Here is a 121,533-nt window from a genome sequence, read left to right as displayed (position 1 = left end):
AAACTAAAGGGCTCAGGTATAACGCAATCAGAGTTTCTGACTAGAAATCGCCACAATATATTCTTGGAGGCTCGGAAGCGACATGGCATTACGAACTGTTGGACAAAAGACGGCATAATTCATGTGCTGGCATCGGATGGCTCAATCCACCAAGTTGAGAGCTTGGCAGAACTTGATGCTGTCCCGATTGAAGCTAGCCCTGCTTCATCTGCGCAGTCAACAGCCACAGATGGCAAGCCCTCTGTGAAATCGATTGCTAATCAGGTTCGCACAAAGCGAATTACAAGAAAATAGTGCATTTCTTTTTTTTTCTCTTTCTATTTTATTATTTCCTGTATTCTAGTACATAGTTTCTTAAATGTTTAGTCTTCCACACACTTGGATAAGGGATTTTAGAATTGTGTACTGTGGTTTACTTATGTAACTGTAATTTTACACCTTTCTGTCGTCCTAATTTATAGATATTGTTTGTACAAATCCGTGTTGGTAAACAAACACTTCTAGGAATGACAGCTGTCACGCTGCATTTTATGATCGTACTCATTGACGCATACTCGTCAATCATGTCAAACTTCAAATGCACTGTGACGTGCAACGCCATAGATTATAATTAAACTACCATAGATGTCATTTAGAAATAATTTGTTTCTATAGAGGTTCTTGTTTGAACTTTATGGTTTTTAGGTACATTTAGTAATTATAATAGTATACGAATACACTTTATATTTTTCTTTTTTTCTTTTTTCATTTAGTTTTTTTATATGAATAGTTTGTGTGAACCCATTTTTCATCACAGATTCGGTTTAAAATACCTTCATTATTGTGCCGGTTTAGTAATGTAACGCAACAGTCGACGCGCGTTTGCCGGTTTGCTTCAGTCAATTCGTGAGGTACCCACATTTCAAGCTTTTTAATCTTCCCAATTTGCTTCAAGTGAATTAAAACAGTTTTATCACTAACGTCGCAGCCTGCAGCTAACTCGGACGTGGTTTGCGATGGATCCGCTTCCACAATAGCCTTCAACTCTTCATTATCAACTTGAGTCTCAGGCCGTCCACGGGGCTTGTTCTGCAGATCGAAATTTCCAGAACGAAAACGTTGGAACCAAAAACGAACTGTGTTTTCTTTAGAAACACGACCGCCATACACATCATTCACCCTTCGAGTCGTTTCCGCAGCACTAGTGCCACGGCGGAACTCGTACTCGTAAATAATGCGATATTTTAAGTTTTCCATTTTGTAAAATGAGTGACGCAAACAGAAAAAAACAGAAGAAAAAAAAACAAATGAATGACGGTCATCGAACCACAAATACATGAGTCTATAGCTGTACAAATTTGAATTTGGAATTCCTTACCAAAGAGGAGAAATTCGTGATTAAAGTGGCCAGTACGAAAAACGCCAATTTCATATGTAAGGACCTAATATTACAGTACTATACGATTTACTTTACAACAGTTGACACCTGTGCTATGTTATAATAATGTTTTAATTAATGTTTCATTTTTATTATTATCTTTATTTTTAATTTTCTGTTATAAATTGTTCGAACTTGACAGAAGCTGGCGGGTAGCAACAGCACCACATCGAAGCACTTTTGCAATTAGGTTTACATTTTATAATTTTTGTTTATATTATTATTTAATTATCCCTTATTTGTTGTTTTTTATATATATATTATATTATATTTCAAAATTAAATGAACTATAGTGATAGTGACAATGTTACTGATTCTTCATTATATAAATCAGCGTCTAGTGGATTGAATAGTAGTTATGAAAGTATTCCTCCAAATGATGTGGCCCTAAACTCTCATTTTACAGATGTCTCGAAAAACTTTAATATTGTCCATATTGATTATTATGCGCAGAGTATACCGGCACATTACCCCGACTTTTTAGCCACCTTTGATAGCAAAAACATACATGCCATTCTTGTATCAGAATCCTGGCTTAAACCCTGCCTGGCCTCGACTTCTTACTCTCTACCAGGGTTTACTCTCATTCGCAACGACCGCACACAACGGGGAGGTGGCGGCGTTGCTATATATCTTCGTTCTCACATTCCGTTTTCAATTATTAATAATTCAGATCAAAATCAAGACGTGAACGCAGCAGAATACTTATTTATCGAAATACTCTTTTGCCATACAAAACTACTCCTAGGAGTCTTATACAGTCCTTCTTCAACAGTTGACTACTTTTCGGCATTTGAACACCTCCTGGAAGAATTCGTATCCATATACGATCATATCATTATTATGGGAGACTTTAATACGTGTCTTTTAAAACAAGACGTAAGATCTGCAAGATTAAATAATATTATTGAGGCAGCCAATATGCACATTCTTCCTCTTTCAGCCACACATTTCTTTCCGAATTGCGTCCCATCACTTCTAGACCTAATAATTGTCTCTTCTCCTGATCATGTTGCTAAGCATGGTCAATGTGCTGCCGATGCTTTTTCATATCATGACCTTATTTATATGTCATATAAAATCCGACCTCCTAAGGCAAAGTCAAAATTTCTACTTCAGCGCAACTTTGCGAATATGAATCTTGATAAATTGAGAAAGGATGCCCTGAACACCGACTGGAACGTAATTTTCAGTGCCAAGACAGTTGATGAACAGGTGGACACATTTAATTCAATATTAGTCAACTTATTCGATATCCATGCTCCTATTCGTCCAGTGAGAATTCGCCACGCACCTGCACCTTGGCTAACTGAAGATATTAGAAATCTAATAAACAAAAAAAAACAAAGCCAAGGCTAAATACAAGGTCAATCCCAGTGATGTAAATCGTGAAAAGCTTCGACAAGCTCGAAATCGCTGCAATATGGCGTGTAGAGATTCACAACGACGCCATATCCATAAATCTGATCAAGATGAAGATCCTGCCAAGGTCTGGAAATTTCTTAGAAAACTTGGAGTTGGTAAGCAACAGAACTCTCCAACAGATCATACTGACTTAAATGGTCTCAATCTCCATTTTTCCTCTTCATCGTTCATAAGTAACATAGATAAATCGAACACCTTAAAATATCTTTCTAGTATACCCAACTCCAGTAACTGCTCTTTCAATTTTAGTCAATTTACGGATCGTGATGTCGAGAAGAGTATTCTATCCATTTCCTCTGACTCTGTTGGCGGTGACTGCATTAGCCGTAAGATGGTCATTCCTTTACTTGATATTCTTATTCCCATCATTAAACGCATCCTAAATTATTCAATTACCTCCAGGTCATTTCCCAATCTATGGAAAGAGGCACAAATAATTCCTCTACCCAAAAAGTCAAAACCATCCTCTCCGTCGGACTATCGACCAATATCCATACTTCCGTTTTTGTCCAAAGTCCTAGAGCGCCTTGTCCATCAACAACTTAACTCCTTCCTCTCCTGCAACAATCTTTTAAATCCATATCAATCTGGCTTCCGTCCTGGCCATAGTACGGCTACTGCCCTCTTGAAAATCACTGACGACATAAGATTAGGAATGGATGATCAAAAGCTCACGGTGCTGACATTGTTGGATTTCAGAAATGCTTTCTGCACTGTGGATTTTGATATTTTACTTGCAATTATGCGCTCTCTTAATATATCTCCGGCTGTTATTGACTGGTTTCATAGTTACTTGTATGGGCGTCGGCAACGTGTGCGAGTTCAAGATAATTATTCCTCTTGGTGTAGCATAAATGCCGGCGTACCGCAAGGTGGCGTGTTGTCCCCACTTCTATTTGCAATTTTCATTAATTCTATAAGCTCTCAAATATCTTCTCTCTACCACCTATATGCAGACGATCTCCAAATATATAACCAGTTTAAACAATTTAATATATAACCAGTCTACTTTAGCTGATTTACCAAGTGCTATAAATATAGCTAACATGGATTTGGCCAGTATTTCGCGTTGGGCTAAATCTTATGGTCTGCAAGTCAATCCTGCTAAGACGCAAGCTATCATTGTTGGCAGCTCGCGTCTTATTAGTAAAATTGACTGGCATCAACTACCACCTATTATATTTGATGGCATAATAGTCCCGTACAGTGACACTGTGAAAAATCTTGGCGTGATGATTGACCGTAATTTATCTTGGGTACCGCAGATACGGGAATTGAGTCGAAAATTGTTCGGAGCCCTTGGTTCTTTTCGACGCTTGTGTAATTTTCTTCCGATTCCTACCAAAGTTGCGCTTGTTCAGTCCTTACTTCTGCCTATACTTGACTATGCCGACATTTGCTATCCTGATCTCACAGAGGAGCAATTAAATAAACTTGACCGCCTTCAAAATGTTGGTATACGGTTTATATTTGGGGTACGCAAATATGACCACATATCCGAATATCGTGTAAAGCTCAAGTGGCTCCCAATCCGTCTTCGCCGGAATGCTCACATTCTTTCTACTTTATATAATATACTGTTCAATCCACTTGCTCCACATTATTTGAAAGAACGTTTTAAGTTTACATATCTCACTCATGACCACACCTTGCGTTCTAGTACAAACTTTTATCTTCTTTCTCCTTCACACACCTCTTCTTTCTACTCAAAATCGTTCACGGTTTACGCTGTGAAACTATGGAACTCCTTACCTCTCTCTATTAGATGCAGTAAAAGTATTGAATCGTTTAAAAAACATGTCAAAGATCACTATCTGCAGCTCTAATTTGGCTATATATATATATATTGCTGAAATATTGTATTATTTTATTTTCTCTTATTAATATTTCTATTGTTTTTATTTTTATTTCTTATCACTGTTCGTGTGCACCCTACCGATTTGGTTTACTTAGCTTAATTTCTACCCAAAGGTTGTCTGGCAGAGATCGCTGCTTAGCGATAAGACCGCCTTTTGTGAAAATCCTGTTGTACTTTCTTTTTTGTGACTCCATCATAGTGCACAATAAAGTATATTTGTATTTGTATTTGTACATAAAGTATATTTGTATATTTGTATTTGTACCGTAAACAATAAAGTATAGTTGTAGTAGACTACCTGCATAAAGTTGAATTAAGTGAATTCCATCCTTGTACTTCAAAAGAAGTGATTTCCATTATTAATGATTTAGACAATAATACAAGCACTGGGGTAGACGGGATCAGCACTAAATCACTAAAATGTCTGAAAAATGTTATTGCTGAACCGTTGGTAAATTCGATCAATAAATGTTTAGAGATAGGGTCATTCCCAAATTCTCTTAAGATTGCCAAAGTAAGCCCTACTTATAAATCAGGTAACAGAGCTGACCCCAGTAACTATAGACCAGTCTCGGTTCTGCCCATTATTTCGAAAATTTTTGAGAAAGTTATTTACAAACGCCTAAATACTTACCTTATTGATAATAATTTTTTAATTGATGAACAATACGGTTTTCGTCCTCAATCTAGTACAATTACAGCAGCGGTTGATCTAATCACCAAAATCAAAATGCATATTGACAAAAAAGACTATGTATTAGGCATATTTATTGACTTAAAAAAAGCATTTGACACTGTTAGTCACCAAAAGCTATTAATCAAATTAAGTAAACTCGGTGTTACTGGAACAGCCCTCAAAATGTTAACAAGTTATCTAAAGAATAGGAAGCAGGTCGTTAAAATCGGTAATTCTAAAAGTTCAATTCGGGAACTGAATGATTTTGGTATTCCACAAGGATCAATATTAGGTCCACTGTTGTTTTTGATTTACATGAACAATATTAATACAATAGGTCTCACAGGCCATCTTACGCTATATGCGGATGACACATGCCTATTCTACTATGGTAATTCTTTTGATACTCTTTTAACGGATGCTCAAAACGATTTAGACAGACTTAATGAATGGTTCCTAAATAATTTGTTAACAATCAATATAAAGAAAACGTCTTTTATAATATTAACAGCAAAAAATAAGCCCATACCAGATTTTGTTCCCCCCAAAATAAATAATGACACTCTTCAAAGATCATATGAAGAAAAGTATTTAGGGTTAGTAATAGATGACAAACTAACATGGAAGCCGCATATAGAAACGATTAAGTCAAAATTAAAAGCAGTCCTAGGAGCTCTTTACAAAGCAGCTCACTGTATCCCTAAAAGAGTTAAGACAGTTATATATAATTCTCTAGTAAAATCGCATATTGAGTACTTAATAGAAATCTGGGGATCAGCAGCATCGACTAATTTACTTTCATTACAAAGAACACAGAATAAAATTATAAAGGTATTATATCATTTTGATTACCGAACTCCAACTAATGAACTTTATAACAAAACAAAATTACTTAATGTCACTAAAATGTTTAAATTTAAAACCTGTACTCTCATAATGAACATAACAAATAAAAACATTAAGTCTAACATTAAACTCGAAAAAAGAGATAACAAACATAACTTACGTAACAAACACAAATTAAAATCAATTACTCCGCGAACTAACTATGGAAATAAAACTATTTTGTTCGAAGGCGTTCAAATGTTTAACAGTTTTGTAACAGTATTAATGTTTTCAAAAATAAACTTAAATCATATATCATCGCTGAACTTTAATAATATCTCAATATTATCTACATATATAACTTTGTAATTCCTGTCAATTTAGATTCTTTTCTATAGTTGTGTTAAGGTTTATTTTGTTTTATATTAATCCTGTATTCTGTATCGATATTACGTATTAACCCGCAAGCCTGTATGTTATATATACTTCTTTTTTTATTTTTCTCATTGTAAGTGAAACATTGTGTTTTTTATGAGAAATAAAGATCTTTAAACCTAAGTAAAGGAATGACCATCTTACGGCTAATGCAGTCACCGCCAACAGAGTCAGAGGAAATGGATAGAATACTCTTCTCGACATCACGATCCGTAAATTGACTAAAATTGAAAGAGCAGTTACTGGAGTTGGGTATACTAGAAAGATATTTTAAGGTGTTCGATTTATCTATGTTACTTATGAACGATGAAGAGGAAAAATGGAGATTGAGACCATTTAAGTCAGTATGATCTGTTGGAGAGTTCTGTTGCTTACCAACTCCAAGTTTTCTAAGAAATTTCCAGACCTTGGCAGGATCTTCATCTTGATCAGATTTATGGATATGGCGTCGTTGTGAATCTCTACACGCCATATTGCAGCGATTTCGAGCTTGTCGAAGCTTTTCACGATTTACATCACTGGGATTGACCTTGTATTTAGCCTTGGCTTTGTTTTTTTTTGTTTATTAGATTTCTAATATCTTCAGTTAGCCAAGGTGCAGGTGCGTGGCGAATTCTCACTGGACGAATAGGAGCATGGATATCGAATAAGTTGACTAATATTGAATTAAATGTGTCCACCTGTTCATCAACTGTCTTGGCACTGAAAATTACGTTCCAGTCCGTGTTCAGGGCATCCTTTCTCAATTTATCAAGATTCATATTCGCAAAGTTGCGCTGAAGTAGAAATTTTGACTTTGCCTTAGGAGGTCGGATTTTATATGACATATAAATAAGGTCATGATATGAAAAAGCATCGGCAGCACATTGACCATGCTTAGCAACATGATCAGGAGAAGAGACAATTATTAGGTCTAGAAGTGATGGGACGCAATTCGGAAAGAAATGTGTGGCTGAAAGAGGAAGAATGTGCATATTGGCTGCCTCAATAATATTATTTAATCTTGCAGATCTTACGTCTTGTTTTAAAAGACACGTATTAAAGTCTCCCATAATAATGATATGATCGTATATGGATACGAATTCTTCCAGGAGGTGTTCAAATGCCGAAAAGTAGTCAACTGTTGAAGAAGGACTGTATAAGACTCCTAGGAGTAGTTTTGTATGGCAAAAGAGTATTTCGATAAATAAGTATTCTGCTGCGTTCACGTCTTGATTTTGATCTGAATTATTAATAATTGAAAACGGAATGTGAGAACGAAGATATATAGCAACGCCGCCACCTCCCCGTTGTGTGCGGTCGTTGCGAATGAGAGTAAACCCTGGTAGAGAGTAAGAAGTCGAGGCCAGGCAGGGTTTAAGCCAGGATTCTGATACAAGAATGGCATGTATGTTTTTGCTATCAAAGGTGGCTAAAAAGTCGGGGTAATGTGCCGGTATACTCTGCGCATAATAATCAATATGGACAATATTAAAGTTTTTCGAGACATCTGTAAAATGAGAGTTTAGGGCCACATCATTTGGAGGAATACTTTCATAACTACTATTCAATCCACTAGACGCTGATTTATATAATGAAGAATCAGTAACATTGTCACTATCACTATAGTTCATTTAATTTTGAAATATAATATAATATATATATAAAAAACAATAAATAAGGGATAATTAAATAATAATATAAACAAAAATTATAAAATGTAAACCTAATTGCAAAAGTGCTTCGATGTGGTGCTGTTGCTACCCGCCAGCTTCTGTCAAGTTCGAACAATTTATAACAGAAAATTAAAAATAAAGATAATAATAAAAATGAAACATTAATTAAAACATTATTATAACATAGCACAGGTGTCAACTGTTGTAAAGTAAATCGTATAGTACTGTAATATTAGGTCCTTACATATGAAATTGGCGTTTTTCGTACTGGCCACTTTAATCACGAATTTCTCCTCTTTGGTAAGGAATTCCAAATTCAAATTTGTACAGCTATAGACTCATGTATTTGTGGTTCGATGACCGTCATTCATTTGTTTTTTTTCTTCTGTTTTTTTCTGTTTGCGTCACTCATTTTACAAAATGGAAAACTTAAAATATCGCATTATTTACGAGTACGAGTTCCGCCGTGGCACTAGTGCTGCGGAAACGACTCGAAGGGTGAATGATGTGTATGGCGGTCGTGTTTCTAAAGAAAACACAGTTCGTTTTTGGTTCCAACGTTTTCGTTCTGGAAATTTCGATCTGCAGAACAAGCCCCGTGGACGGCCTGAGACTCAAGTTGATAATGAAGAGTTGAAGGCTATTGTGGAAGCGGATCCATCGCAAACCACGTCCGAGTTAGCTGCAGGCTGCGACGTTAGTGATAAAACTGTTTTAATTCACTTGAAGCAAATTGGGAAGATTAAAAAGCTTGAAATGTGGGTACCTCACGAATTGACTGAAGCAAACCGGCAAACGCGCGTCGACTGTTGCGTTACATTACTAAACCGGCACAATAATGAAGGTATTTTAAACCGAATCTGTGATGAAAAATGGGTTCACACAAACTATTCATATAAAAAACTAAATGAAAAAAGAAAAAAAGAAAAATATAAAGTGTATTCGTATACTATTATAATTACTAAATGTACCTAAAAACCATAAAGTTCAAACAAGAACCTCTATAGAAACAAATTATTTCTAAATGACATCTATGGTAGTTTAATTATAATCTATGGCGTTGCACGTCACAGTGCATTTGAAGTTTGACATGATTGACGAGTATGCGTCAATGAGTACGATCATAAAATGCAGCGTGACAGCTGTCATTCCTAGAAGTGTTTGTTTACCAACACGGATTTGTACAAACAATATCTATAAATTAGGACGACAGAAAGGTGTAAAATTACAGTTACATAAGTAAACCACAGTACACAATTCTAAAATCCCTTATCCAAGTGTGTGGAAGACTAAACATTTAAGAAACTATGTACTAGAATACAGGAAATAATAAAATAGAAAGAGAAAAAAAAAGAAATGCACTATTTTCTTGTAATTCGCTTTGTGCGAACCTGATTAGCAATCGATTTCACAGAGGGCTTGCCATCTGTGGCTGTTGACTGCGCAGATGAAGCAGGGCTAGCTTCAATCGGGACAGCATCAAGTTCTGCCAAGCTCTCAACTTGGTGGATTGAGCCATCCGATGCCAGCACATGAATTATGCCGTCTTTTGTCCAACAGTTCGTAATGCCATGTCGCTTCCGAGCCTCCAAGAATATATTGTGGCGATTTCTAGTCAGAAACTCTGATTGCGTTATACCTGAGCCCTTTAGTTTGGTTTTGGAAAACCAAGTTTTATCACGCATGGAGACCTCACGGAATTTTACTATGATTGGCCTTGGTTTTTTACCTGCAGTACGTCCTAGCCTATGACAACGACTGATGCAAGAAGTTGAGAAACCAGGAACTTTCAATTTGTTGGATATCAATTTTGACACAACTTCAGCAGTATCCTCCGTCTTGTCTTCAGAGATGCCATGAAGTAATTCCAAGTAAGCCTAAATAAGCCTTCGCTGTAATTCCATTCGGTCAATGTCTCTGCTGCAAAAATTCTATTTGTTTTTGCATTGTTTCCAGCACCGATGCAATGAATTTCTTGAAAGAAGAAAATTCTTCAGCAAGTGATGAGGCTGTAACTGGGACAGGGCTAGACTTCTGCAGTTCACGTTGAAATTCTGACATTCGGGTGTTAAACATCTCAGAAATAGTAGCAAAAGATTCTTTCAGTACTTCCATAACTGTGATTGGATAGTGTGACTTTTGTGGCAATGTTTGTGAAAAATTAGAAAGGAAATAGATAGCCAGTGGGTAACTAACTCTCACATGTAAGTACTGAACATAGACACTACTTAATTATATTTTTAAATTATATTTGTAATTGGGAGCTGATAAAAACTGTTCAACTTATTTCACACCTACCCTCAAACTCTGCTCAAACAACTGCTGCTGTAATTGATCTTATATCAAAAATAAAAATCAACATTGATAAAAAGCAAATTGCTCTAGGGGTTTTTATCGACCTTAAAAAAGCCTTCGACACAGTAAGTCATAAGGTATTATTGCACAAGTTAGAAAATATCGGTATCAAAGGCAACGTACTTAATTTACTTAAATCATATCTAAATAACAGATCACAAGTAGTCAAAATAGAAAATTATGAAAGCAAGGCAGCATCAGTCTCTTTCGGCGTACCACAAGGGTCTGTGTTGGGTCCGCTACTATTTCTTATTTATATTAACAACATTACAAAGATAGGCCTGCATGGTCATTTAACCTTATATGCAGATGATACATGTTTATTCTACTTTGGGTCCAATATACATGATATTATCATGCAGGCACAGGAAGATCTAGATAAATTATTTGAATGGTTCCAATACAATTTACTTACAATAAATACAACTAAAACATGTTATTTAATGTTTAAACCTAAAAATAAAGCTATACCAACACACAATTTACTAACAATCAATAACATACCTTTAGAACACAAGACCAACGAAAAGTACCTTGGACTGAGAATGAACAATTATTTGACTTGGAGTGAACAAATAGACTATTTAAAAAATAAGCTTACTTCACTAATTTTTTTTATTTTTTTATTTATTTTGGAAAATTTACACTTACACAGTTATACTTTCAAATATTACATGCCCCGCAAAACTGCTTACGCAGTTTGACTGCAGGTCACTCGCTTTACATTACTTAAATGGTTACAATGTATTTAACAAGTGTTTTTTTAATAATTGTTTAAATTTACCAAGTTTAGGCTCACGTCTTATGTCCTCGGGTAAACTGTTGAGTAAATATGGAACTCGTTTTTTTAACATTCTATCTCCATAGTAATTTTGTACCATGGGTATTTCAAATTTACCTTTGGACATAGACCTTGTGCCCGTTTTATGTTGCACCAAATTAGCGAATCGATCCTGTTTACTATGGTTATTTACAAGTAGAAGATATTTATGTTTCAGGCTAGCCGGTAAAATTTTACATATTTTATATAGTTTAGAGTAATCTCCTTTACATTGATTCTTTGTCTTTTTATTTACGAGTAATTTTAAAAATCTTATTTGCAATGATTCTATTTTATCTATGTATGTTTTAAATGTTAATCCATAGCAATCAAGAGCGTAACTTATTTTGGAATCCACTAGTGCAAAATATAAACATTTTAGTATTGGCAATGGGACTTTAAAACTTAAGTGATAAAACTTTTCTAGTAGTATTCTTAATTTTCTACAGACGTATTCTATGTGGGAATCCCAAGAAAAAGAGGTATCTATTTTTACTCCCAGGTAATTTACACAATTAACTTTTTCGATAGGATTACAAGTGCAGTTGATTTTGTTATTATGGAAGCAATCAAAGCTGTGTGCAATCAGAGGAGGTGGATTATCAATAGTACGTAAATACGGGGAGTGAATAATTATCATTTTTGTCTTGTCAGCGTTTAATAAGATGCCGTTATCATGTGACCATTTAACTACCGCATCCACATCCTCTTGAACCCGGCGACACATTTCCGCGAGGTCAGTGCTAGCGCTCAGAGTACAAAGATCATCGGCAAACATGTGGGCGGAGCAGTGCCGTAATACTCCACAGAGGCTATTTAAGTGCATCAGGTAGCACACGGGCTCACACCCAGAACCCTGGGCGACGCCGCAGTTTACCTGTTTTTCCTCGCTGAACGTGTCGCCGACTTTCACACGATAAGAGCGCGCCCTGAGATAGTCGCTGAACCAAGGGTTCAGCGGCTGCCCCAGGCCGCACTCCGCCATTCCATTCAAGAGGGTCTCAGTTTGAAGAGTTTCAAAAGTCTTTCTAAAATCATAAAAAATAGCTACAATAATTTTTTTATTTTCCAAATGTGCATTAATTTCGTCTGTAAAATTTGATAGTAAGGTGTTAGTGCTTTTATTTTTCTGAAAGCCATGTTGACATTCCGTTATTATATTATTCTTTTGTAAAAACGTTCCTATTTGATTGACAACGCATTTTTCCATAATTTTATCAACACTTGATAGTACAGCTATCGGTCTATAATTTGAAATGACTTTACGATCGCCTCTCTTATAGACTGGACGAATGATTGCTTCCTTTAATTTTTGTGGAAATTTATGATGTTTTACAGATAGATTTATCAGCTTAGATAAAACAGGGCTAATCTTATCAATGATTATTTTTAAATCAGACATGCGTATAAGATCACTGCCCGGTGATTTATTTTTATTCATTTTATCAATTATTAGTTTTACATCCTTGCCATTAACCGGTTGCCATCTCATACACACATTAGACAATTTAACATAAGTCTTCCTTTCCAGCCATTTTTCACTACAATAATGCCTTATTTGATCAATTTCCTTTGAGAATGTATCAGCAAATTCATTACAGACTGCCTGCGTGCCGCCTTGTTTAGTTATATTACTTAAGATTAGATTATCCAAAGACTGCTTATTTTTACCCAGTAACTCATTAATTTTATCCCAAACTTTTTTAATATTATTATTGCAATCTAAAATGTTTTTTTTATCATGTTCTACGTTACATTTAAAGATTAACTTTTGACATTTGTTTCTGTACCTAGTATACGTTAGTCTTTTCACCATATTCTTTGGATCGCTACACCATATTCTGAATAATCTATCTTTTTCGATAACCATATTTTTTAAGTTGTTGCTTAACCAATACTTTTCATTTCTGAAGTCCCTGTTTCCATTAATATTTTTTTCTTTATAACATTGGTTGTATATGTCTTTAAATAAGGTTGATAGCTCGTCGTATAATTTAATTGGGCAATCAATATTTAAGAGATGATCGAAGTTGGTTTCTAATAATTTTTCTCTGACTGATCTATTATCAAGCACACTGCGGCGGCGCTGGGCCGCGGTAATGGCGAGCGCAGCGCGTGATTCACACACCTCGCCCGAGTAAGTTACGTTCGGGGTCTGTTTCCATTGTACAGATGCCGGGACCAAATAATGATCTGATATTTTATGTTTTATTACTGCAGAATCAAGAAACAAGATTCGACTACATTACCCATTAAAATTTCCCTCCTCGTCACGTCTTTAATACAATTTGTAAAACCATGTTCGGCTAATAAATCTTCATAACATTTTACATATTTTTCTGTATCATTTAATAAATTTATATTTATATCCCCGCATATAATTACTTTGTCACTAGTAGATAATGACTGTAAAAGTTTTTCAAAGCATGTTAAAAAAAAAATGAATTTCATTCTGATTATTGTATCTTGGTGGACGATATATTGAAATGACGTGTAATTGCTCACCTTGCCAGTCGCAAACAATGGAAACAAACTCGGCTGCGCGCTCGCCATTCACAAGATCGAGTTTATGATTAAGCCGCGCACCCAACTCCGCACGAGAGTAAACCAACACACCTCCACCTCTTCGCCCACAACGAGTGTGTACATTAACATCGAATCCAGGAATGTTATAAAATGTTAACAAAGATTAATTGATGTTAGGTTCGGTTATTACTAATATATCTATATAATTTAGACGGTCGTTAAGTAGTACTAAAAGTTCTGAAAAATGTTTTTTTATAGAACGAATATTTACGTGTATAATACAGAGTTCTTTTTTGTAGATACATTGACTTATCCAATTATCTATGCTATCAGTACATACATAATTAAAGGATTCATCATCAATTATTAAGTCTAATTGAAATGAATCGTTGAATTTTATGAGAATAGTTAAGTACAGACATACCACCAGTTGTTAGGTAGTCAATAAAAATACTTCAGTTGTTGTTAAGCAAAGCCACGATATCACTATCTGGTGGGGATGCAATGTGGTTCTTGAACTTTTTGAATAAAAATGCTTCTATAATGTGTAAGATGTATAATTTTCAATCACGTTTTTACAATGGTTGCAATAAGAAGGGAAAAAAAGTTGCGATTGCGTTACTTCAAAAATGTGCTAATGTCATCTGTCAGTTGTCGTATTATGTCATCTGTCAGTCACAAGTTTCGTTCAACATACCGCCCACCAAAAGGACAGATGGTCCTTTTCTAGCTGTCTAAGTTATACAAACAAAATATGCAATCAACTAATAAAATGAAAGAACGTTAATACAATTAAAAGATGTTAAAGAAAAAATAAACTAATAATTGATAGGCAATGGGCATAAATTGACTGCTGGTCTCTTGACGGTCGAACCATGAGATCCGCTGCTACTCCAAACACTGTAGACTCTGGTTAATCCGTCTTCTCCTGGATGTTCGGCTGTAATTCTACCAAGAGACCACTTTCCTGGCGGTAGAGTGAAATCTTTAATTAGTACAATGTCTCCAATCTTGAATTCTTTCTCTAGCTTCAGCCATTTGGGGCGCTGTTGTAGTCTTGACAGATATTCATTTTGCCAGCGCCGCCAAATATCTTGTACTAACTTCTGTGTGTGTTGCCAACGAGCTAAGGGTGAAATTTTGACGTCCTTGAGGTCTGGTGAAGGCACGACGATTGGAGCTTCACGTATTAAAAAGTGTCCAGGGGTAAGAGGAGTGAGATTATCTGGATCATTGTCATCTATTGGACATAATGGGCGTGAATTTAAGCAAGCTTCTACTTGGCATAAAACTGTTGTCATTTCTTCGTACGTAAGGTGAGTTGAAATTATTCTTTTTAAATGGTATTTTATAGACTTGACGCCAGCCTCCCACAATCCGCCAAAGTGAGGGCTGTGAGCTGGAATAAAATACCATTGAGTGCCCACCCTGAGAATATTTTCTTCGTCTAAGAAAGGGCTAAGTGACTTTAATTTACTTTTCTTGCTTACTTGCTTTTTATTCTTTAGCTTACTAATATCTGCGTGAAATTCTTCTTCTTGTGCTTTTCTAATACAAAATTTTAATGCTTCTTCTATCTCTTTTACTGTGCTTTCTTTTGCGTTTGCTTTTATATGTTTTTTAAAATTTAAAAATCTTTTGCAATATACAATTGTATTGAGTAATTCGCTTAAGTTATCAAAATTTTCTAATTGTGATATTAATGTTGTTTCTTCTTTTACAGGTTCATCAGTAATCAGGTAAGTAATTTCAGGTTTGTTTTTATCCATTAATTTATTTTTCATTTCTAATTGTGTTGGTTCTATATCTTGTTTAATAATTTTAATTTCTTTTTCAGATAACCAATTTGGACCATTCCACCACAAATCGCATGTCTTCAGAGCTGACAGCAGCATTCCTCGAGAAGCTGGATCTGCGGGATTGTCTTGTGATTGTACATGGTTCCAGTGGTTGTGGTTGATATTCTCTATGATTTCGATTACACGATTTGCTACAAAAAGTTTCCAGCGGTTGGGATCTCCAGAAAGCCAAGAAATGACAATTGACGAGTCTGACCATGCATACATCTGTGAGGTAGGTATTCTTAGTGCTTCACCAATTTGCTTCATAAGTTTGGATAGTAGCAAGGCTCCACAAAGTTCTAAGCGAGGTAAGGAAATTGTTTTGAGTGGTGCTACTCGTTGCAGCAATTAAGTTTCTTTCTATTCTGCCATTTGTTTCAGTTCTAATGTAAACTACTGCAGCATATGCATGTGTTGAAGCATCGCTGAATCCGTGTAATTGTAATTTATCTTTGTTAGTAGTGGTTGTTCCAATCCATCTTTTCACTTTAATATTTTGGACTGTGTCAAAATCAAATCTTAATTGTCGCCATTCTTGTTCTAGTTCTTCACTGACTGTTTCATCCCATGTTAGTTTCTGTAGCCATAGTTTTTGCATTAACATTTTTGCCAAAACAATACTTGGTGCAATCCAGCCAAGCGGATCGAAAAGTTTTTGTATGTCTGATAAGATGCTTCGTTTTGTAATAGACTTTCCGATTTGTGATAGGCTTAGTGAATATTCAAAGCTGTCTGTGTTTAGATTCCATGTTATACCTAATGCTTTTTTATTGTGCCATCTAAATTCATATCAATTTTAACATTTGCAGATCGTTTGTTTTCTTCAATGGACTGTAAGAATTGAATGTTGTTGGATGACCATTTTCTTAGTTGGAAGCCTCCCTTTTCTAGAATAGTTGTAATTTCATGAGCTAAAGTTATTGCTTCTTCTGGTGTATCAGCACCTGAGAAAAGATCATCCATGTAGAAATCTTCTATAATTGTTTGTGAAGCAAGTGGATTATGTTTTTCTTCATCATGAGCAACTTGTTGTAAAGTTTTGACAGCCAGATATGGTGCAGAGGCTGTTCCGAACGTTACTCTAAGAAGGCGATATTCTTGCAGGTCTTCGGCTTCATCTGATCTCCAAACAATGCGTTGGTAATCTGTATGCTCTTTGGTGACTAATATTTGTAAGTACATTTTTTGAATATCAGCCATAAAACAAACTTGCTTGGTACGCCATCTTATTAGAAGATATCTTAAGTCTTCTTGTAACTGAGAACCTATAAGCAGATCGTCATTTAATGATATATTGTTTGTGCCCTTACAGGAACCGTCGAATACGACTCGTGTGCGAGTAGTCTCTTTGTCACTACGGACTACTGCATGGTGAGGTAAGTACACTGAATTCTTTATATTCTTTTCTGTTTCAGAAACTTTTTCTAAGTATCCTTTTGTAATATATTCATTTATAACATTTGTGTAATCTGTTTTTAATTCTGGTAATTTATGAAACTTCTTTTCTAATTGCAGGAATCTTCTTATGGCAATATCTTTAGTGTTTCCTTCTGCAGATATAGGTTTGTTATTTTTAAAAGGTAAGTACACTATATATCTTCCTTCTTTATTTCTTTTTGTAGTTTGTTGATATATTTGTTCACAGAGTTCTTCTTCTTTAGTTAATGATCTTTTGATGTCCACTTCTACTTCCCACATTGTTTTCAGAATATCTTCAATGTCAACATGATGATGCATTACGAGGTAAGTATCTTGTGGATTTGTTTGAATCTCTCCAAAAAGTATCCAACCAAGGCTTGTTTTCTGTGCATATGGTGTGCCTGTTGGACCCTTGATGAATTCTTGTTGTAGTATTTGTGCATACTCTTTGACCCCGAGTAACAGGTCAATTGACCCTGGCATGAAATAGTTAGGATCAGCCAGGTTGAGGCCCTTGAGATGTGGCCACGGTTGAGTGTTGATTGTTTTTGCAGGTATCATTGTGGTCAGTTGCTTAGGCATCACATTTGGGGGATGGTGTTGCTCGCGTCCGTAGGAATTACTTGAATGATACCCTACACGTGTCCCCTGGGTTGTGCTAAACGAGCAACAAATCTCGGTGGTAGGTTCGCCGCAGGCTTCAAGGTTACCACCCATCAAGCAAAGCCTCGCCGCCAAGCGACTTCTGTCGCGTTCCGGTGTGATGTTTGGTGAAGCCTTATGGGGGTTGGGCCTGGGCAGTTGCAATGCGAATGATGACCGGGTATGATACGCTATATATTGATGGGTCGGGTGCTTGAGCTCGGAGGGTAGCGGGATCCGAAGCACGGTTCTCCGCTGGCCGACCGCAGGTAGTTGGGGGCCCAAGTAGTGTGTTAGCCACTCACGAAAGGCTGCCCCGCCATCTGTGAAAAATCCCAGAGTGGCTTCATCGTGCCGATTGGCGACCGGGTGAGAGGACCCGATGGCGATCTCTGGGGGGGTTCGGGCGTCCCCGCAGTCTCCGCGTCAAGCTCCCATCGGCACATCATATCTGGCTGTGTTATGGGGTTATTGTAGCATTGCCTCGCTCAACTTCCTTCCTCCATCCATTCACTCCCTCCTCATGGCCAAGCAAAAAAGAAAGAGTAAGAAATTACAGCGGATGCACTTCCTCTCGCTTAAAGTGCACTTCACTAACATCAGAGGAGTGCACTCTAATATCAATGCGGTCCACCACCACCTCGAGACCAGTAAGCCGCACCTACTCTTTCTTACGGAAACGCAGATTCGATGTCCCACAGACGCGGCGTATCTTGACTACCCAGGTTATACTATGGAGCATAATTTTCATCCACGCGCCGGAGTTTGTGTATACGTCCGCAGTGACATCTGCCTCCAGCGTCTGCGTCATTTGGAGGACCCCACATTTTCCACAATCTGGGTTATGGTGGACACAGGCATCGAAAAGATCGTTTATGTCTGCGTCTATCGCGCACACAGTGGTGACCAGGAGACGACTCGGCTATTTCAACAACTCAGTGAGGCCGCTGATAAAGTCCAACACCGGTATCCTACAGCGCAACTTGTCTTTTTGGGGGACTTCAACGCTTGTCACCAAGACTGGCTGTTCCCATACCAGAAAACCGACCACGCTGGGAAAGAAGCGCGAAATTTTGCGTCGTCGTTCAACCTGACCCAGCTCGTAAAAGAAGCGACTAGGGTACCTGACGTAGTTGGTCACACAGCTAATTGCCTTGACCTTCTGCTGACTATCGATCCAGACAGATACGTTGTAGCGGTAACTTCACCCTTAGGAACCTCTGACCACTGTCTGGTGAAATCTGTGTCGTCTTATTCTCCCCCAGACCGTGATATACGCGGAGTTCAGCGAATATGGCAATACAAAGCAGCAGATTGGGACGAGATGCGTCATTTCTTTGCATCTTATCCTTGGCGGCAGGTTTGCTTCTCTTCTGAAGATCCGTCGGAATGCGCGGATGTCATAACCGATGTGGTGCGTCAAGCTATGGAATATTTCATACCCTATAAAGACGTCCCCATTGGTGGCAAAGCTCGGCCATGGTTTAACGCCGAATGCGCGGCAGCTGAAAAGCGCAAACATTCGGCGTATCTTGCATGGTCTGAGGCTCGACAGCGTAAATTACCGGATTTAACTGATAGGAAGAGAGCCTTTAACCAAGCCGCCAAGTCTTACAAAAGGATTTTGCAGAAGGCTCGCCTGAGTCACATCAATCGCATTGGCGCAAAGCTCTCCAGGCAACCCTGCGGTAGTAGAGCTTTTTGGTCCCTAGCTAAAGCGGTAGAGGCGAACTTCTGTAGGCCCTCACTACCACCGCTGGTAAAACCCGATGGTACACTAGCTCACACGGCAAAAGAGAAAGCGGACCTATTTGCAACCCTCTTTGCCAATAATTCGCGGCTTGACATCGGCAATGCTCAAACACCCTCAATCCCCTGCTGCGAGACGATTATGTCGGAAATCCGCATTAGGCAGAAAGAGGTCTTAAAAGTATTGCGTAGTCTAGACGTGAACAAAGCCAGTGGACCGGATGGAATACCAGCTATTGTTCTTAAGTCGTGCGCGGCCGAGTTGTCTCCAATTCTGACACGTTTGTATCGCCTCTCGTTTAAAGCTGGAAAAGTGCCTAAATCCTGGAAGCTGGCTAATGTGCAGCCCGTGCCTAAAAAAGGCAGTGGTGCCGACCCTGCAAATTATCGACCCATCTCAATCACTTCTATACTCTGTAAGATTATAGAACGTGTATTGAACTCCCGCCTCATCGCGTACCTAGAACAGAATGATCTCCTCAGCGACCGACAATACGGATTTCGCCGAAATCGGTCGACAGGAGACCATACACTAGAGTATGCCACTCACCTAATTGGCGAGGCCCTAGAAAAGAACGGGGAGGCCATTGCTGTCTCTCTCGACATCTCAAAGGCTTTTGACAGGGTTTGGCATGCCAGCCTTATAAGCAAGCTTCCAGCCTACGGTATATCCCCTGGTCTGATAGAGTGGATAAAGGACTTCCTGAGTGAGCGATCGCTCCGCGTCGTTGTCGACGGTTCTTCGTCTGACACTATGGCGACTAATGCTGGTGTTCCTCAGGGTTTCGTTCTCTCTGCAACTCTTTTTCTGCTGCATATTAACGACCTGCTCATTCCCGGTGTCTTTGGGTATGCAGATGACAGCACAGTTATAGAGAGATATCTACCGGTAGGTCGGACCAGTCGAGATCAAGTACAGTCTGAATGTGAGGCCATGGTAGAGCGTACTAATCGCACACTCGAGGCAGTCTCATCTTGGGGACAGGCCAATCTTGTGCGATTCAACGCCGCCAAAACACAAGCGTGTGTATTCACCACCAAAAAGAGCGAGTTCACCCTAGCTCCCACTTTCCAGAATGTGTCCCTCGAATTCATTAACTGTCTGCAGTTACTGGGCGTCGAAATTTCGTCGAATCTTAACTTCGGACAGTTCATAGAGTCTAAGGCGAAGGTAGCTGCAAGGAAACTTGGAGTCCTTTCAAAGGTACGGCGGTACTTTACACCGGGACAGCTTTTGACCCTGTACAAAGCACAGATCCGGCCATGTGTGGAGTACTGCTGTCATATCTGGGCAGGCGCAGCAAAGTACCAACTCGCGGCACTAGATTCGGTGGAGAGGCGAGCCAAAAAGTTGTTCGGTGACCAAGACCTAAATTTAATCAGTCTTGAGCACAGGCGTAGAGTGGCTAGTCTCTCGGTATTTTACAGGCTGCATTTTGGGGAGTGTGCGCAGGAATTACACGATATAATTCCACCAGCACCTTTCTACCATCGGACGTTCAGACATACGGCTGGAATCCATCCTTATGCAGTAGACGTGCCGCGCGTTCGAACGAAAAAGTTTGAATCATCGTTCCTTGTGCGTACTGCTAAGGATTGGAATAAGTTGCCGGCGTCAGTTTTTCCGTCCAAGTACGATGTGGGGGCCTTCAAGAGTAGAGTGAATAGGCATCTACAAAGCTAGCGCGTACCATCTTTAGACCACATCTTCACCTCATCGGGTGAGATCGTGGTCAAGCGCTAACTTTTTAAATATAAAAAAAAAAAAAAAAAAACATAGGCTTGTATCGGTAAACTAAAGTTGTTATCCCAGCGTGATTTTATTAATAATGCACCACATGTTTAATTTCTGTTCTTGATGACCCCACACCAATGACGCTTCCCTTCATATGTGTTCTTTGTAGCTTCAATAATTGAGTTGCTTTTTCAGTAATAAATGTTGCTTGAGAGCCTTGATCAATGAGTACTCGCAGCGGTATGATTTGACCAAGCCCTTGTGTTTCTACCAATGCAGTGGCCAGAAGCGCAGTTCCTTGAGTAGTAGTTGTGAAATGGGATTCAATAGTAGTGTCTATTTGTACCGGTTGTTCATCCTCTAGTTTGTGTTGTGAAGCCTGCGGTTGTGGTGAGTAGCTTGTTGAAGCCGCAGTCTCCTGTTCCTTGTTGTTGTGTAGAAGAGAATGATGTCGACGTTTGCAGATTCTACATGAGACGGGTAATGTACATCTTGATGCAGAATGTCCCGGTATAAGACAATTGTAACATAACATCTTTGATAATACATATTGGCTTCTTTCACTTTGACTCATACTTGTAAATTTCTTGCAATGACAATGTGTGATTTTCATAACACATTATGCATGTTTTGTTTGTTGTACTGGGTGCGGAAACATGATATACTCTCTGTTTGATGGGTTTCATGTCTTTTACAGAATTTGTAAGTTCTAATGTTCTGAATCTTGAATTTAAAAACTTTTGTAAATCCATCCATGATGGTAATAATGATGAATCCTCTTTGTATGAATATTCTTCCCAACCTTTGTGTGTGTCCGGGTCTAATTTTTGTATAACTAAATAAATTATAACTGGATCCCAAGAAGATGTTGATATTTGCATATTCTCTAAATTATTCAAACATTCTAGTGTAGTGTCTAATATGGATTTCAATTGACAAGCGGTAGGAGACATTATTCTTTTTTGGTTAAAAAGTAGTGATGCAACGGAAGTGTCTTACCGGAACCAGAAACGGAAACAGATGTCAAAAATAAATTTTAGCAGAAACGGAAACGGAAACGGATGCGGAAACAGAAGTGTAAATAATAATAAAAAACTTATTTACAAAAATATTTTTTTCGGTAAAAAAAAGTTTGTATTCGTTTTTAATTTAATAAGGCATTAGATATCGGTGTCCTTTAGCCTTCAATGTATGTATTTTTACTGCGTTGCAATAAGTTAAAATACGCGTTTTTTTAATTTATTTTCAGGAAACAAAATTACACTATTTACAAATTAAAGTTCGCCAAACCACTCGTGTTGACAAACGACAAATATATTTCTAACTATATAATGATGATGATATACATTACATGGTTATCACTTATTCAAAAGTACATTTAATAACTCGTAAGTATGAAATAGTCACATTTTGCCAGTTGTCAAATTTTATATGGACAACAACTGACAGTTTACTCCAGCAAGAGAAACTGATTGTTTCAAACAGCAGCAGAATATATTACGCGCTTAAATTCACAAAATAGTACGTAAACAAACAAATGCGAGTGGCCGAAGTGCCGAAAGGCCGCGCACGGACTGCCCGTCTCGCGCCGCGCATTTGGATCTCTCAGCCGTTGTAAAGTTCCGTTTTATCTCCGTTATAAAAGTTGCGGAAACAGAAGCAGAAACGGATGTTGAAAAGCACGCGGAACTTCCGCACTTGCGGAAACGGAAACAGACATCCGTTGCATCACTATTAAAAAGTTTCTTCATGATTGAATTTAATATAATTTTTTTATTTCCATATCTATTCTTCAGCATTTTCCATGCATGACCATAGTTATCATTGGTAATTTGTATGTGTGTTAATAGTGATTCAGCTTCAGCGGTGACACTTGACTTCAAGTAATGCAACTTTTCAACATCACTCAATGCTTCATTGTTGTGCACTAATGATACATATATATCATGGAATGAAGGCCAGGACTGATAGTCTCCGTTGAAAGTTGGTAATTTAATTTTTGGTAATTGTGCAAAGTCATTGCGTGCGTGTAACGCCATATTTGTTTTTTCGCTAGCTTCACTTGACAACTTATTTAATAAATCTTTTAATTCGCTGTTTATAGATATAAATAAATCTTCAACAACAAAGTAATCGTCATTAGTAAAATACGGCAATGTTTCCTTTTGTTCTTTTGTCGTAATTTTAACAAGTTCGTAATGTGCGTTCTTGAATGTTTCCCAGTAATCACTTGTTAATTTTAATCGGGAACCAATATATCCAGGCGTTAATCGTGACTTTGGACATTTCTTGATGTTAGATTGTGTTTTTCTTATCAAACACGCCGTGTCTTCCAATATAGCTATGATTTGCGTCGCAGACGACATCTTGATTTTCACAAAAAAAACTTCGTAATCAAAGTACTTGATGATATTATATCTTGCAATTTGCTGATATTCGGCTCGAGTTGGGACCAAATGTTGGGGATTCAATGTGGTTCTTGAACTTTTTGAATAAAAATGCTTCTATAATGTGTAAGATGTATAATTTTCAATCACGTTTTTACAATGGTTGCAATAAGAAGGGAAAAAAAGTTGCGATTGCGTTACTTCAAAAATGTGCTAATGTCATCTGTCAGTTGTCGTATTATGTCATCTGTCAGTCACAAGTTTCGTTCAACACTATCATTACGAATGCATATTGACTTTTCACCTTCACTTTTTTAACTAGGATTTTACCACTAGATACCCATATATACTTGTATACGCCATGAAGCTGTTTCTTTGTGTTCCACAGCAAGGTTCTAGTTACCTTAGTAAGAGCTTCGTTGATGTATATTTTATTGGTCGCCGATCCACCTGTGATTTTGTTACTCGTCACCTCCGTCATTTTACGGCGCTGCGCCAACCAGATGTCACGAGAGTCAGCGCCTGAGACCTTGAATTTCACCACTATAGGTGCCGGTTTTGCGCTTGTTTTCATAAGGCGGGTGGTCGTGGTTCGCCTGGCCCACTCGATTTCTGAAGTACTTACATTGATTGTGTCCCCAACCTTAGAAATAAGGTCCTTGATATTTTCACCTGGTAGTTTTTCTATGCCCACATAGAATAGAATAGAATAAGCGTTTATTGCCACACAAAAGAAACTTATGAACTAAAATTAAACAAAAAGAATAAAAACGTGGCAAAAGGTAGCCAGCTCAGCTGATACAGGGACGACATCGGCCTTCCCTGAGCTGGTTTTCAGCAGGCCCCTTTGCTCTCACAACATATGCACTTAGGTGGTAGGGTAACTAAACTAAATAACAAAAAAAGAGAATTATAGTGCAATTTTTTAAACAATGTTTGTGCGAAGTTAATAATAATTTTGACTTTCAATAACAATAACATTATATGGAGAGTAAAAAATTAATAAAGAAATAAGCAACAAAAAAGGTTAAGGTGTTTAAAGGATATACATATAAATATAAATACATAACAAACTGTTTCTCTATAGGTCTTATCTATTTACGTCATTGATTGGTTTGTGACTCCAGTAGAATTTTTTTGTACTTCTTTGCAAAACCTGAATGCGATATTATTTTATTTAGTGGTGGAGGAAGATCGTTCCAAATCTTCGAGGCTGAAAACTTAAAACCACCTCTAAAACCAGTAGTACTGTGCTTTGGAACTATCATTTTTTTTTGTATAGTGCACCTAGTAAGATGGACAGACGTGTCTTTTCTCCATTCTAGCTTCTCGTAGAGGTATTTCGGGCGATTGCAGATGACCACTTTATGGGTAATATTAGCCAGATGCAACAGTCGGCGTCCGGACATTTTTAATATATTGTACTTGTTATAGTATGGAGTAATGTGTTCCCGCCTTGGTATGTTAAAACAAAAGCGCATACAAGCATTTTGCACACGTTGTATGGCCCGCTGCGTCTTAATCAACAATCTGGGTCCGTAAACTGCGTCACAGTAGTTGAACCGAGACAGTATCAATGAATCCACCAGCCTTAGCCTGACGCTCTCTGTCAGAAAGCACCTCACACGGTACAGGACTTTTAGCCGATAGAACGCATTTCTAATAGCCGTGTTGACGTGATCCACAAAGCGCAGTTCACTATCCATTTGCAGACCCAGATTTTTTGCTGCATGTACCTTTTCTAAAATTTTGTTACGAAGTTTTATTTGCGGTTTATGACTTTCAATTCTTTCTCGTTGCCTTCTAGTACCTATGATCATATACTTGCACTTTGTTGGATTCAAAGTTAAATTGTTCTTCTTCGCCCATTCTTCGATAGTCTGCAAATCTTCGTTAATGTGGGCTAATGCCATGTCTGTGTCTCTGGGATTAAAAGAGTAATATAATTGTGTATCATCAGCGTACAAATGGAGGTTGCAGTATTTAATTTGCTTCTGTAGGTCTGCTGTATAAATTGCGAATAATATAGGGCTCAATATACACCCCTGAGGGGTTCCTCGTGGCACGTTTTGAGTATTTGACGCAATCGTCATTCCTTCTTCATTTACACACTCCACAAATTGTTTTCTATTTGAGAGAAAAGAAGAAAACCATTGGCACGTATTTGCGGTAAATCCATAGTACGACAACTTTGCAATTAACAGTTTTTTATTTATACAGTCGAAAGCCCTCGAGAAGTCAAGCAAAATGAGAATACTTCCCTTCCCCTCATCGCTAGCGGATAGGAGATCGTCAGTTACATGACACAGAGCTGTCGCGGTACTGAACCCTTTTCGAAATCCCGACTGTATATCTGGAAGAATATGCTTTTCTTCTATAAATTCCGTTACTTGGCTGCAAACTAACCTTTCTAGGACTTTCGATAAGGTAGGTAGGATGCTAATGGGACGTAAATCTTTATACTCCAGTACTCCGGGTGATTTTGGTAGCGGCTTTACTTTGGCTAATTTCCATAGCTCAGGGAAGGTGAGTGATTCTATTGATTTATTTATTATAATTTTAATGATTTTAAAAGTTACAGGTAAAGTCATACGGATCATTTCCATCGTCAATTTGTCGTGTCCGGCTGCATTGGTCTTGATCATTGATAAAATCTTAAGTATTTGGTTGTCAGTTGGTGCTTTAAGCGTGAAGTTGTTTTCAGGATTAAATTTGTTTGTTTCGAAGTAAGTTAAGGTGTTGATATCACAATCTGCACTTCCCGGTAAGTCAAGGAAAAAACTGTTTATTTTATTTGGGTCATTTAAATTATGAGGGATGTCTGGAAGCACAGTATTGCCCACAATTGATGAGCGTTTCAGATAGCACCACATTCGTTTTGCATCTCTGATATTATTATTAAAGTAATGAGTAAAAAAAGCCTTTTTCTCTCTGTAAATTGCGCTCGACACCAAATTCCTAAGGTTCTTATAGTATGTGCGATGACATTCTAGGTTGGATTTTTTCGCTCGTCTTAACGCCGAATTTCGAAGTGACATCATCAGTTTAATCGTGTCAGTTAGCCAAGGTCGTTGCTTCTCCTTTATTCGTATTTTACGTAGAGGCGCGTGTTTGTCAAAAACATTGATCATTATCGTATTGAATCTATATAACAGTTCATCGATTTCCATTGTGTGTACTTCACCTATGGAACTGATCTCACGTTGGACGTCGGAGCACAATGTATCACAATCAATAGTATGTAACGATCGTCTAATAACACACTTGGTAATTTCTCTATTACGCTTTATTTTCAGTTCTGAGAATATAACCGCATGGTCACTAAGTGAAGGATTATGTATGACTACTGTGTTATCATGTAATGTTGGTGTATCGGTTATGACTAAGTCGATGAGAGTACTAGTAGTTTCGGTTATACGTGTAGGTTCTTGTACTAATTGATGCAGGTTCCGTTGTTTTAAAAAGGTTGAAAATTTGATTGTATTAGCTTTACTAGGTTGTGATATGTCTACATTAAAATCTGTCAGTATAACAATGTGCTCACAATGTGCAAAACTATTCATTGCTTCGCTTAAAGCATCCAAGGAGTTGTCGACTGTAAGTGCCGTTTCTGCTCTGTACACTGTACCTATCGCTACTTTGATTCCGCCTAGTACTGATACCTCGAGCCACATCTGCTCGAGATCCGAACTCGGGTAAGAACAGGTACGCACATTCAAACCAGATCTAACATAGAAACCTACTCCTCCTCCACGACGGCCAGTGCGCCTCGGGGTATGTCTTAAGTGGTAGTTGGGAATGACTGGAATATGTTTTTCTTCACCGTCTTGGATCCAAGTTTCGTTTAAGGCTAGTATATCTGGTTTATGTTCATGCATAAGTATTAATAGTTCGTCAAATCCAGTATTAAGTGATCTAACGTTTAGGAGTCCGAGTTTTAAATACTTAAATCTATGGTTAGCCATTTTCGTAACATAGCTCATAAAACACGTTATTAATCAAATTGACATATTGGGTATTAATAAAACAGTTTGATATGCATTGGTACTGAAAAATATTTGACCTAAACCTTATTTTAGAACATAGAAGCGTATATGATACTAAGGAAAAAAATATTAAAAATGCCTCACGTGGCGTCAAAAGGTTACCATTTATAATAAGTTTTATTAAGAATTTTGAGGAAAAACAATAGTAAATTAATGATTTATCATGACATATTGTACTAGCTATGTATAAACTGTGCAAAAAATAAGGAATATATTTACATAAACACACGTACTTTAGTTTGATACATTCGCCCCTAAAAAAAGTCTAGAAATGTCGCTTTCCCTTCTTATGCGACGCACTGCACCATTGTCTTTCTTCCGTGCAAGAATATGGCCGTTACTTATCCACACAAACTTCCACTTCAACTTCTTTGCTTCTTCCTTTACCCTATATAGGATTTTTCTATTGGTCTTAGTCAGTCTTTCATTTATGTAAATAGGTTTAGGGGGTCCAGAGATATTCATGTCAGTCGTCTTAATAGATCTGCGCGCTCTGGCCGCTCGCAGTAAACGATCCCGAACTGTACGCCGCGTACATTGCACTACGATTGGCCGAATATGGTGCTGGCGGTCATCTTCAGAAGTACCCGAAGGTGCGGTTTGAGTACGGCCAACACGATATGCCGCAACAATGTCTTGCTCGTCCAGCATCTCACCGACTTTTGCTGCTAACATCTTTATAATATGTACAACGTTCTCACCCTTCTGCTCGGGGATTCCGATAATTTCAATATCACTCAATAACGCCTCTTGTTCTTTTTCATTTAACTCTTCCCTTAACTTTATTATCTCCGTGGACATTGCTTGATCATCTTCATGGGCACACTTGGTGTTTTCCAGTGCCAAAACTCGACCTTCGAGTTCTCCCATGCGGTCAGACATTTTTTCCATATTAGCCTTGCAGTATTTAACTTCTTGAAGCAATTCTTTTATATCATGATGGTACTTTGATATTTCATCTTTTATTTCTTTTCGAAGACTCTTCATCTCTATAAACATTAGTTCAACTTTACTAGTTAACTCTAAAATAGTATCGTTCGTACTGGGGGATCCCTCACACTGTTCCGGCGTGGTGCACGAAGATGTGTCGCCCTCAGGCCCGTGGGCGCCCGCGCTATCATCTTGACGGACCGACGTAGGTTTGCAACAGTTACTGCACAACCAGTTTTTAGGCACCGCGCACTTCCCTAATGATACACATTGTTTGTGGTATGCACATTTGCACTTGGCGCACACCGCTCCGCCTCCGCCGGAATGCGACATGAACTTTCCGCACCCGTTGCACTTACTCATTCTATTCGATCATTTAGAGAAGCCTGTTCAAATTCATGGATCTTCTGTTCAAGCGCAGCGTTGCACTTCTCAAAATACACACACTTATTGTTTATATTTACAACTGTCTTCTCCAATCTACTGATCTTTTCCCGTGATTGCTGGTTTTCTGCAAGTATTGTATCGTACTTATCTGATAGCAAGCTCAGACTTTGCGTTATTTCATCAAGGCGTGCTTTAACTTGTGGTATTGCACCTACTTTTTTCTGTATATCCTTAAGTATTTTTTCTTCAATTAAAGAGACCAACTCAGTCTTTAGTTTCGACAAAAGTGATACTTCCATGTTTCTAAAATATTCATCTAAGTTCCCCGCCGCCGACGGTAAGGGTACGTGGGGCGGTGAACTGTCGAACATTGACTTAACCGGAGTATTATCGTCGTTTTTTGGAGGTAATTTACACTCTGGACACTTCCAGTTTGACTTAGCTTTAGCTGCAAGTCTGCCAAAAGATGTCTTTGTGTATCCAACACAGGCGTAGTGGAAGTTATTTTTACATTCAAAACAAGAGATTTTATCAGTGACATTGATGAGCTGTTGACAGCCAAGGCACGAACTCATTTTGTGGGTATGCACTTGAGATGGACAAAATAATAAGCAAACTAATAACGCTAGTCACTAGAGTCTGCGATTAAAAGGGCATAAGCGCCATGCAGTAGCCGTCACTTACGCGTTTTACCGCGACGTATTTCACTGTTCACTACTAACGAGCTAAATCACAATTATACACAAATTCTAATTAAACTGACTCATATTGTTTAAATACAATTAAACTATAATATTGACTGTAACTTGAAATATCTTCTTAAACAAAATCTGAGAAGAAAGTATAACTTTTAACAAGTAAAACTTGAAAATATCTTGGCATAAAATAACTACGTGTCGTCCGGCGGTAAGCGTGCGAGTGAAGTGGTTCACTGCACAACATAAACAGATGTTTACCTCAACAAATACGGTATACGATTTATAATTCTTTAATCAAATCACACCTACTATATCTGATTGAGGTCTGGGGCAGTGATTCGAAAACTAAACTTAATGAGCTACAGATCAAGCAAAATAAAGTAGTAAAAGCTTTATTCAATTATCCATATTTAACGAGTACTGACAAGATATACAATGAAACGAAAATAATGACTATTAATCAACTATATACCTACAGTACATGCATTATAATTAGAAAAATCATCAACAAACAAATCTACACTAACATATCGTTTCTAAAGTTATCACAGATTAATAAGCGTAACACTCGACGAGCAAGTCTACTTGTTCTGCCGAAAGTGCGAACTAACTACGGTGTAAAAAATATAACATACGAAGGAGTACAACTTTATAACTCTTTACCTTCATCAATTAAAAATTTAAGTTCATGTAATCAATTTAAATCAAAGCTAGCTCAATACATTTTGGATTGTTGTAAAAAGGTAAATTGATAACTAAAACGGCGACCATATTGTAATTATGTAAAGTGTACGATATTGTTCTCATGTAAGTGACTTTTGTTTGTCTTTTTGAGAATAAATTCTTTAAACCTAAACCTATACATAGAATACTTATCGTCAATCCTAAATTTTTTCCATTATCATCACACTCCCATCTTGTTCATCATCATCCTTGTCAATAAAATTTTCATATCACATTCAAATAATCCTTTACAATATTTTCTGTCGTATTTTCAGGTACTGTGACATTTCTATAGGTTTTTAATTTTAGACTCAATTACATTAACGCGCAGATACATTGTAGCTTTAGCAAACCAAATTTGATCAAACATAATATTGCCATGGACAAGTACTTATTATATTTGTTACAAATTTGGTTTGAAAAGGTCCGAATTTGAAACTAAAAACCTACATATCAACATATTAGGTCCTTACATATGAAATTGGCGTTTTTCGTACTGGCCACTTTAATCACGAATTTCTCCTCTTTGGTAAGGAATTCCAAATTCAAATTTGTACAGCTATAGACTCATGTATTTGTGGTTCGATGACCGTCATTCATTTGTTTTTTTTCTTCTGTTTTTTTCTGTTTGCGTCACTCATTTTACAAAATGGAAAACTTAAAATATCGCATTATTTACGAGTATGAGTTCCGCCGTGGCACTAGTGCTGCGGAAACGACTCGAAGGGTGAATGATGTGTATGGCGGTCGTGTTGCAAAAGAAAACACAGTTCGTTTTTGGTTCCAACGTTTTCGTTCTAGAAATTTCGATCTGCAGAACAAGCCCCGTGGACGGCCTGAGACTCAAGTTGATAATGAAGAGTTGAAGGCTATTGTGGAAGCGAATCCATCGCAAACCACGTCCGAGTTAGCTGCAGGCTGCGATGTTAGTGATAAAACTGTTTTAATTCACTTGAAGCAAATTGGGGAGATTAAAAAGCTTGAAAGGTGGGTACCTCACGAATTGACTGAAGCAAACCGGCAAACCCGCGTCGACTGTTGCGTTACATTACTAAACCGGCACAATAATGAAGGTATTTTAAACCGAATCATTACCTGTGATGAAAAATGGGTTCTTTACGATAATCGGAAGCGCTCAGCGCAATGGTTGGATCCTGGCCAGCCAGCCAAATCCTGCCCCAAGCGAAAATTAACCCCAAAAAAGTTACTTGTAAGCGTTTGGTGGACTAGTGCCGGTATTGTTCATTACAGTTTTCTCAAATCTGGCCAGACTATTACGGCTGATGTCTATTGTCAGCAATTGCAAACCATGATGGAAAAGCTAGCGGCTAAACAACCTAGGCTGGTCAATCGCTCCACGCCACTGCTGCTTCACGACAACGCTAGACCACACACTGCGCAACAGACGGCTACTAAATTAGAAGAGCTTCAATTGGAAAGTCTAAGACATCCTCCGTACTCCCCGGACCTTGCTCCAACAGATTACCATTTTTTTCGAAATTTGGATAACTTCTTGCAAGGGAAAAAATTCAACTCCGATGGGGCAGTCCAAATCGCCTTCAAAGATTTTATTGATTCCCGTCCGACTGGTTTTTTTAGTAAAGGGATCAATGAACTACCTATGAGATGGCAAAAGTGCATAGAAAATAATGGTTCATACTTTGATTAATTAAATATATTATATTAAAAAATATTCGACTTTTTGTTCCTCCCATACAAAACGCCAATTTCATATGTAAGGACCTAATATTTGTCCATCATCAGTGTGTATATCTTGGTTGTCATTACTGTGGGTTTCCATCACAACAACACTTGTATTGACTCATATTGTTGTATCTGCTTTGTCAATGTTAATGTTATGAATGGCAACATGTGTCAATACAAGTATTTGTGCAGTCGGAATGCATAGTTATCTTCTACATTTAATATATTTTGTCTTTGTGACAAATCAAACGTCATTTCCTTGTAAATTTCATATCAAATGCATAAACAATTTGATTTATTGGATTTTGCCATATCTTGCACTTCAACTCCGTTTTTTGTCATACAACTAGAAATGTTTTTGTTGTTTTTCTCTTATAATGCAGTAATTGCTTCTTAAAGAAGTTGCATAATAACTTTTCTCTAAGATATAGTCAAAAAGAAGTATGAATTGTCAATGAGCACCGTCAATCGTCTATTAGCCGCCTAGTCTATAAAACACTATTTTGAAACTAAAAACATCAACACGATATTTGGTACACTCGAGTAACGTTTACTTGGGCATCCAGTAGTAGGGCGAGTAGTGGTGCGGCAGCAGCGGCGGCAGGGGTGGCAGCAGGTGCGGCAACGGCGGCAGCAGGTGCGGCAGCGGCGGCAGGATCGAAGACGACTCGGTGGGCGCGGGCGGCGGCGGCGACGCGAGTGGCGCGGGCTGCGGCGGCGGCGCGGAGCGCGCGGCTTGCGCGCAAAGCGGTTCTCAGAGCCACGAGTCTATTGATGCCGTCGTAGGGTGGCGCGCGCACACCTAGCGCGGCGGGATACGCCGGCGAGTAGAGGCTCATGATCTGCGCGCCCGTCTGCCGCAGCAGCTCCTCCTGGTGCCGCTGCAAGTACTGCTGGTACAGCGGCTGGGACGCCTCGGCGCCCTCGAACGGGTAACCTGCTCGGACTTGACCGTGTCCGATGTAGGGGAAGGACCCACTACCATGAGTTGAGTTCTGATGTGCAGGTTTAACATGCTTTTCAGCACTAGTCTCCGCCGTGTTTCTTTGCTGATGGGCCACAGCCGCAGCCATGTAGTTAACCGCCATCAGCTGATTGGTGCTATTACGTAAGTCTTCTATGGAGAACCCGCCGTTTTCGCCATACAATGGTGCTCCGAGGGTGGGGGTGGAGCCGAAGTTGAAAGCGCTCGTCGCTATCATGTTAGTTTTTACGGGCTTCAGCAGTCGGTAGTGCAAGGCGGACTGTGGTACGTTTGTGCAACCACCAGCGAACATTTATTCTCCGTCGTTCTTTTCCGTTTCGTCTTCGGCTTGGGATCTTGGTGAGCGCTGGTGATGGTCGACGATGCCTTGTACATGTCTTCCTTGCTAACTTATGGCGAATGCTGCGAGTAAACGGAGTTCACCGACGTCGTAATGGGATCATGATACAGAGGGGCGCCAGTGCCAGAAAAACTCGATAAGTACCTATCGTCGTTGGAGTACCGCTCTAGCATTTGCGGTATGTCTGATGAGACTTTACGATCTATTCCTAATAGATCGTAAAGTCTCGAGAGGAATCGATGAATGTGTAGTGTAGGAAGTTTTGTAGGGAATCGATGAGGCGAGCGGATGGTTTTGTACCAATTTGTCGGTTTTTTGTGATTTGGCCAAAGTGTCAATGTTTAGCGATTGACTCGGTGTCGCAATGGGCGGGAGGTGCCATCATATGATCAGTCTTGAGCATGGTGCGCGGATTCGGGATTCGTATCTCGCCCTGAAGATTTTGGTGAAGGTCTTGAGTTCGCTGCAGACTCGTCCTCGGCACGCTGTTGTATGCATTATACTGTTCTTGCTGCAAGTTCTTGTTGTAGTTAAGAGCTGCAGTGGTGGTGAGATTAATCTCAGGTTTAAGTTTATCTTCGTTGTTCGCGGCGTATGAGTTAGAATAGTCCGAGGGCATAATGTCTGCCTTTCTAATTTGATTGGTAACTTTCCAATTCCCATAGTCGATGGCTGTGGCGGAAGGCGGCAAAGAAGTGTTGCACCCATATAATTTCTTGTTCGCTAGTTCAATATCATTAAGGGAAAAGTTGTTCGCGTCATATTGCTTGTGATGCATGTGGGCGACGTTGTGATTGATAGGCATGTCATTGATCTGTCGATCGTGACAATGTGCGGGTGTCATATTACTGGCGGGCATAGCCGCTTTTGCTAGTGGTAATTGGGGCAGGTGATTATTTATTCCAAGATTCATAGCAGTGTTGGATTTTGCATAATCGATTTCGCGCATTTCGCTGCTGTTTCGTCTGTCCTTGTCCGTATTCATGTAACCCATGTTAATCATATCTACGCAATCTCTCTTCATCATGCCAATAGACTTGCTCGAATCGGACATGACGTCATCGCTCTTGATTTCTTGAACATCGCTGTCGTAATCAATCTCTGTAGTATCTGGAGAACGTCTTTCGACATATTCCATAGCACTTTTTTCACGCAAGCAAAGGTTTTTGCTCAAGTTTTCTGATTTTTCAGTCAATGCTAAAGCTATGTCATCGACAGAGGCATTCGATATAGGTATTTGGTATGAAGATTGTGTTATTTTTTGGTGATCATGTGCCTTTGTAATAGCTGACATATCTATTGGTTCCACAGATTTTTTGGTTAATTCTTCAGGTTCATTGTAAGTTCATTTTTTGACTGGGAAATGAGTTGTCTTAGGATCAGAATTAATCTGCGCGGATGTACACGAAACTGGGTTATTCATCACTGGGACAGGGTGTGTTGATACACTTGGATGCGAGTAGTCTTTGGTAGGACCTTGTGGGTACGGAGAACAGGTGGAATGGTAGGGCTCCTTGTAGGCATTTTGTTGGTATGATTCTGTTCCCATTGGGGAATAATCATCGTGATTTCGAGTTGGCTTATTGACCAGCGGAGATTTTGCTGCGTCGTAGTACGATGGCGCATTTTGCCCATAAGCGGGCAAAGGACTCTTGTTGTGGTCGACGAAGTAATTAGGAGTGGCCGATCCCGTGGCGGTGCTCGAGATATAGACGTGTTGTGAGTACGGTGAATATGGTGATTGCGGCATTTCACGTGGACTGCAACTCTTTTCTGGGCTACTTTTAAGTGACGTCGTGTCTTGATAGAAGCCAGCTCTCACAGTGCCATTTATAATTGGATACGATACCTTTTGGAAATCGTCGTATCGTGGAGATGCGGGGGAACGCAGGAGCGGCGAGGTCAATGACATGTGGTGCCGGGGAGAGTCTAGGTCCTGGCTGAAGGAGGAGCGTTCCGATACCGAGCTGCCGGTGCTGGTGCGCCTCTGTCTCGGCGTGGTGGACGCGTGCGGCAACGGGCTCTCACCGCCGCCATCTGGCGTCTCCGGCCCGTTAGGGGAATCAAATTTCGTAGCACTCTTCGTGGCAGTGAATTTGTTATCACAGTTAATTTTATCTGTAGTTTTGTCATCAGATTCATGTTCGTTCTTTTTCTTTGACGTTATAGTTGACGATGCAGCTTTTGGAGCGCCGAATGCTTTGAACCAGGCACTCAAGTTCGGCGTTGCTTTTTCTTGGTTAGGCTTGGGCGGAATCGTAGGTTCCGTTTCGACTTCGGCATCTTTTTTGGTTGGCGTCGGTTTGTCTTCGCTGCTAGATACAGCGTTATCTTCCTCATCAAATGGTTGCTCGATGTCGGCTGAAGTGATAGTTTCTATTTTCTTTTCTGTTTTGTCCTCATCATTGGTAAAATTGTGATCGCTTCCAAAAGTGAACTCCACAGAGGGGAGAACAGAGCCGAGACTTAATTTGGGACAGGACTCCTCACCTTTAACCGTTTCCCGTGATTTGTGGAGCGGGCCCGTAGAATCAGTTTCTTCCGATTTTTCGGATGTCTTGTTACTTATATTTGTGAGTAGATTACCCTTACTTTTTCCAGGCTGCAATCTATCAATAGTTCTTTGTATCTCCCTCCTTTTCACTAGTTTTGGTTCTCTTGAGGAAGGTCTCTTGCGCGTAGGTTCTTTTTTGGTTTGCAAGGATTTATCTCCTTGCGATGATTCGTCATCTTGGCGACTGTTCTCTGGATCCTCCGTAGAAATAGTTTGTGTTGGGCTGTCTGATGCACAACTTTGAGCAGACCCCTTTGGTGTATCATCCAGCCATTTACTTATGTCTTTGACTGCTTGCTCCAAAGCTACTGTAGCAGATTCATTTCTGGCGGTAGTCTTTTTCCCCCTTTTCTTATGAGTAATTTTTTGTTTTAGATTTTCATCATCTGAAGAATCTGAGTTGTCATCTTCTTTTGCAGAATCTTTAGAATCTTTGGTATCGGAGTCTGAACTCCTCCTCCTGGTGCTGTGGTATGTGAATAAGCTATTAAATAGAGAAGTTGTCCTATACTTCTCGTTCTTCGCTTTTAATTTTTCGATTGTTTCTCTCAATTTTTGGTTCTTATCTTTTTCTGGAATACGTAAGTTTTGTTTCTGTTTATCGATTGTCTTTTGTTTAAAATCAAAGAGAGTTTCCCAAGCATCCTTGGCGGCGTGGCGTCGTCTTTCTTTAATCCTTACTTCCTTACTAATATTATAAATGCGAAAGTAACTCTGTCTGTCTGTCTGTCTGTCTGTCTGTCTGTCTCGCTTTCACGCCAAAACTACTGAACCGATTTAAATGAAATTTGGTACACAGATATTCTAGAGCCTCAGAAAGAACATAGGCTACTTTTTAACACGAAAACAGGGTTGTAAGGGGTTGAAAGTGGGGGTGGTAATTTGTATGGAAGTATCGTCATTTTTACAGTTAAAGCATGAAACTTCTGTCTAAGGCTGCTAATTTGATATAAATAAATATGAAATTCAATTTCTGTAAAAATTTTTCCCTGAAGGGTGCTAAATAACAATAGGGGATGAAAATTTGTTTGGGAATATGTGAGGCTTAGGTGAATGTTTTATTTAATATGTTTTGCTGTTACCCTTACTGATATTTAGTTTAGGGCCCGAGAAAGAACAAAGACTACTTTTTAACGCGAAAAAAGGGTTGTAAGGGGTTGAATGTGGGGGTGGTAATTTGTATGGAAGTATCGTAATTTTTACAGTAAGAAGCTTGAAAATTTCTTTCTAATGCTGCTAATCCTTACTAATATTATAAATGCGAAAGTAACTCTGTCTGTCTGTCTGTCTGTCTCGCTTTCACGCCAAAACTACTGAACCGATTTAAATGAAATTTGGTATACAGATAGTCTAGAGCCTGAGGATGGACATAGGCTATATTTTAACGCGAAAAAGGGAATGTAAGGGGTTGAAAATGGGGGTGAAAATTTGTATGGAAGTGTCGCCTACTATTGTTTACTGAACCGATTTAAATGAAATTTGGTACACAGATATTCTAGAGCCTCAGAAAGAACATAGGCTACTTTTTAACGCGAAAACAGGGTTGTAAGGGGTTGAAAGTGGGGGTGGTAATTTGTATGGAAGTATTGTCATTTTAACAGTTAGAAGCTTGAAATTTCTTTCTAAGGCTGCTAATTTGATAGAAATAAATATGAAATTAAATTTTTGTATCAATGTTACCCTCAAGGGTGCTAAATAACTATAGGGGATGACATTTTGTTTGGGAATATTTTAGACTTCGGTGAATGTTTTTTTTTTTTTTTTTTTTTTTTTTTTTTTTTTTTCAAGGTGTTCATCGACGCCCATGGACATCTGCAATACCAGAGGAATCGCAGATGCGTTGCCGGCCTTTGAGAAGGTGATACGCTCGCTTCTTGAAGGACCCTAAGTCGTAGCGGTTTGGAAATACCGCCGAGGACAGACCATTCCACAACGCGGCGGTACGCGGTAGAAAGCTACGCGAAAACCGCACGGTTGTGGATTGCCAGCCATCGAGGTGGTGTGGATGGAACTTGGCGGTCTGTCGGGTCGTCCGATGACGGAACTCGGCGGCAGGAATTGTTCCAAACAACTCTTCTGAGCACTCCCCGTGGTAAATACGGTAGAAAATGCAGAGGGAACTAACGTCCCTCCGCAACGCCAGAGTGTCGAGCCGATCAGTAAGAACTCGGTCGTTGACGATTCGAACCGCTCTCCGTTGTATGCGGTCAAATGGAAGAAGCTGGTACTGGGGTGCTCCCGCCCAGAGATGCGAGCAGTATTCCATGTGGGGCCGAACTTGCGCCTTATAGAGCTGAAGGCGATGGCCCGGTAGGAAATACTGCTTCGCTCTACCGAGCACACCCAGTTTTTTGGAGGCCAGCTTGGCCTTGTCTTCCAAATGACCGCGAAACTGAACGTCGTTCGATATGTCAACGCCGAGAATACTGATACTGGCTGAGGCAACCAGGGGAGTGCCCTCGAAATGAAGATCCACGACAAAGGGTTGTTTTTTAGCGGTAATGGCGCATACTTGTGTCTTTTTGGGATTGAAATCAACGAGATTTCGCCGACCCCAATCCGAAACTTCACCCAATAGGGTCTCCAGTTCAGACACAAGTTTGGTCCGGTTCTCATCGGCAGTAGCCCGAGAAACGTTAGCGCGGGCCGTGTACAATGCATCACCCGTGCTATCGTCTGCATAACAATGGATGTTGCTAATTTGCAGCATGTCATTGATATGCAGAAGAAACAGGGTGGGCGACAGTACACAGCCCTGTGGGACACCAGCATTAATTGGTTTGGGGTCCGAGCATGCACCGTCGACAACGACCTTGATGCTTCGACCCTCCAAAAAGCTGGCAATCCAGGCGCGTAGTTTCTCGGGCAGCCCGTAGGAAGGCAGCTTCGAGAGAAGTGCTCTGTGCCATACCCGATCAAAGGCCTTGGCCACGTCCAAACTAACCGCCAGAGCCTCCCCCTTGCCCTCGATCGCCTCCGACCATCGATGCGTGAGGTACGCAAGAAGATCACCAGCTGAGCGACGCTGTCGGAAACCGTACTGACGATCGCTAATCAGCTGATGCTCCTCAAGGTACCTCATGAGTTGGCAATGTATGTTTTGCTGTTACACTTACCAATATTTAGTCTAGGGCCTCAGAAAGAACATAGTCTGTTTTTAAACGCGAAAAAAGGGTTGTAAGGGGTTGAAAGTAGGGGTGGTGATTTGTATGGAAGTTTCGTCATTTTTACAGTTAGAAGCATGAAACTTCTGTCTAAGGCTGCTAATTTGATATAAATAAATATGAAATTCAATTTCTGTAAAAATTTTACTCTGAAGGGTGCTAAATAACAATAGGGGATGAAAATTTGTTTGGGAATATGTGAGGTTTAGGTGAATGTTTTATTTAATATGTTTTGCTGTTACCCTTACTGATATTTAGTCTAGAGCTCGAGAAAGAACAAAGACTACTTTTTAACGCGAAAAAAGGGTTGTAAGGGGTTGAATGTGGGGGTGGTAATTGTAATAAAACTCCATGTTGAGCAAGACTAATATTTTAATGTACCCTCTGAATAAACATAAAAATGCACAGATAACAAATCATTCACTTGTTTATGAATACAGATACTACATCATCCTCCTTCCTTTTTTTTTTTTTTTTTAACCAAAACATTATGCAAAAATCTTACAAACTAATTAGAACAGCAAAACTTAAACTTAACATAAAGTAAATACTTTTTTTTTTTTTTAACCATAATAATAACAGAAAAAAAATTTTTAAACTATTAACATTTAGCTTAATGTAAAACTAAATAAGTATTTTAAACTTCAATTACGGAAACAAATTTTTAAACTTATTTTTCGCTGAAATAGCCGCCTGCCTAACATCAATTTTTTGCGCATTATTATTGGGTAAGAGTGAAGACGTTGCGATTGTGGTGGCCTCGTTACCTAGGTCGCGTTGTAATGCCGAGTCTGCGCTAGACGTTCCCGGGATGCAGCCGCTCTCAGTGGGTTCAGTCGCGCCATAGGCACTGCCCTGCTGACCAATATTAATCAAATGCCGCCTATTACGTCTGTAACATCTGCCCGCGGCATCACTAACAAAATAAGATCGTGGTTGCGCAGCGCGCGCCTGCACACGGCCGCGCCTGCGCCGACTCACTCCGTCCGCGATGATCACCTCCTGCCCGGCCTGCAGCTCCGGGAGCGCCCTCGAGTGCCAGTCGTATCTAGTTTTACACTTAAATTGTTTTTCTCGAATGTTTTTATAATCTTCGCTATTGTCTCGAGAAGGTTTAAGTTTGCTCAGATGAATGGGAAGCCGAGTATTTATCCTACGACCCATCAATAACTCCGAAGGTGAAGCGATGCCGTCACGCGGTGTCGCTCGAAAATTTAATAATCCTAGATAAAAATCAGTGCCCGACAAATACGATTTCTTTAACATTTCTTTTACGGTTCTAACAGTTCTCTCACTCCGTCCATTCGACTGCGGATAATGGGGCGACGTCGTGATATGATCAAAACCCCACGTCCTACAAAACGATGCGAACTCTTTCGACGCGTAAGCGGGCCCGTTGTCTGTCACCAGATGGGCCGGAATGCCGTGTCGAGCAAATTGCTCCTTTAAAGCGCCGATAACTGATCTGCTACAAATATTCGTTAACATAACTACCTCAACAAAATTCGAAAAGTAATCCACTAATATAAGATAATAGTTTTTTCCTATTTGAAAAATATCTGAACCTACCTTGACCCAGGGTATATCAGGTATGTGATGAAACAAGAGGGGTTCACGCGGGGGGCGCGGAGCGCGCTCTGTACACGCTGCGCAGCGCCGCACGCGCTGCTCGACATCGCGCGACATGCCCGGCCAGAACATGACCTCGCGCGCGTGCCGCTTGCAACGGTCTATGCCCATGTGCCCGTCGTGAACGCGTTCTATCATCTCCTTACGCAGACCGCGCGGTATATACACAAGATTGTCCTTAAAAATTATGCCATCGACGTATTCAAATAATTCCCTGTAGGACCACTGCGCGCGAACACGTTCATCGACTTCGTATTTATTGTCTGGCCAACCGTTACCTATATACGATATTAAAAGTTGACACTCTTCATCTTTGGCTGTAAATTCCTTAACAAGTTTTGTTTTTTCACTACTGAATCTGACATTTTCTAACAAAAAACAGGTCTGCTCCTCGACTTCGTTACTTATGTTATCCGACAATATTTCTCCTAGCGGGGCTCTCGACAGTGTATCCGCAATATACATATACTTCCCGGGCTTGTATACAACTTTAAAATCATAAGCTTGTGCCCTTAACATCATGCGTTGGAGGCGAGCCGGCACCGAGTCCAAAGATTTCTTAAACAAGGATTCTAATGGTTTGTGGTCTGTCTCCACCGTAACGTCCGACATACCGAAAACATATTGATGGAACCGCTCCAACGCAAAAACGATAGCTAGTAATTCCTTTTCAATCTGCGCATAGCGACATTGCGTGTCGTTGAGCGTCATGGAGGCAAACTCGACGGGACGACCTCGCTGCAGCAGTACGGCGCCGAGCGCGCGCGCACTCGCGTCCACCGACACCAGCACTGGCGCGCGCGTCTCGTACAACGCCAATACGGGCGCGCCGCTCAGCAGCCGCTTGACGCGCGTCACCGCCGCCTCATGTACCCTGTCCCAGCACCACACGCTATCTTTTTTTAACAAACATCTCAACGGATAAACTTCCTCGGAATAATTCGGTATATATTTCGATAAATAATTAACCATGCCCAAAAAACGTTCCAAAGACGGCCTATCTTTAGGTGGTGGCATATCCGTAATAGCCCTTAATTTACTCTTATCTATTTGCATGCCGCTAGCGCTGAAAGTATGACCTAGATAATTAATTTGTTTTACGGCGAATTCACATTTTTTACGATTAAATTTAATACCTACTTTTCTGGCCCTATCGAGAAGGGCCTTTAAGCGCCTATCGTGTTCTTCGATATTTACGCCCCAAACGACAATATCGTCTACAAACGAGTCAACGCCTTCTAAATCCTCTAGAATCTGTCGAATTTTTGAATGAAAAACTTCCGGTGCACAATTAATTCCGTACGGTAAGCGCAAGAACTGGTAACGCCCGAAAGGCGTCCCGAAGGTACATAAATCGGCGCTCGCATCATCGATCTCACACATCCAAAAACCCGAGCGCGCGTCGAGCTTGCTGAAAACGGTGGCCCCTTGCAGCCTGCAAGCTATCTCCGCGAGCGTGGGCAACGGGTAGTGTGCGCGACGCACGGCTTTGTTGAGCGGACGCGGGTCAAGACACACGCGAATGCCGCCGTCCTTCTTGGCGGCCACCACTATCGCGTTAACCCACTCCGTCGGATGAGAAACTTTTCGTATCACGCCTAACTCCGTCATGCGATTCAATTCGACTAACAACTTTTGTCTAACACCTATAGGTATTTTTCTAACAGGACATATCGACGGTTGTACACTCTCATCGATTACAATTTTATATTTACCCGGTAACTTGCCCAACCCCTTGAACAAATCGTCGTAAGATGTAATATCAATAGTATGGATACGCCTTATCATACCTAATTCTTCACAAGCATTTTTACCGAGTACACTTTGACAATTATGTTTAGTAACAATGAAATGCAAATTATATGTACGACTTTTGTATGTCCATGACAAATCACATGCTCCGACAACAGTTAAGTAATTACCACAAAATGACTGCGCTCTTGTGTTATCTGAATATAAAATAGCAAAGTCGCATCCTAGTCTTTTAAACGTATCTATAGAAATAACATTTAGATCTGAACCCGTATCTAACTTAAATAACTCGCGATTTCCACTACAATTTAAAATTAAATATTCATACCATTTGCCGCCATACTTGTTGTCCTTACATTTTTCACGAAGAGTCGAAACATGATAAAGATCCTTATCACTATCACTTTCGTAACTTTCATTTAATTGCATTACTTTTTTATAAAACTTTTGCCGACAACACTTTTTAAAATGTCCTATTTGATTGCATAAAAAACAAATAGCTTTTTTAGCTGGGCAGGTAATATCGCTATTGCAATTGTAATTAGCGCAACAAAGACATTTAACTCGCGGCGAAACTTCGGAGCGCCGACGCGCCGCCGGCAGGGGGCGCTGTTGGCCGCCGCGACCGCGCCCGCGCCGCCCGTTGCCCCACGCGCCCGCCACGGCGTCCACCGCGAGGCCCGACGCTCCCGGCTCCGGCTCCGCCGATCCGCCTTTTGTTTCTTCTATCTGCTGAGTCTCCTCGTTAGACATTTCATTTGCCTGACATATTTTTACTGCCTTAGCCAGCGTAAGATCCTCGGTCCTGAGTAATCTTTCCCTCACGACGCCATCCGCTACTCCACAAACTATTCTGTCGCGTATCAAGCCGTCTTCTAAATGTTCGAACTCACAGGACTGACTCAACAATTTAAGTGCGGTGACATATTCGTCTATGGACTCCCCTCGGTTTTGAGATCGCGTAAAAAATTTAAATCTGGTGATCGTCGTATTTTGCTTCGATCCAAAGTGTTCATTAAATTTTTTCACCAAAATCTCGATATCCTCGGCGTCCTCATCTTTCGTAAATTTAAACGTAGTATACACATCGTAACCTTCCGGGCCGATTAAATTCACTAATAGACTGCTTTGTACATCTTTTGTACTTTTGTGTACTCCCGACGCTTTCAAAAAGACTTGAAACTGTTTATACCACTTTCGCCAGGCGTCTGCGCGCGCCGCCGGCCCACCGTGTAAAATTAATTCTGCTGGAGGTCTAGCGTGCTCCATTTTAACGCAAAACTACACTTTTCTAATAAAATCGTAATTTAACACCGCTGTCACCATGTAATAAAACTCCATGTTGAGCAAGACTAATATTTTAATGTACCCTCTGAATAAACATAAAAATGCACAGATAACAAATCATTCACTTGTTTATGAATACAGATACTACATCAGTAATTTGTATGGAAGTATCGTCATTTTTACAGTAAGAAGCTTGAAACTTCTTTCTAATGCTGCTAATTTGATATAAATAAGTAAGAATTTCGATTTTTGTAAAAATTTTACCCGTAAGGGTGCTAAATAACAATAGGGGATGAAAATTTGTTTCGCAATATGTGAGGTTTTAATGAATGTTTTGTTTAATATGTTTTACTATTATACTTACTGATATTAAGCTTAGAGCCTGAGAAAGGACAAAGATTAATTTTTATCGTGAAAGAGGGTGTATAAGGGGGTAAAAGTAGGGGTGGAAATTTGTATGGACGTATCGTCATTTTTACAGTTAGAAGCTTATAACTTTTTTTAGGCTACTAATTTGATATTAATAAATAGGTCATTTAAAGTTTGTAAAAGTTTTACCCTTAATGTTGCAATATAATAAGGGAATAGGGGATGAAAATTTGCATAAGAGTAAATGAATATTTTGTAAGTTCCATTTGTTTTGTTGTAATTTTTTATAAGTTTAAATAAAATACCTCAACAACAACAACTAAATTCACGCCCATAACCCAGAGGGATAGGTAGAGACCAAACACCTACATTTGGTGTGGTCGTGGCACACCTATCTCTATGTCTACATCCATACATCAACGCATAGCACGTCGGTCAAGTAAAATAATAATCCTTAAAAAAAATGCTTAACGAAAACAGTATTTCACGCGGACGAAGTCGCGGGCACAGCTAGTTTTGTCATATTTATCTTTGTAGAAATCAGGATCGGCGAGCTGGTCCGACTCTTGAGGCTCGGGCTTCCGGCGAGGGTCGCTCTGCTCGCCTTCATCACGATTGCGCTGGTCACGCAGGCGACGTTTGTGACGGCGGTCCAGTTCGGTGGGGGAAGGTGACGGTGAGGGCGATGGAGAGGGTGATGGCGTGTGGATGGAGGGCAGAGGGCTGGCGCTGCGGCTCCTATTTGAGCTCTCTAGAGATTCCTGTGACTCACTTCGCTTCATCTCTTCTGTTTCTACCTCTTGATGCTTACTCTTCTTCCTCTTCGATTTTTTACCATCTTTGTCCTTATTTTTTCCATGTTTTTTACTGTGTCGACTTCTAGATTCATGCTCAGATTTGTGAGAATATTTCTTATGATTTTTGGAATGTTTTCCGTGTCTGTGATGACCCTTATGTTTCTTTTTAATTTTATGAGATTCTTTTGATTCTTTCTCTTCATTTGGTTCCGGTATTTCCTCTACCTCTTCCTCTTCTTTTTCTTCGAGTTCGACTTGATCCGAGGAACTGGTCTGCGGCTCCGCTGCAACAAACAAATACGAAAATTTTCATGTATGTGAAAGCATATTTTAACACGATAAAGCGAGAAAGGCGAAAAAGACATTAAATTTAATATAGAAAATAATATATAAATTAACTCGTGATTGGAAAATTTACCTGCATCCGAATGAGATTTTCGCTTCTTTCGTTTGTGAGGAGGGGGAGATTCACTTGTTTTAATTTTGTGTTTCCGCGACGGTGTGGGCAGTTGGTACTCCACTGCAATCTCCTCGTCTGATGATGACACTTGGTGAATGTACTTCTCGGTGAGGCGGTCGAAAGCCGCTTGCAGGTTGTCCACCATCGTGGTATACTCTGTCAAAACAAGTTAAATCACAATTATTCACTCAGTGCCTAATTTTTATTTTTTATTTAACTGAAGTGAATTAAATGTGAGCAACGGCTTACCATTATCTTGTCCATTGTAGAGACGACAATTATTCACAATCAATTTGAAGTCTGCTTTGAACATATTAAAGTCCGTGTAGTATCCGGAATCAAGTCTTTCTTCCATTTTACGTAGATCCATGGGGCGCCTGATGACCGCGTAGTAGTTGGGCGCGTAATCCTCCTCCACGGGGTCCATGAACGGCCAGGCGTCATCATGAGCGCTGAGCTGCTCCAACACTTTGTACATATCAATTTGGACATCTTCATCGGATTGTGAATCATCGGAAAACTGAAAATGGACAAACCGTTAATCTTCAACATAGTTCTAAATAAATCTTTAGTGAGTAATAACTTAATTTATGCCCTAGTACTTTACATTAAAAAATAATATTTACATTTGTGATGTTTTCAATTTCTTCCTGGTACTATTAACAGGTTCAACAGTATCGGGTAACAATTTGTCCAGTAGCAGAGGCTAAGGAGTTGTTAGTCTTCCTGCCCGTCTTCACGGGCGGCACCGGAGGGGGCGAGCCCTTTCGCTTAGGGGTTGAATGTTTCGTTTGTTTTTCTGTCTTCTTAGATTTTGAAACCTTCTGGGGCATTTCTTTTTTTCACTGTCTGAACTCTCGTCAGATGAATCCGATGACGCGGATTTAGTCCTAAAACAAAATGATCAGTTACATTTTTGTACATTTCAATTTATTCGAACAAAATTATAAAGCGAAATGGATCTGTATTGGTATGAATAAGCTTATGATTGCCTATCCTTTACAGTAATATATAATAATATTAGCAATGAATGATAATATTGTATTATTTAGTGTTTCTTCCAATTAAAACCAGTCATCTCCTATTATTTCTGCCTACCCATCTAGGTGTAAATATTTTAAATTAATGTGTTACTGCCATTGCCCACCTTAGTCGTTCCCTCCTCCGGGCCCTGGTGTCCCGCGCAAGCTGTGCACTTTGTTTTTTTGTGTCGTTGTCCGTGGCCTCATGGACGCTGCGCTTCCGCTCTTTCTCCTTCTGTTCTATCTTCTGCAGCACGCGGCTGGATGTACGCCTCGGCGCGAGCTCTAACAACCTTAAAAGGGTACAATATTTTTAGATTATACTTTTAATTTGCTTACCACTACCAAAAACTAATATTATATTTAATGTAACACATAAAAAGTAGCACAGCTCATACATTTGTTGAATGGGAGAATAATGGTATATTATAAAGCTTCAATATAGCAGGCAAAAGGTAGAAAATACATCATTTCAGTATATTGGATACAGCTTACTAAAAACAGTCTTAATTATTTCAATATCCAGCAAAGCTCAATATATGCTGAAACATATCATTCAGTCAAACTCTTTCAGTGATTTCTATTGACCATCTATTTTGGTTTTTGTTTGCATTTATTTGACAAAAGTTTGAACAAAACAAAATTCATGATAGCAAGCAAACACTGAAAATTTAGACATAGTCACGCAAGCGTTATACAAAAAAACTGTACTAATAAGTATGAAAATAATCAACATACAGCTAAGTATGATGTTGGACTAAAATGAAATAATTTAAGTTGTGAATATAATTAAATATCAGGTGTAAATCAGGCACAGAAATGAGGGGTTGTCAATATTAGACTAAAGTACAATTAAAGTTTAAAAAAATAAAATTGCAAAATGTCAAAATTCAAGAAATATTAAGCCTATGAATAAGCAAGTGGAAACATTGACCAGAATCAAAATAATTTTAATACATGTTCCATAATCATTTTTAGCCGACTTCAAAAAGAAGGAGGTTATCAATTCGACTGAATTTTTTTTTTTTTTTTTATGTGTGTTACCGCGAATCTCCGTCCCTGGTGGTCCGATTTTGATAAAAATGATTTTAATCGAAAGGAAGTGCTTGCAGGTGGGTCCCATTTTTTTGTTTTTTTTTTTAAATAACTAGAAGACTAGTAGATTTTGAATATAGCTTCAAAATTTGTTTGAAAATTAGGGACATTTTTGCTTTCAGCGCTTACGTAGGCTAAACTATAAGACCTACATCAAAATGATGTATGGCGAATTGTAGCTCTTTAAATGTGCTAAATAAAAGTCCGCGATAGCATATATCTATCTTTTATAGTTTTCTCACAATAACCATTTTTTTCTTTACGAAACATTAATTAAATTCATGCCCTATTTCCGACGCTATTATTCAAGTTCAGTATTAACCCTTATGTAAATAAACATGTTCATTATCAAGAGAATTTAATGTAGATTATATTTGCAATTGAAACTATATCATTCTGTCTAATAGTTTAGGAGATATCGTAAGAATAAAATTACGCGGAAACGAAAAATGATACATCGCGTTACAATGAATAGCACAAATTTGCTTTCTGGGCTTACGTAGGTCAAACTATATGACCTACATTAAAATGATGTATGGAGTAATTATAGATCCTTAAATTTGCTAAATAAAAGTCTCAGGTAGCATATATCTATCATCTATGGATGTCTCACAAAAACCATGTTATTGTGAACAAACTTCGATTAAAATGCACACGAAAAACAGCGTCGTAAGCTTACGGCGCTATTATATTATATTCGATATGAATCCTTATCCAAATAAATATGTTTGATGGCTAGAGTATTAAATGCAGATTACATTAGCCTTTAAACTATGTAATTCTGATCAATAGTTTGGAAGATATTAAATTATTAAAAACTACGCGCATTCGAAAAATTCTACGGCGGTGCGCGGCTGGACTAAATTAAAGGCACGCTACGATGTATTAGTTCGTTAATTTTCAATTTGTATACCGATTTTGATAATTATTTCACTGTTTAAAGGATAAGTGGTTATCTGCTGCATTCTAAATTAGTTTTTGAATTGAAGTACACACATATCAAATAGGAAAGTCCTTTTCTTTATTTCTTTCCTCATACGTATTAAGGAAATTTGTAATTGAACTTCAAATTCACTAAAAATTGTGAAATAAAACAAAAATTTTAAGAAAAAAAAATAGCCGACTTCAAAAAAAACAATCTCAAACAAAATGCACTCAAAAGTAACATAAAAAAACAATTTCAAACAAAATGCATTCAAAAGCACCATAAAAAACAATCTCAAACAAAATGCACTCAAAAGTAACATAAAAAAAAAACAATTTCAGACAAAATGCAATCAAAAGTACCTTAAAAAAACATCTCAAACAAAATGCACTAAAAAGAAACAAAATAATGACATGAAAACTTCTTTCTTTCTTTCTTCTCTCTTTCAAAAACCCTCTAAACTCTAAAGAAAGTTCTCTTCTTTCTTGTAACATGTCTATATTGTATAATTATTGTTATTTTGGAGTCGGTTTCGGCCTAAGTAGGGACATAAACGTAAGTATGTCTCATACATCTCAAATATAAAATGTATAATATAATATTTACTTTGGCCGACACCGACTGCGACATCAGTCAGACATCTTGCAATAAGCTACTATTGATTTATAAAATGTTCTACTTTATAAGAGTCATGTCCACTTTATTTGCTACACAAATAAAATGAACACTAAAAACTGTCTATTAACCAATTGTTGAGAATAGCAAAATAAATATGTCAGTACATAACTGAGACATTCTGTGCTTTTAGCTCAAAGATTTAGCAAAATTGGTAACAATAATTTCATGTCATAATAATAAATTGAAACATATGTATGTTATGAAAAATGTATAATGCATTAGGGTTAGTTATCAGCTTCCATCAGTTTATAAGTATCAAACATATGCTTACCTTTTTCTTTGCAAGCGCTCCTTTTCATGGAAAAGTCTTGGTATCTCTGGTAGGAAATTCTGTGATAGAGAGTGATACAGCTCCTTCTCAACCTTGCTGGTTGCTCTCCTAAACTTGTCTGTCAGGTGGTTCCAGTCATTCTCGGTGAAGCACACCACTTGCCACACTCGCACCGATTCGTCATCATCCAGCCAGTCATCACCGTAAAACCAGCCACGCTTCTTGCCTTCACGTCCTCTTTTCCTCCTACTCCTCGACTTTGGCTTCCTTATTACATCTTCTCGATACAGTCTCGTTCCATAGAAGTACCAGTATGCTGAATCATTATTGTCCCATCTGGGGGGGCATTAGTGTGTTCCACCTCCTCGCGTGAGTAGAAAGCATCCATCCACGCGGACGTAACACCCCAAATGGATTGATGCTCTCTGCTCGGGTGCTTCCCCGGGCAACGTGGTTAGAGACTGGTACCATTACCTACTCTCTAACTACGGCTAAGAGAACCACTCGAAGTGCCGTCGGTGACTGTGGGTTTAACCGGCGGTCTATCCAAACCCACCTGCGCTAGGACCTGCGCAGTCGAGCGCCGTACGCAGGGATGAAGGAGTCCTGGGGGGCTGAGCCGAGCGTCACATGGGTTTATAAGTGGCGTAAGGCAACACTCCCTCTTTGGTCCGGATTTCAGGCAAAACGGTAGCCCTACACGCTAGCCACGGGTAGGGAAATGGCCACGCGTCCCGTCAGAGGGCCGCAGGCGAGGAGGGTGGGGTCCGTTAGGTGTCCCGGGGCACCTAGCGGCGGTAAAGGTCATGCTGACGGGGCAAGTGAAGGTTGCGCAAAGGTCAAGTCGGGCGTTTTTCAACCCGACTGCCAACCGGATCGAGTCCCTGATGTCGCACTGTGAGCCAGCCCTGCCCCCCTATACTTCCCCAGTAGTCCTAACGCCTGAAAATTTTATTATATGAGTAGGGCGTTCCCAAAGGTGCGGGCTCCATGGAGGGTGGGAAGCTGGGGAAATGAAACCTTCTAAGACAGGCTATGGATAAGTCAAGGCCAACTCAAAACAAAGCAAAGGCGACTGGTTCATTCCACGCCTCCACAAGCCAACCTGTAAAAGCAGGACCGAGCAAAAGCTCAGCAACAACACCCAAAGGTTGTAACGTATGGTACAAAAATTCAATAAGCTGACTTTTCTAACGGATTGATTACTCTGTGGCGCGAGCTGTCAGTTGATTTTACGACTTGTCACTGTCACTTTTTACCTTGACCTCGATGCGAAGGGCATCGACCCTGTATAACCTATAATTTTTATATTTTTATTTAATCTTATACCAAATTTTTACTTCTTATCGAAATAAGAATTGCTCCCCGTACTGGGTAAGTTGTGCAAAGTATATTTTATTACTTCACTGTTATTTTTTCACTTCATTTCACCATGCTATGCTTTCCTATTTAAATATGAATTTTGCTCTTTTCTCTATAATTGTAAGACTGCAACGGCCCGGAACAGCTATACTACGTACCGTCCTTGCTTCGCTTTCGGTTAAAACTAGTAACGGCTGCCGGGCACGAATTTATAACCGTGCCTCAATTTGTGCCATGTCCATTACAGGGAGTAAGTTTGGAATTTAACAACATCGACATCCGTCGGCCGACTGGCTTGATAAAGCCTAACGACCACCGATCGCTACTCACTCCTGGCATCGCTTTGCACCCAGGCTCAGCTCACGACTGGCTTGATATAGCCTAACGACCACTGATGGCTACTCACTCCTGGCATCGCTTCGCACCCAGGCTCAGCGCGTTACAACTAGCAAGGAGCGTGCGGTACCTCAGGAACAGGGCCAGACCTTGGCGGAACCCCCTTTTATTAGTTTAATTTCTTTATAAAATTGATCTATATTTTTTTTATTATTTTATTTACTAATATAACTTATATTCTTTTCTAATTTTTGTCACTTTTTTTTTTTTCCTTTTCCCTCATAAAAAAAAGAAATAACGTGACAAGGTGGCGGTGGCAAAGACTCGGCCTAGGATAGTTCGGATAGTTCAACGTCGCCGAGAGGAGACCATAAAAAACAGAAGGTGGATAGACCTTCCAGAACAACAGCTATCAGCTACAGTGACGCAGTATCCTCCGACCTAAAAGTAGCGGTTACCTGCGCACGATCTGGCAACCTAACCAGGGAGATAGCCAATGCCTTTATAAAAAACATGACGCAAGCCATGGTCAAGGTCGCATGGAAGCCAGAAGGCGGAAGTAGTGACCAAATGCCGGTTTCGTCACCAGACCAACATACGTCGAAGGAGCCATCAGGGTCACCTGCGAGGACCAGCTGACATTTAATTGGCTGAAGGGGATTGCAGCGGACCCCCAAATGTGCCAAGGAAACCAGCTGGTCGTCAAACCACAGGCTGACCTCCCACGACGTGTACGATGTGGCATGTTCGTTCCAGATTAGTTTGACATTCTTACTGATACACGAGACATAGGGCGCCTGCTCTACAGACAAAATCGCTGGATAGACATTAAAGAATGGCAATTCCTGGATGGTGAAAAACAAGCGGAGGGTTGGTTCATCAAGGTGACCATCCCCGAAACGCAGATCCCCACCGTCCTGGCTCACAACAGACGACTGGCCTGCACAATAAATCAGTGCTACCTTAAATTCCTGGGCAAAGGAGGGAAGTATTACGAGACTCCGCAGACCTCCACGTCAGCACAACCAACTGACATGCCCACTCCACAAGAACAGGAGCAAAACACCAGTGACAAAGTCGCCGAAGATGCATCGAACAACAGTTCTGCAGCAGAGAAAAACAAAGGGGATCAAACATCACAAGATCCCCAGGTAAGCATACCAGGCACGTCAGGCTTGCAACAAGTGTCCTCCCCTGCGGCTGGGGAGTCTCTCGGTACCCTATCGGGAGCCTCCCTCTCCGACGGGGACGATGCTGAAGCAATGCTAGCGAGCCTCTATCTCGACGAGGAAGGCAAAGACATCAAGGAACGTCAAAATGCCGTCCCCTTCGTCGAGTAACCACACCCAATTCCTACAAATCAACCTCCACCACAGCGAGACTACCACGGCTCAACTACGTAAGTGGCTGGAGGCACACACCAACACCGTCGCCCTAATACAAGAGCCGTGGGTTAGGGCGGACAAAGTTCTAGGACTTTCTAAATTATCAGGTAAGATTAACCTCTTCACAAGTCACGATTGGCCAAGGGCGTGCATACTCACGTCTAAAGGTATACATGCCTTTCCGCTGACGGATTTCTGTTGCAGAGACAACTGTGCCATAAAGGTGACAGACACGCAGGGAAGCGAATTTGTAGTCGCCTCCACCTACATGCCGGAGGCCGATGAACCACCGCCGGCCAACCTCGCCTGACTGGTCAACTACTTACTGCGAATCAGCCGGCCTGGAAATGATCATCGGCACCGATGCAAATGCCCATCATCAGCTGTGGGGCATGGACAAAAACAACGAAAGAGGTAAAAATCTAGTTGATTTCTTATTCACCACCAACCTAAACATTCTTAATATAGGTAATGAACCAACCTTCGTGACGAGGAGGTGCAGGACTATCATTGACCTCACTTTAGCAACAGACCACATTGCGTCTAAAATTGAAGCATGGCATGTCTCAAAAGAGGCGTCATGCTCAGACCACAGGTGGGTACGTTTCACTCTCTGCGTTAACACAACAACCACCATGCAACCTAAAAGGAACCCTAGGAAGACAAACAAAAGTTTGTACACTAAATCCCTAGCGGAAAAATTAAAAAAGTCAGACTCAACCGCACCCCTCAAAGGGTCAGAACAAGAGTACATAGAAACACAGGCTAATAGTATCTTGGAGAGCATCATAACCAGCTACCACGAAGCCTGTCCAGAAAAAATCGATGCTCCAAAACCGGGTCAACAACCATGGTGGTGCAAAGAACTGGACAAAAAGAGGAAGCTGGTTAGGAAAGCTCTAAATAGAGCCATGAACACTTCGTATGACACTGACTGGGACGCTTATAAAAAGGCAAAGTCGGACTACAAAAAGTGCATCAGAAAGCGCCGCACCGCAGGGTGGCGAAACTTCTGTAGCAACATAGACAAGTGCGCTCAAGCAAACCGTGTTAGGAAAGTCCTTTCAAGCCAACAACTTGAAGGACCTCAAACTATACGCACCACGGATAATACTTATACAACCTCATCAGATGAAACACTAATAGCTCTACTTAATGCACACTTCCCTGGCTGCAAACTGAGTAGAACTACAGAGTGGTCTGATGACATCAGTTCACCCACCTCCCAAGATTGGGTACTTGCCGAGCAGGTTATTACGGAATCCAGGATCAAATGGGCCATTAATAGCTTTCACCCCTTCAAAGCTGCTGGACCGGATGGAGTTTTCCCAGCCCTGCTCCAGTGGGGGGAACGCCTTCTAAATCACAGGCTAGTTAAACTCATGCAAACTTGTCTAGCATGCAAATACGTGCCTAAAAGTTGGCGAGAAGTTAAAGTCATCTTCATACCTAAACCAGGTAAAGGCGACTATACCGACGCCAAATCCTTCAGACCGATAAGCCTAACGTCATTCATTTTAAAAACGATGGAAAGACTTATCGAAAGATACATCAGGGAAGTAGCCCTAAGGCAAAACCCCCTACACCCTTTACAACACGCATATAGTGTTGGCAAATCGACCGACTCGGCCCTCCATCTTGTAGTTAGCAAGATAGAGAACGCGTTGAATAATAAATCAATTTGTATGGGCTCCTTTATTGACATAGAAGGAGCCTTTGACAAAACCAACTTCAAATATATAGAAAAGGCCCTACTAAATCACGGAGTTGACTCCGCAATATGCCAATGGGTCACACAGATGCTAAGTAAAAGGATCATAAGGACTAATGACTCTAAAATAGTGACAATTATGAGAGGGTGTCCCCAAGGGGGAGTCCTCTCACCGTTGCTGTGGAATCTAGTCATTAACGATCTAATTAGCATCCTAAACAAGAATAATTACTACACGGTGGGATATGCCGACGATCTAACAATACTGATCACAACTATCTCGGCTAGTGTCGCCTGCGACCTCACCCGAGCGGCGCTACGAATTGTAGAACGCTGGTGTAATAAATTCGAATTAACAGTCAACCCAAAAAAGACCGAGATAGTAATGTTCACCAACAAAAGGGTTCCCGGTGAATATAACCCCCCCTCGCTATTTGGCACAAAAATTCAAATATCAACTGAGGTGAAATACCTAGGCGTGATATTAGACAGTAAATTAAACTGGAACAAACACCTTGAAAGCAAGGTAAACAGGGCAACTATAACTTTCTGGCAATGTAAAAAGATGATTGGTAAAAGATGGAGGCTCTCACCAAAAACGGTGCTATGGCTATACACGTCGGTTATAAGACCAATCATCACTTACGGAGCGGTAGTCTGGTGGACAAAAACCAAACAAACTACCGCTTGCAACAAACTCCAAAGGTGTCAAAGACTAGCTTGCATGGCGATAACAGGCAGTATGAGGACGACTCTCACTACTGCCTTAGAAGCCCCACTAAATTTGACACCTTTAAACATCCATATACAACAAACAGCAGCCTCAACGGCGCTAAGGCTGCGCACACTCAATCTATGGAGACAATACAGGATCCCTCATACGTCTATTTTGGACACGCTCACAGCAGCGCTGCCCATCGTAGATGCCAAACACGACCTGATCCCCAAACAGTACATCTTTGACAAAAAATACAAAATACACCTCACTGAGTCTAAACACAATGACACGGGTAGGCACAACCACACCCACCTGATAATATCGGAACCCTTTTTTTTTTTTTTTTTTTTTTTTTTTTTTTTTTTTTTTTTTTTTTTAAAGTCTGGAAATGCATTTACGCACCCCCTACGCCGGGCTGTGCAATGGCGTAGGGGAGTGTGGGACTCGCCGGCCGCAGAAGGCGACCGGAATACCCACTAAAACCAGACTGCCCTCTCACGCGTTACGGCGGGGCCACGGGAAACGCGTTAGCTTACTTCCGTGACCCCGCCTGCGTTTGGCCTCTACGGGCCCTCAAATCTAAGGCGTGGGGAGAAGGGCAGCAGCGGCAAATTGCCGCCTCCTTCTCCCCACTCTTCTCTGCCGGAGCGGGGGCGCTAGGGGATCCCCTTCGCGTTCCCGCTCCTTCTCCTCCTTCTGCGACATGACTGTTTCGCAGAAGGAGGAGACCGCGTTCCAAGACCTCTCACTTCCCAACATGGCGCGTACAACGCCGGGAAGTGAGAGGTCGCCGCCTATCGCCGCCACCAGGGTGCGGCGCTCTTCTGTCCAGGCGCAGCACACTTCAAGTGTGTGCTGCGCCGTATCCTCATCGGCGCCGCACCCGTGGCAGCGCATCGTCTCTTCCCTTCCGATCCGACACAGGTACCGTCCGAAACAGCCATGTCCGGACAGCACCTGTGTCAGTCGGAAGGTAAGGGAGCCGTGGCTCCTCCCACACCACTCCGGGAGCTGTGGGCGTATGGCCTCTATGGTGCGCACGCCATATTGGGCGTGCGCTAGGCCACTCGCCCAGAGCTCCACGGTCGTCTTTCTCCTCGCCTCCCGGGCGCGGGATAGCTCCTCTGGAGCCGGGGCTTCGCCCCGAGCTCTTTGTGTTGCCCGCGCCCAGTAGGCTTCGGCCAGCACGCCCGCCCCTATTTCCCACGGAGGGGTGCCGGCCAAAACGCAGGCCGCCGCGTGGCCTACCGTGCGGTAGGCCCGACACGCACGCGCCGCAATTATGCGTTGCGGCCTGCGGAGGAGGGCCCTGTTTGGTGCGTTGAGGGCATTTGCCCACATCGGTGCACCGTACAGGGCCATGCTTTTGACGACCGTGGTGTACAGCAGTCTCGTATGTACACCCGGACCTCTAAGGTTAGGGAGGAGCCTCGACAGGGCTGAGGCCGCTCCCACGAGCCGGGGGGCCAGCGCTCGGAAATGATCGCCGAAGCGCCAGCCCCCGTCGAGGACAAGACCCAGATATTTCATCCGGGCCCTGACCCCGACTTCCTCTTCGTTGACCCGGAGGGTGGCCCCCGCAGGAATCCTCCACCTAGGCCCTTTAAAATAAAGGGCCTCGGTCTTGCTGAGGGCCACTCGGAGGCCTAGCGCCTCGATCCTCCGGGTCAACAACATGGCTCCGGCCTCAGCCCTCCTTTTAAGCCGGCTCCAGGTAGTGTCCCGGACGGCTACCAGCGTGTCATCTGCATAGCAGATGACCGCCATCCGGGACAGCACCTCTCCGCGGATGGCCCAATCGAATCCGATGTTCCACAGGAGGGGCCCTAACACGGACCCCTGTGGAACACCGGAGGCCATCCGCCTTTCCTCACGGCCAGTTCTCCCCATGTAGGACACTACCCGCCCTTGCAGGTAGTGTCCTACGACTCTCCGCAGGTAGAGGGGCACTCCGTGATACCGTAGCGCCTCCTCTATTACCGCGAAGGGGAGGGAGCCGAAGGCGTTGGCGATGTCTAATGACACCGCTATGGCTCCCTGCCCCTTTTGGGCCGCTTCGTCAGTGAACCTCTTCAGGGCGGCGAGGGCGTCCATGGTGGATCGTCCTGACCGGAACCCGAATTGGTTCACCGAGAGCTGCGGCCCGTCCCTCGCTAGGTGCTGGATGATCCGGGAAGCTATCACGCGCTCCAGCAACTTCCCGACCTCATCCAGCATCACCAGCGGGCGGTATCCCGACGGAGAGTCCGCGGGGCGGCCATCTTTCCTTATGAGGACTAGCCGCCCCTCCTTCCACACCTCAGGGAAGTGCCCCGCTGCCAAGCAATCGTTGTAGAGGCAGCGTAGGCGGTCCCCGAGGTGCTTCAAGGCGATGGGGAGAACCTTCCCGGGCACCCCATCCGGTCCCGGGGCCTTCCGCGGGCCTTGGAGCCGGCGGGCCGCCCCTAGCATTTCCTCCTCCGTTATCAGAGGAGGATTAGGGGCGGCGTCATCCTCGTTGTCAGCCCTCTGCTGCGCCATGCGCGGTGGCTCAAATGGGGGGCTGTCTGGAAACAGCCCCTCTACCACCGCGCTGAGGACGGCCGGCTCCATGGCCTCCGTGGGGGGCGCCGTTTTGAGTTTGGCCCGTACCATCCGGTACGGGCGCCCCCACGGGTCCGCGTCTAGGGCCGCCAAGAACTCAGAGTAGGCGGCGTCCTTGGCGGCCCCAATGGCGGCTGAGAGCGCCTTCTTTGCTGAACGTGATTCAACAAGAAGGCGCTCCAGCTCGCCCGGTTCCTGGTGCCGACGTCTTCGGCACCGGGAGAGAGCACGGCGGGCGGCGTTGCTGGTGGCATGTAGGGCCGCGAGGTCCCGCGACCACCAGTACACCCCCTCTCGGGGCGCGAGGCGCCTAGCCCTAGGCATTGCCGCATCGCATACAGCCGTCAGGTCCCGACGGAACCTGGCAGCTCTTTCTCCGACCCCCAAGGATTGAGGGGGGTCGGAGGCCCACGCGCAAGCAATTGCGGCCTCCTCTGCCAGGTCTGCGTCGAGACGGGACAGCTGCCACCTAGGGAAGGCGCCTCTGCCGCCCGCCGTGCGGGTTTGACGCCCGCGGGGCGCTGTGGAGACCCTGAACCTGATGTACAGATGATCTGACAGGGTCTCCACATCCTCCAGGACGCGCCAACACGTGATGCGCGCACCAATACCGGGGGTGGCAAACGTAACATCGACAATCGAGCCACCCCGCGCGCGCACACACGTGAAGGCGCTGCCCTGGTTCTCCGGAACCAGGCCAATCATGAGGGCCCAATCCCGGAGATGCGCCCCTTTGACGTCAGTGACGGGGGATCCCCAAGCCGCGCACTTAGCATTGAGGTCCCCCATCACGATGACCTGAGCTGGCAGTGCCCTCCGCACCACCAGCTCCAGGCCATCCAGGAACCCCTCAAATTGGGAGAGGCTCCTGTTCGGGGAGAAGTAGACCCCGATGAGCACTACTTCTCCCCAGTTAGCCGCCACGTAACCCGCGCCCCTCTCCCTGAGAGAGAGGCGTTGCGGGCCCGTTGGCGGCGCCACCATTCCGACCGAGCCCTCCGTGTCCCCGACCCAGTGAGATTGGGAAGGGATGAGGTAGGGCTCGGCCACGACAGCAACGGCAATTCTCCACTCCGCCAGGACCTGCATGAGCAGGTCCTGTGCGCGGGCGCAGTGGTTGGCGTTCGTCTGCAGGAACTCTGTATGCAGGTGTCTGGGCATTAGGACACCTGCATACGTTCCTCTTCAGGCTGCGGCTGCAGCCTGGCCGGCGGTTGCGCTTGTGGCGCAGGGGGAGGGCCGATGGAGCGGGCCTTCCCCCTCACAGTAGGGGGGGTGCATTTAGCTCCCCCCATCACGTGTGCGTGCGGGCAGCCTGTCCTGTGGCAAACAGCGCAGTTGACAGGTGCCTCGCACGCAGCCCTCTTGTGGCCTTCTTGGCCGCATCGGAAGCAGAGGCGGCCATCCTCTGCCTCCGATGGGCATAGGGCCCGGGTGTGGCCCAGCTGCATACACTTGAAGCAGCGTAGCGGCCGGGCCCTTACCGCGGTGACGGTGGCCATGCTCCATCCTATGGCCACCTTCCCTATTTGAGCGACGGCTTTCGCTGCCGCCGCCGGACACCTCACTAGGGCAGAGCCCCCACCCCAGAAGCTGGGCCTGATTAGGCCCACTTTGACAGTATCAGGGTGGCAGCCCCCGGTTGTTGCCAGTTTGGCTGCCACCTCCTCGCGCGTAACCGTCTCGTCCAAACCCGAGACCCGAAGGTCTGCGAGTTTGGACGGACGCGCGATGTCCGCCCAGCCGCCGATGACCCGAGTCAGTTCGGCAGCCAGGCGGTCGGCCGTCTCTTCTGGGGTGTTCCCCCCCACTTCCATCAGCTTGGAGCCGGTCATGCTGGTCCGCACTTTGACCGTCTCCAAGCCGAAGTCTCTGAGGCAGATCGACGCCTTAGCCTTGGCCAAGACGTCAGTATATTTGGCCTCAGAGACCTGTCCCTCTGCTGTCGTGATCGTGGCCCCCGGTTTAAGGGTGACGGTTATGGCCGCCGTCTTGGGGGCCACTATCTTTACTGCTTTAGGGGGAGGGGGAACCCGCTGCGCCCCATTAGGGTGAACTGGCGCAGCAGGCGGGGCCCCGGCCGGAGCCTTTTTCTTCTTTTTTGCCTTGCGGCCGACTACCTTAGACCACTGAACTTCACCCCCGGGAGTTTGGGGGGCGGGTTCAGCGGCTCCGGCTTGAGCCTTCGCGGCTTTCCCTACGCGCCCTCCTCCGCCAGCAGGTGGAGGGGGGAGAGGGGCAGCCGGTACAGCTGTAGGGGCGATCCTCCGTTTGGGGACCGGCCTGGCTTTGGCTACAGGGGCCTGGGCTGGTCGTGTCTCCACGTTTTTAGGGGCACTGGTCGCCAGGTTGGGCCTGACTACAGGGCGCGGCGGCGGCGGATGTTGTTTGTCCGCCTGGAGCGGTGGTCTGACCACCGGCTCAGGGGGGAGGCGCGTCTCCAGGTCTTGTAGGCGGGCGTTCACCATCCCGCCTACTGACTCTAGGAGTTCGCGCCTCATCTCTTCGAGAGCGCCCCTGAGAATCGCCTCCACCCCCTCCTGGGCCTGAGGAGCCTCCCTCGGAGTCGCTTCTGACCGCTTTTGCGACTCCGAGTACGCTTCTTTGAAAGCACGCAGCTCCGCGCGGATCAGCTCCAGCTCTCTAGCTAGTCTGGCATTCTCCGCGCGGAGCCGGCGTTGCTCCTCCTCGGGGGTGATCGCTCGGAGCTCCTCCACCGCTTCTATCACCTGTTGGGTGGCCCTGTTAATCTGGCCCCGCACTGTTCCCTTTAGGTTTCCGCTCTTTTTAACCTCCCCCTGAATTGTGGAAACATTCAGGAGGGCCTTCGCAGCCAATGCCAAATGCCAATGCCAATGCCAACGCCACCATGGCGGCCTCCGGTTGCGCAGCCCTGGGCTCCGACAAGTCCCTGGGCAGGCATGGAGGCTGGTAGGGGAGGGGGTCCGAGCCAGCTGCTCGACTCTCCTCCCCCTCCGCTAAGTAGGCTTTCGCCTCCTGCAGGAAACTGCTTTGGGCCCCCGGTCGTCTGGTACGGCCTCTTGTCGCTGTCGACACTTTTTTGACCGGGCCCGCTGCTTCCGCTTCTTTTAGCGCCCTCTTCTTCCCCTTGCTCTCTGTCCCAATTGGGAACTTGAGGGCGATTTTTGGGGCCGCGGATCCGCTGATCTTTTTCCGCGCCGTGCTCGCGCTCGCCTTCCTCCCGTCCAGAGTACTGTCTGAGTCGGAGGAAGACTCCGACATAGAGACCACCTCCACGTCGCTCTCCCCGCCTTCCTCTACTCTTCCAGGCGTCGTCAGTTCCAAATCGTTTGCTTCGTTGTCAGTTGTTATCGCCGAGGTCGTTGGTTGGCAGTCTTTGGCCCCCCCAGAATACGAGGGCCGGCCAGAGGTCAGAGTGACCTCTGGGAGGGATTCTCCGCTGGCGTTGCCAGCGGTACCCTCCTGGGGTAATGAGTTTTTGAAGCTTGCCATGTCCATTGTTTTTCCAGTGTTGTCGGACACCGGAAACCGCCTTTTTAATGCAGGGTGGGGTCCCCTAGTCCTGAAGCGCGGCCTTGAAGGCCGCCATACACCGACCGAAGTCCACTGCCTTTTAACGTGTTGCCGCACGCCCTCACCGATGTTCCGCAGGCCTGCCCGGTATGGGTGGCCCTATCCGGTATAGCCCCACGGAACATCCCTCTCCTCAAGGTAATTTTTTATAGAGGTTGTCTTCCTCGCGGCCCCGCGCTAGGCGCAGAGCCCCCGTTTCCGCTCAGTGCGGACTTTCGGGTTTGTTGGTGTTTGGTTCGCGGGGCAAAAAAAGCCCTACCCCGGCAATATGCCGGGGCGTTCCCCTATCCACCACCAGGGGACGCGCCACGTCGGAGTTCACCTCTCCGCCCACTCGGACAACCGAGCAGGTCCGTGGATATCGGAACCCTTTTTTTTTTTTTTTTTTTTTTTTTTTTTTTTAAAGTCTGGAAATGCATTTACGCACCCCCTACGCCGGGCTGTGCAATGGCGTAGGGGAGTGTGGGACTCGCCGGCCGCAGAAGGCGACCGGAATACCCACTAAAACCAGACTGCCCTCTCACGCGTTACGGCGGGGCCACGGGAAACGCGTTAGCTTACTTCCGTGACCCCGCCTGCGTTTGGCCTCTACGGGCCCTCAAATCTAAGGCGTGGGGAGAAGGGCAGCAGCGGCAAATTGCCGCCTCCTTCTCCCCATTCTTCTCTGCCGGAGCGGGGGCGCTAGGGGATCCCCTTCGCGTTCCCGCTCCTTCTCCTCCTTCTGCGACATAACTGTTTCGCAGAAGGAGGAGACCGCGTTCCAAGACCTCTCACTTCCCAACATGGCGCGTACAACGCCGGGAAGTAAGAGGTCGCCGCCTATCGCCGCCACCAGGGTGCGGCGCTCTTCTGTCCAGGCGCAGCACACTTCAAGTGTGTGCTGCGCCGTATCCTCATCGGCGCCGCACCCGTGGCAGCGCATCGTCTCTTCCCTTCCGATCCGACACAGGTACCGTCCGAAACAGCCATGTCCGGACAGCACCTGTGTCAGTCGGAAGGTAAGGGAGCCGTGGCTCCTCCCACACCACTCCGGGAGCTGTGGGCGTATGGCCTCTATGGTGCGCACGCCATATTGGGCGTGCGCTAGGCCACTCGCCCAGAGCTCCACGGTCGTCTTTCTCCTCGCCTCCCGGGCGCGGGAGAGCTCCTCTGGAGCCGGGGCTTCGCCCCGAGCTCTTTGTGTTGCCCGCGCCCAGTAGGCTTCGGCCAGCACGCCCGCCTCTATTTCCCACGGAGGGGTGCCGGCCAAAACGCAGGCCGCCGCGTGGCCTACCGTGCGGTAGGCCCGACACGCACGCGCCGCAATTATGCGTTGCGGCCTGCGGAGGAGGGCCCTGTTTGGTGCGTTGAGGGCATTTGCCCACATCGGTGCACCGTACAGGGCCATGCTTTTGACGACCGTGGTGTACAGCAGTCTCGTATGTACACCCGGACCTCTAAGGTTAGGGAGGAGCCTCGACAGGGCTGAGGCCGCTCCCACGAGCCGGGGGGCCAGCGCTCGGAAATGATCGCCGAAGCGCCAGCCCCCGTCGAGGACAAGACCCAGATATTTCATCCGGGCCCTGACCCCGACTTCCTCTTCGTTGACCCGGAGGGTGGCCCCCGCAGGAATCCTCCACCTAGGCCCTTTAAAATAAAGGGCCTCGGTCTTGCTGAGGGCCACTCGGAGGCCTAGCGCCTCGATCCTCCGGGTCAACAACATGGCTCCGGCCTCAGCCCTCCTTTTAAGCCGGCTCCAGGTAGTGTCCCGGACGGCTACCAGCGTGTCATCTGCATAGCAGATGACCGCCATCCGGGACAGCACCTCTCCGCGGATGGCCCAATCGAATCCGATGTTCCACAGGAGGGGCCCTAACACGGACCCCTGTGGAACACCGGAGGCCATCCGCCTTTCCTCACGGCCAGTTCTCCCCATGTAGGACACTACCCGCCCTTGCAGGTAGTGTCCTACGACTCTCCGCAGGTAGAGGGGCACTCCGTGATACCGTAGCGCCTCCTCTATTACCGCGAAGGGGAGGGAGCCGAAGGCGTTGGCGATGTCTAATGACACCGCTATGGCTCCCTGCCCCTTTTGGGCCGCTTCGTCAGTGAACCTCTTCAGGGCGGCCAGGGCGTCCATGGTGGATCGTCCTGACCGGAACCCGAATTGGTTCACCGAGAGCTGCGGCCCGTCCCTCGCTAGATGCTGGATGATCCGGGAAGCTATCACGCGCTCCAGCAACTTCCCGACCTCATCCAGCATCACCAGCGGGCGGTATCCCGACGGAGAGTCCGCGGGGCGGCCATCTTTCCTTATGAGGACTAGCCGCCCCTCCTTCCACACCTCAGGGAAGTGCCCCGCTGCCAAGCAATCGTTGTAGAGGCAGCGTAGGCGGTCCCCGAGGTGCTTCAAGGCGATGGGGAGAACCTTCCCGGGCACCCCATCCGGTCCCGGGGCCTTCCGCGGGCCTTGGAGCCGGCGGGCCGCCCCTAGCATTTCCTCCTCCGTTATCAGAGGAGGATTAGGGGCGGCGTCATCCTCGTTGTCAGCCCTCTGCTGCGCCATGCGCGGTGGCTCAAATGGGGGGCTGTCTGGAAACAGCCCCTCTACCACCGCGCTGAGGACGGCCGGCTCCATGGCCTCCGTGGGGGGCGCCGTTTTGAGTTTGGCCCGTACCATCCGGTACGGGCGCCCCCACGGGTCCGCGTCTAGGACCGCCAAGAACTCAGAGTAGGCGGCGTCCTTGGCGGCCCCAATGGCGGCTGAGAGCGCCTTCTTTGCTGAACGTGATTCAGCAAGAAGGCGCTCCAGCTCCCCCGGTTCCTGGTGCCGACGTCTTCGGCACCGGGAGAGAGCACGGCGGGCGGCGTTGCTGGTGGCATGTAGGGCCGCGAGGTCCCGCGACCACCAGTACACCCCCTCTCGGGAGATATCGGAACCCTACCGCAGCATTGAACAACCCGGTTGGATATCAGACACTGCAAATAAAGCCGCTATTTGGTCCTGCGGCATGTACCCGACGCAAAAAATCCTGAAGGTCCAAGAAGAAGGAGTCATCGGTGCCAAAGTGAATGGCATACACTTCTATAGCTGCTACGCCCCACCAAGCTGGAGCCAGGACAAATTCGAGAACATGCTAGCAAACCTCACTAATGCCTCTAGAAATATGAACCCACGGGTCATTGCAGGGGATTTTAACGCTTGGGCAACCGAGTGGGGGAGTAGCAGAACGGATAAGAGAGGCCAAACGCTCCTAGAGACCGCAGCTGGATGGGACCTGACACTATTGAACGACGGTAAGTCACCCACTTTTATCAAAGGTGAAGCAAGGTCCTTTATTGACCTGACCTTCGCAAGCAGCAGCATAGCAAAGCGGGACACAAAATGGCAGGTAACGGATATCCACACACACAGCGACCATTGTGCAATTACGTGGAGTATCCCCGATCACAACAATGTCCGCCGACGGAAGCTTGCGGCTCCCCTCGTAGGTTGGAAAACGAATACCTTCGACGCGGACACATTTCACGCCGCATTAGAGTGGAACAGTAAGATTGAAGGTAACACCGCAGAGGAGATGGCAGAGAACATCATGACAAAGCTGGCTAGGGCGTGTGATTGTGCAATGGTAAGAACCGGTCACAGAAAAAACAAAAGAGATCCGGTCCACTGGTGGAGCGATAATATCAGAGAAATCAGAGAACAATGCATGAAGGCCCGAAGGTTAGCACAACGGGCAAGAAAGAAAAATTCATTTCCCGCGTTGCAGGCTACCTACAAAGACCTTCGAACTAAATTGAAAAAGGCGATTAAAAAACGAAAAGGAGAAACTTGGGCTGAACTACTGGAAGAAGTCAACAATGACCCCTGGGGTAGACCGTACATGGTTGTCATGAAGAAACTAAGGACTACACAACAACCCCGTGAAACAAAACTACTAAGAAGCATTGTCACCACATTATTCCCACAACAAGAAGAGCTGGACTACGAAATACCCGCAAACGCCGCCGAAGTCCCTGCGATCACGAACGAGGAATTCGTAGGCGCATACAACGCAATAAAGAATAAGAAGGCACCGGGTATGGATCGCATCCCTAACGTAGCTCTGAAGGCGGCAATGAAGGGAGAGCAAAATGGGTTTCAGGAGGTATTTAACAAGTGCCTCCAGGAAGGTACTTTCCCCAAAATCTGGAAGAGACAGCGATTAGTACTTTTACCCAAGGGCAATAAAAACCCGGAAGACCCAAAGTCTTATCGTCCTCTATGCATGCTGGACACAGCGGGGAAAGTTCTGGAGAGAATAATCCACAATAGAATGGAAGCCGCAATCGGAAACGCCATCCACAACAACCAGTACGGTTTTAGAAAAGCCCGCTCTACCCTGGATGCGATAGAACGAGTAGTAAACATCGCCAAAAACGCCACCGGGGGCCATCGCTGGAAAGGTGGGGGCAAAAAGTACTGCCTGTTGGTAGCTCTCGACATCCAAAATGCCTTCAACTCGGCAAGATGGGACATCATCTGCAAGGCTATGGATAGATTGGAAGTACCGATGTACCTCAGGAAGATAATACGTAGCTACCTTAGTAACAGGGTCCTTCACTACGACACGGATGATGGACCGGAAAAGTACAAAATTACGGCTGGTGTACCACAGGGCTCCGTGCTCGGACCGCTTTTGTGGAACATTATGTATGACGGACTGCTGAATCTCACACTACCTGCTGGAGCTGAACTCACTGCCTTCGCAGACGACGCGATGATCTCAATAGTCGCGAAGCACACAGAAGAGATACGCAGAATATTCGAAGAAACGTACCGCCGCATACAAACGTGGATGACATCGACCGGGCTGAAGCTAGCAGAGCACAAGACAGAGGCAATGCTGGTCACGAGTCGGAAGAACGTAGAAAGGATCACGCTAGCCGTGGGATCAAGTTGCATCACATCTAAAACACAAATTAGGTATCTTGGAGTGTACCTAGTTTTCAGGCTAAACTTTAACCACCACGTGGAGCAAGCAGCCGTGAAGACATCGAAGGTTACCATGGCACTCGCCAGGCTCATGCCTAACGTGGGTGGCCCACGGCAAAAGAAGAGGAACCTGTTGATGTCGGTAAGTAATTCCGTTTTGTTGTATGGGGCTCCCATTTGGGCGGACGCTCTAAGTAACAAAATAAATAGGAAAAAGATGGAGTCAGTGTATCGGGTAAGTTTGATCAGAATCATCAGCGCGTTTCGCACTGTATCGTTAGATGCAGCCTGTGTAATCGCCGGCGCTATACCCGTGCATCTACTTGCAGAAGAGAGAAAACTGTTGTTTGACAGAAGAAGTGATCCGAGCGCAACGCGGAAAAAATCGCGATGTCTAGTCAGAAGACAGATCATCACCAAATGGCAGCAGGAGTGGGATCACTCAATAAAGGGCCGCTGGACTCACAAACTAATTGGACAAGTCGAAAAATGGATAAACCGCAGGCATGGGGAAACGAACTTCTACCTCACCCAAATGCTGACGGGCCATGGATGTTACCGTGCGTACCTACACCGTTTTGGGCACGAAATTCCCCCGGATTGTCCACACGGGTGCGGCGAACCAGAGGATGCAGAGCACGTGTTCTTTGTCTGCCCGGCATACTCCAAGGAGCGCGAAGAACTCGAGAACAGTATCGGACCTACTACGGTCGCAAATTTGGTGGATAACATGCTTGCAACAGAAGAAGCATGGAATAAAGTTAGCGAATACGCCGCCTCAGTACTAAAGAAGGTACGGCGGGCTGAGCAAATACGGCGAAAAGCCAACGCAATGGACTCAAGGAGCTAAAAAGCGCAGAGAGCTAGAAGGGAAAGCATGATTGCTGAGACCACCCCTCCGAAGTAATACCGGAAGGTAGTCCCGGAGGGGTACCAAAAAGTCCATAGAGAGGGTTGTTTTAGTCGGTAACGGGACTCATGTTAGGTTAGGTGAACACTAATGAGCCTGAGCCCGACACACCAGGCATGTAGCTCCCATGTCTGACGGTGCCCCAAGGCATTTTTTCCCTCTAAAAAAAAAAAAAAAAAAAAAAAAAAAAAAAAAAAAAAAAAAAAAAAAAAACACCCACCTGATGATCTACACAGATGGGTCCAAGACAGACCAAGGTTCAGGTTCAGGAGTATTCTCGGAAGACCTGAACATTAAAATACACACATCCTTAGGTCAGTACTGTACCATATTCCAAGCAGAATGCATGGGTATAATCTTAGCAGCACACGCCATAGCTGCAAGGAAAGCAAAAGATGAAAACATCTGCATACTTACCGACAGCATGGCTGTGCTCCAGGCACTTAACAGCTACACAGTTAACTAAGGCCTTATACATGAGTGTCACCTAATTCTGAATGATTTAGGAGCAGTCAACAACATCAACCTTCGATGGATTAAAGGTCACAGCGGCTCCAGAGGCAACGACGCAGCGGACGAGCTGGCCCGCAAAGGTTCCGGTAGCCGAGCAATCGGCCCTGAACCCATCGTCCCCCTGCCTTTAGGATATTTAAGGTCGCAGGTAACAAGCAGAAACCACGACCAGCACAGCGCGCTTTGGGAATGCATTAGTGAATGCAGGCAGACCAAAGAAGTTCTGCCGAAAATTAATAAGCGAATCTCAAACACGCTACTTAAATTAAGTAAGCCACAGCTCAGAGTAGCTGTGGCTGCCCTGACAGGTCACGGCCACTTTAACAAACACATTTTTAACTTAGGTATCACAGACAGTCCTTTATGCAGGGCGTGCATGGAGGAAGAAGAAACAGCATTGCACGTTATACAACACTGCCCGGCAGTGTCCGACTACAGGGACAGATACCTCGGTCCGCCGAGGTCGCCGCCAGAGATCACCAGCAACATTAAGGGACTGCTGGGGTTCTTTGGCGAGCTGGGCTGGCTGGAGTAACCCACAGCCTGCCTTCACGCAAAATACGCGCTTGTCGTGGAGTTGCGGAGAACTGAGCCCCTACTACTAACTAACTAACTAACTAACTAACTATTGTCCCATCTGGAATACAATTGCTTCAATAACTAATAACCCTATTTTATGCTGCCAATTCCATTACCATACATATTGTTTTGAACAAAGTTAAAAATTAAAAAATTATCTCACCCGAGAGGTTCAACTCTTAAGCTCTCTGATTCCAGGTTCTTGAATAACTCAAAGACATCTTCGGCATCCAAGCGAAAATCACACAATGCATATAATATTTCCACCTTTGTACGAAGTGGCAAAAATTGGAAATCAATATCTGTGTTAAATGGATTGTACCGTACAGTTTCTCGACATTTTCGCCTAAATAGGCGTCTCAAATACATCTAAAATTAATACTTAAATTAGCATAATCAATCAATAATATTTTGATATAAGATTGGAAGGAAAAAAAAATCAAAAATAGACACCTGATAATTAAATGCAGAGATATCATTGTTGCCGAAACAGCCGTTTAACAAACGCACTATTAACTCTGTCAAAAGCGAACTCGCAGTTTCCTCTGTGCCATCTGTTAACAAGGCCTCTACTAATTCCTGAAAATTTAATTCCATTTAAAACGCCATTACAATGCCAAAAATATTTTTCATTATAAAACCCTTAACATCGGCGCAATAGTCGCGGTCAATACTCAATACTCACTTCAATGTCAAAATCTAGAAGACTGAAAGCAGTCCTGAACAAGGAACAAAAACACGCGATACTTGGTACTTCCCACCATGATTGAATGTCTGAAATCCGTGAGAAACTCATACAGATATCACTTTTCACTGTGTTTTTGGAAACAACACTGTCGGTGCACCGTCTCACTGTAACTCACCCAAAATACTAATAAAAGATGGAAACATAACCTATGACGATACGCAATCATAGATCACTCTTCACATCTATAAAAAAAACTTGTGAGCCGTCATGGGACGCCTGGCAGATGTGAAACATCGTGTGTGTACAAGTAATATGCATAAAATATTAAATATTATAATTAAATAAATAATAATGATAATCACAGGTGGGCACAGTTAATCGAAAAGTTAACTTCGTTAATCGTTAATTCGTTAATTAAAAAATTAACTTCGTTAATCTTTAAAGCGTTAAATTCTCGAAAATTTAACGCAAGTTAAAGTTAATCGTTAACAGTTAACCATACCAAAATTATACATACTAATTTTACACTTATGTGGCGACACTTGTTTAAAATAGTAATTTGACTATACATTCTATAACACATATAAGAGACCAGTATGAATGCATTATAGTATATTTCATTACGAGTGCGGAAAGCCTGTCATTGCAAAAAGTTCCGACAAATGTCTACAAGTTGACAGTTGGAACAAGTTGTAATAACAGTTTCGCACGTGTACTAAACAACTATTTTTGATACAGTTGCGAGAAAATGAAGCAATTTAATAGAATAATAAAAACACAATAAACTCAACTAACTAAAATGTTTGGAAAATGGCGCCAACCGTAAAAGAATACAAACAGAGATTTTTTGTTTTCTTCACCCATTCTGGGTAGGCAAAGGGAACTATGCCCAAACAGCCAAGTCTTCAGTAGATTATTTTTATTGATATGAAATGAAAATTAAATTTAATGAGATGAAATAAAATGAAACCTAACCTAATTCATTGAGTCAAATCATTAAATTTGATATTGTAACAAATTAGGAGCTTCTTTTTAGAAATATTTGCATGAATCATAAAAACTTCAATGATTTTTTTTGTAAAAACTTCGTGGTTGGTTTTTCTTTATAACAGACATTATTTTGACAGTTGGGAAAGAGAACGCACGAGTTTAGAAAAGCTAAAGAAAAAGCACGAGTAAAAAAGTTTTTTGCTCAAAAAGTGGCGTATTGCAGGGACGAAGAGCGTTCGGAATGTGGGCTATTACATACTCGTGCTTTTATATACTCGTAATGAAATATACTATTTCGAACCTTCTTTTGATTTTGTCCTGTTGTTCACGTCTTTCCCGGACGCTCTGATGCATCACAGTTGCACGCGAACTTCACATATATCAATTATCAACTCGTTCGTTCACCATTCGAGTCGCCGACAGTCGCCCAACATAGTTGAACTTACGAGCGTGGCGTGCCGCGTAATTTAAACAAAATGACAGCACGTCTCCAAGTTTCTAATTAAACGATTAACGGACTTTTATTAACGGAAGTTAACAAAAGCGTTAACACTTTTTGAAGTTAACTTAAAAGTTTCCGTTAAGCAAAATGTTAACTTTGTTAATTAACGATTAACGAGTTAATGCCCAGCTCTGATGATAATGATAAGGTTGAAATATACATTATTGACGGTCGAGTTGGCGATTGTAGCTTTTATGGCGAACACAATTATATCTAAGGACTTACTATCCAAAGTTAAAAGTTGCGGAGACTGGTAGTTTTTAATAAATAAAATCGTACTTAGGTTAGTTATTTTCACTACTTTTGACGTAACTTTGACAGTTTTATTTTATAAGTGGTCAAAGGTTTGTATTTTATACAGCCATAAGTCATGTATGCTACTAAAATAAATTAAAAAAAAATAACAAAAAAAAAAACATATGAAATAGGCAGAATTTGATTCCCTAACAAAAGAAATTTGCAACGTCTCCGGCGCTATGGGATGAGCAGCCCCTCCGCCCTAGCGTAACAAGGCGCGGGTGCCTATACTCGCCTGCGCAGCCCCCTCCGCGCCTCCGGCTTTTCATAAACACTCTAGGGGTAGGGCAGAAAGTACCACGTGGTGTCGGGGTTGACTGATTCGGTTCTGTGACTCATATCCAACCTTACAATACAAATTTACAAAGAATTTAATACCACAATGACGCCACGCAACTGAAAAACCGTTAATAGATAATGCCAAAGAGTATGTAAACATTTCGCTAGTATACTATGAAATGGTTACATACTCTTTGCTACTTCGTAGTTTTGCGTTCCGTGTCTTCAAAATTATGAAATAATTAAACAATATAAATGTCAGATTTTTATTATTTTTAATCAATTTAAGATACATTTTGCAATAAAAATTAAAATAAATAATACGTTTGGTTTAAAAAAATTTAATCGAATTAAATAGAGTATTTTTTTTAATTTATTTTGGTAGCATACATGACTTACGGCTGTATAAAATAAAAACCTTTGACCACTTATAAAATAAAACTGTCAAAGTTACATCAAAAGTAGTGAAAATAACTAACCTAAGTACGATTTTATTTAATAAAAACTCCTCTCTCCGCAACTTTAAACTTTGGATAGTAAGTCCTTAGATATAATTGTGTTCGCCATAAAAGCTACAATCGCCAACTCGACCGTCAATAATGTATATTTTAGTCAATGATAATTATGATAATTATGTTAATTATGATAATTATGATAATAATGACAATAATGACAACAATGATAAAATAATGATGAAATAATGATAAAAATAATGATAAAATGATGATAAAATAATGTTTAAATAATGATAAAATAATGTTTAAATAATGATAAAGTAATGATAAAATAAAGATAAAATAATGATAAAATAAGGATAAAATAATGTTTAAATAATTATTAAATAATGATAAAATAATGATAAAATAATGATAAAATAAAGATAAAATAATGATAAAATATTGATAGGATAATGATAAAATGATGATAAAATAATGATAATAATGATAATAAAAAATAATAATAATGTATACCTCAGTATAGCGTGGCGACCCGTCGCCACACCGTACACTCTACTACACATAAAATATATATATATATATATGTACCTACATACCTTAGTATAGCTTGGCGACCCATCGCCACGGCAAGCGTCGCCACGCCAACGATTCGGTTTACAAGTGATCCTATAGATGTTTCACATCAAAAACTTTATGCCATAGTATCGCTATACTTTTGCAGAAAATTTATCATGTTATAGTCAGTTTATTATACGCGATTAAATACAGATACGATATGCGTTGTGTATCAGAACACAAACGCCATAACAGTTTGGCGAGCAAACAATAATGCATACACTTTATAAATTTATCTGAAATAATTGAATGATATATTTTAGTTTTGAGCTACTAATAAAAGTAATTAATTTAATAACATTGCTTTCAAATGTTTTTGTATTAAATGCCTCTTTTTGTAAAATACATTTATTAGACATGAATTGATTAAACTTTTAGCGGAAGTAAATTTAAAAGATAGGCAAGTCGATGGTGTAAAAAATCGATTTTAACGGCGTCATTTAGACATCGATGTTTAGTATTAAATAAAGTCTTCTCCCACACTGCTTTGGTTAATGAAATGAATTTGTTATATGTTCAGGATATTTCAAGATTTCTGGTATAAGTATTTGAAGATGTCATAAAGTAATAAATAATCTATGGTTAACGGTGTAACAGGACACCTAACGAAGTTTTAATTTTTCTCTTATTGATCGACTGTATCTAGGGCATCCAATGAACGCCTAGATACAGTTCGACCTCCTCTGCGCCCCTTTCCTCAAGCCTGAACAAGGGATTTTTTTCTCTAATTATTTATTAGAGAATAAATCTATAGTTTTTAAGAATTGTTAAGTATTTCAATCAATCAATTTATTTGTTAAACTATATTTAATTGTAAATTTTAAAAAAAACTGGCAAACTGGCATTCCTCCGCTCAATCAATAAAGCTTGCTGTGGATATATCATTGGATGTAATATCGTGGCATCTTAAATATAACAATTTTGTACCCTTTGCTGTTTATATCTCTATCCGCTGATTAAAATATATAAGAAATTAAAATTTAGCCCAATGATAGTAATTTTAGAGGGGTATTAATTAAATTTGCCTTTTTCTTAATCTTCCCATTGCCTTCAAAAACTGGTATAGGCTGGAAGCTTTAAATATGTATTAGAAAAAGATGGACAGGTTTAGATAAAGTAAGAATAAAGTTAGAGAGGATCGTCAAATATTATTATAAACAAGGGAAGCAATATGTTGGAATAAAATAGCGCTTGACAACACTCCCACTTGATATATCACAACGATCCACATATCCATAGTTTTAGAAGGAATTAAATAGAATAAGGGGAAGGGGAAAGGGAAAGGAGGATTATAGAAATAATCTAAAATTTGAAATTGTCTAGTATCAGGTAATAAAGAAGCGGTCACGTTAATTCTTAAATCGTGATGATGATATTTAATAATAATAATAATAATAATAATAATAAACTCATTTAATCCATTCAGAAAGCAAACAATAATTGGAAAGAAAACAATAATAATGTAATATAAAAAAATAAAAAAAATAACAAACATGCTGAAGGGAGGGAAAAACACAAAACTATATATATAAAAAAGCAACAGGCATGTACATATTAACAAGTATAAAAAATTAAAGTTCCTACTAGGTTTGCAATGCTGAATGGACAAGGCCTTTACTCAGCATTGTGCTTATTACTTTTCAGAAATAAGCGCTGATATTCTGTAAAAGCCTGTACGTCAGTGCGTCAGTTACAGCAGTAAATAATTGTTAATTTTCATACATGTATAGGTAAAAAGTGATTCTTAAAAAAAAGGTGTATAATTACGAATTTAGGTTAGGTTGAGAGTAAAATAAAGTATAATTTGGAAAGGGGAAAAAATAATAATCGGGGAATCTTCCAATCATTGCTGAAAAACAAATGAGGGGTCTGTAGGTCTGATTACGCATTCACAACTCTTTTTGAATTTTCATCAAAAACGATCTCAATTTACTTTTAAATGTGATTTTGGTGCGTGCGCTCTTAATAGGCGGCGGGATGTTGTTCCAACACTTTGTTGCCGCATACCGAAAGCTACCTCGGAACGCGGCGGACTTGTGACGTTGGGTGCACAATTGCGGAAAACGTCGCCCCTGTTCAGAGCCCCTGCTCCTTGTAAAAATTAATTTATTTCTCAGGTATTTTGGAGCTTCTGTGTTTATAATCTCAAAGAGCAAGCACGCTAAGTGAAGTTTTCTGCGATAAGTGATTTTTAACATGTTATGCTCATTTAGGAATGACGTAACGTGATTTCGCGGTGGTATCGAGAAGCAAAATCTAGCACATGCATTTTGTACCCGTTGGATGAGTTTTTCAGTCCTAGCATATAAACGAGGTCCGTACACTGTGTCTGAATAATTTAATTTCGATAACACCAGCGCCTCCACTAGTTGGATACGAAGCCGTTCACTTAGATACCTCCGAACTTTGTACAACACTTTTAATCTGTAGAAGCAGTTGCGTACGACTCCCGAAATATGCTTTTCGTAGCGTAAGCTTGGTTCGAGTAGCAATCCCAAGTTTTTGGCTTCGTAAACCCGCTCAACGACTTCGGACCCCAACGTAACCTGACAGTCTGGCGGAATATTGTTGATCTGATATTGTGATCCAAAGATCATGTATTTCGTCTTAGAAGGATTGAGAACGAGACAGTTATTCTCGGACCAACGTTGTATTCTGTTGAGATCCTCGTTAAGGGACCGTACGGCGGAGGCCCATTCGTCACTCCTAAATGAAACGTATATTTGTAAGTCATCGGCATAGAGGTGATATTTGCAATTTTCTATACATTTAATGATATCCGCTGTGTATAAAATAAACAGGAGAGGAGAGAGGATGGTTCCTTGTGGGGTGCCTCTTTCAAGAGATCTGTAAGCCGAGCGTTGTGTCTGACCGCTGTCCCGAGTTATTTCTACACACTGACCACGGTTTGTGAGGAAGCTCTGAAACCACTGCACTGTATCCGACTTGAAACCGTAATATGACATTTTAGAAAGAAGTAGGGATATGTCTATGCAGTCAAAAGCCCTTGAAAAATCTAGAAGTACCAGCAATGTGCACAGGCCTTCGTCCTGAGCGGAGATAATGTTGTCTGTTACATCTAACAGTGCTGTGGTGGTACTGTGACTTTTTCTAAAACCAGACTGGAATTCGGGAAGTATGCTGTTATTTTCTAGGTACTCTGTTAGCTGAATCCAAACGACTTTCACAACGATTTTCGATAGAAATGGGAGTACACTGATCGGGCGAAGATCTTTCAATTCCTGAGGATTAGGGTTTTTTGGCAAAGGTCGAATTATAGCGGTCTTCCATATTTTCGGAAATGTGGATGATGTTATTGAACAATTTACAATAGAAGTTATCGCACTGAGAGACTGTGGCAGCGTCATAAGCAGCATTTTCAGAGTAATACCATCAATGCCCTCTGCATTTGATTTAAGATTATTTATAATTTTGGAAATAAACAGCTCGCTAACAGGATGAAGGGAGAAGATGGTATTATTCGGATGAAGATGTGTGTCGAAATAACTCAGAGCAGACGGGTCAGCACGGGGAATTCCCGGTATATTTAGAAAGTGACAATTAATATTGTCAGGGTCAGCCAGATGGGGAGGTAAAGGAGTATATTTGTTCGGCGGCAATATTGTAGACTTTAAATTGTGCCATAAAATTTTAGGTTTATGTAAATTATTATTTATGTTATGATCAAAATATGCCCTCTTTTCATTGTGAATAGAATTAATAACTAAAGTTTTCAGATTTTTGTAATACATTTTATGGGAAACTAGTTTTGTTTTTAAATACCGTTTATGGGCTGCATTCCGAAGCTTCATCATTAATTTAATTACATCTGTTATCCAAGGTTGGTTTTGTGCCTTGATTACACTGGTTTTTATTGGTGCAAATACGTCAAATAAATAACTAACAAAGAAATTGAATGATGATACCTTACGATCTATATCCTGTATACGAGTTACTTCGTTCCAATCGATGGAATTTAATGTTAAATTAAAATCTTCTATTGGAATATCTTTGAGTGGCCTGTATCTAATTTTTTTCGGGTGTATCTTACTTCTTTCACTGAGTAATTCACAAATTAATAAGGAATGATTACTCAGAGGTGCGACAGGTTCAACCTCAATCCTACGCGTTCTCGTATTGGTACAAATAACATCGATCAGGGTTTGGCTGTGGTCGGTAAAGTGAGTAGGAGACGTCACCAGTTGTACTAAGTCCAAGCTATATAAGAATGTGTTAAACTTACCAACTTTCACATCATTAGGGCGGAGCATATCAATGTTAAAATCACCGAGAAGTATAATGTCATCACAGACCGCTAACGAGTTAATCGATACAGTTAGTGCGTCAAAAAATGAGTCGGCGTCGAGCCACGGTGGACGGTACGCGGTGCCTATAGCGAGCATCTTGTTATCAATCTTTAGCGTTAACCACATTTGCTCGACATAAATAAGCGATGGGTCGACGGGATGAGCGTATATGCGCGCATTTATACCGCGTTTTATGTAGAATCCGACCCCGCCACCTCTGCCATTACGCACGGAACGTGGACGCGGCGCGTGCTGTAGCCGGTAGCCGGCGGGACGCGGGGCGCTTTGTTCCTCGCCCGCGCGTAGCCACGTCTCGCCCACCGCCAACACATCTAACGCATGGCGCTCGACAAGTGCCACGAAATCATCACAATATGTGTTTAGTGAGCCGACGTTAAGATAACCTAGCTTTAAATATGACTTAAGGCCGGTTAATGAGCGTACTCAAATTTTGCTTTAAATAAAATAGATTTATCGATGACTTAATTATAATATATAAAAAGGTTCTGACCGGTCTATTTATGAAAACATAATTTATATTTTCCGATAAAAGATTAACTAACACAATAAACTTCCCATATAACACAGAAAAATATAATAACATTATAAGATTCCATATACACCTAAATAAATAAGATTTGAAATAGTTAAAAACAAAATAGCAAAGACCCAACCAAACAGCATTGCAACAGACATATGATATACAAGAAGTAGGGAAAAAGACATACAAAAGTACAATTTTATTCAAAATATAAAAACATGTAAACAACGAGAAATTAATTAACTGTACAAAAGTCGTTGGCGCACCGGTTGTACAAAAGTAATGTGTCAAATATTGTGCAAAATGAATATAAGTTAACAAGCGTTTTTTTTTAATATTACAATAAGTACTTCTTAAATACAATAACACAAAACAACAGTGGCAACAAAAAGGGCAAGTGCAAGCGTACTGGACCCGAAACATAGCAAGACAAGTACACCCTACGATGTAAAAGCGTTTATCACTACATATTACTGACCAACTATTTAAGATCCAAAAATTTTTTTAATGTCTTCTTCACTACTGATTCGTTCAATAGCCTTACCTTCTTCCTTCCTAGCGAATATTCGGCCACCTTTTGTCCACACGTACTTCCATTGCAAGCGGGAAGCCGCTTCGCGCGTCTTACCGAACAGCTGCCGATTATTCCGCGTGAGTCGCTCGTTGACGTAGAATTTCCTCGGCGTCCCAGCAATGTTCATGTCGGCCGTGGTGATGCCGCGACGGACGCGCGCGGCGCGGAGCAAGGCGTCGCGCTGAGCCCTCCGCGCCAGCCGCACGACGAGCGGTCGCGGTTGCTGCGGCGCGCCTTCACCGTCGCCGCGGTTGCGTCTCACGGCGCCCTGCCGCTCCGCGTGCACGATGTCGCGATCCTCTAGGGTCAGGCCCAGTTTTACAGCTACAACGCTGACGAGATGTAGGACGTTCTCGTTTCTCTCTTCAGGTAGTCCAGCTATTTCAACATCATTCAGCAGCAGCTCTTGGTCTCGATCATTCAACTGTATCCTCAGGTCCGCTATCGTATTCTCGAGGTGATCAACATTGTCGATAGTTTTAGTGGCAACTTTTTTTTCTACTTCTAGAACCCTTTCTTCGACCGAAGTTATACGTCTACAGCAAGCTTGCAGATCGGCCTTAAACTGTTTTATCTCATCTCGTGTTTCCTTGAGGTCGCTACGAAGTCCCTGGACCTCCCGGATGAGCTCGCTGAGCATTCGGGTACATTCGGCCTCGCCTTTTCCGGGGGCCATTATGTCATCACCGGGGCTCGAGCTTTCTGACGAGACGTCGTTCTTGGCCTTGCAGCCAGGGCAAGCGAACCTTAGAGGGATAGGACCAGCGGGCAGGCCGCTGCAGCCGCGGTGGTACACATTTGCACACTTGGTACAACGCACACAGTCAGCATTCGCCGTATATTTACCACACGCACGACACTTCGGCATGATGCAGTCAACAGATGGCGCCACTTTATATTTTACAAAAAAGTTTAATTAATAGTTTAACTAAAAGCTTAGGCGATCACTTTTTAACTTTAATTCACTAATAATGGTTTTAGAAAAATAATATATATAGTTGCTAAAGATTAAATTTACTGCTGCCGAGATTAAAATTATACCGATATTGTAAGGTAAGACTAAAAAACTGTTTCACACATATCACAAACTATTTAGTGAAATTGAGCGAATTATGATTGGATAATAATCACGGATGCTGTTAACACACTTTACTTCACTCCGCGAAATAATTTAGAAAGCAGATTACTTGTTTACTATTTTTTTACGCAATATAGTTTGCAGTAAACCGCTGCCACTGACGTACGTGACGTCACTCACGTGGTTCTTTTTCACGTGGTTTTATTTCTTCCCGCCTTGTCCTTTTCTCGCAATAATTAAAGTAAAATGAAATGTATGAAATGTTATACCGCTCTTTATTATGAAAGTAAAGCTAAATCAATCGCAAGGACAGTTAGCCGGCCGCAAAAATAAGCCGAAACAATATGGTTTTCGATTAAGAAGGGAGTGACGACCCTTTAGGGTATATGTGTTCTGTGGTGACGACTGAAATGATGGACTAACGATCGATCTGGAGCACGAAAATCTGGTGCGGCGATTCTAAGTGAGTGGAATAAGGACAGGGAGTTGATGATCATTATAAAAGTTGACAAAAACTACCGCAAATTTTTTATTACTACGAAATACTATCATTTTCAGAAATTTATATTTTGCAGGACGACGACGCGTCGCCGCTTTTGGGGGAAGAGTTTTTGTTTACGTCGTCGATGAACTTAACTTTTAATAAATCTACCGAATTCTACCACCCTATTGCATATATGGTAATTTTTAATTGTAAAGTTTCCGAGAATAAGCTACAGATGTCTCTGCAGCGCTTTTCGAAGTTTTATTTGACTTATCTCTTATCTGTCAAATTAGCACCTAGTAGGCTAGCAGTATTTTTAACGACAAACTAATAGATTTGGACATAAATAAGAAAGTAAATAATGGGATAACATTTTTACCCACAAAGCAAATGTTACAAACAATGAAGTTTGTTAATTTCCTTTGTATCGTTACGAAAGTGTCGATAAATATTTTTAGTTGATATCATCAATCGATAGGGATCGTTCGGTTGCTAATTGAATTTGCTTCTATTAATTCAAATTTAATCAAAACTTTCGTCATCACCGAGTGCACTACTCGGTTCTAATGGTTCCTTCTGTGAACCTTTTTGTGTTAGTTTAAAATATTAGTCGCCTTAACAACTCATTAAACTAATTGTTATCATATTTGTGTACTTAGAGATAACCTCTTCATTTGTCCGAGCACTACCACTTCGTATTTCTTATTTGCAGTTCGTGCAACGCAATGTGAATTATAGTTTTGTAATTTCTATGTGAAATGTGGTGCTTTAATTGTTTGTCATAAAATATATTAGGAACATATGCGATTTTTTTTCGACCGACATGCCACGGGATATTTTGAGTGAAAGTTTGGCTGTCCTCCGGATCATAGAGGTAAGTTGTTATCTTGTATAAAAATACATAATTTTTTTTACAATTAACAATATTTTGATAGCATCTAAATCAATAATATCAATTTAAAACAATCAATATTATACATGTGATTTCCCAGTACTCTAGTAGCTAAACAAATATGCTAGGAATAAACATTATATAGCACAATTAATCTAGTTACAAAATATCTTTTTTTAAAAGCAATGAGCAAAGCCCCCTTTTTATTCTTTTATGTTAGTTTCCTATGATGTAAGTGGGTGAGATGACCTTGCCCCCTCCCTGCTTCATTTCTTATTGTTTGCTATAATTTCTGTTACATCTTACTAATATTATAAATGCGAATGTTTGGACGGATGGATGTTTGTTTGAAGGTATCTCCGGAATCGATCAACAGGTTTTGATGAAATTTGGCACAGATGTAGAACATAGTCTGGAAGAACACATAGGCTACTTAGTTAAAGTTTTTTTTCTTTTAATTCCGCTCGGACGGAGTCGCGGGCGACAGCTAGTTACTTATACATTGGAATAGTATGGTGTTTGTATCATTACTAAACCAAATGAATATTTTCAAGCAATGATGTTTGATTTTTATTCTTTTTTCATTTCTTTGTCAAGGTTACATAACCTGTCATCATCAGCTCATACTCACTCCACTGTTGGGTATAGAACCTACATAACCTAGCATGGCTATATTATGGCTATATTACAGTGGATTTCGAATTTGACAATGAAGGACATATTCCATTATATCAGTTAGAAAAAAGTAAATAGTCTTACTAATATTATAAATGGCAAAGTTTAGATGGATGGATATAGAAGGTATCTCTGAAACGGCTCAACATATATTGATGTAGCACATAGTCTGGAAGAACACATAGGCTACTTATTAAGTTTTCTTTAATTCCACTGGAACTGAGTCGCCAGTGACAGCTAGTTTATTCATAAATCTAACTGTATTTATTCTAATTTATAAATAAAAAACTATTATTACAACTGTCTATTATTACTGCTGACAGTCTCGGGATGTAAACAAAAGATAAAGTCTTATGTATTCTAAGAAGAACCTTTGTGTGGTTATTAGTTGAGTTGATGACAATTTCTAGGAGATTTCTAGGATTATATTGCATTATTTAATAAAAGAATTCAGAAGTGCACTAGACCTAATGAATATGCATACAAAATTTCATAAAAATTACTATTAAAAACTAACAAAAATTTTATATACAAATATAACAACATGTTAGTAAGAACAGAAGTTAAGCTGTATATGAGTTTGTGTTAAAAATATCATAATGTATAAATGAATAAAGTTATACAATTGCTTATATTAACCAAAGGTCAAAATTTCTGAATATGCGAAGGTAGATGGAAAAAGAAATGTATGGGCATTGTGTATGAAAAATTGCTGGAGATATGCTTTGTTTTATGTTATAATAGCTGTCGCCTAGCGATTCCTGCCACACGGAATTAAAACAAACTTGGTTAGTAGCCTATGTGTTCTTCCAGACTATGTTCTTACATCTAAGCCAAATTTCAGCATGATCCGTTGAGCCATTCCGGAGATACCTTCCAACAATCATCCATCTTAACATTCACATTTTAAATATTGGTAATTTTCTTTAATTTATTTCACATTACCATTTTCTATTTGATATAATTTTTGTTCCCAATGTTAATTATTGTTTTAATATGATGTAATAATGATTGTGTGGTTTTTTAACCTTTTTCTGTTAACTTTGGAATTAGAATATAAAATAGAATATTAATTGATATATGTCTGTGCTGGTGTTTGTTCATATGTTTGTTAGTTTTATATCAGTTTCTTGATATGAACTATTGTTGATATAAACATATGTTTTTATAATATAAAAAAAAAAATAAAAAAAAAAATATCTACTGTGGTGTTTACATACTTTTGATATTGTGCCATATCTATTATAGATTTCTTTCTGGCTTTATAATAATAAGATAAATGAGAAGGACATAGATGTGTCACTACACTTATCAGAGTGGTGTTTGCATTGTTAATTATTTGCGCTTAATGTGACTTTCCCAGAGTCACTCATTCATTGTACACATTGTTAAATGTTCAGCTTTAAATATTTATTTGTAACAGTAAGATATGTAAGGAATTTCTACATTTTTTTTCATTAATTTACATTTTTTTTTTTATTTTACTTGTATCATGGGAATGCATTGGTACATTTAGAAGATTATATTAAAATAAATATGGTATAAACAAGAAAGTTTGTAATTCAAATCTTTGTAGCATGATGATGAAGAGAGTTGGCCCCTGGAGGATAAAGCACCAGCTTGTAAGCAAGCAAACAAGAAAATTGTCAACCCCGCCCCAAGCAGTCAGAAAGTTGTCACAAAAGATGACAGTGCCTGTTACTTCAATTTTGCGTAAGTACTTTTAATTCCATGATAAAATTGTCTGATTATTGGATAAATGTCTGAATCTGTTGTTTGTTGTGGTAGTACCTACCTTTAATTGCTATATCCATTTGTATAACAACCTTTGTTTATTTGAAAGATATATTGTTGAGAAGTAGTATTTATCAACTACTACTACTCTACAACATATAAAGGACAACTATCTAATTTCTATATCATTTTAATTTATTATTTTTGATGTGAAACATCTATAGGATCACTTGTAAACCGAACTGTTATGCATATTACTTGTACACACACGATGTTTCACATCTGCCAGGCGTCCCATGACGGCTCACATTTTTTTATTATTTTATATATAATTATATATTGTTAGGACTGTTTGACTTTTTGACTCACAAAAGGTTTTATAAGGAAGCGTGCGCTGCTGCTCGAGGCAGTCTCTTTCCATCCGTCATAGCGGAACGTCTGACATTTTTGTTTATTTACGTTCTGTTTGAGTTTATCCTATTGCGAGGATTATTTAGAAGTACAGTTAAATTCATTATTTAGCTGTTAGTTTATTTCTTTTAAAATACTTTTGCATCAAATATCTAACAATATATTATATTTATTTTTTATAAATTATATGTCACCCCTAACTTGGGGTAGGCTCTGAGCCCCTCAGTGGGGACGTATAGTGAGCTGATGATGATGATGATGATATATATGATATATATATATATATATATATATATATATATATATATATATATATATATATATATATATATATTAATTTACTATATTTTAGGTTATGAACAAAACATTTGGAATATTGCATGCTTAGTGGTTTTTATTGTATATACAACAATGTGATTGTTAAAAATATGGGTGTTTGTTTTAGCCATGGGGATGGAACGAGCAACCGTCAACAAGATCCAGTATACCAGTACAAGACTAACAGTTTGCCAGCGGCATCATCCATCAATCAGTCCTGGGATGAAATAGTTTGTTCTGCACTGCGCATATCCCCCGAGGATATAGCCAATCAGCTTTCACTCCTTGACCTGGCCTGCTTCAAGGCTATCCAGGCCGAGGAACTCACAACATGCGGTTGGAATAAACGCAATAAGCTGACGGTTTTTTTTTTTTTGTTGACGCGGGGAATGCATTTACGCACTTCGCCGTCCGTGCTGCGGGGGCAGCAGGGACGGTTTCGTGTGGGACTCGCCGGCCGCAGAAGGCGACCGGAATACCCACTAAACCCCGCGGTGTTCTCCTTCGCCTGACCGGGCCGTGGCATCTACGTTAGTTTATCCACGACCCGGCTGATAAGCTGACGGTTGCTCCAAACGTCGTTGTCTTCACCAAGCGCTTCAATAGGGTAAGTACTTATTTAATGTTACCAAGTGGACTTAGTGTTGAGTTATGATATAAATTTAGGAGTCTCGGTGACTAGGGGTGACTAGACCATAGTCAACCGCGGTGGCCAAGTGTAGGTTTGGTTGACTTCACACATATCATTGAATTTCTTCTCAGATATGTAAAAACACATTGGTGTATGGTTGTACGCTGAGCCACCAACGCTCTATCTAAGTATATCCCAATTTAATTAAATTTACCTCTGTCCTATGGTTTACGAATGAAGACATTAGGTTTAAAAATATTTTTATTCACACAGATGGCATTATTAATTATTATAAATCACTGTTAAGAGATGTTATTATGTATTCATTACTTGTTATAGGTGAGCTTCTGGACAGTACAAGAAATACTCAACGGACAGTCACCAAAGGCCCGAGCGGAAACTTTGGCTCACTTCATAAAGGTCGCCAAGAAATTGCACGAACTCAACAATCTTCATTCTTTATTTGCTATTATCTCGGCACTAAACAGCGCCAGCATATATAGGTAATATTTATAAATTTATCTAAGTATTAAACTGGTCTATGTTTTTTTATTCATTTGATATAAATATAGTTTTTATTAAGCAAAGACTTATGTCTCTTTCTACTATTTTGATAATTCTTTTCACAAATATATTTGTGTTGAGTTATACCTGAGAATAGATTAGATGAGTGAAAATTCTGATGGATGTTTGAAGGTATCTATAGAATGGCTCGACTTATCTCTATGGAATTAGGCACAGATGTAATATAGGCTGGAATTGGACATGGTTATTTATTAAGTTTTTGGTTGTAATTATGCAGGGGCGGAGTCGCGGGCGATAGTTATTATCAATATATTTAGAATGTATACATTCATAACTAGGTCACTAGCTCTGTGATATATTATTATATAACTATTGATAATTAAATTTATGTCAGGTTGACTAAGACATGGGCGTGTTTGTCGAAGAAAGATAAACAGCAGTTCGACAAGATGGCTGAATTATTTAGCGAGAAGGATAACTGGTCTGCTCTAAGGGAATATCTTCGGTCGATCTCATTGCCTTGCATACCCTACCTCGGTGAGTCGATATATGTATGTATGGACATATTTTTCAAATTTGATTCAATGTATCTGTTGATAAGCGAAATTTTATGGATTTTATGTAAGTTATGACTTTCTGATGTTCATATAATGCAGGTCACACACGTTAGGCGTTGTGCGTTTTACCTTGTATTTGTAGGCAAAGCCTAGTTTGTATATGTCAAAATTGTACAGATATATGTATTGTCTACTCTAATCTAATGTGTATGGCCTAGATTAAACGTCTTTGAGTCTATATGCTATGTTAGGTATATTCCTGACGGACCTGGTGTACATCGATATGGCGCACCCGGCGGAGTCGCCTCACCGCGCCGCCAAGATGGCGGTAGTACTACATGCGTTACGTCGCTACCAGGCGTCCCAGTACGACATCGCCCCCCTCCCCCACGTCGCAGCATACCTCAACAGTGTCCGGTATATCGAGGAGCTGCAGAAGTTCTTAGAGGATGACCAGTACAAGTCAGTACAACCCCTACTACGTCTAGTTTAAGTATGCGTTTCCTAAATCATGCTATCTCGACTAACTTAACATCATGGAATTTAGATTTCTTAAACCCTTTTTCCACTATGCGGCTTGCATCTAAACGCAATTGCGATTGCGTGTAAATAATATGTTTCTCTTAGAAGTATAAACTGCGCGTGTTTAGTTGCTTAGCTTAGCGCAAAATTATTAAAGTTTTGGATATAGCCATACCAAGAAATGATTTTGTGCTTAGTTTTACCTTGTATTCGATATTCCATTGCACCTTATCACTTGAAACTTTTTGTTCACATCAGAATATAAATGCTCTTGTAAATACGCACAATACGCAGTGCACATCCAAGCAGAAATGTTTTGAGACAGAGCTTATCTTTTATTTATATTATGCTAGCGTCTCACATTGTACGTCTTTCAAGTTATCGTCTTGGTTCCAATACAAATATGTATGGATTGGTCTTTGACTATATTGGTCAACTATTGGCGTTGCAGCTAATGTTGGTCGTATAACTTATTTATAATAATTAGCTATTAGATTTATAGCCAATCTGGTTCACAAATTATTTCCAATGTGAAGCGCCGGCATTACAAATAAAGTTTTTATATACTTCATATAAAGTTAACTTATATACTTATATTAATATATAAATTAATGTGAGTTCGTGTTAAGTAAACAATAACTAAGATAAAAGTGCGTAAAATGCTCTGTCGAACAATTAAATTCATTTACCACTTATAGGAATTTTCAAACATAACTGCCGTAAAAGATTTACATTAAAGTATTCTCTTAGTATCCACTTAACGAATATGAGTGAGATAGTAAACTATGTTTAATCATATTTATGTTTCTAAAAGCAAATTTTTAACCTTACTGTTGAGATTTTAGAAGACCAAAGAACATTTGGATGGTTTGTGTGAAAGAGGATGTGTGTAAGAAGACGTTGAATTTAGATATGACGGCCGATAGAGATATATGAAGTAGTACATACTGTGTCGACCCTTCATAAGGATAAGAACAGGTTGATGATACGACAATATTAGGAAACAGATGTCTTCTGGTATTCTGTGGGTGTATTGGATTGTATGACTAATAAAGTGGGAAGTAAAAACTGTAATGACGCTTATTCACTCGTTTGAAGTTTGTTCTTTTCATATCATGTTAGATAACAAAACAATAATTGTACACTCATATAGATGTTTCGAGATGTTTTCTGTATTTATTTAAACATATCCCATCCTTAATGTTCTCGTATAATATATAAATAGCACCTGTTCGATTTTGTTCAATTTAATGTTGTAACTGTGAGGGGTCTTATTGATAAAAACTATATATTTAGACACACGTGCTTTTTCTATCTCTGACTGTCATTTACATTGACATCTATATAATTTTACATATTGCTAGTTTCAGCTAGACTTAAATCTATGAAGTTTTTAATCGACAACATTAACAATGAAACGTTGTATGTACATTACAAAGTTAATTTCGAAGGAAGGAAGTGATAACATTGTTTATTTTAAGAGTTAAAATTTCCATTGAAATTACTCGATACGAAAATAGTTATTCTGATTCATTGTTTTGATAAAATTGATGTTTTATTTAGTATGACAGTCTGTATGTCAATATCTCTCCATTCCTAGATACTATCTCATATGGGGGTCAGCTTTCTTTGTTAACTTCACTTTGCTATGCCCTCGACATCTACACCTGTAACTCACCAACTACTCATATTTTTACATAGTAAATCATTCAACTTTGGTTTAGTTCCGCCTCTGGACCAGGAAATGAAAGTTGTTGTGCCAAATTACCTATATTTCAGTATGGTTAATTATCTAAAGAGTAGTTACGGTGCATTTAACGGGCTGTTTTGTTTTTTCCAGGTTATCAATGAAATTGGAACCGCCGTCACCTACGGGAAGTCGCACGAGCTCCAAAGAGTCTGTGAAGGAGTGCGCGGCGTTGTCCACGGTTGCAGGCTCCGCGGGGTCTGCGGCGTCGGCGGGAAGCTGCGCGGGCGCTCCGCCCTCGCTGCTGTCGCCATCGCACCGTCTCGGCTGCGGCTCGCTGCGACTGCAGGCCCCCTTCCAGCCCAAATTTATACCGACGCATAGGAAGTGCCGCTCACTCGGCTCCAAGTACGTACCAAATACGTACAAATGCGTATTTACCAACGTACGCGCATGTACGCATACGTCCAACGATATATTATTGATATTAAACTAGTTTTTATTGTCCTAGACTAATTATTTGTGTGCTTATAATGTTAATTCTTAAAAATGAGACTAGAAGCTGGTAAAGGGTAAGGGGATGTGATACATTTAATGTTTTTACTAACTATAGAATGTGTTAGCGTAAATAAATGTCTAATTTAAATAAATGAGAATGAACGTTATTCCCGTGCCCCCATGCCTTCTGTGCCCCCTTTGCCTTCTGTGCCCTCTTTGCCTTTCGTGCCCCCTTTGCCTTTCGTGCCCCCTCATATTTCTTGTGCCCCTCATGCCAGCATCGTTGTTATCTGTTACACGTAACCATCATTGTTTTCTGTTTGAGATGAAAGAGATAAGATTGTCTTTTATGTTTGGAAATAATATTTTTAATAGTATTTATAAATATTTTACTTTCTAATAATAATTATTTTTTAAATGAAATTTTGTTTTTTTTAATAAAAGACAATTTTGTCTCTGGCGATCCGTCGTTCACACGTAAAAATATATTTAAAATTCACATGATTGAAACGTTATTTTTGCCCATTACTGGGCACTCAGGTTTCGTAGCGCGAGTTTGCCAAGAAATTTTCACAAGGTCAATTTTGGTGTTGGGTGAGTCGATTTGTATTGGAATTAGTACGACGGCTTGCATTTGTTGTTGCGTAGTGTTGTACTGTAATTTAGCACAAGCATGCGAACACGCAGGGTGACGTGGGCGCGCCTGCTGTCTGGTGTTGGCCCGGCCATAGCTACCGACTACAATTTGCCCTTTATTTAGACAAAATTAGCTTTTTTTTATAATCTTGACGTTTATGTTGATCCTGGGGCTGGTGTCCATTCTTTGCAATTTTCACTACGTCAATCGACTATCCTTGTAAATAAGTACAACATATTAAACTAAAGAAATTACCATAAATATTATCGGATTCCTAGTTTATGAAAATAACAAAATCAACATTATAAACGATGAACTCATTTAGTCCAGTCGTCCATAAATGAAAAGAACATCTTCATCATTAAAACAAGTGTCCGTAATCTATTGCTATAGCATGCTTTTTCGATATCAGTCCTAGCTCATTTTAACTCTGCTTTTATCTATTGGAACGAAGTTCCTTATCGCGTGTTGTGAAAGGGGGCTAGACGGAAAAAATTCTTACGAAAAGTTGTCACGACACTTTTTGCTATAGACGAATGAGCGTTACTTCACCATGGCAAAGACGTGACAATATATAACGAAAATTCATAGAAATAAAATGTATTTCTTGTGAAGACTTAAGTTTTTTATTCATAGAATAAACATTGGTTCCTTCACTAATTAATCGAAAGGAACTTCGTCCCTTGACACCTCTCAAGTTTTTTCTGCATAACGGTGTCACAGGTTAAGTTAAAATGTACTTTCTACAAGATTGTGTATAAATTATACTGTTTTTTTTTTAAATTATGACAGAGATTTGAGTATCGGTTAGTATAAAGGATGAAAGAACTTTGTGCCGTACCCAAAATTTTTAAAAACAAAACTTTGCTTAATTCGCGTCAAATATGACACTTGAGGATTTATTGCATTATAAGGACATTATTAAAAACGATGAAAAATTGCATGTATTCTGAAGTCGACTTCATTTTGTTGTAATCACAGCCATTTTGGACATATTAAATGACAAGAAACTGAGATGCATGGCTACTCCAACTTTTCAGTCCTCGCGAATCCCCTATCCAACAATTAGGAACTTAGTCTTTGATTAGTTGGCTTGTTTGGTTTTATTTGACAAGTTATTGAAGCATTGTATAGAAAATCCTACGATACTTTGTGACCAGCCTTAAGATAGGTTGTGGAAAATGCGAAAGGAATGATACCACACTTGAAAAAATCTCCTGAAAAACGAACTCTTGAAAAAAATTAATGCTGATTAACCTTGTATTTATTACTTTGTGCTTCAATAATATAATTACTTAATGCATGAATATATCATTTATGTTGGCGCTTTTCTCTACCTTATACAGTCCCTTGTCGATCTTCACTCCATGCTTTTAAATGAAATAACAAGAGGAAATGTATGATGTACATTGAGATAAGTAGCACCGCGTTTGTTGAGCTGATTGCTTACCAAGTAAAGGTCATTTAACCGTAGATTTAAACTGCCGTGTTGTAATGTTTTATTATTTTTTGAGTGTGACAACAATACAAGTGTCATGACACTAGAATTCTATCATGCTACGGTTAAATTATATTAAATGCAAAAATATATAGAAGGACTTATGTATATAAGGTCAGGTTGTGTTAAGGGTATTGTTGGCAGCATCTTCGGCAAGGGGACGGGGCAGGGGGAGGAGCGCGAGGGATGCGCGGGGCAGACACCCCCGGGCTCCGTCAACCTGCTGGATGATACGCTGCTGGAGGCGCCAGTGGCCGCAGTGCCTCCGCCCACTGGAGCCCTGCATAGGTACCAACTGATATAAGGACCCCTTCTAAAGATATACATTTTGTTGACATATTCATTATTTTAATAAAATAATTTTGTGTTACAGTGAGCTTTCGAATTCTGTGCCTTTGCAATGCGACTTCCAGAGTTACGTGAGAAGGAAGACGGTGTTGAAGGACGGGAGGAAGATATCTCTGTCGTCATGGCAACGCTTTTGGCTAGAACTTGTTGGATCCGCGCTTGTATTCTACGCTTCTAAGTCATTTAAAGGGTATCATTGAAGTTTTTTGGAACTTTTAAATAGTAGACCATTTTAACTTACATTTTAAAACATTGTCTCAAAATTTTTATCACTGCAACAGCGTTATCTATCCATTTTATTATTAGATTTGTCTAAAATTTGATTTTTTGTATGTCAGGAGCAACCGCAGCGACTTTCGTTCGGAGCGTTGCAAGGTGGTGCCGCTGTCGGGATGGGCGGCTGCCCTGGAGCCCCCCGACTGCTTCCAGCTGCTGCACCACGCTGCTGGCACACTGTACAGGTTCAAGTAAGAGGAATTTACACTATATTACCATCCCTTTTCCCTACAGCTGAACAGACATAGCATAAAAGTTTGCTATTTAATTATGTTTATAACTTCAATACCTCAATAGAGACTTTAATTTCGTTCCCAGAACTGGTTCAGAATCTGTCGCGAAGCATTGGGTGGAAAAAATAGAGGAGGTGAATAATAGAATTGAGAAGCCGCTTCCCGCAAATCTTATGTCGTTCGAGTAACGATCGCCGCCTTTTAATTTATATAATTTATTAATTTAAGTGGCGTGGAAACTTACGCTAGTATCACACGAGGGCAGAGCAATATTGCAGTACTGCCATTGTTTGAAGCAGTACAACAATAGCAGCATTACTCTGTTCCACTACTCTATGTTGTCCTCGTGTGAAACTAGTATTAGTGATTTACGTCTGTACTGAATATCGCTACGTTTGCGTCCTCGAAGCAATCGAATAATTTTATTAAATGGGCTTATGGTGCTCAATAAATTAGCCAAAGAAGTTCTAATTGTTATAATAGTGCACAAAACGCATGGCAAACTGTCATGGCCGTGTGTGGGCGTGGCTTGTACGTAGTCTGTCACAGTGTTGCCATCCTTTACGTTCTTTCTGAGAAAAGAGAGAATATTGCAGATGTCGCTGCAGTCGTTAAACACAAGTTACAATTAAATATCGCCGAACATCGAAAATTTCACTCGCATTGCATTTAAGATGGTTATTGTTTGTTAATTTGATAACGTGGCGACATATTTATATATGTTTTTGTGTCTCTATTGCAGGGAAGTGATAAAAAAAATCTCAGTCTATTTGTGTGTTTGTACGTAGATTGAATTTTGTAGTTGCTACGTTTTTTTTTTCTTTATCATTTCTGTTATTTTTTAAATGATTGAGAGGCGAATGTTATATCTATTACCCACCGTTTTTTAATACTCTTGAATTGAATAACACGGTGTTATTTTTTGTTAAAAATCTCTCATATAAATGGTATTCATCCGCCTAATACTTTAGCTAAATGCTAAGGTAATTTTTCCATATTTTTTTCTATCGAACTTTTTTTTGTTTTTTGTATCTGTGACTTCATAAGAAGGTATGAAATTTGTTAGTCAACATGGCTCATTAGCTTTGTTAACTAAAATATATATATATATATAACTCTGTGCTATGTCCGAGTGGATGACTTTCTAAATGTCCCTCAATCAACCAAAATGTACAAAATATTAAATTTTCGTTTGTAATGTTATAATTTGTACAAATGTCGTATGTTTAAATGCGAACAAATTTTTCTTTGCCAATATAGATTCTCATTACGTTTTTAAGTAAGAATATAATTGTGTCGCTGATCGAATGTGAACTTGGTCAGTTTATGATCGCACTAGATATATTACGAACTGAATTATTTACTAATATCATAAATGTGATGGATGTATGTTTGAAGTTATCTCCAAAACGGTTCAAAGGATCTTGAGAATGTATCTACTAATTAAGTTTGTTTTTTTAATTCCTTACGGACAGAGTCGTGGTCGACAGCTAGTAGTAAATAAATTCAGTTCACGATATATAGTGATATTATTAACTGTCGAATTTGATGATTGGTCAGTGATATAAATAAGTTTGTTTATTTTTTTTGTATTTGGGCCTAAATAAATATGAATGTAAAATATATTTGTATCGCATTATGTCGCAATGTGCCGTATTTAGAGATCTTTATAATATATTTATCATATCGAGGGGTGAAAGGCTATTTGTTTTAAGCGACATTTTTTGCGATATTGACTTATATATTCAGAATCAGAAAAATTCCCTAATTCTGAATATATATATATATATATATATATATACAGGGTGTCCGCCGGCAGATTTTATACTTAAAGAATGAAAATAAAATAAACCATGAGAACTATCAAAGTTATTTATTGATCATATTACAGAAGAATAACGCGGATTTTATTTTTTAAAGATAACTCCACTTAAATGACGTCCTTCTCGCTGCGCACACTCTTGCAATCTTTCCTTCATGTTGGTGAAAACTCGCTTGCAAAGTTCTGGACTGATAGCCGCAATCTCGCGTTCGATATTGGCTTGTAGGGCCTGTATTGTTGATGGCGAATCACTGTATACGCGAGATTTTAAATATCCCCACAAAAAAAAAGTCGCAAGGACTGAGATCGGGAGATCTAGGGGGCCAGGGTATGTCACCAAATCGACTAATTAATTTTCCGGGAAAAAGCTCTTTCACCTTAGTCATTGTGACCCTAGCGGTGTGTGCGGTAGCCCCATCCTGCTGAAAATGAGTCCTATTATTGTAACTGACATGTTGATGCAGCTCCGGTATAAAAAAGTTGTCCAACATCGCGCAGTAACGTTCAGCGTTGACAGTTTCACCTCTACCGAAAAAATAAGGCCCAATAATCCCATTACCAGAAATGGCGCACCAAACTGTAGTCTTTGGGCAGTGAAGGGGCCTTTCATGGATCTCTTTAGGATTGTATGCGCTCCAATATCGCATATTCTGCTTATTTACGTACCCACCAATATGAAAGTGCGCCTCATCGCTAAAAAAGATGTTACATAATCGAGTAGGAGTGGAAAATCGTTCCAGAATGACTTCAGCATAATTCTTCCTTTTAATGAAATCATCTTCTTTCAACTGCTGGGTAACTTGAAGCTTGTATGGATGGAATTTTAATTGTTTACGAATAATTTTATGAACTGAAGTCTTTTTCACACCCGTTGATGCTGCAATCTTCCGAATAGACTTACGCGGGTTCTGCAAAATTTCCCTTCTTACAAGTTCTGCGTTTTCAGGACTAGTAACAGACGTTGAAGGTCCAGCTCGAGGCTTATTTTGCACTGATCCAGTTTTTCGAAACTTCTTTACCCACGCCCAAATCAATTGGTTCGATGGGCCATCGTTTAATCGTCGGATATCGAAGTGAGAACAAAACTTACGTCTAGCCACATTGACGGAATTATTGTTTGCGAAATACGCCTCGACCGCAAAGGCGCGATGCGCTACTGTCCACTGACTCATGGCTACTAAACAACCCGCAACAATGCCGCGTCGAACGATACCCCTCTCCCCGCTCCACCGCCTTCCCACTCGGCGAAACCGAAATCCAAAGTATAAACTCTTCCGGCGGACACGCTGTATATATATATATAAGTCAATTTCGCAAAAAATGTCGCTTAAAACAAATAGCCTTTCACCCCTCGATATATATTTGATGACGTAATATATTTATATGTTACAGGGAAAGTGTATGGAAATTATCATATATTTACTTTGTCAAAACAATACATTATTAACCAAAATATAATAAATACTATGATAATATGTTCTCAAATAAACTATATAGTATATAAAAGAAAATATATAGAAAAGTTTATACAACATACTATGAAAAGAGGTTATATTAAAGTTTTTTTTTAACTTGCTTTGATTTTTTGATAACGAAAATATATGTTTTTGTTACGACAGTAAAATCTCACGGTTATTTTGAGATGTGCAACTTTAATTAGTAACAATAAACAGTTCTTATAATATCTTACTATAACGTTATCTTACATGTTTCATATTTGAAATATTAATTTGTAATTGTATTTAAAATGACTATTAAATTAAAAATTACTTACGAAGACCATATGAATGAAATCAATATGCTAAAGTTTAAAGTCTTTTAGTAACGATGTTTTAAAGTGAAATAATTATATTTTGCTTACATACAAATGTTTTTGTAAAGATCTGGAATAAAATAAAATGGTCCATGAAATTCGCAAAGTATATTATATAATTATATTATAGTTTGATCAAATTAAATTCAATATTATCTTCAATTATAATAATTTATATTAAACTATAGAATTTTTATAACCTATAAATCTGTTGATCCATACAACTTTCCCATATGTCAGATTCCATTTAAATCATACTTATGTATGGAAAATTATAAAGCTTTGAATCTGATTAAGATCGGATGCGTACGTCTACTGTATATGTGCCTTGCGCCCTGTTCAATAAATATTGAATTAATTAAATGTTGTTTCATTTCTAATTCACTAATAATTTATACAACAAAATACATTTAAATTATAATAAATGGAGGAAAAAAAAGCGAAGAATTGTGCGTTAATTCTTCCTTAGTACACCTAAAGGTCAAACATATCAAATGTGTACGAATTTGTCAGAATGTATGGGCTGTTCTTAAAGCATGTTTCAAATGCAATTTGGACTTTAACATGAAAAATCCCATTTAAAATCTATATATATAAAAGAAAGTCGTGTTAGTTACACTATTTATAACTCAAGATCGGTCGAACTGATTTAGCTGAAAATTGATGGGGAGGTAGCTTAGAACTAGGAAACGGACATAGGATCATTTTTACCCCGTTTTCTATTTTTTATTCCGCGCGGACGGAGTCGCGGGTAAAAGCTAGTTTGATTTAAATGAAACCGTTCTGACATTGCACGAACTTCCTACATTTGAAATTCAACTATTGGAAAGATAGTCACAATAGAAAGAAGGTAAATAGCAAAGTTATCTTTAACTTGATATTAGTGTACACGAACAATGTTGGCTTTATTCAGTTACAATAGCTATTGTATCTGAATAAAGCCATATCTACGGTCGGTGTCAAGGGTGACATTGGAAAAAAGGCAGCATATATATTTTTTGTACTAAATGAGATCACTTCCCTACTATAAATACCGTTGCTAAGATGGGATCATTCGATAAAATGGCGCGTGTAAGATATGTTACTGACAAATTCCGTTCGCCGCCCGTTTGAAATTTGCCTAGGTCATGTATAGACTTGACAAATTGCACAGAAAATTACAGACATTAAATTATGTCACGTTTATAAAGTATCGAAGAAACAGTAAATATGATGAATTAATGCAATTTGCAGATTCCATATAGTTTTTCTAGGCAAATTAATAATAGTCGGCATACACGATGTAACGGTGACAGAAAATATACGTTACCATGGTGTTACCTTGACATATTCAATGATAAACATTGGACAAACATCTTATATATTTAGGTTATTGGTTAGGTTGCTTTTATTAATTTGTTGTGAAAAATGTCGACCAATGAAGAGAAGGTGAGAATTTCGAAGCTTCTGCAAGATCTGGAGGTACCTGAAGACAGGCTGCCGGAGCGGTGTCGGCCGCTGGTGAAGGATTTCCAGGAGAAATTTGCTGAGGAAGTAATAGAAGAACAAAGTAGTGCCGAGAATGAAGAGTATGTGAACCCTTACATACCAGATAGAGGTCTATTGGATGAAAACGAACGAAAGCTCCGCGAGTTACTCGGTGAGGAGAAAAGGTGATCCTATGTGCTTTGATTACCTTGATATATTGATTAAAGTATTTTATCTTACTTCTTACTAATATTATAAATGCGAATGTTTGTTTGAAGGTATCTCTGGAACTGCTCAACGAATCTTGATGAAATTTTGCACAGATGTAGATCATAGTCTAGGAGAACAGATAGCCTACTTATTACGTTTTTTATTTCCGTACGGTGACACGGGCGACAAATAACTAGTATTTATACAATGACAATTTCCAGATTGAAACTAGGTTTATCTAACATCCACTACCCGAAGAAGTTGTAAGAGAATAATGTTTCTCCCAGTAGAAAAAAAGAGATAATTTATGTAACTGTAGCTATTTCAGTTGTGAAAACTCATAGTAACTTAACTATTGTTGAAATATGATGTTGGTATATTATTATATTCCTTGATATTTTTTTTTGTTTTATAGAACTGTAAAAGTACCAAGCGAAGATGCCTTGAATACTGTCGATCCAAAAAGACCTTGGCGCACAAACTCTTGCAAGGAGAAGCTACTGAGAATAGAATCGGATTTGAAAAAACTGAAATCAGCAGATAAGATTGCAACAATATGTTCAGTAGATGATGATTCTAAAGTTAATCTTTCGCAGGGTGACGTTAAAGCTTTAGATCCTACTGGAGTTCAGTAACTTAGTGTTGTACCTAATAAAACACAAGAGCATTCAATTTCTTGTTATTTTCAAATCAATGTGTGGGCTTGAACCCTAGAGGAGTGGGCTGACATTGTCTCTCTCACTTCTACGTTTCTATCTTCCTGCTAATATTTATTATAAATGCGAATGTTTGGATGTTTGTTTAAAAGTATCTCCGGAACGACTCAACGGATCTTGATGAAATCTGGCGTAGATGTAGATCATAGCCTTGAAGAACACATAGGCTACTAATTAAGATCAATTCCTCGCTGGGCGACAGCTAGTATCTACATAATTTCTCATTGGCTATGAACAGTATTTAAATTTAGTACGACTCATTGAAAGACACTTAAATGTTATTTAGAGTTAGTGATATTTAGATATGATTGTGAGGATATTGTTTAATGAAATGCCGGTTGTATTTATTATATATTTCGAGAAAATAACACCAAAGTATGAATTAATTATCTTATCTATCGGTTATATAAGTTTTTAATTGTAACACACACGTATCATGTCAACATATAAATATCAAAAAATAACAACTTTGAAAAGTACAAGGGTGTTTTAAAAACGTAAATAATAAATATATGTATATAGATGTGTTCTTAAATCTGCAGAGAGACTCCAGGATGGATCACATATAATTGTAAGTCGTAATTTTTTTTATATCTACAGTAAAATATTGTAAGAATTGTAAATATGTATTTTTTTCTTATATCCAAATATTTTTATGATATTTTGTAATTTGTGCGGATAATTTTTTTTTCGTGAAAAAATAGACGATTTTTCTTCCTAATCATTATAAATATTAATTTGAACAGGTAATTGTATACTATGATATTATATACTCTGATTTTATCATATAATGAATTTAAAGATATTGCATCTAAAAGTAACTCACCCTTTCTTATATATGTTTTTGGTATCAAACTAAGAATGTTCTTCGATGAATATGGTGACTCTCTAAGAGACGTATGAAGTGCACTTTCTGGTTCTATCTCTTCTTTGATTGATGACTGAGTTACAACTAGAGACTTTGTATCGCTGTTATTCTTTATATTCGAAAATTCATTTGTTTTATCTGAATGAATTGTTTTACTTATTATTGGTAGTTCATAAGGTTGACGATCTTGCTTAGTAAAATGTAAATATCTTTGTAAAATTTGTAAGTATAAAATACACTTTTCTCTATCATCCATATTGCTCTTTAAAATATTTTTCATTTCAGTATCTAATCTCGAAGTAGGATTAATATTTTCGTTATGATTTAATCTATCTATTAAGCTTGGTTCAACAAGTAACATCTTTTTAGTATGCTCCATTTTTTTTTAAAAAAGAGAACTAACTAATCCACTTAAAATTGAACCTAATATAATAGGCAGGAATGCTCCACCTTTCTGAATTATTTTTTTTTTCTTATTTCCGGTTTTCCTTTACACAACAGTGTTCGGAGTATGTTTTTATATTTTTTTAATTTATTCTTTTCTTTTGTCTTGAGCGTTACTTTACCTTGAAGCACGTTATGGATACATTCACAAATACAATTAATTTCTTCCTCTTCACACGATTTTAACAGAGCTTTCCGATATTTCGGTTTAAGTGTATGTAAAGCATTTAACAAATCTTTATGCGTCTTTAGTCTTCGATGCATCATTAATAAATGATGGGAATGTTTTGATTCTTAGCGTATTTAAACCCTTTTTTAGGTATATAGACAGTACAGTATCCATCCGTAGGAAATATTTTGGACTTAATACGACACATATCATTAGAATCTTGTTTGAGATCTATCATCAAATATCCATATGCGTCTTTAGTAGCATCTCTGTAGGCCTCTTCTATAAATTTCCTATCTTCAGGGTACACTTGACGTGCTAGATATCGAATTTGCGTTTTATCACGAGGATTTTTAAAACAGATAATATAACTAGAATTTAGTGAAATATCTCTCTGATCCTTTCCTTGGTGAAATAAGTTTTGTGTTATGTAAAATACACTTAAATTTCTATGATGGCTGCCTTTAGTAAATATATCGACAATGCGACCGTCAGATTCTCTCATGAGGTCATCAATAATTATAAGGTTGGCATCCTTTCCATCGAACATGTTTAAATCTGGTATACCTTGGTAATACTCTACATTTGGTAAGTTATATAAAGGCTGCATTTCATCAAAACACCAAGTAATTTGTTTGAAATCCATGTTACATACATTTTTATGATGTTTTAAAAAATTTGTGACGAAATTAGATTTTCCACATCCACTTGGGCCTGCAACTATGGCGGTGAATGGATGAATAAATTGAAACATTGTAGTCTACACGTCTGGCTACCATGGGACAATGGAAATTAATAAAAAGAGTTTTATAAGATCATTGTAATATATGCATTTATTTACAGTTACAATTTAATGAAAAATAATATAAATTCAAATACTATCTAAAACTACTTACATAAATAAACCTTTAGAAAGTTATACAAAACAAACAAAAAAGAATAATTTAAACTTACATGATCTAAAACTAGGTACAAAACAAAAAATGTACATTATTACACAAAAAGTATTTGTTACAAGTTTATCGTAATTTATAATGACCCCAAGCTAATGTGTCCACATCATTTGGTAAAATATATCGTTTGGTGTCATTATACGATAGACAAGTTTTGTTTATTTTCTGAGTAAATATTGTATGTTTGATGGACTTAAATCTATACATACTACACTGTTGAACATTTTTATCAAAAAGACAAGACTTATAGTTTTCCATTTTCATTCGTTTTGTGATACATTTGTTTACTCCTTTTGCCTTAGCTGTAAATTTATTTTCAACGTCAAGAGCGTACATTTTTGAACGTAATCCTACAAATTCTCTAAAATTTTTTCCATTATTTTCGTCTTTAAAATAACCTAACTTCTTTTTATTAAGTTTTGGGAAACCAAATGCGTTATCGGAAGCGTAGTCAGATGTATCAAATCGTTCACTTAAGTCTGGTCTAATGTCTTCGTAAAAATTTTCTGTGAAAATTTGGTAAATTAAGCTGTCAGTATCAGTATATAGTAGTTTTAATCTATTCTCAAACTTAGTTAACATATATTTGTAGTGGAATTCGTACATTAGAGTTTTAGAAACATCTAATATGCAAAATCCTAAGTAAATGGGTTTATTATGAAATATTGTCGTTTTCCTTAATTGCACCGCAACTAAATTTTCTGAAAATATTGATAAGCTGTGAAATTCAGGTTTGGCAACAAAGTCTTGGACTCCTAGACTTTTACCCCAATTTTCCCAATGTGTTAATAACTTCACATTCACTCGCTTTTCAATATTTTCCATTGTTTTACCAAAAACAGAATTATTCATTAGTTTATAAAAATCTTTTTCGAATTCTGATACAGCTTCGGTTCTTAAATTTGTATTTAAGTAAAGACAAAATTCATTGGAATGATGATGGGGCAGTTGTCATAAATAGTTCAAGAATTCCTGGGAGCAATATAATTGATTTGGTTAACGATTCACTTCGACAACTAAAAAAAAGTGATCCAATAGGTTGGAAAGAATTTTGTGAAGTATTGAAAGATATCAAAATACCGCTAACATACATTGGGAACCCGAAAAGAATTGAATATATAAATAATCTTCAACTAAAAGACCTCGAGAAGCACTCAGAGCATGAAGATCTAACTGTTACACCTCCAAAAGATAAGTACATTAAGAAATTGAAAAAGAAAATTGAATGGGAGAAATGGACCCCATATTAGAAATTAAGAAAATTTATTATGATGTATCTCACCCCGCTGGTTACAGTAGTATTGATAAGTTAACAAAAGCTATGAAAGGTAAAATGTCCAAAGAAAATGTAAAAGAATGGTTGCAATCACAAGAAACTTATACACTACATAAGACAGTTCATAGAAAATTTCCTCGAAATAAATATATTTTATCAAATTTGAATGAACTTTGGCAGGCTGATTTATCTGATATGAGAACTCATTCTAAATATAATGATGGTTTCAACTACATACTGTGTGTTATTGATGTGTTTAGTAAATATGCTTATGCTAGGTCTATGAAACAAAAAAATTCTGAAACTATAAAAAAATGTTTTGAGAGTATTTTTAACGAAGCTAAAACATGTCCAACGCATTTACAATCTGATAAAGGGACTGAGTTTATTGCGAAAGATGTGCAATTGTATTTTAAAAGAAAAAACATTAATTACTATACCACTAACAATCCTGATATAAAAGCGAGCATTGTTGAAAGATTTCAAAGAACACTTAAAATGAAAATGTGGCGCTATTTCACTCACAAAAATACGTACAGATATGTAGATATACTGCAAGACTTGTTGTACAGCTACAATCATAGTTTTCATTCAAGCATTAAAATGTGCCCTTGTGATGTTAATTCAAATAATATCATGACTGTTTGGAATAATTTATATGATAGGAAAAAACCTGAACGAAATATAGGAACATCGCAACCAAAGTATCATGTTGGGGACCATGTTAGAATTACTAAGTATAAACACATATTTCGAAAAGGTTATGAATCTAACTGGAGCGATGAAATTTTTATTATAACTTCTATAATAGAAAGATCTCCTTGGATTGTGTATACACTGAAAGATTTACACAATGAAGTAATAGATGGAACTTTTTATGAAAAAGAATTGCAAAAAGTATCTTATGACCCCACGTCATCATTTAAAATAGATAAAATTGTAAGATCTCGCTACACCGGCACCAGAAAGCAAGTGTTAGTGAAGTGGAAAGGTTATCCAAATAAATTTAATAGTTGGATTTTAGAATCCGACTTAAAAGAAATATGACAAAAGAAAACTTTTATTTGACCTTACCAAGCAATAGTTCAATGATGTATTTTCCAGAAAACAAATCGTCTTTATTTTCAACAAAACTACCAAGACCCATTATATTAGAAGGATCATGGACTGTTGGTATAGTTGAATTTCAATATCCTTGTACGATGTTTACTGTACAAGATCATGAAAATATTGTATATATTTCTAAAATGATGCTAATGCCGAACGAAAACCAACCTTCTTTAGTATATTACAAGACTCATATTCCAGCTACAAATTATGATAGTATTAGCCATATTCTAACCGCATTAAATAATATAAAAGAGAAAGTAAAATTCCGCTACGATGACGTATCAAAGTTTGTGACTGTTACTGTAATGGATGAAACAATAAAAACATTAAAATTATCATCCAAATTGTGTATACAGTTAGGATTTGAACCAAATATAAATTTAGCCGAAATAAATATTGGTAAATGCCCTGCAAATCTACATTTAGGGTTACCATCTCAGTTATTCGTTTACTGTGATATAATCGTTCCACAAATTGTTGGAGATGTAATGACTCCCTTGTTAAGGATAATACCATTAGATCCATCTAAGTATATTTACGGTGCTAATAAAATGCACATTTTTTCACCACCTCACTATTTACCCATCATGCGTAGAGAATTTGATACTATTGAGATAGATATAAGATCTAGCACGGGTGAAAAAATACCATTCCAATTCGGAACAGTGTGCGTAAAGCTTCATTTTCAAAAATTATAATGTATTCCCAACAAATAACTTGTCCTTATGAACATTATTATACACACCAAGCGGGATCTGGAATAGGAGTAATATATAAAGGAGCGCCATATCAACGTGGTCATGGGATTGGTAGTTTTCTAGGAGGATTGTTTCGATCTGTTTTACCCTTATTCAGTAGTGGAGCTAAAGTGATTGGTAAGGAGGCTTTGAATACAGGTGTGGGGCTTTTATCTGATATGATTAGCGCACGACCTATGGAAGAGTCAATAAAGGCTAGATTAAAAGAAGCTGGATCAAATTTAAAACGTAAAGCAGACGATAGAATAGATCGCTTGAAAATGTCGGGTTCGGGGTATATAACTAAGAAGAAACGCTTAACATCTTTCATTCCGCCATCAGCTGCTAAGTTGAAAGCTATTAACTCCAAGCTGAAGCAAAATAAAATAAAAGACATTTTTTATTAAAATAATTTAAAATGTCTTTTCCACACAGTCATTCCTGCGAATGTATTAAGAGTGAGTTAGATTTATTTGCTTTACCATCTACACAAACCAGTATAGAAAATGGAATATGGGTTCATTACAAACCTATTTCGTCTCTTGCTGACGATGGTCCCATCGAATTTCAAGTTCCGGGAACTGGTGATGATTACATCGATTTGTCTCACACCTTAATACATATCAAAGCTAAGATTCTTAATCAAGACAACTCAAAATTAGCAGCAGCAACAATAGTGGCTCCGGTAAATAATTGGATACACTCACTCTTCAATCAACTGGATGTCTATCTTAATCAGAAGCTTGTATCGCCTCCAAATAATACCTATGCCTATAGAGCTTACATGGAAACTTTGTTAAATTATGCACCTGCAGCAAAAAAATCACATCTCACTTGTGGTTTTTGGTACAAAGATACAGCTGGTAATATGAATTCAACCGATGAGAAAAATGAAGGTTTTATTAAAAGACAACAGCTGTGTTCGGAAAGCAAGGAAGTTGAAATGATTGGGCACCTACATGGGGATATTTTCAATCAAGAAAAGTTCTTAATAAATGGAGTTGAAATGTCAGTGAAATTAATTCGTTCTAGAGAAGCTTTTAATTTAATGACATCTTCGATTGATACAAAATGTAAAGTTTGTATCTCAGATGCAACACTTATAGTTCGTAGAGCGCGCATCAATCCAACGGTATTACTTGCACATCAAAAAGTTCTAGCTTCTACTACAGCTAAATACCCCATTACCCGAGCTGAAGTCAAAGTTTTAACAATTCCATCGGGGGTTCAAGGCAAAACCCTTGATAATATTTTCTTGGGCCAAGTACCTAAAAGATGTATTGTTGGGTTTGTTAATAACGCAGCTTTCAATGGCAGTCTAACAAAGAACCCGTTTAATTTTGAAAATTATCATATGAACACATTTTGTTTGTATATCGATGGACAACAAATTCCTTCAAAAGCTTTACAACCATCATTTGATGGTAACATTTTCACAGCAGCGTATCATACATTGTTTTCGGGAACGGGTATTCATTTTCTCAACGAGGGTAATGGTATATCTAGGGAAGAATATGCTAAAGGCTATTGTCTATTGGCCTTCGATCTAACTCCCGATTTGTCAGCTAACTCTTCGAGTCATTGGAACCTTGTCAAGCATGGTAGTGTAAGATTAGAAGTTCGTTTTGATTCAACTCTCTCACAAACTATTAATTGTATTGTTTACGCAGAGTTTGATAACGTTATTGAGATAGATAAAAACCGTAATGTATCCGTAGACTATAGCAGCTAGGAATACACATATGTAATGCATTTCATTTAAGTAACTATGTATCAAGTGTGTGGTTTAAATAAATAACATAAAAAATTATCTTTATGCATTTTTTGTCATTTCTACCTATTGGCTTTTAAAGATTTTAAACACTAAATGAAATACTAAGACCTAGCAATTAAAAGTACATTCACATTCGATCTGTTGACTCGGATGGTGCTGGTAGTGAATCTGTATGCAATATGAATACAATAGAAATAGAGAAATGTCTAAATGAAATTCATCCGAGCTTAAAATTTAACGTATACGCAGCTAATAGGTTACCAATAACTGTCGAAGTTCCAGCATACATAATAAGCAATTTGGACCCAGACACAAAGCCCGGTTCACACTGGATAGCTATTCACATAGACAAAAACCACATTGGTCAATATTTTGATTCCTATGGTAGACCACCATCGGGATCCCATCGTGCCTTTTTGAAAAGGAATTCACGTCTATGGAGTTTTAATACGAAAAAAATTCAGGACGACTGGACTTCATTCTGTGGCGAGTACTGTCTAATGTATTTGTGCTACAAGTTTCATGGTGATACAATGAGGGATTTTGTGAACTTATTTGGTGAAAATACAATGAATAATGATATTTTCTTGCATAATATGTTTAAACACACTTTTAATTGTTATAATATATGAATGTAATGTAATAAAATCTAAATAAGTTCATGTATCTATTTTATTGATTTTCCAATTAGAGTAGAAATTACATTGTCTAATTAACGATCATTAGCTAATTACTTTGGAAACAAGTAATTAACAACACTTACATTTAGAAAAACATAAACAAAAATACGGCGGGTCCGATACCGGCAAAACGCCACTAATTTGGTCCAGAACCGGTGTTCCTTATTACGATGAGCATAAGGTTGATATTGAAAAAAATATTCCTACCCTTTTTAAAATAAATTTTGGGTCTGGAACCGGTGAATCCCTACTACTATTGGCTACCACAATCAAGAAGACAACGCGCTTCGAAAGATTCATATTTTAAATTATTTCTTACTGTAATGTCTGGGATGTGTGAGTGAAACGACGGTTGGTTTTGGACTGATTTATTCACACATAATGAGACGGTACATTATATTAGACTACCCACATTATAGCCATACACTACACCATCTCCCCCTTAAAAAAAATTGCAAAAATCCATATTAAACTACATCTACAAAATCTCAAAAACAATAGTATAGAATAAACATTGTCAGCCTCTCACATGGATATTTACAAATTAAATATTAAAAGTCGAGTCAGACATCAAAACGTCCAAAGAATGTATTTGTTGCAGCTAAATTATTAATGAATTTTAATACCAAAAGTATGATTACAATATTCATCCCATTTAGAACTTTGAAACACTGACAAAAATAATTTAGTTACAATTAAAAAAAAACAAGGAATAATACAATCTATTTTCTTCACTTAAAATCAAATATGTCATACAGTTGAATCGAGAAATGACAAACATTTTCCAAAGATTAAATCAATAACACCTTTATACAACTTTAAAAAAAAAAACGAAGACGACCTGGCCTTTGCCAGTTCGTCCATAAACGCCCAAAGTAATGGTGCGCCCGGTGTCCCGGTCCACTCTCACCAAAACCAAGAGGCCACAAGTAACCCAACGCCTCGGTTGTCACCCTTGTGGCAGCGTCACGTTGCCTACAGCTACGAGATGCACTCCACCACCTCTTCCTCGACAGAGCCGCGTCGCCTAAAGTGACCTGACGTACCCTACCATTTTCTCCTCAACAGTGCCACTTTGCCTACAGCTACCCATGTGTAATACCTACTCTGCCTTCCCCGCAAAGTTATGTCGCCTACCGCGACCTGGAGACCTCTGCCACCTCTTGAACAGCAGATCCACGTCGCCTACCGCGACCAGAGTGATCTCTCACTTCTGCCTGTCCAGAAGAGCCATGTCGCCTACCGCGACCAGGAGGCTATCTGCCACCCTTTCCTTGTCAGAGCCACGTTACCTACAGCAACGAGCGAGCCCTGTCAGCTCTGCCTTCTCCGCAGAGTCATGTCACCTACCGCGACCAGGTGACCATCTCTCACCTCTTCCACAACAGAGCCACTTTGCCTACCGCAACCAGTGTGCTCTCTCCTTTCCGCCTTTCCAGAAGAGCCACGTCGCCTAACCGCGACCAGGTGAACATCTGTCACTTCTTCCACAACAGAGCCACGTCGCCTACCGCGACCAGTGTGCTCTCTCCTTTTCGCCTTCCCAGAAGAGCCACGTCGCCTAACTGCGACCAGGTGACCATCTGTCACCTCTTCCACAATAGAGCCACGTCGCCTACCGCGACCAGTGTGCTCTCTCCTTTCCGCCTTCCCAGAAGAGCCACGTCGCCTAACCGCTACCAAGTTGACCATCTGTCACCTCTTCCACAACAGAGCCACGTCGCCTACCGCGACCAGTGTGCTCTCTCACTTCTGCCTTCTCCGCAGAGTCATGTCGCCTACCGCGACCGAGCTACCTATATCACCTCTTCCTTAGCAGAGCCACATCGCCTACAGCGACCAGTGAGCACTGCCTTCTCTGCCTTCTCTCAGAGTTACGTCGCATACCGCGATCAGGTCACCATTGCTACCTCTTCTTCGACAGAGCCATGTTGCCTACAGCAACAGGGTGTGCTCTGTCGCCTGTGCCTCAAGAGGGCCACATCGCCTATCGCGACTGTGTATGACCTGCCTCCGCAGAACCATGTTGTCCAGTGACCTCGTATGTATCACCGCAACCCGTATGTAAAACATATCACCAAGAACGACCTGATCTACACGGCTGACATATACATAGTAAACCACAAATTTTAAATGCACAACCATATTCAAAATTTATAATTACCACTTTACTAAAATAACATAAAACTATCCGTTTCTCAAACCTACGGTGTTTCAACACGAACGGTAACAGACGACATTTGCCGAAACTCGGTGATGTTTTATAACAAAACCTATAGTATCATTTTTAAAAGTTACAACAATTAACAATAACTTTAATTATCCCATAACAACAGTAATTTCTAAAAGTATATTAACACAAAACATTTTATTTTTGTAAGATTCGTTAGTAAACACGTCTAACTATTGACGCGGCTGTCTCGCTCCCACGCAAGTCAAATGCAACGCGACCGTCTCGCTCGCACTCACACTTTGCGCGATTGCATTATGCATCGTCACGAAACGTCATCTTTGAATTCCACCGTTATATTTTTTTTTTACATTGTATGATCCAAAATATCTACTGAACAATGAATATACAAATTACATGAAATAATTAACGCAAATATTTACATAACCTTTACATTACCGAGATTATACACCTTTTTACAATTTTGACAATACGTAAATACTCTTAATATTAAAAAAATCAAAATTCGCTAAAATCTTAACGTAAATACGCAATTTTTACTGTGCTCAGTACACTAACCCGTTGGGCCACATGCCCCACTTTTTGCACCCGTGTGCTAAACGCAAACATTATTGCCAGCGGGTTTCTCCTTCCCGCATCGCCTGCAAGCGCTCCGCGTACTCTTTCAGAGTGCCGGCGGGCGCGGGTGCTAGCGCGGGCGCGTGTAAATCAAAATGTATGCAGACGCCATTTGCGTTCACAGTGCTCCCGCGAGCTGCGCGTCTTCATGAGGCGGGCGCTGGCGCGCATGGCGCGGGAGTTTCTAATGGCTCAGTCCGCCCGTATCGTTCACAGTGATATAGCGTCTGTTAGGCGACTACGCGTGTGGTTCTAAACCATTTTGATTCACCCGCCGAAGCGTCGTCTCGTGTATTCAAAGAATTTATCCGGATACGTCCGTAAATCAGCGTATAATACATAAAATTCTCCAAAATTTTCTCTTCCTTTATTTAAATCGAGTGTGCCAAACTTCATATATTGAAATTTCCATTTCAAGTATGAATTTTCCATTAATAAAAACAAATCTTCATCCATGTCTTCTAAATACGTAGCAAAGTTTGAGAACGACCTATCACATGTGCAATGACACTCGTAGCTCGATCGCCACTGTGAATACGCAGACGCCAAGACCCGAGCGCCCGCGCCCGCCACCGCACCCGCTAGTGCAGTCTGAATGGTACCACAGTGATATAGCGTCTGTTAGGCGACTACGCGTGTGGTTCTAAACCATTTTGATTCACCCGCCGAAGCGTCGTCAATCGTCATGGATATCAATACTGAAGAATTTATATCTGCAGTACAACATCGCACTGCTATTTGGCAAAGCAAACATCTGCAACATTTAATAGTAATAAATCAGCGTATAATACATAAAATTCTCCAAACTTTTCTCTTCCTTTATTTAAATCGTGTGTGCCAAACTTCATATATTGAAATTTCCATTTCAAGTATGAATTTTCCATTAATAAAAACAAATCTTCATCCATATCTTCTAAATACGTAGCAAAGTTTGAGAACGACCTATCACATGTGCAATGACACTCCTAGCTCGATCGCCACTGTGAATACGCAGACGCCAAGACCCAAGCGCCCGCGCCCGCCGCCGCACCCGCTAGTGCAGTCTGAATAGTACCTGAGTCCCTGAGCCGACGCCGCATGCTAGCCGCCTCTCCCGGCTGCCTCCGCCTTGCGCCCGGCCGTCATCGACACAACCACCGTCTCCACCGCCCTCTTTGCGATCAAACAAGGGTTCCACGAACTCTCCACATCCTTTCCTGTAGTTTGGTGTTCCCGACGTCGTGATGCACAAAGATCTCATCACAGCACTCAAATCGTTGTCCGGATATGCGTGGCATTGTTTACGTACTGTTATAACGGAAACTATCTTCGGTTTTTTAAAAAAAAAACTTTATTTGAATTCACTTAACATAACACAACGAAATTACAAACTGAAGAGACTTAAGAAATAGGATTACGAAGAGGTGTTACACCTTTTGATTTTGGAATGAGACTGACTCGCGAGCCGCTTACAATTGTTAATATAAGGTTAAAAATGGCTTGCATAGCAACGCGAGTCAGCACTCCTTCTTACAGATAGGGGTATAACATCTCCCCCCGTTAAAATAAAGTTTATTATTAAAAATATAATAAAGTTTATGTATCTTACTAATTATTGAGTTAAAACATAAAGTTATTGAGCTTAATGCTACAATAGAGACTGTTGAGTAATGTGACTCGTGATTTATAATATGAGGTTCGCGATGTTTAGGAAGAAAGCGGTAAGGGGTAAGTATTACAGATTTCTGCGAATACTAGGAGACGGGAGTTCTTCTGCATCGGGATGGCGTTTTAAGACCCTTAAAGGAACAGCTGGTTCGGGAGTTGGAGCTTGTTCTACAGGTAAATTTACAGGGTCGGCGCGAGAGGATCTTGGCAAAAGGTAAGTCAGTCGGTTGCACGATTTAATGTATAAAAACATCTTAAAAATACAAAAGATTAAAGCTAAACATATGAAAATTATGAATGTAACCGAGTAATGGGTCTCGTATTTAATTAATGGATGTTGATTTAAAATTTCATCAGTTTGATCAGATATAGATCTTAATTTTGATTTGGTTTCTAAGGTAAAAATATCTAAGTCAATATTTTGTAATTTCATGGGAGCCTCATTACTGATTACTTTGCTAAACTTATCTAGAGTACAACAAGATTGATTTATAATATTAAAATCGGGATGGATTACAGTAGCGTTAATTCTTACATTATTAAATTTCGGTATTAATTTTGTACTTTTACAGTGAGCGATACAATTATTTGGTACCGTAAGTATTCCTGTGCCAATAACACTTATTTCTAAGAGTTTTTGATTTGGACATTCAATATACAGTTTCATATTCCGTGATTGTACATAGATCCAATTATTACCATAAAGTGGTGTCCATAAGTCAATATTTCCGTGGACGAAATCGGTTTGACACTGCACTGGTATAGCTTTCATCACATTGGTCATTAACTCACTTCACAACTCAGATTCGCACTAACGGGGAACACGGTCATGACGTCACAGATGTATTCGCGCGGGTTTATCGCTATGCACTCCTTCAGTTGTAACGTATTTAAAACGTCACAAAGTCTGTGCACTGCGGCGCACGCGCCGCGGGGACTGCGCGGGTTAGAGGGGCGACCCGGGCTCGGCGGGGTCGCTGCATACGTGCCGGGCCACTTGCCTGCAATCTCCTGAGAAGAGCGGTCACCGGCGTCTTAGTCTTGGTGTGATCGTTTCCGGCTAACGTTGGCGTTCTAAAGTTATTTTTTTCTACATTAATACTAATACAATTTAAGTACTTGTTCCCGTTTTAGGGTAAGTTTTATGGCACATAAAATAAAACATTATAATGTTGCTAAATTTAATTGTCCTTTATAACCGTATTTTTTTAAACGTTCTTTATTCTTGTTGCTAACGGTCATTTTTAAAACTTTAACTTATTTCTTTTGTACATTTAAATTTGTGTTTTCTTTATTTTACATAAGATCTTATTGCTGATTTTTCATTATTTATCCTTTATCTTTATAATACGTTATTTCGCATTTTATTTAAATTTATTTTAATTTTCGTTTGCTTTGCTTTTGCTTTGTAAACTCCGTTCTGATAGTTCCACCATCGTCAAGCCGCTACGTATTGCTTTTCTTGAGTTGCTGATGGTGGATACCAGGCGGAGGAACAACGCCTTACCGAACTAACGGTCTGGTGTTTTGAATTTCCAGGAGCACTGTACGAATTTTACTGCAAGCTACAATCAAGCTAGCAATCTCCGAGCAAGCTATCGCTTGCCAGCTTCATACATCGGTAGCTGACCTGCCGTTGCGACCTCAGCACCGACGTCTACCGAATTCCTGCGGCCGCCGCTTAGCTGCCTAGGGAGCACCCAGCTACGGTCGACGTGCACCTCCTGTCCTGCCGTTCCTTGGCCCGCCGCCGCTCATCCGTCGCTGGGCGACGCCACCGTAGTTCAGCCAAAGCAGGGCAGTAATAAACGCCGCGGAAGCAGAGACTGATAGCACGTTACCCCACGACCTTATAAATTTTATGTGCCTACCGCTGAGTGCTTGGTAATATTATATATATATCTTTTGTAACCACCTGAGTTTCTTTTCTCACCTCATTAGGGAGTTAGGGACCCAGGGCGCAAGGACACCCTTTTAAGCCTTGCGGGACGGTACACAGTGAGTCAAGGTTACAGTATTCCGATCTGTCTTTGGTCATTGCTATATATCTATTGCTAGGTATAATATAACTAAAAGAATAAGGCTTTAGTTTATCATGAGGTGTAGGTAGCGCTATACTATGATACAAACTGAACTCTCTTGGAGAGACTAAAGGTATTCTTAATACAAAAACAATCTTATTGCTTAAACTATAACATACTATACTAGAGACATTTAACAATACATGAATATTATTTAGTGCTAAATCTACAGGTAATTTAAAATCTACAGGTAAGTATCGGTAGTTAGTGACAATTTCGTCATAAAGCTGTGTGGGAGATAATACGGACGGGTGCAGAATGTTTTGATTACTAATCATGACAGCGTTTGTTATGTCTTCCAACCGGAACGATAATGTTAACAATGAAGCTTCTAAACTGTTCAGGATTGAATTAATATTTGCTTTAACAGTTAATTCATTAGAAATTAATGTAAGATTTTTGAGTTTTAAAGAGAAATTGTCGATAGCTTGGTTAAGGTTGGCCTCGTTAAGTTTTATGGTGTGTAATGTTTTATTAAATTGGGATAAAACTGAAGAGGTGACTAAAACATTTTCTTTAATTAACGATGCTAATCTTTTCTCGTTATTGTGTACATTCTGGATGGCGTTATCATACTTTATACTATCATCTTCGTCTAAGGTCCCGAATATAGTTTTGGCGAGAGAACCAATACCACCTATCCATGCCCCCCTCCTAAACCTTTTATCTACCAAGTGAGAAATAGCGGAGTATTCAGAAACTAAATCGTGATACCTAACTGTTAATGGTTCTAAAATATTATAACATTCCAGATTGTATTTGCTTTCTAATTGAATTTGAGTACATATGAGGCGTAGCGTACCTAAGATAGAATTTATATTTTTAATATGAGGTTCGATATATGATATATCGATAGGTGTTATCACGTCTAAATGGCTTACATGTATTTTGAGTTCACCGATTGGGTCAAAGTATATGCCGGAGCTGGCGTTGATTGTTTCGACATACTGTTGGTTACCCAGTGCCAGTACGCTGTAAGGAAAAGGAGACGACGGTGTTATTTAATATATCTATCTTATTACCTATGTAGGTGACCTTCTACATATTTCCAAAAACACTCCAGTCATACATACACACACTTACATAACACACATACACACACACACACATAAATACAGGTGCTTGACGAGTGGTCGACATCGCGCATGACAACCGAAATTATTGACCTCTGATTGGTAATTTCAAAATTGCAACGCACAGCTGAGCGGGGGTCACTGACCGGTTTTGCACACGCACCGGACTTCAGTGGAGTTTTTACAGTGCCGCGATATACCACGCCGCTTACGATTTCTCAACCTGTAGTTTGCTTCTCGAACAGTGATATTTCTTTCTCCTGTTACTTCTACTTTTCTTCTCTGTGTTGTACTCTCCTTCTATATATTTATTGGTGTGTGTACGAGTGAGAATAAATTGTGTTGTGAATAACGGTCGCATCATTTCGTTACCTCACACCCTCACATCACCACATCTCTCACCCACCACCGCACACTACACCTACTATAGTATTAATATTGATAAAAAGGGAAAATAGAAATACAACTACTAAATGAAAAATAAAAAGAAAATAAAAACAATATTCTAATTAACCTAATTTGTAGATTCTACAAGTTTAACTTCGTCATAATGATGTTTCACATGACGCCTGTTTATGAGTAATGATAGTGTCGTCAAAATACCATGTATTTTGACGACCTTGTATGGTCCTTTCCATGCAGGTGATAGAGCCTTTCGTAGCCTTAGATGGTTTTTCAGTAGGACATAATCACCTACTTTATACTCTACGGAACGAGTACGTGTATCATAATAATTTTTTGAATTTATTTTAGATCTCTGAATGTATTCTAAAGCTTTGTCCCGGGTGTATTTCATACGATGTTGTAATAATCGAATATATTCGGAGTAAGTAGCTCCAGGGATATCATCGTAGATAGAACTGGGAATATGTGGTTTGTGTCCGAATAGGAGTTCATATGGTGAGAAGTGAGTTGTGGAGTGAATTGTAGTGTTATAGGCTAGCTGTTGAATGTTTCCGAACGCTAGCTGTCAAACTGAAAAAAAAGAATGTAAAAAAAAAAAAAAACTACTTCCGATTTTAATGGCGACTCGAGTTGATGCATTTTATTTAATTCTTCATTTATCTGCAACCCTGCTATCCTACAAGGGAAACACCTATTGTATTCCACAACATGGCGACCGTAATGGAAAATATGAAGAAAGAGAGAGCGATCATGCGCAGGCTCCACACAAAAATCGCCAACGAAATCGAGTCGACCTTGGAAAAAGAAATCAGAATTTGCCCTGAACTTACCGCAGCTTGGTTAAATCTAGAAGAGATAAACATCAAACTGTCGGAACTTAATGATAAAATAAAAAGTACGATGTTAGATGCGGATATAAGGGAAGAAGAATTAGAGAAAGAAATTCTGGATGTTCAAAAATACACATCAAAATGGCGTCTGATAAAAGCTAAACTGGAACATGTATCGAAGACAAAGCCATTGCGAGAGAGCGAAACACGAAGCTTTCGTCTCCCAAAACTAGAATTCAAATCGTTTGACGGAGATATAAAATCATGGATGTCGTTTTGGGCTCAGTTCTCAAAAATTGATGAAGACCAAAAGCTCGATGATATGGAAAAATACCAATATTTACTCCAAGCGATGGTGATGGGGAGCGAAGTGAGAACGATGGTGGAAAGTTTTACACCAAATTCATATAAAGAATGTGTTGCACAAATGAAAGCAAGGTTCGCAAGAGATGACCTGCTCATTCAAGTCTACGTAAGAGAGCTTTTGACACTTGTGTTAATGCAAAAAGACAAGATGAATATCACACAGCTGTATGATAAATTGAATGCTCAACTGAGGGCCTTAGAAAGCCTAGGTGTGACAAAGGACAAATATGCAGCCTTTCTGTTACCTATGGTTGAAAGTGCTTTAACACAAGAGTTGATAAAGACTTGGGAACGCAGTAAAATCATAAGCAAAAATACCACCGAAGAGCTAGGACAGCTACTAGAATTTTTAAAGAAAGAAGTGGATAGTGAACAGAGGATAGAAATAACAAGAAAGACTTTTTCAAATGAAGCAACTAAATCTTCAATTCCAACTGCTGAAATTTTACTCACCACTTCAAAGAAAGAATCTGGAAGCATGCCATCCTGTATCTGGTGCGACAAAAACACACATTCTTCTATTGAATGCTATAAAGCACAGAAAGTGAGCATTGAACAAAAAAGAGAACACCTAAAGAAGGTAAGAGCTTGTGCAATTTGCCTGAGAAGAGGACATCACCCAAAACAATGTAAAGCTATGATTAAATGTTTCATATGCCAGAGAAGACATTCCACTTTACTTTGTGAGTCTAAAAAGGAAGAGAAGAAAGATGAAAAAGAAGATAATTCTGCGGTTTTATCATCAATGAACAACAATAACACAACACTTTTACAAACAGTCATTGTGGAAATAAATTCTCAAATAAAAGTGAGAGCACTGTTAGACTCTGGGTCACAAAAAAGTTACATCAAACAATCTGTGGTAGACAAAATAAATGTACCAACATATGAAAAACAAATGATGACCCATTGTTTGTTCGGTGGAATACAGAAAAATCCTAAAGAATACAAGACATACAAAGTAAAGATAAATGGATTAGACAAGAAGTTTTCAATGGAACTAATTGCTTTAAGTCAAGATAATATTTGTAATCAAATACCTAAATATAACACAAAAGATTTAGAATTAGAAAAGGTCCTAATGAAAAATAACATTACTCTAACAGACAAATGCAATAGTATAACTGAGATAGGGCTGTTAATAGGGGCTGATTTTCTAGGTTATTTGTTGACAGGTGAAATGATAGAGCTGCAGAGTGAACTGATAGCAATCAGAACCAAACTGGGTTGGACTCTACAAGGAAAACAGGTGAGTGTACAAACTAGTTCAAACCTTATAAATGTGTTGCATTGTACATGTGATAATGAGATTACAGGTTACTGGTCACTTGAGACACTTGGCATCCGAGATCCAGCTGAGACCAAGTCCAAAGCTGAAGCAGCAGCTGACACCATGATGAACTTCAAAGAAAATATAAGTAAAACTGAAGATAGCAGGTATGAAGTTAAGCTTCCTTTTAAGACAAACTATGAAGTATTACTACCTAACTATGATCAAACTAAAAAGAGACTAGAGTCAATGACAAGAAAATTAATTAATAGTGACAAATTTTATGACTATGACACAGTACTACAGAACTGGTTAGATCTTGGGATCATAGAAATGACTGAGAATGATCACAACTCTGGCCATTACTTACCACATAGACCAGTGATAAAAGAGCAGAGCCTGACAAGTAGTATCCGACCAGTGTTTGATGCTTCTGCTAAAGATAAAAATGGTCCGAGTCTGAATTTGTGCCTAGAAAAGGGTAACAACTTGATTGACTTGATACCAAATTTAATACTGAACTTCCGAACCGGTGCTATTGGTATTACCTCTGACATAGAGAAGGCATTCCTTCAAATCAGTTTAAAACCGGAAGACAGAGAGTACTTAAAATTTTTATGGTACAAAGACAATAACTTAGTAACTTACAGACATTGTCGTGTAGTTTTTGGGCTGACTTCTAGTCCCTTTTTACTAGCCGCGACATTACAGCATCATTTATCTGAAATGGAAGGAGGACCGCTCAATGCTACTGCCAAGTTGCTGAGTCAATCATTGTATGTAGACAACTGCCTAGTTAGTATGGACACTGTTGAAGAGACGAGGAGATTTATAGAAGAGGCAAAGGAGATCATGCAAGAGGCCAAGTTCAACCTCAGGATGTGGGTGACTTCGACAGGCATCAATGAAACAATGTTGTTTCTATTCTTGGTTTGCTCTGGAACCCCACCACCGATGAACTCTCCTGTCAGACTGAAGGACTTCCTCCACCTGATAACATATCTACACTTTCTAAAAGAGGTTTGTTGTCTCTGACTCAAAAAATATTTGATCCCATTGGTTACACATCACCAGTGATGTTGACTCCAAAACTAATATTACAAGAGACATGGCGCAGACAACTCATGTGGGACGAGGAGCTGCCACAAGATTTGCTTTCTAAATTTAAAGACTGGTACAAGCACATCACTTACCTGAAGGACTGTTGGATACCTAGAAGACTCACCACAGAAATCCTGAAAGATTGTAAGGTAAGCCTCCATCTATTTTGTGATGCGAGTAAGGATGGATGTGGCGCTTGTGTATTACTGAGAGCTGAAAGAAAAGGACATGTGACTGTTCAACTGATTTCTGCCAAATCAAGAGTGACTCCACAACAAAAGGTAACAATCCCCAGGCTAGAATTAACAGCTGCTTTGATGGGCTCCAGACTACTTACAGCTGTACGAGAGAATGATTTACTTCAACACTGCACAGAGTACTGCTGGACTGATTCTGCGGTAGCCTTGTGTTGGATAAAAAGAGAGTTACCTTTAAACACATTCGTAGACAACAGAGTAAGAGAGATAAGGCGAAATACTAATAAAGATGACTGGCGTCATATTCCAGGCGATTACAACTGGGCAGACGTGGCTTCCAGAGGCTGCAATGCAAAGTTTCTGCGCGACCTCCGTTGGTGGGAAGGTCCAGCTTGGCTTCACCTGCAGATGGAGTTATGGCCGAAGTCTGATCTCACTGTAAATGAACAAGAGGTACACCTGGAAACCAAAAAGTCTGTATGTAATTTAGTATGTACTCAGAATAACCTGTTAGATTCTTTACAATGCTATTTCTCTAAATATTCCAAAATTATTAGGATGACTGCTTGGATCTTAAGATTCATACATAATTTAAAAAGGAAAGAAAACAAAATAAGAGGAGAAATAACATATAAAGAGTATGAAAAAATGCCACATACAAAAACACAAATAAATTGACTACTTACATTGATAGCGAGGGACTGATTAGAGTGAAAACTAAACTCTTATTGTCAGATTTTCCAGAAAGTTTGAGAACACCTTACCTGCTATCAGCCAAGGAACAAGTGGTGGTGATGATGGTGAGACAGCGCCACATACAACTGCAACATGCGGGACCTAATCAGTTCATTGCTGACATTCGACGTAGATTCTGGGTAGTCGGTATAAGACGCCTCGCGAGGTCTGTAATTAATTCCTGTATGATATGCACGAGATACAGAGCGAAGCCTACGCAAGCTCCTACTGCGCCGCTGCCTCCAGAGCGTATCACATGCACCATGCCATTCCAAACAACCGGAGTAGACCTGACCGGTCACCTATACCTCCGCGAAGGTGAGAAAAGCTGGGTGGTCATATATACATGCGCCGTATATCGAGCTGTACACCTGGAGTTGACGAGATCTCTATCGACCGAAGCCTTCATCATGACATTAAGAAGATTTATAGCGAGACGAGGGCGCGTCGATATGCTTATGTCAGACCAAGGTACAAATTTCCATGGTACTAAGAACCTGTTTTCAGAATTAAATTGGAATGAGCTCCAGAAAGACGCAAACATTAGGCGAATAAAGTGGAAGATGAACGCGCCATCTGCTGCCTGGTGGGGAGGGTACTGGGAGCGTCTAATTGGTTTATTAAAAAATTTATTACGTCGTATATTAGGTCAAGCATCGGTGACTTATGAAGAACTTCAGACTATACTGTGTGACTGCGAAGCGACGATGAACGGACGACCGCTTACTTTCATAAACGATGACACATGTGCCTATTTAGAACCTCTGACTCCAGCTTGTTTCATACAACCTTTACAAGGGAACGACGTTACAGATTTTGACGAAATCGACGCAACTAACTTAAACAGACGACTGAAATATATTCACTCCCTGAGAGACCAATTTCGAAATCGGTTCAAGTCAGAATACTTGACTACATTAGTCCAAAAAGGCATAGAGAAAACAGATCATCTCCAAATAAATGACGTAGTGTTGATTGAGACAGACGAAAAGAGAATAAAATGGCCTTTAGGTATCGTCCAAGAACTATATGTGGGAAAAGATGGTGTTAGTAGGACAGCGAGAGTCAAAACATCTACAGGTGCGAAAATCCGTCCGGTACAGAGGTTATACAAGCTCGAGATCACAGGTAACATTTTTCCAGCACATCTTCCCAGTCCTCGTGACACTGATTTGGATGACTCACCTGCTACACTTTCACTTCCTTTAGGTGATCTTCATGACAGACCTCAGCAATCCACTAGATGTGGACGTAAGGTTAAATTGCCTAGTAAGTTTGATTTATATGTTTAGTTTGGGGGTCACGTTTTTATGTTTACCTTTCTAATTTTTAACCCTTTAGGTATATGAATATAATTTGATTACTTTGCATTTGTCTCAAGGGTGATGAATAAAACTCAATTTTCATTTGTTGACAGATCTTGTATTTTGATATGATAAACTTCATTTTATTGTATAACACATAGTTCAATGATTGTATAATTTGTTAAGATCCTCCATTGATATAAATTTGTATGTAAATTTTCTTGTGTGTTGGGAGGATGTTGAATGTTTCCGAACGCTAGCTGTCAAACTGAAAAAAAAAGAATGTAAAAAAAAAAAAAAAACTACTTCCGATTTTAATGGCGACTCGAGTTGATGCATTTTATTTAATTCTTCATTTATCTGCAACCCTGCTATCCTACAAGGGAAACACCTATTGTATTCCACAACACTAGCATTGCAGTGTAAACATATCGTGGCCAATTATCTTGATTCGTATTTACATACGGTCTTAAGTATTTGTAGGAAGAGGATCGGCCATAGTTAAAAAGAATGAAGCTACTTTAAACTTTATAATAGTTTTTAGCAAAATCACAAGACTAATGACAGTTAATTAACCATTAAACTAAACTATATTCCAAAGTAACAATTCAATAAATTAGCCTTAAATAATAACCGGGTATAATTAGTCTAGGCACCAAATTATAGCACCGGAATAATAATTAATTCGTCTCCACAAATTAACTATCCAAAGCGTCTAGGTTAAGCAAGCGAAGTACAACTAGTGCACCGAGCCATGCCAGAGCCAAGACTGCCTTTCAAATAATGTTGCACGTCTTTTATAGCAGCAGAGCTAGTAGTGGGGAGAGTGGGGGCATCGAATGACGCAATCGGTGCACGTGTTGTTTACAGTTTCGCTCAGGTGGCGCGCGGGCGCCGACATATTCTTTTAGGGTGGAATGTGACCTTTCTAGGTCTCCTTGGGTTTGTGGATGGTATGGACTGGACCATAAATTTTTGATTTTCAAAAATTCGCACGTCCTTTTGAATAATTCGGCTGTGAAATTAGTGCCTTGATCAGTGAGAATGTACTTTGGAATTCCAAATAATGAGATGAAGTGTAATAGACACTCACACGACTCTTCTTCTGTATTGCTTCGGATGGGATATGCTAGGGAGAACTTGGTAAGATCATCCTGCATAGTAAGGATAAATTTGAGTTTACCCGGTCCCGATTCGGGCAGGGGACCTACTATGTCAATGGATAATCTCTCAAATGGGGAAGTTGACGTGGAGGTGATTACCATCGGGGCTTTGTTAATTTTTCTCAACGCTTTATTTTCTTGACAGAGTTTACATGACTTTATGTAGTTTTCTATGTCGCTTTTCATCCCCTTCCAATAAAACTGTTCTTTTATTCTATTATACATCCTAGTGGATCCCAAATGCCCAGCAAGTGGAAGGTTATGATTTTCAAAGAGTATCTTGGGTCTTTCATTTAAAGTTGGAAAAATTATTTTATTTAAATAGACGTGAATGTTTATATTTGTGTTATGAAATAGATATGTAAATATGTTATAGATTTTGGTGAATGAGTGTTCATCAAAAGGATTTCTGAAGTCGGAAGTAGCTATGTCTGTCGTATTTTCCATTATAAGGATTTCGTTTCTTACATTTTTTAAGGATTTAAAAATATCAGGATATGATGTTTCATCAAAGTGATGTACCTTGGTGAAGAGCAAATAGATTATTTTATTCTCATGTTTGATTTTCATAAAGGAATATAATTCTTTCTCTACGTTAATAATTTCTTCCTTATTTTCAACATTCATGAGGATTTCTGATATGTAAGGATTCGATTCGTCGAGATCTATGGAGGTGGGAATTAGTATAATTTGGTATTGAGATTTTAACAAATTTTCATTGTGTTCTTTTAATACCGCATTCGACACTGGGTTATTGTTTTTAATTGATTTTAAGAATTTGGGATAGTCGTCATTATTGGTTTGTGGAATGATAGGTGAAGGAGTGTTCATATTTTCAAGTTCAGGATTTAAATCGTTATCACGTGGACTGAGATCTAAGTCTGGACCTAAATCTATTAGATCAGGTAAATCAGTGACTGGATTTTGGATTGGTTCTAAGGCACTTGGATCCGATAAATTTTCATTAAGAGAACCGCTTTCAGGTATAATGTTGTTGTCATGTGTAAATGGAATAGGAGATGGTAGATTTGGTAAGACTTCCTCTATAGAATCAGGTGGTTCGTCGGACAAATGAGGGAACAATGAGTCACCACTAAGCAACTCGTCATGTTCTACGGGGTGGACGGGATATCGGGATAGAGCGTCTGCATTGGTATTCATCTTTCCCTTTTTATATTTAATGTCATATTCGAATTCTTCTAGTTTTAAACGCCATCTTATTAGGCGTGAACCTGGGTCTTTGCATTTGAAGAGCCACTCCAATAGTTTGTGGTCGGTTATTACAGTGAAACGATGCCCATATAAGTACGGTCTAAATGTCTTAGTACCGAATATAACGGCTAAACATTCTTTTTCAGTTACGCTATAATTGCACTCAGCACTGTTGAGAGTACGTGAGGCAAATGCTATAGGACGATCCTTTCCTATCTGACCTTGTGACAAGATGGCAGATATGGCATAATTTGAAGCGTCACATGTTAGAAGGAAAGGTTGAGTGAAATCTGGGTATGCTAGGATAGGAGCAGAGGTGAGTTTTGATTTTAAATTTTCGAAAGCGAGTTGCTGTTCGTTTTGCCATGTGAATGGAATGTTCTTTTTGAGAAGCGTTGTTAAAGGTTTTGCTAGTTTTGAAAAGTAGGGAATAAACCGTCTGTAGTAGCTAACCAACCCTAGGAATGATTTTATATCTTTAGGTGATTTTGGTACTGGGAATTCTTTTATAGCTTTTATTTTGTCTGGATTTGGTTTAACTCCATCATTACTAATTATATGTCCAAGGTATCCGACTTCCTTGCGTAGGAATTCACACTTTTCTGGTTGTAATTTAAGGTTATAGCTGCGCAGTCTGTTGAAGACAGTTGTTAAATTTTGCATGTGGCTTTTTAGATCATGGGAATAAACTACAATGTCATCAAGGTACACAAAACAACGTGTACCTTGTAGGCCTGATAAACAAGTATTCATTAATTTTTGGAATGTTGACGGAGCATTTTTAGGCCAAAAGGCATTCTATTGAATTGGTAGTGCCCTTGAGGTACGGAAAATGCTGTTTTACTAGCGTCTTCAGGAG

The 121,533-nt window shown here is 40.2% G+C and overlaps 6 protein-coding genes and 1 pseudogene across 6 annotated transcripts; 3 read left to right on the top strand and 4 right to left on the bottom strand.

The window, feature by feature from the left end:
• Window positions 1-11,795: 11,795 nt before the first annotated feature.
• Window positions 11,796-12,456, bottom strand: LOC123723311. The gene is made up of 2 exons (XM_045685894.1): window positions 11,886-12,456; window positions 11,796-11,823 (listed from the first exon to the last, which is right to left on the bottom strand). Exons 1-2 carry the CDS (start codon window positions 12,449-12,451, stop codon window positions 11,796-11,798), a joined length of 594 nt encoding a protein of 197 aa, XP_045541850.1. The 5' UTR covers window positions 12,452-12,456.
• Window positions 12,457-32,771: 20,315 nt separating this feature from the next.
• On the bottom strand, window positions 32,772-76,419 carry LOC123723310 (annotated as a pseudogene).
• Window positions 39,915-41,336, bottom strand: LOC123723315 (uncharacterized protein K02A2.6-like). The gene has a single exon (XM_045685898.1). The coding sequence runs from the start codon at window positions 41,061-41,063 to the stop codon at window positions 39,945-39,947; it is 1,119 nt and encodes a 372-aa protein (XP_045541854.1). The 5' UTR covers window positions 41,064-41,336; the 3' UTR covers window positions 39,915-39,944.
• A 474-nt stretch (window positions 76,420-76,893) lies between the features above and the next one.
• On the bottom strand, window positions 76,894-78,321 carry LOC123723393. The gene has a single exon (XM_045685958.1). The coding sequence runs from the start codon at window positions 78,304-78,306 to the stop codon at window positions 77,350-77,352; it is 957 nt and encodes a 318-aa protein (XP_045541914.1). The 5' UTR covers window positions 78,307-78,321; the 3' UTR covers window positions 76,894-77,349.
• A 1,276-nt stretch (window positions 78,322-79,597) lies between these two features.
• On the top strand, window positions 79,598-91,180 carry LOC123723187 (ras-specific guanine nucleotide-releasing factor RalGPS1-like). The gene is made up of 12 exons (XM_045685750.1): window positions 79,598-79,874; window positions 82,144-82,280; window positions 83,158-83,392; window positions 83,590-83,637; window positions 84,001-84,164; window positions 84,581-84,723; window positions 84,995-85,205; window positions 87,106-87,360; window positions 89,730-89,873; window positions 89,959-90,123; window positions 90,272-90,400; window positions 90,528-91,180. The coding sequence occupies exons 1-12, from the start codon at window positions 79,824-79,826 to the stop codon at window positions 90,628-90,630; spliced, it is 1,785 nt and encodes a 594-aa protein (XP_045541706.1). The 5' UTR covers window positions 79,598-79,823; the 3' UTR covers window positions 90,631-91,180.
• A 4,256-nt stretch (window positions 91,181-95,436) lies between these two features.
• Window positions 95,437-96,389, top strand: LOC106717031. Its single transcript, XM_014510718.2, has 2 exons — window positions 95,437-95,729; window positions 96,170-96,389. Exons 1-2 carry the CDS (start codon window positions 95,485-95,487, stop codon window positions 96,387-96,389), a joined length of 465 nt encoding a protein of 154 aa, XP_014366204.2. The 5' UTR covers window positions 95,437-95,484.
• A 16,815-nt stretch (window positions 96,390-113,204) lies between these two features.
• On the top strand, window positions 113,205-115,997 carry LOC123723309. Its single transcript, XM_045685893.1, has one exon. The coding sequence runs from the start codon at window positions 113,205-113,207 to the stop codon at window positions 115,995-115,997; it is 2,793 nt and encodes a 930-aa protein (XP_045541849.1).
• Window positions 115,998-121,533: the final 5,536 nt, after the last annotated feature.

The sequence above is a fragment of the Papilio machaon genome, chromosome W, assembly GCF_912999745.1.
Source record: "Papilio machaon chromosome W, ilPapMach1.1, whole genome shotgun sequence".
Taxonomy (NCBI): domain Eukaryota; kingdom Metazoa; phylum Arthropoda; class Insecta; order Lepidoptera; family Papilionidae; genus Papilio; species Papilio machaon.
This window is presented reverse-complemented; position numbering and strand designations above follow the sequence as displayed.

Coding starts and splice junctions, on each gene's coding strand:
- LOC123723311 (XM_045685894.1), bottom strand. CDS start 12,451: ATGGCGGAGTGCGGCCTGGGGCAGCCGCTGAACCCTTGGTTCAGCGAC. Junction 11,824..11,885: donor TTAAGAATACTACTAGAAAA/GTTTTATCACTT, acceptor ATTTTGCACTAG/TGGATTCCAAAATAAGTTAC.
- LOC123723315 (XM_045685898.1), bottom strand. CDS start 41,063: ATGATAGAACGCGTTCACGACGGGCACATGGGCATAGACCGTTGCAAG.
- LOC123723393 (XM_045685958.1), bottom strand. CDS start 78,306: ATGCCGAAGTGTCGTGCGTGTGGTAAATATACGGCGAATGCTGACTGT.
- LOC123723187 (XM_045685750.1), top strand. CDS start 79,824: ATGCCACGGGATATTTTGAGTGAAAGTTTGGCTGTCCTCCGGATCATA. Junction 84,724..84,994: donor GCCTTGCATACCCTACCTCG/GTGAGTCGATAT, acceptor ATGCTATGTTAG/GTATATTCCTGACGGACCTG. Junction 90,124..90,271: donor GCTTCTAAGTCATTTAAAGG/GTATCATTGAAG, acceptor TTTGTATGTCAG/GAGCAACCGCAGCGACTTTC.
- LOC106717031 (XM_014510718.2), top strand. CDS start 95,485: ATGTCGACCAATGAAGAGAAGGTGAGAATTTCGAAGCTTCTGCAAGAT. Junction 95,730..96,169: donor TTACTCGGTGAGGAGAAAAG/GTGATCCTATGT, acceptor TTTGTTTTATAG/AACTGTAAAAGTACCAAGCG.
- LOC123723309 (XM_045685893.1), top strand. CDS start 113,205: ATGGCGACCGTAATGGAAAATATGAAGAAAGAGAGAGCGATCATGCGC.